This window comes from Heloderma suspectum, chromosome 2 (assembly GCF_057233095.1).
Source record: "Heloderma suspectum isolate Gila_16-S chromosome 2, 16-S_ref, whole genome shotgun sequence".
Classification (NCBI taxonomy): Eukaryota; Metazoa; Chordata; class Lepidosauria; order Squamata; family Helodermatidae; genus Heloderma; species Heloderma suspectum.
In genome coordinates, this window is record NC_139459.1 from 121,360,260 (window position 1) to 121,504,438 (window position 144,179).

The window sequence follows — 144,179 nt, forward strand, 5'->3', positions numbered from 1 at the left end:
CCAGCAGCACACCTCAGCACAGCAAATATTAGATCTAGGAAAGTGGGAAACTGGGACACTTCAAAAGAATTTTTGGAACATGGAAGCCAGGTAGATTCTCCAAAGAAAATCTGGGATACAATTATTGCTTTAAAGACATGGATGACCACTGGAACCAATCCCCCCCCAATTTTTTTTTGGGGGGGAGTGTACTTCAAGAACTATTATGCCCTTCAGATTAAGAAACCTTACTGTTTATTAAAAAGAATTAAACTTCTAGCAAAGATATGTCATTTCTAAAACAGGGGATGCAACTCCCAGCATTCCTGACTTTTGGCCATGCTGGCTAAGGCTGATGGGAATTGTAGTCCAAAACATCTGGAGGGCACCAGGTTAGGGAAGGCTGTTCTAAAAGCCAATGTATAATCCCTCACACATAGCCCAAAAAGAGGATAAAGATTTGCATAAGATTTGCATATCCCAATTTATGTGTGTGTGCAAATGTATGCACTTTTTATATGTAAATATGCAAATTTTACCATAATTTAAACAGAAAAACAACAATGTAAACAATAGTTTGCTAAAGCAAAATGAATCATTATTTTGCAATATATATATACTGTAGGCATGTGAGGGGTAGGTGGGAGATAATTCAGATTGGGACCACAGCAGGGGACACAGGCAAATCCCCATACCACCAGATTAAAGTCTCAATCCAGATCAGACCCCCTGTGCTTACTCTAGACTAAAGAAAAAAGAAGTTTGCAATTACTTTAAAGTAACATGATACTGTTATAGCACTGTATCACTCTTTTATTGAAGCAGTATTTGGCTAAGGCAAATGAATCAGTATTTGACTTTGTTGTTCTGGACTGAACCCATAGCAGGGGGAGAGTTAAAGCTCCCATACCTCCACATTAGGGTTTCAGTTCATATCAGTGTTTTCTTTAGAGTAAACTGTGTTTATTTTCCAGTACAAAAAAAAAGGGGGGGAAAGCAGCTACTTTAAACTAATGTATGCTTTGACTCTGACTTTATGGACAAGAGGCAGATTTTCTATGGAGTTATTCAGCCCTGTTTATTCAGTTTAGAGGAGATACGCTATACTAAGAAAACACACACATATACATTTGAACTTCTCTGTCTTCTTTTGTTTGAACCTTGGGAGCTTTCCTGTGCTGTTACAAGGGTATGTCCTCTTGTCAACTCTCCATCACTTTAATTTCTCAAGGCTGTTTTAAAACCACTGTGTCTTATGCAATCGATAAAAAGAATGGGATCTCCAGCTTGAGTACATTAAAAATCTCAAAATCAAATACCTGGGAATTTCTGAACAGCAGGCTAAGTGCAATAGTTCACTGCAATAATGCAGCTCAGATGTAGGGCTGACTTAAAGAAGCTCCTGCCCTTCTGTGGCCCCATTCATAATAGAAATGGGGGTATTCAGCTCAGGCATGAATCTGGAGGGTAAAGAACTCCTTAAAGGTTTTCACTGCTGCTCTTTACCATTTTTAACGCCCCCAAATTTAAAGCATGGCATAGCATCATTCTCATAAGATTCTGGGGACCACTGTTGGCTTCCATTTTCAACACAGATGACAGTAAGGGCATGCCCAGACCAGTGGCTCACTCAGGAACACATGATATGGGATTACATAGTAGAGATGTGAACTGGACAAATATTCATTGTTTCAGATTTCAATTGTTTTTGAAAATTGATCACATCAATTTGGAATAATTATAGTCAGAGGGAGACCCATCCTGTCTTCTGCCACCTATAACTTCGAAACTTTAGATCTAAATGAAATGAGATTTAGCCTAATTGGTAAGGCATCACTCCTGCAAAATTTCAGCGAGGTTGGACAAAGGGTCCCCATTTGAAAATCAATTAAAAAGGGGTAATTTCCGATAAACATCACATTACTTTCAATGAAAGACCAAGCCAAATTTTGCAATCTGGAACTCTGGAATTCTGCACCCCAATGGCAAAATTTTGCAGGCTACTCCAAAGGAGAAATCATACTTGTAAAGTTTCCAAAAGATCAGATTAAGTTAGAGGCAAGGGGGAAAAGATGCCTTTTAAACTTCTCTTAACTTGTAATCCTGGGTCAACATTCATTGGATTAATTAGTCTGCCTATCATTCTTTGAACTGTTGTTTGAACTGACATAGAAGTATAACTGTTTAGTTCTGCATCCAAACAGCATGACATTCTCAGGGATTCTAGGAGTCCCTCTGGGAATCAGGCCTGGCAAGCTTCACAAATCCCCCCAACAGGTGCTTTTTCATGCTTTAAACTATACGGGAAATGAGCATTTTTGGCTGGTGGAGGGTTTTTGTTAATGTATTTTTCTATGACTAAATTAGCATAAAATTCTGAAAAGCAAAAAAAGTGGTTTCCAAGTCCATAGAATCTGTGAGACTCAGGAAAAGTCAGTCCACTGTGAATCAGTGGGTTGAATTCATAGAAATCTGAACTCAGTTAATTTCATTGCAGATTTCTCCAGCATCCCTTCTTATAGGTGTCTCAGGGAGCTCGCTGATGTTCTCACTTGTCTGTATTACTTTTCCATACAGACCCACCCTTATGACCAAATAAATTATTAAGGGAGCAATCCTATGGCCGCTGGACAGTGGCTAGATGGCCATAGGATATCTGGTTTTCTGGGAACCGACCTCGAAGCCCGCACTCCGAGGTCGGTTCCTGGAAAACTGACCTCCCCCCACTTCCACTCTGCCTCCGAGGCAGCACAGAACAGCCCCGTCCTCCACACTTGCAAGAGGAGCTCAGAGCAGCTGAAAGGGAAGGGGGTGCGTTCCAGGGCAGGGAGGGCAGAAATGCCTGTACAACACATCCAGTGTGTCTTACGGCAACCTCCTCCCCTGCTCTGCCCTCCCAGGGCCAGACAGCCGCAATTGGCTGTCTAGCTGAAAATGCAGGGCAGGAGGAACGCGGAGGGAATAATCCTGTCCATGCTTCTCCTGCCCTTCATTGGATAGGTGGTCGCCTCTGAGTTCAGAGCTTATCTGAAGAGGATTGCACCCTAAAAGATTGAAACACTCCGCACAATCACAAATTGTCATTCTCTCCCTGTTCCCTGCCTGATTAGACAATGCAGAGTAGGAGAAAATCCTGTTAACCTGTGGCAATTTGGATAACAGGAAAATATTCCTCCTCATGCCCAAAGTGACCACCTATACAATAGCTTGAGGGTGGCAGTGTCAAGACAGAAGTAACAGAGGACTGGCCTAGGGTGGAATAGGCATAATTTCAGCATCGTAAAGGAGCATGTTGCTTTCCTCAAGTGCTCCATCTCTATCCAGAGCTAGACACAAACCTGCCCCAGGCCAAACCTATTTGAATTGGGCTGTGGAAGCAGCATTCCCCCTCCCCCACTGAGCTTTTGAAACAAGGTTTCACTTTTTTCCAGCCACCAAACAATGCAACACAATGCAATGTAAACCATTAAATTCAAGCACAATAACTTGGAATGAAAATACATATGAAAGAGAAATTCAAAAGAATAACATTTTACTTGGGAAGTATTTATTAAAACCAATTTAAATGCAGATTAGATACTTCTACTACATTCCTTATCATAAAAGCATCCAACGATGTGGGGGCTGCCATCCCACCTCCCAACAATAGCCCTAGTAGGATGCCACAGCATGGCATAGCATCTTTCCAACTGATGCATTATGGGCAGAAATAGTGGCCACCAGAACAGTGAACAGGAGTGCCTCTCCTGCTTGTGTTGGTGCCAAAACTCAAGGTTTTTTTGTTTATTTTTTAAAGGAGGAGGAGGAGGAAGCAAGCCTGAGCCCTCACTTTTAAGGTAAGCCCCCCCCCACACACACACATGAAAAATGTATCCCATTCCATCCCAAAATCAAAGAACTGCCCCACTTTTGTTTGCTCACCCCTTCTCCTGAACCTTAGTCACTGAAAACGTTCCTTCTGGAGCATTCAGCGCAGCTCCACTTAATTCACCAGTTACTCCCCAACATTTTTTCTCCTGTCCCAATTGTTTAATAAATTAATTCTAGGGATGGCGGAGAATTTCTCCACGAATCTTCGGGAGGCCGAGTGCTGACGCATTCGGCCCCCCGAAAGTGTTGGGGAAATTCTCCGCCGGCTCCCCGCCCCCCCCCCGGGATGGGACTTACCTTTGGCGAATGTCCCTCTCGGCGGCGGGACCCGGAGGCGGTTCAGCGGCGTTTCAGCGGGGGCGGGGGCGGCGGCCGATCTCCCAACTGGCTGCCGCCGCCACCATTACAAAACAAAGTAAAAAAAACAAAAAACAACATGTGATAGGCTACGTAACGATTTACGTAGCCTATCATGGCTAGATTTCCAAAGTCAGCTGTGATAGGCTACATAAATCGTCACGTAGCCTATCATGGGTGACTTTGGGGAAAAAAAAGTGTGTACACAAATGGCGGCGCCCCATGGGCGCCGCCATTTGTGTTCCTTATTTTGGCACGTCTAGTCTACGTAAAGATTTACGTAGACTACGGTGAAAATAAGGGAATGCTATTTGCGTTGCCCTTATTTTCGCCGCAATCTACGTAAATCTTTACATAGACTAGACGTGCCAAAATAAGGAATGCAAATGGCGGCGCCCATGGGGCACCACCATTTGCGAACACACTTTTTTTTTCCCCCAAAGTCACCCGTGATAGGCTACGTGACGATTTACGTAGCCTATCACGGCTGACTTTGGAAATCTAGCCGTGATAGGCTACGCAAATCGTTACGTAGCCTATCACGGGTGTGTGTGTGTGTGTGGGGGTTACTTTTTTTTTCACGGCCGGGGAGACGGGGCGCTCCTCCCCGGCCTGAATTTCTCCAGTGAGGGATGGGGCGCCTCCCCCCCGGCCTAAATTTCGGCCGGGAGAGGCGGGGCACCTTCCCCCCTCACCTGAACTTCGGGAGGAGAACTGAAGCGCCTCCCCCCCACCGCGAAGCAAGCTGTGGGACAAGGTAAGTCCCTTTTGTCCATCCCTAATTAATTCTAATCAGAATTCCCCCACACATAGGGATGTACGGATTGTGTAAAATCCATCTGTGTTTTGTGGGTTCTCAAGGACCCTTTATTCTGTCATCTGTCCATCAACGGAATTGGGTTTTGTTTTTTGGCTTCCAAATTTGCACAAATTTGCACATGCAAAAATGCACAAATTCCCACAAAATATGCAAATCCCCCCCGCCATGTGCATTTTCACACTTTAGCCTATGAGGGAAATGCACATTTTTGGCCAGCTTTTCTTTTGTATTTGTGTATTTTTCTATGACAAAATTTGCGCAAAATTCCCAAACTTTAGAAAAACGGTCCGTGAGTTTATGGAATCCACCCAACAGGGGACAAGCCAGTCACTGTAGAATTCATGGGTTGGATCCAAGAAAATCTGAACTCATTTGCTTCCATTGTGGATTTCTCCGACATCCCTACCCACCCATTTTGGATAGGTTGACAACAGAGGGAGTAGCTAGTTTTTGAGGGGAAATGCCCCCCAAAAGTGGGGGGGGGAAAGAAGTAAAACGACAAGAGCCTCAAACTGTTTTTTTCTCCCCTCAGTTCTAAATGGAAGTATCTGATCTGCAATCATTCTGCCTTACTACCAAATGCAACATTCATGCTGCTGCTGCAAAGGGTGGTTCAGATACTTGAAATTCCTCCATGTGGTTCAGTCCCTATGGACACAGCCTTTGTAGAAGGCAACAAGACTTTGGATGTAAAGGGATAGCGTGAGCTACAAATGGCAATCTCATGGACATTAGTATGTGAAACTTGGGCTCAGTCTCTTCTGTAGTGTTTACAAGACAGCAGAGAGGAGACACTCATTTGGCATTTTAGATGTTGCTTGTGTTCATGCTGTGGTATTAAGAGGACCGAGCTTGTACAGTCTTTTACAGAATGCAGGTTACTGAGCGCCGTTAAAAAGATGATGCCTTTTGTTGCCCTCTGACACATCCCTCTCTCCATTCTTAATAAATCATGTTTTTTAATTGGATCCTTGGAGTCATAGACATCTTTGAACTAAATGCATATGTATCAGTATATCCTTGAGGAGAAGTTTTTTTTTTTTCTTTTTCTTTCTGGCTTTTCATCATAGAGGAAATTTGTGTTGCATCCTAAAAGCATATTCTGACAGAGGCTGCAACCTAAGATGTGGAGCCCCTAATACTGCTAGGTTCAGCAAGCCTTGGGTCAATGTTCAGCCTTTGGTCAATCAACATTGCCTATAATGAGTAACAGCAATAAAAAAAACAAAACCCGAGCTCAGGAACAAACCATGCAGTGACATATGACCTGATGTAAGATACATCCTCATTTTCTTCACATGCAAATATTGTCCTGCATTAGAACGTGAGCTGCTATATGCATTACGAAGGTATCACATAGTGTTTCATCTTCTCTTTCCAATACCTTCTGTAACTGATGATGTGATTCAGCATCTGTCTACAATTAGGGATGTACAAAAGTCACTTACCTTTTTGACGGGGTGATTTGTGTGGGGGGGAGGCGCTCCGCACCTCCCCCCGAAATCCTGATCCGGCTGGCTCCGCTCTGTGGATATTCCGCAGAGCCACTGGCCAGGGCTGCCCGCAGCCGGACATCCAGCCACTGGGCAGCCTTCCGCAAAAAAAAAACCGCGTATGCAAAAGGCGGCAGCTACGGTGGCCGCCATTTGCATTCAATTTTTTTCGCTGTTTTAGCCTACGTAAATATTTATGTAGGTTATTACGGTGAAAAAAAGGGGAATGCAAATAGCATAGTGGGTGCCATTTGCGTTCCTTTTTTTCACGCCGTTTTAGCCTACATAAATATTTACATAAGCTATTACGGTGAAAAAAAAAGGAACGCAAATAGTGCCCACTGTGCTATTTGCGTCCCCCTTTTTTCACCGTAATAGGCAGCTTACATAAATATTTATGTAGGCAAAAACGGTGAAAAAAAAAGGAACGCAAATGGCGGCCGCCGTTTCTGCCGCCAATTGCGTATGCGGGTTTGTTTGGTTTTTTGCTTGCAGTAATAAGCTACGTAAGTATTTATGTAGCCTATCATCGCAAAGGCAGCTACACAAATGGCATGATGGCCACCATTTGAGTCCGCAGCAGCCGGCCAAGAGACCAGCTGCCGCTGCTGCCCCTGCTGCCGCCGCTGCTGCTGGAGCCTCCGCCGAAGCCACCACTGCCGCAACATTCACCCCGGGTAAGCTTTTGTCCTGGGGGGATTCCGCAGGGGGCGGGGGGTGGGAGGCCATTCCGCCATGGGTTTCGGGGGTCCAAATGCCAGTGCATTCGGCCTCACTGAAATCCGTGGTGGAATTCTCCACCACCCCTATCTACAATTAGGGATGGCGGAGAATTTCTCCCCGAAACTTCGGGGGGCCGAGCGCCAATGTGTTCGGCCCCCCGAACACGTTTCGGGGAGAAATCCTCCGCCCCCCCCGCCCCCCGCACCCCCCCCCCAGGACGGGACTTACCTTTTGCGAATGTCCCTCCCGGTGGCTGGTCTGGCCGGCGGTTCGGTGGGTTTTCGAGCCAGGTGGGAGCGGCAGCCGATCTTTCGACCGGCTGCCGCGCCGCCATTGTAATGAAAGAAAAAAAAAAGCTTCCCCTGATAGGCTACATGACGATTCACGTAGCCTATCACAGCTAGATCTGCAAAGTCAGCTGTGATAGGCTACGTGAATCGTCACGTAGCCTATCACGGGTGACTTTAAAAAAAAAAAAAGTGTGTACGGATAATGGCGGCCCCCATAGGGAGCCGCCATTCCCGTTCCTTATTTGGTGGCTGTAGTGTACGTAAATGTTTACGTAGACTACGGCGAAAATAAGGGCAACGCAAATAGCATTGCCCTTATTTTCGCCGTAGTCCACGTAAACATTTACGTAGACTACAGCCACCAAATAAGGAACGGGAATGGCGGCTCCCTATGGGGGCCGCCATTATCCGTACACACTTTTTTTTTTTTTAAAGTCACCCATGATAGGCTACGTGACGATTCACGTAGCCTATCATGGCTGACTTTGCAGATCTAGCCGTGATAGGCTACGTGAATCGTCACGTAGCCTATCAGGGGAAGTTTTTTTTTTTTTTTACTTTCGCGTTCGCGGCCGGGCGAGGCGAGGTGCCTCCTCCCCGGCCTGAATTTCGGCTGGGCGAGGCGGGAAGCCTCGCCACCCCAGCCTGAACTTCGCGGGGGGAGCAGCGAAGCGCTCCCCCCCACAGCGAACGGCCTTCGACGACAGGTAAGTGACTTTCGTCCACCCCTATCTACAATGCATAGATGAATGTCAGAAGGATTTAAAATTTGACACAGCATCAGTAAGGTATGGCAATTGGCAATGTGCAACTCCCCAGGGAGCCCAAACCAAAACTTTGACTGGTTATTTCAAATCGGTACATGAAATTCAACCTCTCATGCCTCTACTGCTCCAAGACAAGTGTGCCTTACCTCTCTGTCCATACCTTCCCTCTCCATGGGAACTGCCTTATATTGGATCAGTCCATCTAGTCCAGAACTACATACTCAGACTGGTAGCACTAGCAGCTCCCTGGGGTATCAAAAACTTTCTGATACCAGCTAGGGCTGTGGAAATCAATCAGCAAAACTCAAGCTCACTGAGATGCTCCAAATTCCACTTCAAAAGCTCTTTCCGACTCCTGTTTGTATCAGTTTCCAAGCTTTGTTTTTATCTTTTTGCATGAAATCTGCATGTATTTTCATGTGCATTTCCCCAAATGTACACATCAATTGTGGGCATTCTCAAAATATACACATTGTTCTCCCATCGATTAATGGATTTTTCTTGAACCTTTTCCAAATGTGAACATTTTTCAAACACATTTTTTAAGGCGGCGGTGGGGTATGCGAAATCATGGTGCAAGCACAGAAATGTACAAAACTTCAACTGCAGATTGCATTTGGGTCCTTATTCAATTCCAGGAAGTGCGAACCAGGTGAATTCTGGTGAAAAATGAACTGAAATGAATGTCTCATACATTCCTATCACTTTCTACCTGAGCATTTAACTGGAGGTGCCAGTGATTGAATGTGGGACCTTTCTACATGCAAAGCATGTGTTCTACCACAGAAATATGCCTCTTCCCCATAACTCCTGATTCTGGCTTTCTTCTCCCCTCTTCATTCCCCAGGACCACATCCTCTTACAAACTTTCTAATCTACAGCCTTTTCTACCCTGCATTCCTAAAACTGTCTGCCTTCCCTGACCCTTTCTAGGATCAGATCAGCTGAATCAACAACAGGCAGAGAGGCATAACACACCTTAGCCGAAGGCAACACTACGCCCCTCTGACTTCCTTGGCCTTTCATGAGAGATAGACAGTAGAGGCAATCATTGTGAAAAGCTTTAGGAATTGAGCAGAGATTTCAGGCTTACATGGCAGGGAGAAACTTCAGCATATCCCCAGGGAGCAGAGTTGGTCAGAGCCAGGGTCTGGGGTAAAGCCCAAAGCATACCTCTGTATTCTGACTCCTTGTTTCAGTAGTCTGCTAAAGAATTCGAGATCAAGCTTAATGCATTCCTGGTTTGTGGGGAATTCATTATTACCCAGCCATTCCACAATGTTTAATCCCTTCCAATAACACTGAAATTTGCTTGTTCCCTTAGCTCCACCTCCCTTTTTAAAAGCACTAGCTCATTGTGATGGCAAAAACCTCTTAGGTGGATGATTTGTTAAGGGAAGTTGCATTTTCCACTAGAGAGCTTTGAAATGTCTTGTGTTGAAGGCATTTTCTGAGTCTTTGGCATTGACTCCGTGTACCTGCCAAGAATGTGATTGCATTTTCATTTTCTTTTCCTTTTTCCCCTTTTTAAATGTCCATTGTAACTAGGTAAATGGCATAAAAAGACCCTTAGCAGGCTTCCAGTCTTTACATTGATCATCATTTATTTATCTCCCTGTGAGGCTGTGGTGTACCTTGCTCAGGGTTGGAGACAGCCAGGCATTAGGAGTCTATTGTTATATAAGTGTCGCTCTTAAATATTGCATGAAACATAACCTGAACTTTGTTCTTCCCTGCACCAACTTTCCGATTATCTCTAACAAGACTGAATACAGAATGGGGATAAACATGCTTGAAACAATACAGAAGTAGAATCCATTCTTGCTCATATGTTTGGGGTCTAATCAGATATTCTGTTATGTCCAAAGATGCCCCTTATTACTGGAGTGAGCATTCCTCTATTGGTGAATGGCTTTGGAAAGTATGGGAGGCCACAAAATGGTCAGTTTCCCCTCTCCAAAACAGCTCTGGCTCTTCTCCCACCCTCTCTCTATTTCTGACTGTCTGTCTGTCTGTCTCTGCTCCCAGCTAAGTGCTGTGTTTTCCATTTGCCCATAGAATCATAGAATAGCAGGGTTGGAAGGGGCCCAAAAGACCATCAAGTCCAACCCCCTGCTTAATGCAGGAATCCAAGTCAGAGCATTTCTCACAGATGGCTGTCCAGCCGCATCTTGAATGCCTCCAGTGTGGGAGAGCCCTCCACCTCCCTAGCTAATTGGTTTCATTGTTGTATTGCTCTGACAGTCAGGAAGTTTCTCTTGATGTTCAGCCAGAATCTGGCTTCCTGTAACTTGAGCCCATTAGTCCGTGTCCTGCACTCTGGGATGATCAAGAAGAGATCCTGGCCTTCCTCTCTGTGACAACCTTTCAAGTACTTGAAGAGTGCTATCATGTCTCTCCTCAGTCTTCTCTTCTCAAGGCTAAACATGCCCAGTTCTACTCTCTCCTCATAGGGCTTTGTTTCCAGTCCCCTGTTCATCTTCATTGCCCTCCTCTGAACCCTGTCCAGCTTGTCTGCATCCTTCTTAAAGTGTGGTGCCCAGAACTGGACACAGTACTCCAGATGAGGCCTAACCACTGCTGAGTAGAGGGGAACTAGGGGGCAATCTACATTACAACTTTAAACTGGTTTCAAACCTGTTTTTAGTGATTATGGCTACCAAATACAGGAATTCTGGGAATTGTAGCTCTAGGAAGAGGGGCTGCTTGCACAGAGGAAAGGGGTCTCTAGCAAAGAATTCTCAGTACCCTCATGAAACTGCAGGATCCCTTTAGATAAACCGGTTTGAAACCAGTTTAAAGTTGTAATGTAGATTGGCTCCTAGGACTTCCCAGGATTTGGAAGCTATGCTTCTATTAATGCAGACCAAAATAGCATTTGCCTTTTTTGCAACCATGCCACATTGTTGGCTCACATTCAGCTTGTGATCTACAACAATTCCAAGATCCTCCTCACTTGTAGTGTTGTTGAGCCACGTATCCCCCATCTTGTAACTGTGCATTTGGTTCCATAGGAAAGAATAGCAGGTAGCAATGTTGCAGAAGTCAAGGGGGTGGAGTCCGACAGATCCCCCCCCCCGCTTGGCCTTCTGGACCCTGTTCACCAAGCCACCACCACTTACTGGACCCACTTGCCAAGTGCCTGTGTGGTCCATGAGCGCCTAGCGTCTGCCTGTCCCCTTAGCAAGCCGCCATTTTGTGTAAAAATGCTGGCTTGGGGTTTTCCGGATATGTAATATTATGTACAACATTAAAGGCAACTAGAAAGCCCCTGCTGGCTCTTCCTCCTATGGTTCTTTGACTTTAAGCCAGACTTAAAGACAGATAGGGGACACCTTCAAACGGAGGACTGTCCTCTGTAGAGTAGGACAACTGCTCTCCATAGCAGAAACTATACAGAAAAAAACCACAGTGGGCAGATGAAGCAATTGCCTCCCACCTGTAGCAAGCCCTTCTATCTCTGCCTCTCACATCTCTGTGCATATGGGATTAGGAATGGTGTGTTTACTGTCAAATATCTAACGTCAGGCTACAGGCCATCAGGTCCAGGATCCACAGAAACTGGATGTCAGTCCAAGTGGTCCAGAGGCAGGAACATGTTCTGTAAAAAACAGGGGTGAATCCCAGAGCAGCAAACGAGAGCCAGAGGGGCCTGTGGCAGGTGTTTGGTCAGAACCAGACATGGGTCATGATCTAAAGCAGCAACAGAGGATCAGGAGGAACAGAAGCAGGTATCAAAGTCAGGCAGAGGTCAACATCCAAGGCAACCTTAGAGGATGAGTGTCTGCTTAGGCCTAGTCCTGACTTGGTCCCTGACCAGGAGGTGATGAAGATGTTATACCACAGGATAGTGGCAGGCCAAGGTCCAGAGAGTCACAGTGTCCATCAAATATCAGGGCAACCCAGACACAAAGGGACTCCAGGAGAACCTTATGCCAAACATAGTCAGACAGTCCAAAAGAAGGCAAGGGCTCTAAGAGCAAGGTGTTAGCTGGGATCTAGGGGTCAGTAGCACAGGAGGGCAGGAAGCAGGATCAAGGAGCTGGGTTGCACATTGCTGAGAAGTAGGGATGTCAGAGAATTTCACCACGAATCTCGGGGAGGCCGAATGCCAGCGCATTCGCCCCCGCAAAATTGGTGGCAAAACGGTCTGTCTGCCCCGTCCCTCCTGGGACCGGACTTACCTTGGGCGAATCCTCCTGGCGGCGGCGGCTCTGGCGGCGGTTCGGTGGCAGTTCGGCAGCGGTTTGGCGGCAGCGGCTGGTCTTCTGACCGGCTACCGCTGCCGCCATTTCCAAGTTTAAAACAAACAAACAAAAAAAGTGATAGGCTACATAAAGATTTACGTAGCCTATCACAGCTAAATTTAAAAAAAACACTGTGATAGGCTACCTAAATGTTTACATAGCCTATCATGGCTGAGTTAAAAAAAAAAAAAAGCGCGTATGCAAATGGTGGTGCCCATGGGCGCTGCCATTTGCATTCCTTATTTTGGCTAGGGGTGGACGAAAGTCACTTACCTTTTCTCGCAGCTTGTTCGCGGTGGGGGGGAGCGCTTCGCTGCTCCCCCTGTGAAGTTCAGGCCAGGGGGGAGGCTTCCCGCCTCGCCCGGCCGAAATTCATGCTGGGGGGGAGGCTTCCCGCCTCGCCCGGCCGAAATTCAGGCCAGGGAGGAGGCTTGCCGCCTCGCCCGGCCGAAATTCAGGCCAGGGAGGAGGCTTGCCGCCTCGCCCGGCCGCAAACGCGAAAGTAAAAAAAAAAAAAAAAGCCCCCTGTTAGGCTACGTGACGATTCACGTAGCCTATCACGGCTAGATCTGCAAAGTCAGCGGTGATAGGCTACGTGAATTGTCACGTAGCCTATCACGGGTGACTTAAAAAAAAAAAAGAAAGCGCGTACGGATAATGGCGGCCCCCATAGGGAGCCGCCATTCGCGTTCCTTATTTAGTTGCTGTAGTCTACGTAAATGTTTACATAGACTACGGCGAAAACAAGGGCAACACTATTTGTGTTGTCCTTATTTTCGCCGTAGTCTACGTAAACATTTACGTAGACTACAGCAACTAAATAAGGAACGCGAATGGCGGCTCCCTATGGGGGCCGCCATTATCCATACGCGCTTTCTTTTTTTTTTTTAAGTCACCCGTGATAGGCTACGTGACAATTCACGTAGCCTATCACGGCTGACTTTGCAAATCTAGCCATGATAGGCTACGTGAATCATCACGTAGCCTATCAGGGGACGTTGTTTTTTTTTTTTCTTTTATTGCAATGGTGGCGGCGGCAGCCGGTCGAAAGACCGGCTGCAGCTCCCGCCCCGCTCGAACACCTGACGAACCGCCAGCCGGACCCGCCGCCGGGAGGGACATTCAGGGAAGGTAAGTCCCGTCCCGGGGGGGTGCGGGGGGCGGGGGGGATGCGGAGGATTTCTCCCCGAAACTTGTTCGGGGGGCTGAACACATTGGTGCTCAGCCCCCCGAAGTTTCGGGGAGAAATTCTCCGCCATCCCTAATTTTGGCACATCTTAGTCTACGTTAACATTTATGTAGACTACGGTGAAAATAAGGGGAACACAAATAGCGTAGACACTACGCTATTTGTGTTCCCCTTATTTTCACTGTAGTCTATGTAAATGTTTACGTAGACTAAGATGTGCCAAAATAAGGAACGCAAATGGCGGCGCCCATGGGTGACTCCATTTGCGTACACGCTTTTTTTTTTTTTACTCAGCCATGATAGGCTATGTAAACTTTTACATAGCCTATCACGGCTAACTGCAGGGACGCAAACGGCGGCCATTTGTGGGCCCGGCCGGCCAGGATTTGGGGGGGAGGGACGGAGCGCCTCCCCCCCGCCCAGAATTTTTGGGGGGAGGGACGGAGTGCCGCCCCCCCACCGTGAATCAATTTCGTCAAAAGGTAAGTGACTTTCGTACATCCCTACGAGAAGTGGTGTTATTCCAGCAACTAACAGATCTTAGCTCGGAGCATGATTCAGTGCTGAACCTGGACACCCATTTTTTTAGTACTTAAAAAACAAACAAACAGAGAACTCCACAACAAAATTTGGAGAAGCACGAAGTTCAAAGGATGAGTTAATTTCCATTACCTCCCTCACTCTGGCAATAATTTTAACTAAGGCCATTCCAAACCAAGCTGGGGTAGGGAGGAAGGGTGCTCACTTCTCATGAATTACTCACTGGAACAGCACATTTAGTGAACTAAGGTATTCAGCATAATGTCTACCAAGAACCAAATACCCCTCCCTCATATAGCAATAATTTAACACCTTTTTGAATCATAGAATCATAGGGTTGGAAGGGGCCTACAAGACCACTGAGTCCAACCCTCTGCTCAGTGCAGGAAGCCTGATTCCCAGGCAGTTTCCCATCCAAGTACTAACCAGGGCTGACCCTGCTTAGCTTCTGAGATCAGATGAGATCGGATGCATCCAGCCCTTTGTTCATCATAGGTGGTTTTAATAAAGGAACAGCTCCTATTGCTTCATTCCCTGGGGAGTAAAAATGAGTTGCACTGTTGGGCGTCCTCCATCCCTTGCTGCCAACTCAGACTGAGTTTCAGTCAGAGATTGAACTTGACAGCAATTTCAAATAGCACAAGTGGGAACAGAATGAAGTCACCCAACAACACTTCACAAAGGCCAATTGGCACCTTATGAGAGTTTTTTTGATACCTGTAAAAATGATTTAGGTCATGTTCAGAGAGACAAAAAATAAGAAGCACATTTACTTTCCACTTAGTCATAGACAGAATTAATATTGATTTCTACGTTCTTCTCAAAAGTGTTAGAGCTTAGAGCTAAACTCAAGCAGCAAAGGAAGGACCACCATCTTAGACAGATGGGCAAGAATCCCTAATTTGTACAGGTTGGACCAAGGGGTATTAATACTGCTGCAATGCCTATTAATACCCTTATTATTTTGCCTTGTTTTGCTCACGTTTGCTAATAGCATTGTTTTAGTATTGCTGATTTTGACATTTCTAGAGTGATTGCTTGGTAGTTGAAAGTAGGGATGTACGAAAGTCACGTACCTGAACCGAAATTTGATTCGCGGTGGAGGGGAGGCGCTCCATCCCTCCCCCTGAAATTCTGGATGGGGGGGAGGCACCCCGTCCCTCCCTCCTAAAATTCTGTCCAGGGGAGAGGCACCCCATCCCTCCCCCCCGAAATTCTGGCCGGTGGGGAGGCGCCCCGTCCCTCTCGCCACGAATCCTGGCTGGCTGGGAATGCAAATGGCGGCAGCCGTAGCCGCCGCCGTTTGCGTCCATGCAGTCAGCCATGATAGGCTACGTAAATGTTTACGTAGCCTATCACAGTAAAAAAAAACAAAAAAACCCCTGCGCATACGCAAATGGCGGCGCCTATGGGCACTGCAATTTTTGTTCCTTATTTTGGCACATCTAGTCTATGTAAACATTTACGTAGACTACGGCGAAAATAAGGGGAACGCAAATAGCGTAGATGCTATGCTATTTGCGTTCCCCTTATTTTCGCCGTAGTCTACGTAAATGTTTATGTAGACTAGACGTGCCAAATAAGGAACGCAAATGGCGGTGCCCATGGGAGCCGCCATTTGCGTACGTGCGGGGTTTTTTTTGTTTTTTTTAACTCAGCCGTGATACGCTACGTAAACATTTACGTAGCATATCACAGTATTTTTAAAAAATCTAGCCATGATAGGCTATGTAAATCTTTACGTAGCCTATCACGTTTTTTTTTTTTTACTGGAAATGGCGGCGGTGGCAGCCGGTCAGAAGACCGGCTGCTGCAGCCGCCACCGCCGAACTGCCACCGCAGCCGCTGCTGCCAGGGAGATTCGCACAAGGTAAGTCCTGTCCCGGGTGGGGGCGGGGGGGGCAGACCGTTTTGCCACCGATTTCGGGGGGCCGAATGCGCTGACATTCGGCGTCCCTGAGATTTGTGGTGAAATTCTCTGACATCCCTAGTTGAAAGGCAGAGACTGCATGACATTATATGAAGCAATAGTATTACAGATGAGGTTTTAGCAGAAACTATAGGCATTCTTATGGGGAAATTTGGGAAATGTGGGAGTGGGATGAACAACGTTACATATTAATCTGATTACTTCTGAAATTATGAAGAGCTTTTCTACATAAGGCATTTATTGTGCGCTCGTCATTCCCTACTCACGCTGTGAGCCAGTCCACTGTGGAATCCGTGGGTCAGATTGATGAAAATCCGAACTCATTTGGTTCCGTTGAGGATTTCTCTGACATCTCTATGAGCACATGCACTCTCTCTCACACACACACAGTGGGGAGAACCCAATGGGGTGTGAACTGATTCCCCCACCAATTCCCTTCAGCAAATGGTGGGTCTTGCCGATTGCAGCGCACAAGCTGGACCCACCACTTAACGCAAGGGAGATTTAGCATTTTCTAAAGGAAGTGCCCAAATGAGCAGTGAGTTCCACTGACCGGCTTCCTTCCAGAAAGTGTTAAATCGACATTGGGCAATTGGTGGTGGCCACTTGAGCAACACAGCTGGTGGAACAGCAGCTGCACCAGCAGGCTACAGCTGCTGCTAATGCTGCCCTAGGGGAGGGACTTCATTAAATAGGTGTGGCCACAAGTTACATGGGCCAGGAATGCTCAAGGCCTGTTCCTAGGCCCTACTGCATCCCTTTAACCCCTTCAAGGGGTGGGAGCAAAATTACCCTCTGCACTCAGTTGGGCCATAGGAGTGGCATAGTCCACACAAAATGGGAAAAGATCAGCGACCGCAAGCATGAAACAGAAGCGTGAACATTTATTTAACCAGTACTTAAAATTCTTCTTCATCATCAATGGACTGATGATATGTTTCATGGCAACTGCTAAGAATTTCTACTTATAGTGAGAGGAATAGTTAAAATTTGTAGATCCCTCCTCCCCAAGTTCTAATACCTTAAAAAAAAAAAAAGTATATGGTGGAGATGTGTTGTCTTCATATGACCCTTCTACGTAGGGATGTCAGAGAATTTCACCACGAATCTCAGGGAGGCCGAATGCCAGCGCATTCAGCCCCCCGAAATTGGTGGCGGAATGGTTTGCCCTCCCCGCTCCCCCAGGACAGGACTTACCTTGGGCGGATCTTCCTGGTGGCGGCGGCTCTGGCAGTGGTTTGGCGGCAGCGGCTGCGGCGGCCGGTCTTCTGACCGGCTGCCACCGCTGCCATTTCCAGTTAAAAAAACAACAACAACGTGATAGGCTACATAAAGATTTACGTGGCCTATCACGGCTAGATTTTTAAAAAACACCGTGATAGGCTACGTAAATGTTTACATAGCCTATCACGGCTGATTTAAAAGAAAAAAAAAACACGTGCATACGCAAATGGCGGTGCCCACGGGTGCCGCCATTTGCGTTCCTTATTTTCGCCATCTTAGTCTACGTAAACATTTACGTAGACTAAGACGGCAAAAATAAGGGGAACGCAAATAGTGTAGACACTACGCTATTTGCATTCCCCTTATTTTCTCCATCTTAGTCTATGTAAATGTTTACGCAGACTAAGACGTGCCAAAATAAGGAACGCAAGGCCATGGCCGCCGCCATTCGCATATGCGCGTTTATTTTTTCTTTTAAATCAGCTGTGATAGGCTACATAAACGTTTACGTAGCCTATCACGGCTGACTGCAGGGATGCCAACGGCGGCGGCTATGGCTGCTGCCATTTGCGTCCCTGCTAGCCAGTGGCCGGATGTCCGGCCGCTGGCAGAGCCGGCCAGTGGCTCCGCAGAATCCCTGCGGAGCGGAGCTGGCCGGCCAGAATTTCGGGGGGGGAGGGACGGAGCGCCTCCCCCCCACAAATGTCACCCTTCGAAAAGGTAAGTGACTTTCGTACATCCCTAGCTACGACCTCAAGGCTTAAATGATAAGAAAAAACAAGAACTCCTGAACGTTGTTCAGACAACTTTGAGGCAAAGGCCTCAATGGATTGATAAGTTATGGCAAAACAAAACTGAAAAGAGAAAGAAAGCCCTTCCATGCACATGGAGTTCCCTGCAGTTGTGGGCTAACATTAATAATATTAAAAACAATGCAGCGTTTCATGTGATCTTTAAAATAGCTGCCATTCATTGAAATGACTCAAGAAAATGTTCTTACATTTGTACATTTCTCCAGCACCAGGAGGATCTCATCTCAATTTGTAATTGGTTTGGAAGTGTCTCCTTTGAAGTCCCTCAAGGTGGCCAAAGAGGTCTCTTCCCATTTTGTGTGAACAACTTTCATTTTTTCCCCTCTCTTGACTTGTTTCGTGCTCCTTTGTAACAATGGCACTACAACAGCCTGGCAGTGGGGGATCTCCAAAGTTCAAAGTGATCCTGTGGCTTCTTTGTTCTGTCCCTGAGAGCTTTCAGTAGTTTTTTCTTTTTTTTTAATCCTCCTTCCCTTTTATGTTTTGCATGCTTCCTGTTTGATCTTTTCATCATTAATGCCAGACTGTAGAGGAACAGACAGGGCTTTTCTCTGGAAACTATGTAGGGATGTACGAAAGTCACTTAGCTTTTCGCGGATTCTGTTCATGGTGGGGGGGAGGCGTTCTGTCCCTCCCCCTGGAATCCTCGACGGGGGGGAGGCGATCTGGTCCTCCCCCTCGGAATCCTCGATGGCCGGCTGTGCTCCACGCTGGCTCCGCGGAGCAGCTGGCCAGGCACAGGCCAGGGCCGTCTGCAGCCGGATTTCCGGCCGCTGAGGGCTCCGGGTAAAAAAAACAAAAACAAAAAATGCGTACGCAAATGGCGGCGGCTATGGCCGCCGCCATTTGCCTTCCTTATTTTTCGCCGTCTTAGTCTACATCAATATTTACGTAGACTAAGACGAAGAAAAGAAAGGGGAACGCAAATAGCGTACTGGGAACATAAATGGCGGCGGCCATAGCCGCCTCCATTTGCGTACGCTTTTTTTTTTTAACCCAGACGTGATAGGCTACGTAAGTCTTTATGTAGCCTATCACGTCTATGGGGGGGAAAAAAGAAAAAAACACAGACTGCAAATGGCGGTGGTGGCGGCCGGTCGGAAAACCAGCCAACGGTGCTGCCACCGCCAAAGCCGCTGCTGGAGCCACCGCCATCCGAAACATCCGCCCCAGGTAAGTCTCATCCTGGGGGGGATCCATGGGGGGCGCAGGGGTGGCAGGCCGTTCCGTGATGTATTTCGGGGGGCTGAATGCACTGGCATTTGGCCTCACTGAGATCCGTCGCGGAATTCTCTGACATCCCTAAAACTATGCTAAACCTGTAAGCAGAGGATACTTGAGACAAAGACAGTAGGAAAACTATTAGGGCATGTAATAAACATTCAGAGAGCAATCCTGTGGCCCCTAGACAGAGTCTAGGGAGCCATAGGATATTTTGGATTCCTGGATCCAAAGTCGGAGACAGTGCTCTGACCTTGGACCCAGGAATCTGAGCTTCCCCTCCCCTCTCCCTCCCAGCTGGCATGGAGAGAACCACACTAGCTGCCTCCCCAAGTTTGCAAAAGCAACCTCAGAGGAAAGGTCTGGGTTCTAGTCCCCACTCAGTCATGGAAGCTCACTGGGTGACTTTGGGCCAGTCACACACTCTCAGCCCAACCTACCTCACAGGGTTGTTGTTGTGAGGATAAAATGCAGAGGGGGGGGATAATGTAAGCCACCTTGAGTTCCTTGCAAGAGGAAAAAAGGAAAGATATAAATGCAATAAATAAAAGGGAAAGGGGAGGTTCCCATGGGTGGGGAGGGGGGAACTGGGGAGCCTGGTTTATGGGGAATCATCCAGCCTCCCCAGCCTCCTTCCTTTCCCCTCTGTGATGCCTCAGCTAGACAGGGGGGAGAGCCCATCTAGCTGAAATGCAGAGTGGGACGTGCAGTAGAGGTGATGACTGCCTCCACCACGGTCCACGCCTCCCATTCTGAACTGGATATTCACATGCCTCTGAGTTCGGAGGCTTATGAGTAGGGATGTACGAAAGTTCTGCCACGGATCTCGGGGAGGCCGAATGCCAGCGCATTCGGCCCCCCGAAACCGGTGGCGGAATGGCCCCCCGCCCCCCCGGGACGGGACTTACCTTAGGCGGATCTTCCTGGCGGTGGCGGCTCCGCTGGTGGCACCTCTGGCAGCAGTTCGGCGGCGGTGATGGCCGGTCTTCCGACTGGCTGCCGCCACCGCTGCCATTTCCAGGTTAAAAAAAAAAAGTGATAGGCTACGTAAAGATTTACGTAGCCTATCACGGCTAGTTTTTTAAAAAACACCATGATAGGCTACGTAAATGTTTACATAGCCTATCATGGCTGATTTAAAACAAAAAACAAAAAACGTGCGTATGCAAATGGTGGCGCCCATGGGCGCCGCCATTTGCATTCCTTATTTTGGCACGTCTTAGTCTACGTAAACATTTACGTAGACTAAGACGGCGAAAATAAGGGGAACGCAAATAGTGTAGCGTTTACGCTATTTGTGTTCCCCTTATTTTCGCCGTCTTAGTCTACGTAAATGTTTACGTAGACTAAGATGTGCCAAAATAAGGAACGCAAATGGCGGTGCCCATGGGTGCTGCCATTTGTGTACGCGCGTTTTTTTGTTTTTTTTAAATCAGCCGTGATAGGCTACATAAACATTTACGTAGCCTATCACAGCTGACTGCAGGGATGCAAATGGTGGCGGCTACGTCCGCCGCCATTTGCGTCCCTGCTAGCCAGCGGCTGGATGTCCGGCTGCTGGCGGAGCCGGCTGGCAGCTCCGCAGAATCCCTGCAGAGCAAAGCCGGCCGACCAGGATTCCGGGGGGGAGGAACAGAGCGCCTCCCCCCCCGGGCAGGATTCCGGGGGGAGGGACCGAACACCTCCCCCCCAGCATCAGCATAATCCGCGGAAACGTAAGTACCTTTCGTACATCCCTACTTATGAGTATCAAGGGCAGATGTCATAGGACTGCGCCCTCAATGTACCACAAGTGAGATCATGATGGGGGTGAAATTCTGAAGATGTCTATGTCTGGATCTTAAGATCTGAAAGGTACAGTTAGAGGTAGGGATGTATGGACCGTGTAAAATCTGCTCCACCTGTGTTTTGCGGATTGTTGGGAGCCTTTTCTTCCATTGCCCACCCACAGACAGACATGAATATTCTTTATTCATCATGCAGAAAAATACGGAAATAATTACGTTAAGTATTTATGTAAGTATTTACATAATTTACCTTAGTATGTAATATTTAGTATGAAAGACTGAAGGCAACAGGAGAAGGGGATGGCAGAGGATGAGATGGCTAGATAGCATCACTGATGCAATGAATATGAACTTGAGCACACTCGGGGAGAGAGTGGAGGACAGGAAGGCCTGGCGTGCTATGGTCCATGGGGTCACAAAGAGTCAGACATGACTTAATGACTGAACAACAACTCTCCCATTCCATTCAATGTTTCCTCAGCAGAAACTTCATATTTTCTTACAAATTTATATGTGTAAATTTCAGGGAAGGAAAAAAATAATCAGAAGTCCATGGACTCCATGCGGCCTGAGGGGGTCTCTCTGCAGCAGATTCTGCAGGTTGGATTCTTAGAAATCCAAGCTCAATTTAGTCTGTATCAAATTTCCCCAGCATCCCTAGTTAGAGGTGATCCGATATGTGTGAGAAAGTTTATTCTTCAGTACACTAGAACTCCATTATTTGCAAGTGAATTCTTAAAGCAAAGACTAAGGATCCACCCGCATGATGGCTTCCTTGTAAGCACTTCAGGTGTGTATGGAGGCTGCCAGTGGGAGAGGCAGCTCATACTCATGACATGTGGTACCTGTACCTCTTAGGTAGGGATGGTGGAGAATTCCGCCATGGATTTCAGTGAGGCTGAATGCACTGGCTTTCAGCCCCCCAAAGCCCATGGCGGAACAGCCTCCCACCCCCCGCCAACCCCGCAGAATTCCCCCTGGAACGAAACTTACCTGCAGCGGCAGCAGCTGGTTTTTTGGCCGGCTGCTGCGGCCGCCATTTCTGTCCTGCCAGGCTGCTGTGATAGGCTGCATAAGTATTCGCGTAGCCTATCACGGTAAAGGCAGCCACACAAATGGCGGCCACTATACCATTTGTGTGGCTGCCTTTACCATGATAGGCTACGTAAATACTTACAGAGCCTATCACAAAAAGAGCAGCGGCACAAACGGCATAGCGGCCGCCGTTTGCGTTCCTGCTTTTTGCCATGATAGGCTACATAAGTACTTACATAGGCTATCATGGCAGCCTGGTAGGATGCAAATGCCGGCCGCTATGGCAGCCGCCATTTGCGTCCGCAGCAGCCCAGCTGCAGCCAGAACTCCGGCTGCGGATGGCCCAGGCTGGTGACTCCGCGGAGCTGCCGCAGAGCAGAGCCAGCCAGAGAGCATTCTGGGGGGAGGGATGGAGTGCCTCCCCCCCCACGAATCACACTTGCGAAAAGGTAAGTGACTTTCGTACATCCCTAGTCTTAGGGCCCAAGTGCCCATTACTTTAAAGATGTAGCTAAAGAGTGATGCCTTTTCCTTTCTTTTCCTTTTTGCTCTGAAGTAACTGCAAGAGATCCACTCTCTATTGTGGGGGGTAGGGGGTCTTTAACTCCTTTCCCTCTCCTGCGATCCCAGTGTAGATTGAGGCCGCTGCAATTGCAAATGCTGAAAAGGAATCTATTGAAATAAATGGATCCCTTTTGGCAATATAATTTGCAGGGGAGTGTGTCTGTGTGTTGGGGGGAGGAGAGTTAAAGCTGCCCTATCCCCCTGTGCTAGGGCCTCAAAAACTTTATCAAGTCCCATGAACTTACTTTAGAGTAAATAAAGAGGGGTGTAGCTGCATAGTGTGGCCCTGAGTGGTGCTATATATACAGCTTCTGTAGCAGTACAATTGTGGACAACCCCAACCAACTTTGGTATCTCACCAATGATACCACATTGTGATTTCTGCATGCCCATTGGCATGCTCTGGGGCACATAAGCAGTTCATACAGGGTATTGGCCTCTAGAGCTGAGATCTGCTACTGGGAAGCGCTTAAAGAGGGGAGCTTCCAGGAGGGAAGTGGTGGGCATGGGGAGAGTTCAGTGTTCTTGACTAAGGATGCTGGAGAAATTCGAGATGGATTAAAATGAGCTTGGATTTCAAAGAATCGCATGTGCAAAATCTGCTGCGGAGTGACCCCCTCAGGCCATGCAGAGTCCATGGAGTTTCAGATGATTTTTTTAAAACTTTCCCAAAATGTACGCCTATAAATCCATAGAAAAATACATACGTTTCTGCTGAGGAAATGCTGAATGGAATGTGGGACAATACACTAAGTGTTACGTTCTGGGGTAAATTATGTAAATACTTATGTAAATATGTATGCATTTTTCCGCATGATGAAAAAAATAGATATTTGCATCCGGCTGTGGGAGGATGACAGAATGAAAGGTGCCTGAAAATCCACAAAACACAGATGGAGCGGATTTTACACAGTCCATACATCCCTATTCCTGACACAAGCACCCCTTTTGTTGTTTAATCTGATCCAGGTTTAAAGATATAGGATGGCTGCCATCATGTCTAGTTTGTCTCTAAAATGCATGATTAATTTCATTTTATGGAGTGATCTCATTTGCTTTTCAGCTTTGCAACTAGGGATGGATGAAAGTCCCTTACCTGGTCCCGCAGCTTGCTTCATGGTGGGGGGAAGGTGCTTCGGTTCTCCCCCCAAAATTCTTGGTGCGGGGGGAGGCGCCCCACCCCTCCCGGCCGAAATTCAGGTTGGGGGGGAGGTGCCCCATCCCTCACCGCCGAAATTCTGGCCGGGGGGGAGCGCCCTTATTTTTGCCGTAGTCTAGGTAAATCTTCACGTAGACTACCCATGCCCAAATAAGGAACGCAAACGGCGGTGCCCATGGGCACCGCCATTTGTGTACACGCTTTTTTTTTCCAAAGTCACCCGTGATAGTCAACGTAACGATTTACGTAGCCTATCATGGCTGACTTTGGAAATGTAGCCATGATAGGCTACGTAAATTGTTACGTAGCCTATCACGTGTTTTTTTTTTAAAAAAACTTTACGGGGAAATGGCGGCGGCGGCAGCCGGTTGGAAGACTGGCCGCCGCCCCCACCCCCGCCGAGATGCCGCCGAAACGCCATCGGGACCCGCCGCCGAGAGGGACATTCGACAGAGGTAAGTCCCATCCTGGGGGGGGGCAGGGGGCGGAGAATTTCACCACCAATTTCGGGGGGCTGAATGCGTTGGCATTCGGCATCACCGAGATTCATGGAGAAATTCTCCACCATCCCTATTTGCAACCTGTTGTTGTTCCGATTCATAAAAATAACCAGATGTATTGGCCCAGGCCTGTAACCAAGTTACCTGTAGTGTTAGAGGGGCCTAGAGATCCATAATGCTTTGCTTAAGTTCATTATTGGTCCAGTCCCTTGCTAGTAGGCCTCTGAGCATGTGAGATGAGTCAAGGGCTGATACATTCCACACTAATAAGCTAGGGTGCCTTTTCAGGATGTGCCTGAGAAGCAAAGTTTGTTTGTCTTAAAGCTGCAGGTGGCTATACTGAGAAAGTTTCCTTCTGACCAAGCACAGCCAGTCTATGCTAGGGGTGCACGAAAGCCACTTACCTGGTCTCGCACCTTGCTTCGCGGTGGGGGGGAGGTGCTTCGCTGCTCCCCCCGAAGTTCAGGCCAGGTGGGGAGGCTTCCCTCCTCACCCGGCCGAAATTCAGGCCAGGGAGGAGGCGCCTCGCCTTGCCCGGCCGCAAAATAAAAAGTAAAAAAAAAACACGCCCCCGTGATAGGCTACGTGACGATTAACGTAGCCTATCATGGCTAGATCTGCAAAGTCAGCCATGATAGGCTACGTTAATCGTCACGTAGCCTATCACGGGTGACTTTTTTTAAAAAAAAAGCGCGTACGCAAATGGCGGCCCCCATAGGGAGCCGCCATTCGCGTTCCTTATTTGGTCGCTGTAGTCTACGTAAATCTTTACGTAGACTACGGCGAAAATATTTGCTATTTGCGTTGCCCTTATTTTCGCCGTAGTCTACGTAATCTTTACGTAGACTACAGCGACCAAATAAGGAATGCGAATGGCGACTCCCTATGGGGGCCGCCATTAGCTGTACGTGCTTTTTTTTTTAAAGTCACCCGTGATAGGCTACATGACGATTTACGTAGCCTATCACGGCTGACTTTGCAAATCTAGCCGTGATAGGCTACGTTAATCGTCACGTAGCCTATCACGGGGGCGTTTTTTTTTTTTTTTACTTTTATTGGAATGGCGGCGGCGGCAGCCGGTCAAAAGACCGGCTGCCGCCTCTGCCCCTGTCGAAGACCTGACGAACTGCCGCCGGGACCCACCGCTGGGAGGGACATTCGGGAAAGGTAAGTCCAATCCCGGGGAGGGTGTGGGGGGTGGGGGGTGCGGGAGTTGGCACTCGGCCCCCCGAAGTTTCGGGGAGAAATTCTCCCCCATCCCTAGTCTATGCTGGGAATGAATGCTAGATGGCACTTGCTGCTGTTATGCTGCCTATACATGTATGGTCTAAAACCCATTGTACCCTATGACTCTGGGTTCAGAGAAGCTGTCTGATCCAACCATTGGGTACGCCTGTGTGCTGATTGTACTCTATAAAATATCTCCTTGTACGTAAACCTGGATCTGATTTATCACTATCTTGGCACCTCTAAATTAAGAGGTCAAAGCCTATTGCAGGTGCAATACACCAGAGAAACAAGTTGTCACAGTGGTCAAAATAAAATTAACTTTCAAAACAAAACAAAACAAAACTTTAAACAGATCAGGGATGGATTGTAGGGATGTACGAAAATTACTTACCTTTCGCGGATTATGCCGATGGTGGGGGGGGAGGCGCTCCGTCCCTCCCCCCGGAATCCTGGCCGGGGGGGAGGCGCTCTGTTCCTCCCCCCCAGAATCTTCTGCAGCCGGCTGTGCTCCCCGGCAGCTCTGCGGAGCAGCCGGCCAGGCCCAGCCAGGCCAGAGCCGTCCACAACTGGATTTCCGGCCTCGGAGGGCTCTGGGTAAAACAAAAAATTAAAAAAACCCTGCGTACAGCCGCCACCATTTGTGTTCCTTCTTTTTGGCCATCTTAATCTACGTAAATATTTACGTAGACTGATGGCAAAAATAAGGGGAACACAAATAGCGTAGCGGGCGCTATTTGCTTTCCCCTTATTTTTGCCGTCTTAGTCTACGTAATTATTTACGTAGAGTAAGATGGCCCAAAATAAGGAACGCAAATGGCGGTGGCCATAGCCACCGCCATTTGCGTATGCCTTTTTTTTTTTTTTTTTACCCAGTCATTTTAGGCTATGTAAAAACGTACGTAGCCTATCACATCTGTGTAAAAAAAAAAAAAAAAACTGCAAATGGTGGCAGCAGCAGCCGGTCGGAAGACCAGCTGCCGCAGCCGCCGCCACTGCCCAGAAGATCCGCCCCAGTAAGTCTCATCCTGGGGGGATCCGCGGGGGGGTGGTGGTGGCGGGGGATGGCAGGCCGTTCCGCCACAGATTTCGGGATCCATGGCGGAATTTTCTGCCATCCCTAATGGATTGCCTTAAAGTTCCCAGAATGAAATATACATCTCAAAGAGTAAGGACAGTGGATCAAACTATTGCTTGGCAATAAGAATTAGCACTGTGCCAGAAATTTCTTCCACATTTTTTTTTCGACCATTCGCATTCAATGTGATAGAAAAGAAATGGCTTTCAATAAGAAATCCAAAGGAGGAGAAGTTTTGGAAAAATTCGCATGGGTTGGGTTTGGGATTCTTGGCCTTACCTTACTTGTGAGGTGGCTGAGGAGTGTGCATGAGTGTCCTGTGCAATCATCTCTGCGTTAGCCTGTAGCCCCCTCGGCTTCCCACACTTCAGTTAAAGCCATCATGAGAGGATGACACCGTGAGGCAATTCCTCCCATGAATCTTTCTTAGTTCAGAAAGTGCAGCTGGCCTGGGAGGTTGCAGAGCAATGGGAAGATGTGTAATGGAGAGAGAAAACACACACAGCACCTCAGCCACCTTGCAGTGATTGGGTAAGGTCAAAATTACCACCACAAGAAATTCAAAATTCTGCCTCAGAAAAGTGGAAGCTTCAACACAGTTGATGCTGTTGCCACCTACAGAAGCACTGCGGTAAACCAAAACCCTGAGGGAAAAAGGAAGGGCCTGTGCTACAACCTTGCCAACAGTGAGCCCTATGTGTGAGAAAATGTTGGGGAATTAAATTGTCCCCCCAATTTCTCTTCCCATAAATAGGCTGGAAAATTTTGAGAGGCTATTTGTGCACAGCTCTAATAAGAATATTAAATTAATCTGTCACTACAAATGAATAAGAGGTATTTGAGAGGACTAGGGATGTGCAAAACCACCCCTGCCCAGATTCTCCAGGCGCCTGCTGAAGCACCGCCTCTGCTGTCCCCCCCAGACCTGCACTTAAGGCCAGAGGAGCTCAGCGAGTCACCCGCACTCACCCTGGGCCCATTCGACGAGCACCTGCCATTTTGTGGCCTTTTCTTCTTATGAAAGGAAATATGCACAGTTTCTTTTAGCTCCCTTATTTTCATATTAAAAAAAGAAGTGACAAAATGGCTGGCACTAGCCAGAAGGGGCCGGGGTGAGTGTGGAGAGCGTCCGGGAAGGTGCCTGCGATGGGGCACTGCCTCCTCTTCCTCCTGCCTGGTCGGCTGCCAAAGGCAGCTGCCTGGGCAGCAGCAGCAGGAGGCGTGGGGCACCCCAGCTGCTAGCCACCTCTTGCATGCGAGCAGGAGATGGCCAGTGGAAGGGATACCCCATGCCTCCTCCTGCTGCTGCCTGGGTGGCTGTCAAGGACAGCTGAACAAGCAGCCAAGTCCAAGCTGTTCCTGGCCACTTGCTGAGCTCCAGGGCACTCGTTGGCCGAGCCCATCAGTGCCCTGGGGTTTGGAGAGCAGAGGCCCGGGAGCCAGGCGTGAGGGATTTTGTCAGCCTCCTGGACTAAGTTGGGTGCTTGTGAATCCCTAGTGGGGACTTCTCAGGAGCCAATTACCATTGCAATTAAGCCATTCGCAAGTAAATGAAAGCCTCACTGCATAGGATGGCTAGGCATCCCATTTTACAGAGGACAGTCCTCCAATAGAAGATGTCCTCCACTGGATGGGCTGTCCAGTCCAAGTCTAGCCAAAGGACCATGAGGAGGAAGAGCCAGCAGGGTCCTTGAAGTGACCGAGCAGGCACACAAGTCACCTAGTCAGTGTTCCTCACTATGGTGAGATGTATTGTCCTTCTATTTGAATTATGGTAATTATTTTTAAATGGAAATTAGCATATGTAAATGTTATGCAAATTGGTACCCTTTCCCCCCGTCTGTTTTGGAGATGTGTAAGTGACCACCTCACAGGAGAGTGAAGACCCTTGGGCCGATTTCAAAAGACTCCACCGTAAACAATTTAAATCCTCTTTCCCCTGGGTTTCCATGAACTCTGATATATTTACATTGGATAGGATACTTATTTTATTCATTTATTTATTTACTGTACATTTAAGCCACCCATTATTCAAAGTTCCATCTTATTAACCATTTACTTGTGCATCTTCTTACCAGGCCATAAAGCCTGTTATAAGATTCCTACTGAATCTTTTGTTTATAGTACCCTCGAAAATGATGGTGCTTGGATCTTGTAAATGGGTGTTCATTTTCTTTTAACTTCAAGATCTGACAAGGTATGAGGATGCCATTGTGTGCTACCTTTCCCCACTCTTTGTGGCCATGCAATCGAGATGGGAACTGTTTTGCTAACTGGAAAAGATATTGCAATAGCTTGTCATCACATCTACTACTCATGATGGCTGCATACTACTACCAGGATCAGAGGTAGAGCTGAGCCAAAATTTCTCAGAAGACATTTTTCTGAGAAGATGTCTAAGAAGACTACTTTGCAGGCATTTCTCTGAATACTATGCAACATTTTTCAGGCAGCATCTGCCATTCCTACTCTGCCACACACCCACACCCACACCCACAATGACGTGGAACGACACTTGCAGACACTGTTACTAATGACGGAAAAATTATACCAGAACTTTTTCAGTTATAGAAAAATATGGAAGGAAAGATAACAGTAGGAGGGAACATTTCTCAACTTGAGGGTCATGATAGAATGCAGTGTTTGAAACAAAGCTCCTTGCAAGTCTAAATTGAGAGTCACGGTCCATTTACACCTATAATCTTGCGTGAATGGCTGCTTTATGGCTGCCATTTGCATTAAAGGCCCTTTACATAAAAGAGCAAGCTGCCATTTTTATGCAAAATGGTGGCTCAGCAGACCAGCTAGAAATGCTGCATTTGCCTTGGCATGCGCCGAGTTGGGCAAGCACAGTCGTCCACTGACTGGAGTCCAGGAGGCCATGTGTGGGGGAGGGGGGGAGTCAGCCAGATTCCACCCCCTCTTGGACTCCTGCAACATCCCTAAATACACATTTCATCTGCATTTTGGTACATTTTTTTGAGCTGGGAAATGTTACCACAAATCTCAGGGAAATGCAAAAACTGATAGATAACGATGTTCCAATCCTCGTGTTAGTCTGGGACATGCGCATCTGGCCAGTTTGCTTAAAAAACCTGGACTGAACAAAATCCTCAAGCATAACTAGATAATGCCACTGCCCATCACTTGTAGAAATTAATGTACCATACTTCATATGACGTGATAACAGCCCTCTCTAGACTTAACACTGCTACAGGTTAAATGACATTAATGCGAAAAGTTCATGAATGCATAATAGAGTATACAATTTTGAGAACAGACTTTAACAGGAGCCATAGTTCCTTGAATGATCTCAATGCATTAAAAGTCTTTCTGATGGAAAATTATATTTTAGAGTGAATAATGGACAGTTCTTCAACAGGTGTGAAGGAATGAGGAATAGAAAAAGTGTAAGCGAGCATATGTGCATCTCTACTGGGGTGCACGAAACCCACTTACCTGGTCTCGCAGCTTTTCGCGGTGGGGGGGAGGCGCTTCGCTGCTCTCCCCCCGAAGTTCAGGCTGGGGGGGGAGGCTTCCCGCCTCGCCCGGCTGAAATTCAGGCCGGGGGGGAGGAGCCTCGCCCGGCCGCGAAATTAAAAGTTAAAAAAAAACAACACGCCCCCATGATAGGCTACGTGATGATTAACGTAGCCTATCACGGCTAGATCTGCAAAGTCAGCTATGATAGGCTATGTAAATCGTCACGTAGCCTATCACGGGTGACTTTAAAAAAAAAAAGCGCGTACGCAAATGGCGGCCCCCATAGGGAGCCGCCATTCGCGTTCCTTATTTGGTCCCTGTAGTCTACGTAAATCTTTACGTAGACTACAGTGACCAAATAAGGAACGGGAATGGCGGCTCCCTATGGGGGCCGCCATTATCCGTACGTGCTTTTTTTTTTTTAAAGTCACCCGTGATAGGCTACGTGACGATTTACGTAGCCTATCACAGCTGACTTTGCAAATCTAGCCGTGATAGGCTACGTTAATCGTCGCGTAGCCTATCACGGGGGCGTTTTTTTTTTTTTTAGTTTTATTGGAATGGCGGCGGCGGCAGCCGGTCGAAAGATTGGCTGCCGCCCCCGCCCCTGACGAAGACCCGATGAACTGCTGCCGGGACCCGCCGCCGGGAGGGACATTTGGGAAAGGTAAGTCCCGTCCCGGGGGGGGGGTGCGGGGTGCGGGGGGGCGGAGAATTTCTCCCTGAAACTTGTTCGGGGGGCCGAACACGTTGGCGCTCGGCCCCCCGAAGTTTCGGGGAGAAATTCTCCGCCAACCCTAATCTCTACCACACACACAAACATGGAAGCTCTGAGCATATCCCCATTACAAAAACTCCTACTCCCTTACACAACTCAGCCTATCCTCCCTTGTTGCTCCCAATGCAGGAAACTCCTTTCCTTCAAACTTCTCTCCCTTCCTTCAAATTAGTAATGTGCCAAATATTTTTTCTGCATTTTTCAACCATTCTCATTCAATTTGATATAGGAAAAAAATGAGTTCACTTTTTTTTCTTCAAAGTAGAAGAAAATGTTGGTGGAATTCTCATGGCTGGGGTTTGGGGTTCTTGCATTTGCCTTAGTTACAAAGTGGCTGAGGACCATGAGAGGCTGTCCTGTCTTCCATTATACAATCACGATCTCACGGTCTGCATCCTCCCTGGCTTCCCATGCTTCAATGAAAACCCAGGGCAGGGTGTCATGGGGTAACTTCTCCCATGGAGCTTTTTCACATTAGGAAGCACTGGCAGCCAGGATGGCTGCAGAGTGGTGGAGGGAAGTGTAATAGAAAAAACAAAAGAAAACAGGACACAACACCTTCAGACAACTTGCAGTGATATGATAAGGTCCAAAACACCACCAAAAAGAAATTCTAAAGTGCCCTGAGAATGAGGTAGAAAAATGGAAGCCTCTTGTGGGGGAATAAAACTGTTCAGAAATTGGGGAACAGATTTTGGCACAGCACTAATTCAGATTCCAGATTTTCCACAAGACCTTTGCCTTACTCTCTTAATCATCAACCCCAGCTGTAACTTCAAGTACATGCAACAGCATTTGCCCACATTCTTCCCTCCATAGCTTTGTCTGTCTCTCCCTTCCTCTGTAGCAGGGGTGGGGAACTTGTGGCCCTCCAGATATTGCTGGATTCCTCCTCCAGCATGCTGAGATTTGCAGTCCAACAACAACTGGAAACCTACAGGTCCCCCAACCCTGCTCTATAGTTTCCCCATCCACCAGCAATTTCACTGTCTCTTGGGGTGGGGTGGGGGGCAAGGATGTGCCTATGTAACTGTGTAAGACAGCCTTCCCCAAACTGGGGATATGGTAAAATCCAGATGTGTTGGACAGCAACCTCTCATTCCCTACTAGCATGGGCCAAATAGAGTTACCTGCCAATGGCGCATGCTGGCTGGGAGTTGCTAGGAATTACGGGAGTTGCAGTCCAACACATCTGGTGAGCACCAGGTTGGTGAAGGTTGCTATAAGTCATAGTGGACACTGATAATGCAATATAGACAAATAATAATAATAATAATAATAATAATAATAATAATAATTTAATTTCATGACATTTCTTGTATTTCTATACCACCCAACAGCCAAAGCCTTCTGGGTGGTTCACAATTTTTTTTTTAAACCCAATATAATGACATAATATAAAATCAATGTACAAAAATATAACAACTTTAAACCATCAACAGTAAATCCCATGACCAATTAAAAACCTTTCCAGGTGCTGTCAAATGCCTGGAAGTAGAGGAAAGTCTTAAGCTGGCACTAAGAACATGACAACATTGGCACCAGGCGGGCCTCAGCAGGGAGAGCATCCCATAATCGGGGGGGGGGGGTCACCACTGAGAAGGCCCTTTGCATTGTTGCCACCCTCCAAGAGTCCTTTCAAGGAGGCACTTGGAGGAGGGCCTCAGATGATGAGTGTACTGTATGTGTAGATTCATAATGGTTTCTTAGAACCTTAAAAAACATTGGTTTTATAGCAATTTTATTGCCATGGCTTTCTCCAAAGAATTGTGTTAAATGTAGCCTGGTGAGGATGCTGTGAAATTTCTAGTCCTATATAGGCTTTCACCTGCACACAAGTAGGGCTAAACTGCATAGGGGACATAACCCTGAATGTCCCCACATGCCTGGCTGCCATTTAGATCTTTGCATGTTCAGCTTGAAGATCTGAATAGAGCTCCGTAACTGTATTTGGTGAAATGTGCCTACAGAATTCCCATGACTGGAAATCCTGATAAAGGTTAAGGTAGGTTTTCTGATCCTGGGAATTCTGTGAACACATTCAACCACTCAGTTACAGAACCCTATTCAGATCTTTATGCTGTGTGTGCAGTGATCTATAATGTAGGGAAGTCAGAGAATTCTGCCACGGAACTCTGTGAGGCCGAATGCCAGTGCATTTGGCCCCCCGAAATCTGTGGCGGAACGGCCTGCCCCCCTGCCCCCCCTCAGATCCCCCCAGCCCCTGCAGATCCCCCCCAGGATGAGACTTACCTGGGGCGGATGTTCTGGGTGGCGGCGGCTCCGGCGGCAGCTGCGGTGGTGGCTGCGGCGGCTGGTCTTCCGACCGGCTGCCGCCGCCACCATTTGCAGTCTGGAGGGTTTCTCTGGTTTTTTTTTACAGGGACGTGATAGGCTATGTAAAGATTTACGTAGCCTATCATGGCTGGGTTAAAAAAAAACCAGAACGCGTACGCAAATGGCGGCGGCTACGGTCGCCACCCTTTGCGTTCCTTATTTTTTGCCATCTTAGTCTACATAAATATTTACATAGACTATTACGGCGAAAACAAAGGGGAACGCAAATAGCATAGCGGGTGCTATTTGCGTTCCTTTTTGATTCGCCATTTTAGCCTACGTAAATATTTATGTAGGCTAAAATGGCGAATCAAAAAGGGATGCAAATAGCGCCCACTATGCTATTTGCGTTCCCCTTTGTTTTCGCTGTAATAGTCTACGTAAATATTTACGTAGACTAAGACAGCCAAAAATAAGGAACGCAAATGGTGGCGGCCGTAGCTGCCGCCATTTGTGTACGCAGTTGTTGTTGTTGTTTTTTTACCCAGAGCCCTCTGCAGCCGGAAATCTGGCTGTGGATGGCTCTGGCCTGGGCTGTGCTCTGTGGAGCACAGCTGGCCGTTGAGGATTCCGGGGGGGAGGAACGGATTGCCTCCCCCCTCCATCGAGGATTCCAGGGGGAGGGACGGAACGCCTTACCCCCCACCATAAACATAATTCGTGGAAAGGTAAGTGACTTTCGTACATCCCTACTATAATGTAGGGATGTACGAAAGTCACTTACCTGATCCTGAAGCTTGATTCACATTCGGGGGGAGGCGCTCCATCCCTCCCCCTGAAATTCTGGCTGGGGGGAGGCGCCCCGTCCCTCCCCCCTGAAATTCTGGCCGGGGGGGAGTCGCCCGTCCCTCTGGCCATGAAACCTCCTCTTCTGCTGGGACACAAATGGCGTCGGCCGTAGCTGCCACCGTTTGCATCCCTGCAGTCAGCTGTGATAGGCTACGTAAATGTTTACGTAGCCTATCACGGATGACTTAAAAAAAAAAAAGTGCGTACGCAAATGGCGGCGCCCATGGGCACCGCCATTTGCGTTCCTTATTTTGGCACTGTAGTCTATGTAAACATTTATGTAGACTACGGCGAAAATAAGGGGAATGCTATTTGTGTTCCCCTTATTTTCGCCGTAGTCTACATAAATGTTTAAGTAGGCTACACGTGCCAAAATAAGGAACGCAAATGGCGGTGCCCACGGGCGCCGCCATTTGCGTATGCGCTCTTTTTTTTTTCAAAGTCAGCTGTGATAGGCTACGTAAACATTTACGTAGCCTATCATGGTGTTTTTTAAAAATCTAGCCATGATAGGCTACGTAAATCTTTACGTAGCTTATCACGTTTGTTTGTTTGTTTGTTTGTTTTACTTGGAAATGGCGGCGGCGGCAGCAGCTGAACTGCGGCTGAACCGCCGTCGAACCGCTGCCGGAGCCGCCGCCACCAGGGACATTTGAACAAGGTAAGTCCCGTCCTGGGGGGTGGCAAGGGGGTGGCAGACCATTTCTCCACCAATTTCAGGGGGCTGAATGCGCTGGCATTCGGCCTCCCCGAGATTCATGGAGAAATTCTCTGACATCCCTACTATAATGTAGAGGGGGCAGAGGGACGTTTGAAGACAGGGCATGTATGCTTCCCCCACACATCTCCTATACAATTTAGCCTTACTTGTGTTGCAGGCAAACTCCTGCATTGGGCTTCCATCAAAGATTCTTAGTACACACAAGCATTTTGAAGGGTAGGATGCAGATATGCCCCACATTTATTCTCTCTCTCTCTCTCTCTCTCTCATACACACACACACACACACACACACATGCACACACCATCAGCACAGACTTGGTTTGCAGGGAACTGCGCAGAGAAAACTGCCATTAGAAAGGGAAGATCAATTTGCTATGTATTTCTCATGGTGCTTGCCTCTGATAAAGTGGGATGCTTAAGTCCACAAAAAATCCATTGAGACTTAAAAGTTCTTTTTATGTATACCATACAAATATTGGCCCTTAAGGCATCTTACAAAACAGTCAAAACAAAGGAGCATGTACAAAGCAATTATAAAACACAATCGACAGCATAAAGGAATGAGTGAGCATCAGACAGAGTCATGCATTCATGTTCAGGGACTATATGCTCCAGCTAGGAATGTATGGATTTTGTTAAATTTATTCTGTCTGAATTTCACAGATTGTCAGGCCTCTTTGCTCTGCCATCCACTCATTGATGGGATCAGATTTTTTTTTAACCCGAATTTCATTCTACTTGCATTCATTCACATTAGTCTTAATGCACAGTAGTGTTAATGCATACTTGTACAAATGCACTAATCCACATTCGTTAATGTGAATTAGCACAAATCCTCTGCCAAAGTGAAAAAAAAAGGTCCACAAGTCTGTGGAATTCATGTGGCTTGGAAAAAGACGGTCCACTGTGGAATCTGCAGGTCGGATTCATAGAAATCTGAACTAATTTGAATCTATTGTGGTTTTCTCTGACATTCCTAGCTTTAGCTGCTGACGGTTGTTCATTACATTCTCTCACCTTGTTTCCCTTTACTCTCCACAGGTACAGGGTCCAGCCCATATCCAGTTTCTGTGAAGACCACAAGGAGCACCCAGTGTGTGTGTGTGTGTGTGTGTGTGTAGGGGGTAGCATCCTTGTGCATATTGTGCACATTGAGGGGACATGGCATAACTGTGGCCACACCCGCAGATCAGTCAGCGTGGGTTGGTTCCCTCCATTTCCACATAGCATGAGGGAACATCTCTGCCATTTCATGGAATTGGTTGACAGTGGCAGTGTTGCCCAGGACACTGGGGTTGTGGCAGATAGTTATGGAATGTATATACAGAGTGGCCCAAAAGTAGGTATACAGTACAGTTTATTTGCATTCTATTACATTGTTTATTACATTTACATTTGTTTAACACTGTTTAATCTCGTAAGTGCTCGAAATGTATTCCATCAGTGTTGCAACATTCCTCGAACCTGTCCAGAACACTGTGACACAGAGTACGACACAAATTCCTGTCTGCATCAATGTCCATAAATGCTTCCGAGATGAACTCTTTTAATTCATCCACTGTCCAGGGATTCCTTTCAAAAACCTTATTCTTTACTATGCCCCCCCCCAAAAGAAGTCCATTGGTGTTAAGTCGGGTGAACGTGGCAGCCATTCAATGCTGCCATGTCATCTGATCCAATGCTGTGGGAAGGTGTTGTCAAGATAGTCCCTTACTGCAAAAGCATAATGAGGAGGTGCCCCATCTTGTTGGAAGAGCAGTCCGGCAAAGTTAGCCCTGGTTCTGAGTTGTGGCACTACCACATCGCGTATCATGTTTAGGTAATTGTTACTATCCACAGTTGTATCAAAGAAAACCGATCCTACAACACCTTCGCTGGACAGTGCACCCCACACTGTGACTCCTGGCTGGTTCAGTTGAAATGTGATAGTCAAATGAGGATTTTCATCTGCCCAATACACACAGTTATGCCTGTCCACGTGGTCTCACAACTTGAAAGAAGCCTCATCTGACCAGATGATCTTATCAAGAAGGTCTGGTTCATTAGAGGTTTTGTTATGCATCATCTCACAGAATTGCGACTGATGGTCTGGGTCATCCTCCAGAAGACCATGTAACAGTCTTGGACGGTACGGCTTCAATTTCAATTTATGCATTAAGCGTTGCAAGGGTGTTCTAGGTATGGATTAGACGCACGTCATGTGAACTTTTTCAGACGGTTCACAAATGTCAGAGCAACTCTCATCTCATTTTCCTCTGTCATAGACATCCTAGGATGTCCAGATTTTGGTGCATTAGCCACTGCACCCGTTGCTTCTAATTTATCTCTAAGACAATAAATTGTCAGATGTGTTGCTGGAGGAGTGTCAGATGCTTTTTGCCACGCTGTGCACACCCGCTTGGCATTTTCAGTCTTCCAGTACTGCTTTAGAATCCACTTTCTTTGTTCTTGACTCAAGTTCGTTGCCATCATTCACAATATCAGTACAAAAAAATAACTAAACAACTAAACAACTATATACTTACTTAAGGGCCTCAATCCCCTCACTCTCTACACTTAACTGATTTAACTGTCACTCCCTGTCACTCACTCTTCCCAACTGTCATTCTGACTCCACCCACACATCTTCTACTCACACATTCTCTCCCCCTCCCATCAACATTCTAAACAACTGTATACCTACTTTTGGGCCACCTGGTGTATGTACGTGTGTGTGTGTGTGTGTGTGTGTATATGCTGCATTTCCCTCTCCTTTCTTGCGTATATTGGATATGATAACTGTTCCACCACAACGGCAGCAGGACATCTCCAGCCCCAGCGTAATTGCAATATAGGATTGTTTTGCCCATCCAAAGTGTAATCAACATCAGTGCAGCCATACATTTCCTTTGTTATGAAGGGCATTCAATTTTGACATTTCCCCTTGGAGCATAGCATATAGTTTTATTTAGCTATCCATAACATTTTACACATTTATTCCATGAACTCTGCAAGACAAGAGTAAAAATAGACAGCCTCCTTTGAGGACACAGCATGACATGAATATAGAAGCTTCTTGTGCATTCTCTTAGTGAACTCTATAGAGATCTAATCATCCTGGAGTTGGTATGGTAACAATGATTACTTTATTGACTTAACACACCAGTTCTGACTTGTTTAATGCATATAAGCAAATCATGAATTCTTTTGTTTTTTTGAAAAGCAAAACAAGGGGGGAAAGTTTCTGAAAGACTATATTGCACATGCATAAACAATGCACTCCTTTCACGCTGACTTACATTGACATACTTTAGACAGCTGACTATTATATCAGACAAAGATGGACCATTTATAGATGAGCATAGTAATAAGGTTACAGGCTTATTGCCAAACAAAATGGCTCCTATTTTAATGATTGTTTGTTGAAACTGTTTCTGTTCTTGAAAGGCAGACAGGAGGACTGAGAAACAAACAATACACAGCAGAAAATAAAGTTGGTGTCCTGTGAGCACAGACATATTCATCATGGCTACCACTGCTTATCTCTTCTTCCTCAGCCTCAGGCTGTTTTGAGCATATGAAGTTAGCACGTCCACAAACTAACATTCCATTATACCTTTGCCTTGGCTTCCTCTGAGCAAGAGGGCTGGCTGCTGTTATAAGGCAGATTTCATGTCAATACTTCAGGAAGACTCGTTAATATGTCCCATTTTCAGAATTTTCGAGAAAGCAAGGTGTGGTCCGTTGAGCTGGTGTAACACAGTGACTAAAGCTGCAATTCTATACACTACCAGACCCCAATGGGGGATGCATGCCTGGCCCCTGCTGTACCATCAAATGTGCTGCCAAAATTCAGAAATGCGGGGGCAGCAAAAAGGAATGATTTGCTTTAGAAGGTGCACCTGGTTTTAAACTAAAATTGACCCTTTTTGCCGTCATTGCCACACCACCAAATTCCAGTGACAAACTACCAATTTTCTTTCTGCTGCCATGGCAAATTCAGCAGTGGCAGGGAGAGGTGGGGGTCCTGCAAAAAGGGTCAGAGGAATGGCATGCAGCCCATGAACCATGTTTTGCCTACCCCACTATATTGCAATGGGTTGTCCTCCCTGCTATACACACATATCTGGGAGTAGTCCATCCCACTGAACTCAATACGACTTCCTTCTGAGTAGACATGCATAGGATTGCATTGCTAGAGTATGAACTGGGGATATTGACAGGTCTCTTATAGCTGGTCAGACTCCTTGGACATCTAGCTCATGTATTGTCTACTCTAAATGATGGCCACTCTTCAAGGTCTTGGACAAAGGTCTTTCATGAGATTGAACCTGGAATCTTCTGTGGGCAAAGCATGTGCTCCATACCTAAGTTATGGCTCATCCCTGGTTTCAAACCTCACCTCAGGAAACTTCCTGCTTTAACCCTGCTTCAGATGGAAGCCGAGTAGATAGGCTTTGGAAACCATTGATTCTCTCAGGCTCAACCTCCCTCCATCAGTATTCTTTGCAATATTGGGTTAATTGGCATGACACACTCTTGCAAGGTTTGCTGAGATAATATCTGTGAAGTACTTAGATCAGGTGTAGGGAATGTGGCACCCACAGGCACTGGTGCACCCTCAGACACCTTTCTTGGTGCCCATCAAGGTGCCCTCCCCTACCACTATCTATCTATCTATCTATCTATCTATCTATCTATCTATCTATCTAATCACACAGAGTTTTTTTCCTGGACACTGGGATTGTTTCAAAGCAAAGTGAGGACCTCTAACTGCTTTCATCTTCTTTTCCCATGAAGGCCTCTGGACCACATACATTGCTCACAGACATTTTTAGAAAATGAAGATGGTGGGCAGCTGCAGGCCAATGCTTTCCTCTGCAGCACACCTATTTTGTGGTGGTGTCCAGAACAGTTTCTCAAATGGCCAAACGTGCCCACAGGCCCAAAAACTGTGGCATAGTCCTGACTTAGATCAGCAAATACAAGATTGGTTCAGATGAACCCCTCATGGTTCCAGAGAATGCAGCTGCTGTGGGATGCAAGCCGTGGGACATGGGTTTCCTTTGGGGCCATCCTGTTTCACCTACCTGGGATCTGGTGGAGGCAGTCACTCTGGTAGGCCTCTGTCAATGCCTGAACGGTTGTTGCTACTGGGGAAAAACAAAACAAAACAACAATACTGGGTGACTACACCCAATCCAGGAGCTAGGCCGGCTCACCCTATTTATAAGGAAACTGAGTCACCAGGTGGCTCCAAGGGTTAATTCAAAAGCCCACCACACAGATTAGAGTTGCCGATCCTGTTGTAATTAAAGTTAATAAATTGGTGGGCTTACTTAATGCAGTGCTCTGGTATTCTGTCTCATTATTATGCCCTGTGCATGCAAGCATAGCCTCCTTTTCTTGCAATTCATTGCCGCTAACACTGCCTAAGGGTGGCACTTCTGCTATTCCTTCACCTTTTGCAGGTAAAGCCTGTAGCTCAGTGGTAGAGTACATGGAGAAGGACCCAGGTTCAATCCTTGGCATTTCCAGGTCAGGCAGGCTGGGCAAGAACTCTGTCTGAATTAACCCTGGAGAGCTGCTGCTAGTTACTGCAGACAATAGTGAGTTAGATGGTCCAATGATCTGACTCAGCTTCCTTTGGTTGTTTTCAGTCAATACATTTAGACCCCCCTTTTTTTTATGGTGAGCCCAGAAGGCTCCAGGGATCTCCTCCAAAGAACACAGACACTGCACAAAGTGCCCTGGCCTCTTCCTAGATGTGAACTTATGGGAGTGAATTAATGAACAGGTAAATGGGGGGCGGGACTAGTGCCCATTCCACCTGGTGGGGCAGATGATCAATATTCTACTGAGATTGCCGGAGAACAGGAGAAGACCAGGTGTGGCACTTGGAAGCAGTGGAGAAAATGTACCTGGTTCTGGAGGGATCTCTTCCACAAGTGCATGGGAGACAGGCAGGGGGTCACTGCCCCATTTGCCCCAAATATAGAGCCCCTGGGAAGCTGAGTCTTTCTAGAAATCTTTCAGTGCAGGATGATTTCTTTTTAAGACTGAGACACTGCCCGTCCCCCTCCCCAGGGAATAGTCATCTTTCTGTTTAATATTCAGTACTCAAATCTTTTTGTTTTCCCAGTGAAATAGAATGACAGATGCTGAGGGGTTAATAAAGGGAATTTTTTTTCCCTATGATTCCTGCTATGAAAGGAGGCAGCAGTCTCCCTATCCTCACCGGATCACCACTTTTCTTGTCACAGCAAGCCATGAAGTGGGATATAAATAGGGGGTGAGGATTCATTGTACCTCACTAAAGCATATTTATAGCAAATATTTGTCATGATTCATATTAAACATTCCCCCTAGCTTTTGCAGGCAGAGCAATTAAATGGGCATTCATATCAGTGATACCTAATTTTTACAATGAATTTTGACAGAGTGTTTCCAGCCAATGACAGACAATTGTTAACAGTCAAAAGATAATGCTTTTCAAGCAAGGGAAGCGTTGGGACATTACAGTGGAAATAAAATGAATTTAAAACAGATTCCCGGTGTTATTGGAGCTACTAAACTTTTATAGCTGTGTTATATATATCTGAGCCACATTTCTAGAAACCTAGAATAAAAATGCTCAGATTTTGTCTCAAACACGCAATGCATGCACTTGTACCAGTTCAAGAAATCTGCAGATTTAGAAAGAAAAAATGACAACAACCAGCAATCAAAGTATGCTGGAAAATGCTTCTAATGGCATAGGGTCAAAAGCAAAAAACCCACCATTGCAGGTCAGATAAGACCTGCTTGTGATAAAAGAAAAAGAACTATAACAAAGAAGAAACATTTATGTAATCCCATAATGTATTGTCTTAAGTGAATAGGCTGTGAAAGAGACTTTGACCCCAGGACAGCCTTCCCCAACCTGATGCCCTCCAGATGTTTGGACTTCAACTCCTGGGAGCTGTAGTGTGAATCATTTGGAGGGCACCAGGTTGGGGAAAGCTGCCTTAGGATTTTTCCCCTTTAAAACAAACAAACAAACAAAATCAGAAAGACAAATGATCCAATAATGTTTTCTATATAAGCACATGGAGCAGTGGGGGTGGGGGTGGGCTTGGGCTCACAGTATGGATGTCCACTACTTATCTAGTCCAGAGATGGGCAGATTTCAGGCCTGTGGGACTTATTTGTTGTTGATTTTACTAGGATGCTGTGGTCTACCAAACAGAGCCAGACACAAAATGGTGGCTCAGGGGGCAGAGTCAATTATTTATTGCATCCCATGTCAGGAGCTGCCCTTTTCCAGCATGCGACCCCTTTGCTAAGAGAACTGTACAGCTGCCTATTCACTAACAGGCCTGGCTGAAGGTTTTGCTACTAATGTATAAAGCCCTAAACAACTTAGAACCAGGATATTGGAGAGAGAGCCTTCTCCCTTATCATCCTGCCCAGTCACTGAGGTCATCATTCTGTGGTGGCCCCCACTCTGTGGAACTCCCTCCTTAGGGAACTCCACCATGCCCCCTCTTTAATGAGCTTCCGCCATGCATTAAAAACATGGTTGTTCAGGCAGGCATTGGGGGGGGGGGTTTAAGAAAACGTTTTTATTGTAGAATTTTATTGTTTTAAACTGTTTTATTATATGCTGTACATTGCCCAGAGTGGCTGGGTGACCAGCCAGATGGGCGATTAATAAATTTAATAATGAATGAATGAATGAATGAATAAAATAATAAATAAATAAAAATCAGATGGGATGCTCCTCCTAGCGGTTCTGCATGGACCTATGGCCTTATTGGAGTCCAGCCAGAGAAGCACTCACATTGTGGTGGGTCCTTTTCTGTGGAACTCCCATTTTCTGGAGTTCAGGCAGGCAACACATTGTGTTTTTTTGGCACCTGCTGAAAACATCTTTATTTTAAGAAGCCTTCCTTGGTTAGCCAGCCATGGTTTTTATTGGTATTCTGTATTTCTCTTCTTTTTTTTAACCCTTTTAATATGGTATTTTATTGTGTTTATCGTTTATTGTTCACCACTCTGGAATCTGTTTAGATGTGGAGCAGTATATAAATGCTGTTTAACAAACAAACAAACAAGCCATTCACTGGGATATATACAAATCTGCATGAGTTACCATAGATCAGGGATTCTAACACTTTACTCTAAAACTGGCCAGCAAACCTGAAGAAAGACCTGGTCAAACGCAACTAATAAGTCCACCTATTTTATGGATGAGGAATATTGATGCTGAGAGATGAACAATTAGGCCAGCCACAGCAGTGGTTTTTGTTTATTCATTTTTGTCTCTTTTATCCCCTTGCTCTTGTTAAACTCAAAAAACCTTGGAGAACTACTGCAAATCATCCAGAGATCTACCAATAGATCCCAATCTACATTATGCCTGCCCCTGATCTAGTCTACCTAGGTGTTATAAAGTCTGAACTACCTTATCCCTGAGGCTTAATTCATGTAGGGCACAATCCTATGCATGTTTAGACAGAGAAAAAGGCCTACAACTCCCAGCATTCCCCAGCCAGTATGGGTGGCTGGGGAATGCTGGGAGTTGTAGGCCTTTCTTCTGTCTAAACATGCATAGGATTGCACCCTTAATTTATATTCCTGTCATTGCATGTGAAAATGTCTATCTCACCTGTACAGTGTGAGGATATCAACCAAGACATGAATGCTAATTGTTGTAGATATTCTACAGAGGTTCTACAGAGTTTCATATATGATTGCCCAGTTGTAAAATCATTTTGGTTGAAAGTTATTGATACAGTAGAACTAGTGCTGTGCCAAAACCCCACCTGCCCTTTCTCAGCCTCTTTTGTTTCCCTGTGAAAGAGGAAGTCATTTTTCTGTCTCTTTCATTGGGTTGCTGAGAATTTTAGAGAAATTTCTCAGGGTACAGGCCATTGGTGCTTACCTGACTGTAAGGAGTTGGCTGAGGGGCTGGTATGCACTCTTTCTCTTACCATGTGCCCCTGGTCTGTCCTTGCAGCCACTCCCACTGCTTAAATTTCTTTGAAAGCCCTCCAGATTACTTTAGAAGGACTTCCTCCCTTGGGGCTTTCCAGTGTGGCTCTCTATTGAGTGCCTGAGAGCAGAGCTAGGAGTTATTGTTATTTTTCTTATAATTTTTCTTCTTGTTGTTGTTAAAAGGACTTTTACTAACAGCAAAGCAAAAACAAAAATGCCTCAGTCAGCTTTCAGGCACTCAGCACTCAGCAGGCAGCTGCACAGGGCAGCCCCAAGGGAGGAAGTCCTGGCTAAGCCCTCCAGGGGTCTTTCCAAGAAACTGAAGCAGCTGGAGAAGCTGCAAGGACAGAATGGGGAGGAAATGGTAAAAGAAAGAGCACCCGTACTCCCTTCACCCACCTCCTGACTGTAAGGTAAGCACTGAAGCCCTCCACCCTGAGAAATGTCTCTGAAATTCTCACCCCTTCCCACAAATTTTCAGTTGCAATTTCTTTTCACCCCTCCCCCAACGAATGGTCGCAAATAAACAGATCAAACAATTTGGCACAGTGTTAAATAGAACAAATATTAATTGCTCTTCCATACAATGAAATTTCTGAGGTGATGTGGAGAATAGCTCCAGGCATAGACTAGTCCAGCAGTGGTGGCAAAAATGATGACATTAACACATTATTTCTCCTAATGTACACATTTGTGTATGCGTGTTTTGATTGGAGATTTCCATTGCCAAATGTGGAGAACTGCAAATTTTGAAGGATACGTGAGTTTCAGTTTGCATAGCGGTCTGAAAGTGCAAAATTAGGTAAGTTCATATTAAAATGTGAATTCCACAAATTTCTCCCCATCCCCAATTGTTAGTCATATGAGTGAAGCCTCAAATAGGGTTTATACCATCGTCTTATTGGGATTCCAATAAAAGTAAAAAAAAAACACAACACCCCCGTGATAGGCTACGTGACGATTAACGTAGCCTATCCCGGCTAGATTTGCAAAGTCAGCTGTGATAGGCTACGTAAATCGACTCTTCCCCTGGTCTGGTATGTCTTGTCTCCTGATGTATCATGCACATATATACATTAGAAATCTAAATGAAAAAGAGAGAGTGACAACTCAGAGCATGACATGAGAAAAGTAATGTGATACATTTTCAGCCTTATGAAGAGCTTTGCCTAACTCAAAAGACTGCATATGTTTTCATCGACCTAAGTTGGTCCAATCAAAAGACTGCATATGCTTTTATCTTTTTTAAATATATTTTTTTAAATTTATTTTTCAAAAGAAATTACCACCACCACCACCACCAACAAACTTCTTATTAATTCAAAATCCTTCCCCAGTCCCTCCTCAATTCCCCCCCCCCCGCTCAAACAGGTTCAGGATTCTTCTTCTCTCCTCCTTTATTTTTTGTCTCTGTTCCAGGGTAATATACAAATTCATCCTATTTCATTCCTTCATTATCTTTTCCTTTTCATGAGTCCAACAGATTTCTATAACCTTCTATCAAAGTTGTTCCATTCGACTCTTTTTTCATAAAAAATCTATATATTTTTCCCAATCCTTTTTGAAGTTGTCTCTTTTCTCTATTCCTCTGTGCACTCGTAGCTTCTGTGTCAACTTTTCATTTATTGCTATGTCCCAGATTTTCTTTTTCCACAAAGAGATTGTCAACATCCGGGCTATCTTCCAATTAGGGATGGGGGAGAATTTCTCCCCGAAACTTCGGGGGGCCGAGTGCCAATGTGTTCGGCCCCCCGAAGTAGTTTCTGGGAGAAATTCTCCGCACCTCCCCGCCCCCCCTGGGACGGGACTTACCTTTCCCGAATGTCCCTCCTGGCGGCGGGTCCCGGCAGCAGTTCGTCAGGTCTTCGTCAGGGGCGGGGGCGGCAGCCGGTCTTTTGACCGGCTGCCGCCACCGCCATTCCAATAAAAGTAAAAAAAAAAACACAACACCCCCGTGATAGGCTACGTGACGATTAACGTAGCCTATCACGGCTAGATTTGCAAAGTCAGCTGTGATAGGCTACGTAAATTGTCACGTAGCCTATCACGGGTGACTTTAAAAAAAAGAAAAAGCGCGTACGGCTAATGGCGGCCCCCATAGGGAGCCGCCATTCACGTTCCTTATTTGGTCGCTGTAGTCTACGTAAATCTTTACGTAGACTACGGCGAAAATAAGGGCAACACAAATAACATTGCCCTTATTTTCGCCGTAGTCTACGTAATCTTTACGTAGACTACAGCGACCAAATAAGGAACGCGAATGGCGGCTCCCTACGGGGGCCGCCATTTGCGTGCGCGCTTTTTTTTTTTAAGTCACCCGTGATAGGCTACATGATGATTAACATAGCCTATCACGGCTGACTTTGCAGATCTAGCCATGATAGGCTATGTTAATCGTCACGTAGCCTATCATGGGGGTGTTGTTTTTTTTTAACTTTTTATTTCGCGGCTGGGCGAGGCAAGGCGCCTCCTCCCCGGCCTGAATTTCGGCCGGGTGAGGCGGGAAGCCTCCCCCCGGCCTGAATTTCAGCCGGGCGAGGTGGGAAGCCTCCCCCCCCAGCCTGAACATCGGGGGGAGCAGCGAAGCGCCTCCCCCCCACCGCGAACAAGCTGAGAGACCAGGTAAGTGGCTTTCGTGCACTCCTACTTCCAATTACTTCCCATTAATTGCCTCGCGGCTGTCAACAGGAAACCAATTATTTTTTCTTTCTTTCTCTCATCTCTCTATTTTCTTTTACAAACATATTCAATAAATATGTATTGAATATGCTTAAATATGTATGAATGTGTATAAATATATTCAATAAATCTAATTCTGGCATTTTACAAATCTCTTGATCAGTGATTCTTTCTATTACTTGAAATATCTTGTCCCAACATTTTCTAACCCTCCTACATTCCCACCACATATGTATCTGAGTACTTTTAATTTCACATCCTCTCCAACACTAAGGTGATAGATTCTTATTCATTTTTGCTAACTTCACTGGTGTCAAATACCACTTCTGAACCAACTTTAATCCACCTTCTTTTATTTGGGTGGATACTGCTTGAAAGGGAAATCTATCTAAAAGTTGTTTCCAGTCTTCTTCCTCTATCTACTCATCAATATCTCTTAGGGATGTTGCAAGCACAGTTCAGGGTTCAGGAATTTGTCAGGCACCCCCCGACCACAACCTCTGAACTGCGTCTGCTGAGATGCTGTCCCTGTTTGCCCCCTGCTCGTGCCCACTCACTCTCCAAAGTACTCACCGCGAACCTGTTCGGTGAGCACTGCCATTTTTGTGCCTTTGCTTTCTAGGAAAAACAGGAAGTTTAAAAAATATGCATATTCAAATATTCGCAATTTGGAGCTGGGAAAGCTAAATAAGCACAATATTAGAATTATAATCCCTCTAATATTGCACTTATTTAGCTTTCCCAGCTCCAAACTGCACATATTTGAATATGTACATTTTTTTAACTTCCTGTTTTTTCCTAGAAAGCAAAGGCATGAAAATGGCAGCGCTCACCGAACGGGTTCACAGTGAGTGCTGGGGAATTCACTGAACTCGTGGGTGGCTTGAGCACAGGTTCAGGGGGGAAGCGAGCAGGGACGCTGCTTCAGCGAGTGCACGGAGAACCGAACTAGGGTGAGTTCTTACATCCCTATCTCTTTCCCAGATCTGCTTTATCGTTACATTCCCCTTATCTCCTGCTTTATCAGAATTTTATATATTTTGGTTATTGTACCTTTATCTCCTAACTGATAATTATCTACATTTTTTCCCATTGTGTTATATCTGTTGTACTTTGCATTCTTATCCTTCTAATTCTTATAAATTTACTGATTTGCATCCATATTAACCATGACATTGTCATACTTCGTACATGATTATTCCATATTTCTTGTGTTATAGGATTCTGCTGTTCATAAAAATGTCTCATTTGGGTCAATATTATTTCTTTCAGCTTATTTTTCCGCACTGCTTTCCCTTTTTTATCAAACTCTGGGTGCACCCAAATCGGGATTAATGGAGAAACCCCTGGCATTAGTTTCTCTTTCCTGAAGGTCCATGCTTTTAATAACCCTTTTATTGTACTTCCATTATTTCTTATTTGTTGTTTTATATACTTTTTAATATAAAACATATTTTGTAATTCCTCTTCCTTTAATCCCATCAATTCCCTTTCTATTTCTATCCAATTTACCTTTGCCCCTTCCTTCAATATTGTTAACATACGTCTTAATTAGTGCGCATCATAATAAGTTTTCGAATGTGGTATACCCCATCCTCCTTCTTGTATCTGAAAACCTTTGCTGTTCATGGCCTTTTAGACTTATTTTTTTTTTCTTTGCTGTTTTGCCATGTTTTAAACCTTTTAAATGGGATTTCTTGTGGAAGCACATTAAAAAGATAAGTGAATGTTGGTAGTACCATCCTTTTTATAGTGCATATGCTTTTATCAACCTAAGTTGGCCCAATCAAATTTTACCTATTTTTCAGCTGTCCTATTGAACCAAATGGGTTTGTCTTAAAATTCTAGCACTGCAGCAGGGATACGAAGAGCAGAATCATCTCATTAGTACAAAAGCATAAATTTCTAGAATAACTGGGTAGGCAGACTGAGTTCCTTTCAACTAGATACTTCTTCACAAATGAGAACCATGAATGAGAGCAGTTACAGGCATCCATGGAGAAATATATTCATTACAGGGTGAGCGATCACTTATTTCAGCTGGTAATTCTACCTTTGCATCTCAGCTCTTGAGAAGTACTCCGGGAGGGATCAAACAGCATTGTCCCACAGGGGGCACACTGATGTGCACATACATGCTGTAGAAATGGCCTTTTAGCCATTATTTTTGGCGCTCTGCTGCTATGGAACAAAGCTGAGATCAAGATTTAAAAGGAAGAGCATTTCAGATCCTGCAAGAGATGTCACAAATGCCAAATCCAGACTCCCAGCTTGTAATATAAAGAGTGGAGAATGACACAGCCTTTAACCTTTCAAAAATAGCCTTATTAAGCATAACATTTACCTAGAGCTACTGTGCCAACAAATGTTAGGCAGGCATTCTCTTGGCTTTTGTAGCAATATACAGTTTCTAACTTGGCTTAGTTTAAGTAAAATTAGTTGATATTCATGCTAGGGACAAGGAAGCATGCCACAGATGGTGTATTGTCATGGTCAATTACCCTGATAACAGTGCTTTAATATAATTCTATTTTACTAAACTCTCCCCCCCCCCACACACACACACCCCACTTCATGGGTTAATGTGTCAAGACTGAAGTAGGATGAAATCTAGAAAACAGAGCCCCAGTATAATTTTGGGGCATTAACTTGCCTCTACTTTGTTCAGGCATAAGAACGCGTTTTGTTTTGTTTCCTCAGGCAAGCAAATAGTTATGAATAGTTTTAAAACTGCAGAAAGGTGAGTGCGTGTGTGTGTGGGGGGGACTATAGCAGATAACAAAATAGTAACTCAGCTATCCAGACTTTCCAAAATGGAAAGCAACAACTTCATGCTATTTTCATATATTGATTAGCTTTTCCACTGAAGACACTCCCGCGGTTCAAATTGTGCCAGTCATCTCCATAGTAGCAGTGATGAAAGAAAGAGTACAGCAGAATATTTCACTTCTGGAATTTCTTTGGCTTTTCTCTTGTTCCCAAATGGGGGAAAATAATACCAATTGAAATATTCCCTGAGGGTGGAAAAATCCATCCTCACCTCAACAAAATCTTATAAAACATTTCCTATGCAGATTGCACGAGCAGCTTCAAAGATACAGATGGAATTATATTGCAGCTGCTGGGTGGGAGAAATATGCATACTACTGGAGAATTATACATTCTGTTGGATACTATCTGCTCTGCCTGCCCATCAAAGCCAAACACCTTTATCTTATATCTGAAACATGCAGAAAAGAGATCCCAGATGTGGAATTCTGTTGGTATGTATTTTTCTGCTTGTGTGGGAGGCAGGTTCCTATGAGAAACACCTGCACTATAATTTTCTGGCAAGAAACTAGTCTTTTAAATCCTCACACATGTTCTCACCCCCAATCTCAATTACCTGCCCGATTATTCATATTGTTTTGAAGAGAAGCAAATGAAAAATTCAGAGGAAGCAAAAGGAGATGCTTGTGAGGTAAAATTCTCACAAACTAATTTACTTTGGTGACAGTAACAATTACTTTCCTCTTCAAAAGCAATTAGGAAACTCATCGTATTCTTATTTCCAGACTCTTCCGTCTCTCTGAAATTCAGCCCAGACTTTGCTAGGCCCTCCCAAGAATATACCATCATGAATCATAAGCTGATGTCCTTTTCAAACTTCGGGGCACTGGCCATGTCCAGGTGTCTTAAATTTGCACTCAAAAATTCTCTTCCAGAAATGTCATGTTTGAATACACACTATATATTCTCTGAACTTTTAAATCAGGGTGGACAGCTTGAGGCTCTCCTGATGTTTTGACTACAACTCCCATCAGCCCGAGCCAGCATAGCCAATGGTGAGGGATGATGGGGGGAACTACAAGTTGCCCACCCATGATTTAAATGTGTGTCTAATTTTTGCTGTTGATATTTGATGTTCAGTTTCAATATATATGAGAGGTCTTCTGCAGCTGAAATTCAATGAAGCTTAATAGTTGACAGTCAGTGTTTGATCAGTGGTGGAGTGGTAAATTTTGAATTGCAGGAGCTCACCATGACAGCACCGTAGCAAAGGAGAATCCATAATCATACCCTTGGTGTGCACGTGCATGCGTGCATGCATGTATAATCTCCCACTTTTCTCATATTTATACTCAAGGAGCTAATGCTATTACTCCATAATTAGATACAGACATCTAAACAAAACACACATATGAAATCTCAGAACTAAGTTTGTTTACGAGGCATGACTGCAATCTTAGGCATTCTAGAGCTGTGGACAAATGGCCTCTCAAAAAATATCCAGCCTATTTGTGGGCAGAGAAATTGGGGGGACAATTTCACCAAATTTCTCCTAGGGGAGGAGAAATTCTCCAACAATTTCTCACAGATAGGGCTGACTATTGGCAGGAGTTGTAGCACAGGTAGGGATGTATGAAATTGGCCTTACCTGGCTCCGCCGGGTTCCGCTGGGGGGGGGAGGCACTCAGTCCCTTCCCCCGGAATCCTCGCCGGGGGGGAGGTGCTCCGCACCTCCCCCCCAGAATCCTGGCCGGCTGGCTCCGCTTCATGGGGATTCCGCGGAACCCCTGGCCAGCTCCGCCAGCAGCCGGACATCCAGCCACTGGCTAGCAGGGATGCAAATGGCGGCGGCCATAGCCGCCGCCATTTGCGTCCCTGTAGTTAGCCGTGATAGGCTATGTAAATCTTTACGTAGCCTATCACGTCTAGAGATGTACGAAACTCACTTACCTGTAAGGTAAGTCACTTACTTACCTGGATTATGTTGATGGTGGGGAAGGCGTTCCGTAGGGATGTACGAAAGTGACTTACCTTTCGCGGACTATGTTGATGGTGGGGCGGAGGCGTTCCTTCCCTCCCCCCGGAATCCAGGCCGGGAGGGAGGTGCTCTGTTCCTCCCGCAGGAATCCTCGAATGGCCAGCTGTGCTCCGCGGCAACTCTGCAGAGCAGCCAGCCAGGCCCGGCCCGGCCAGGCCAGAGCCGTCCGCAGCCGGATTTCCGGCCATGGAGGGCTCTGGGTAAAAACAAACAAACAAACAAACTACATACGCAAATGGCGGTGGCCGCCATTTACGTTCCTTCTTTTTGGCCATCTTAATCTACATAAATATTTACGTAGACTAAGACGGCGAAAATAAGGGGAACGCAAATAGCGTAGTGGACACTATTTGCGTTCTCCCTTATTTCCGCCGTCTTAGTCTACGTAAATATTTACATAGACTAAAATGGGCCAAATTAAGGAACGCAAATGGCAGCGGCCGTAATCGCTGCCATTTGCGTATGCGCGTTTTTGTTTTTTGTTTTAAGTCAGACGTGATAGGCTACATAAAGATTTACGTAGCCTATCACGTCTTTTTTTTTTTTTAACACTGGAAATGGTGGCGATGTCAGCCGGTCGGAAGACCGCCGCTGGGGCTGCTGCCAGGGCCACCAGAGCCCAGAAGATCCGCCCCAGGTAAGTCTCGTCCCGGGGGGATCCACGGGGTGGGGTGGGGGGTGGCAGGCCGTTCTGCCATGTAGTTCGGGGGGCTGAATGCACTGGCATTCGGCCTCACCGAGATCCGTGGCGAAATTCTCTGCCATCCCTAAGCACAGGTTCTTTCTTTTTCCTCAGGGTTTTTAGCTTATTGCACTGTTCCTGGAAGTGGCAACAGCATCAATTGTGTTGAGGCTTCCACTTCTTTGAGGCGGAATTTTGAATTTCGTTTGGTGGTACTTCTGATCTTACCCAATCCCTGCAAGGTGGCTGAGGGTGCTGTGTGTGTTTTTTCTCTCTCTATTACACATCTTGCCATTGCTCTGCAGCCTCCCAAGTCACCTGCACTTCCTGAACTGAAAAAGCCCCATGGGAGGAGTTACCTCATGATGTCTTCCTCAAGATGGCTTTGACTGAAGTGTGGGAAGCTGAGGAGGCTACAGGCTCCCACATAGATTATTGTACAATGAAAGACAGGACAATCATGTCCACTGCATGGCCACCTCATAAGTAAAGTAAGGAAGTAAAGACAAGAACCCCAAACCCAACTTATGAGATTTCTTCTCATTTGAATTTATTTTTGAAAGTAATTTATTTTCTATTAAATTGAATGAGAATGGTTGAAAAAATGTAGGATAAATTTTTGGCACAGCACTAATGCAAATAGTGTTGCCCTTATTTTCACCGTAGTCTACGTAATCTTTACGTAGACTACAGCGACCAAATAAGGAATGCGAATGGCGGCTCCCTATGGGGGCCGCCATTTGCGTACGCGTTTTTTTTTTTTAAGTCACCCATGATAGGCTACGTGACGATTTACGTAGCCTATCACAGCTGACTTTGCAGATCTAGCCATGATAGGCTACGTTAATCGTCACGTAGCCTATCACGGGGGCATTTTTTTTTTAACTTTTTATTTCGCGGCTGGGCGAGGCGAGGCGCCTCCTCCCCGGCCTGAATTTCGGCCGGGCAAGGCGGGAAGCCTCCCCCCCGGCCTGAAAAAATAAAGCACCTTTGAAAATATTCAAGGTGGTTTTACATGATACATATAGGGATGGATGGACTCCCCCCAGCTTGCCTTGTGTGCCACTTGCTGGACCCCCACCGGCCGCACAACTCTGCTTGCTGTGCATGGTGAGCCACTGGGTAGTTCGGGGCACCTGGCAAATGGCGGGAAGCCTCCCAGTCCCTCATCAAGCTGCCACTTTATGCAAAATGGTGGCTTTGCCTTTTTTTTTCGTAAAAGACCATTTTATGCAAATAACAGCCAGAAGATTACAGGCGGAAAGAGTCTATTTACACCATTTACACCTGTAAATTTGCCTAAATGGGCTGCTTTATGGCTGCCATTTGTGTAAAATGGTCCTTCATGAAAAAGGCTGAGTTTCCATTTTGTGGCTCGGTGAGGGAGCGGGCTCCCTGTGCTTGCCCAACTCAGCACGTGCCAAGTTAGGCAAGTGCAGGAATCTGTGCACTGGCCGGGGGGCTGAGCCAGCAAGAAATCACTGGCCCTCAAGCCCCAACTGGATGCTCGTGACACCCATAATTACACAGCAAGAAACCTGGGCTCTCCATAAAACGTTCACTCAACAGAAAGCTGTGCCCAGCCCCAGCAATATAGCAAGCATGATACTTGTGTTTTCAAACACATGTTTGTCACATTCCACTTTAGGTGGAAATTTTAAGTCAGCACTGGGCAACCTACAGCCCACATGCCTAATCCAGCCCACATGGGCTGGACATTCAGCATGTAGATGCTGGGGCTCCCTCAATGGGCCCTGCCTACTCCCCTCCCACATCCCCCAACCATGGAAATGAAAAACAGAGAAGGGAAGAGGAAAAGAGGGGATAAAAATGAAAAAAAAATGAAGAGAGCGCAGATCTCATATCTGCACTGAGAATTCGGTCTTGAGACTCTTGTTCCAGGGCAACTGGTTCAATCCATTCAGCATATAACCTTCCTTTGTGTATAACCTTTTTTCCAGCAGGGACAAGAGCAAGTCCATGCCTACCTGCATGCTGAGGGCAGGGTTTTGCTATGCCATCCACAATATTTAGTTTCTGAACTAAAAAGGTTTATACCTCCCACGCTGTGCCCTCAACCCAAGCTACACTATCCATTACAATTGTAACTAAGAGATGTGTGGAATGTAGGCTGCATGAGTGTCAGGGGGCAACTGAACATCATTACTGAGAAGTAACACAGGTCCTACCTCTTTGTCTTTTTATATATTTTCTGATTTCCATCCACCTTACTTTTTTTAGTTCTCAGAAATCTGGAGGCTTACTACTGCTGTATCAACCCAGCATGAAAAGGTTCATGAAGGCCTTTAGGAACTGGTAGACAAGAGCAAGGTGTCCCCACCCTCCAACCCATCACAAAGTGAAATCTTGGAGATATAGTTGACACAGTATTACAGTATGGAGGAAATATAGCAGTATAACTAGGGATGTGCGAACTTGCCCCTGTCCAGGTTCTCTGGACTCCTTCCCAGCCCCTGTCACCACTCAGCAGTCCCCGGACTGCTCTCAAGCCCCTCCCATGCTCAGCAAGCAGCCCACAGTGGCCTCATCGAGCGCCATCGTTGCCATTTCTAAAAAAAAATAAAACGGTGATTGCAAAAATGCACATTCTTTGTATGTGGAAAAATGTGCATTTTGCAAATGTGCATACTCTTATGTGTAAAATGCACATTTTTGAGAAGGCACACATTAGCGTGTGTACAAAAATGTGCATTTTTTGTAAAATACCCATTTTCATGCATACGTGAATATGCGCATGCACAAAAATGGCAACCACAAAGCTCAATGATGCTGCGAGGGTGAGTGCAGGCCATTCATTGAGCACAGGAAGGGGGCGAGCAGCGGCAGGGGCTCAGCGGTACGGGCAGGAGCAGGCCTGCCAGATTTATTTATTTCTTTATTTATTTACAACATTTGTGTACCACTCCATATCTAAAGCAGATTTCGGAGTGATGAACACAAAAGATAACACAGTAAAAGAATTAAAAGATTAAAACACCATATTAAAATTATGCTGAAAACAACAACAACAACAACAACAACCACCCACAGAATGCCAATAGAAACCGTGGCTGGTCAAGTAAGGAATGCCTCCTGGAACAGTGCTGTTTTCAGGAGGCACCAGAAACAACACAGTGTTGTGCCTGCCTGACCTCCAATGGCAGGGAGTTCCAAAGAAAGGGGGCCACTATGCTGAAGGCTTTCCTCCTGATGGACTTGTATCAGGCCATAGGTCCATGTGGAACCACCAGGAGCAAGCCCTCCACTGACCTCAGTCGCCGGGCAGGTTGGTAAGGGAGAAGTATCTGTGGGAGTGCTAAGGTGTCCTTAGAGTGCTAATGAGTGCTAAGAGTGACCTTAGATCACTGCTAAGGTCACTCCTACACTGGGGCCCACCCATTAAACTGGTGGCAAAGGATGCTCCGTTCATTGTGCTAGATTGATCTATCCTATATGCTAATACAGGAGTAGAGAACCTCAAGCCTGGAGGCCCTCCAGGGTCCTCCAGTTAGAGAAACCCCTTTCCTTCAATCACCAGTCTTTGGGTGGTTTCCTGACTTTTGTGCAGCCCCCTTCACTCCTACAATATTGAAATGCCTCTGGCTTAGCTACTCTCACTAATAGTGTTAAGCTAAAATAAGCTGGCCTGCTTTGGTGAGTTTAGCCACATCCTTTTACATTTGGCTCTACCCCCTTTTGCCTTTGGCCCCACCTACCACTACAATACAGCCTCCAAGATCTTCTCCAAAATGGAATTTGGCCTTGAACACCACTTTGGTAATAGCAAACGTATTCTCTGAGTGTCCTCCCTAGGGTGGCCAAAATGGCACACTATTCATGCAGACAAAGGGGGCATATCAGCAGGCTGCGGGGGCAGAGAGCCCAAGGTTTGCCGAAGTACAACAAATCTTTAGAGGAATCCTCCCACCCCCACAAAAAAACCCAGCCCCATGATAATTTAGCATACTCAGTGGGATGGAATGGTTACTGACTGTTGGTGGAGGGGATCAGAAAATGGGAAAGGGGAGGGGGGATGGAATGGAATATCCTGGAAAGGGTATGGCTAGCTGGTTGGAACACTGAAAACATTGTGATGTTCTGCTTCGGGTCTCATTTGTGTAACATTAAGGGTGAAATTAATATTTTGCAGTCATCTGACAAAGCCTATAATCCATGAAAATTAGCCCTATAGCAACTGCTGAAGCTTCTGAGAAGAGCCAGGGAGGGAAGGGGGATGACTTCTATATCTTTCTGATGTTTGTTTGCTACACAAAAAGTCAGCCTGTACTTTTAATTCATCACCCAATCTGACCTTCCAAAACAATGCCAATAAAATCATTCTTTCCTCGCCAAATGTCAGCCAAACTGACCGTTTTTAATAAAAGTCAACATGCAGGTATGTGTCAGACATGGAGTGGGAGGGGGGAAGGAGAATTACTACAGACATCCTCGGTACTCCAAGGGTCATGTCAGAAAGAGGCATTAATTTATTGTCAACACATCCAACCTCATGCTGATAGCATCTGTAAACACTTTCATCCTTTTCTAACATACCTATTGGGGAAATAATGAATGTTTCTTATCAAACGGTTAGAGCTGCAAGGTGAGGGCAGTATTTCTCATCACTGGGACCAGTTGCAGCCAGGCTGCTAGGCTCTCAGTCCCAAGAGCTGTCTTGCTTTGGTGTCTTGCCCATACATTTCCATGGTGAGTGTGTGTGGGGGGTGAGGGTAGGGGGTGGGAGCTATATAACTTTTAGCTATATTGAAGGACAAGCAGCAAACTCAGATCTCTGGCTTAAACACCAAGGAAGGTATGGGAACTTTGTTTCAGTTCATTGTTGATCGTTTGCACCCTCTGGACTTAACACAGGTTTGGTTGAAGCCTCCAGCTGAAAAACGTACATTTCTGAGCTTGCAATATGATTCGGGGAGCAAAAAAAAAAGTTTGACAGCATTTGAAAAATGCGCATGAAGAATGTGTACTTCTAAAAAATGTGCACAAATACACTTTAATCAATGGGAGAAGAATGCATAAATTTCAAAAAGTGCATGAGTGATGCATACATTTGGAGAAAATATGCATGAAAATATGCAAGGATTTTCATGCAAAAAGAAAAAGCCAACACTCACCATCTGATAAAGACTCAAATAGGGATGGCAAAGAATTCTGCCCGGATCTCAGGGAGGCTGAATGCCGGTGCATTTGGCCCCCCGAAATCTGTGGCAGAATGGCCTGCCACCCCCCCCCCCGCGGATCCCCCCGGGACGAGACTTACCTGGGGCGGATCTTCCAGTCAGCAGCAGCTCCGGCGGCAGTGGCGGCGGCAGAGGCGGCGGCGGCTGGTCTTCCAACCGGCTGCCGCCGCCACCATTTACATACGCCTTTTTTTTTTTTAACCCAGACATTTTAGGCTACGTAAAAACTTACATAGCCTAAAACGGCTGGGTAAAAAAAAAAAAAAAAGCATACACAAATGGCGGCTACGCTATTTGCGTTCCCCTTATTTTCACTGTCTTAGTCTACGTAAATATTTACGTAGATTAAGACGTCAAAAATAAGGAATGCAAATGGCGGCAGCCATAGCCGCCACCATTTGCATATGTGTTCCCCCCCCCCAGAGCCCTCCACAGCCGGAAATCCGGCTGTGGATGGCTCTGGCTTGGCTGGGCCTGGCCGGCTGCTCCATGGAGAACACGGAGCACAGCCAGCCAAGGAGGATTCCGGGGGGGGGAGGAACGGAGCGCCTCTCCCCCGTCCAGGATTCCGGGGGGAGGGACGGAACACCTCCCCCCCCATAAACATAATCCGCGAACAGGTAAGTGATTTTTGTACATCCCTAGTTAGAACAAGATTCAAGAAGGAATTCAGAGAACTTCAGGGAGATCGGGATTTGCTGATTCTTACATCCGTATACAAATCATGACTTTCAGCACGTCAGAAAGAACAGGGGAAGTGCCATTTCACTAGGGATGGGGTGAGATTTGTTTGATTTGCGTTTTATTGTTTTCTTTTCCAACTGAACATCCAGTGGCTACTGAGCATGAGGACTATCCATGAGTCCTCATTGGTTCCTGACCCCCAGGTGTGTGTGTGTTTTAAATACTTCAGAAAATCTTGGAATTCTCCCCTTTTTTCCCCCTCAGTGGCCCTATTTTGGCTCCAGTCTTGTCAGCACTCACCACCTGTGTTCACAGTTAGAAGGACGTTGTTGTCGTTGTGCCTGTCCTAATAGGCCAATGCAAAATTTGTTTTATGTAGCTTCCAGCATATTATGAAATTTAGAGATTTACGCCCCGCTCCAGCTACAGCCCCGCACAACTGCTGAATGTGTCATTCTTCTCTTGGCCAGTCCATTAGCTGTGCTGCATGCATATAGCACTGCTTAGAGTTTCTACTGCTGATCAACTATTTGGAGTGAGGAGTGGGTGGCTACATTTATTTCCTTCCCCTTGCTCTCCCCTCCTTTCAAAAGCATGAAAATATTAACTGGCATTTATTACCTTATAGTTACTTGGTTCTGTGCCAAATTGGCAATCATTGTAGAGTACTGTTTAAGAACAATGTACTGTCACAGAGCTCATATCAGCACATTTAAATAAACATATGTTCTTTTAAATATATGAAACATTGTCTCTTGTACCTATGAATGTAGTACACAGAAAAGAATGTGTGTTTACATTCCTAGACTGGGGCAAGTAGTGATTTTTCTTTGGGAAATGACTCCTGGAAAATAAAAATGGAATCCTAGATCACAAATTCAGTCTACTTTAGGCTGTTAAGACATAACAACAAATCATGGATCTGATCCTGATTTGACATCCTGGCTTGTTAACAGACTGTAGTTTGAACAAACCATCATTTGCTTTGCCATGTCTGGATATAGCTTGACATTTCCTCTCCTCATGTGTGAATGGGAGAAAGGTGCATGTCCAAGGCTCATGCTGGCTCATTCATGTAACAGCAAACCAGGTTAGTTGTTACATCCGATTCCAAATCAGGCAGATATAAAGAAGTAGGGATGTTGGAGAAAACTACAACAGATTCAAAGAGCTTAGATTTCTGTTAATCTGACCTGTGGATTCTGCAGCAAACCAACTTTTTTGGAGTCATGCAGATTCTACAGACTTGTGGAACTTTATTTTTTTAAACATTTTGGATGGATTTGTGCAAATACACATTTGCGGAAGTGCACATTTGCAAATGGGAACGAAATTGTCATATATCCCTAAAAATAATTCCGATTCCATCAATGAGTGGACGATGGAATAAAGACGCTTGACAATCCACGAAACACAGTTGGCACGGATTTAGCAAAATCCATACATCCCTATGAAGAAATGTCATTAATCACAACAAATGGCACACAAAAGGTATTTTCTAAGTGGAAAATAATTTAACATTAATGGATACTTTCCAGAAAATCATTATCTTAAATGCAAGCTTACTGAACTTCTGTCAATGGTAAACCAACATTTAAAGCGAGTCTAAAACATCGGTGTCCAAAATACATTAGTAAATAAATGGCTATTTGCAATCAGCATCATCTGGAAGTTAATGAACATGAACCCAATTACCACAACAAATGAGAGATTGGTAAAGGCATTAAAACAACAGGTACATTTCACCTATTGATAAACTATCCATTAAGCATTCATTATGACCGAGGCCTTCAAAATTAATCAGATTAGCTGATTATTATGAAATAGAGCAGAACCTCAATGCATGCATGGGTAGAGCATGAACTCTACTACAAAACAAAAACATTTTAACATGGGAGAAAGATGTCCTCTGGATCCTAACTTTGTTAACCAGAACTGGCTGGTGAAACCATCTTCTGGAAGGAAAGTGTGAGTGGGGGCTGGGAGACAGGATCACACATTTTAAAGCAAAAGAGAAAGCAAAAATTGGCAAGGATCAAGGATTCCATCTTCCCTTCAGAAAGAATCATTTTGGGCAGAGACTGCTGTGGATAAGTTTTGCCAGTTCCACAGGAAAAAACAAACAAAATAAAAATAGAATGTCAAAATAAAGTGTTTATTTTAGGGTCAGGGTCAGGGATGAGATAGAAAAGTTAATTGACAGGAGCAAGGGGCTCAGCTCAGCACAACATAAAGTAAAATAAGAACCTTCTTTCTCACAGGCTGACAGAAGGGGTAGGGTGGGAGGAGTTTGGCCAAGCAGTTAGTACCTAGGGGCTAGAGTAGGGATGGCAGAGAATTCCGCCATGGATTTCATTGAGGCCGAATGCACTGGCATTTGGACCCCTGAAACCCATGGCGGAACGGCCTCCCCCTCTGCCCCCCCTGCTGAATTCCCCCCGGGATGAAGCTTACCTGGGGCGGATGTTCTGGTGGCGGCAGCGGCAGCAGCAGCTGGTCTCTCGGCCAGCTGCTGCGGACTCAAATTGCAGCCACCACGCCATTTGTGTAGCTGCCTTTGCCATGATAGGCTATGTAAATACTTACGGAGCCTATCATGGCAAGCAAAACAAAAAAACAAAAGAACGTGTACGCAAATGGTGGCGGCTGTGGCGGCCGCCATTTGCGTTCCCTTTTTTTCGCTCTTTTAGCCTACGTAAATATTTATGTAAGCTATTATGGCGAAAAAAAGGGGAACACAAATAGCGTAGTGGGCGCTATTTGTGTTTCTTTTTTTCCCCGCAGTAATAGCTTATGTAAATATTTACATAGGCTAAAATGGCGGGGGGAAAAGGAATGCAAATAGTGCCCACTACGCTATTTGCGTCCCCCTTTTTTTTCGCTGTAATAGCTTACGTAAATATTTACGTAGGCTAAAACAGTGGAAAAAAAGGAACCCAAATGGCGGCCGCTATAGCCGCCGCCATTTGCGTACATGGTTTTTTTTCCCCCCAGAAGGCTGCCCAGCAGCCGGATATCCGGCTGCGGGTGGCCCCAGCCGGCGGCTCCGTGGAATCTCCGCAGAGTGGAGCCAGCCAGATTAGGATTTTGAGGGGAGGTGCAGAGCGCCTCCCCCCCACTGCGAATCACCCCGTCAAAAAGGTAAGTGACTTTCGTACATCCCTAGGCTAGAGACATGGTTGATGCCTTCAACCAATGGGCTAGACATTCTCATGATGGTGAGAGATGAGCTCTGTTCAAAGCTGCCCTGTGTATCAATTCCTAATGCTTGAATTGGTGTGTTCTGGCCCCTTAGAACAGGGGTGCAGAACCACAGATTCAGAGGTCTACTCTTGCCCTCCCAGATGGCCCTCAAGGATTCCCCCTTCCCCTGGCCTCACCCCCTTTCCCCCAGCTGCTGATCATTTGGTGGCTTCCTGTTTTTGTGCAGTTTTCCTTCCCCTCTCCCATTCTATAAGGCTGACATGCCTCTCCTAAGACTCAGTTACTTGGAAAAGAGGGCATTAAGCTAAAATATGCTGGCATTGTTGGTAGTTTGGCCCATCCCTTTTTGCCTTTGGTCCTGCCCCTTTTGTCTTTGGCTTCACCCACCACTGGAATGTGGTCCCTGGAAACTTCTCTGAGATGGAATTTGGCCCTTTGTTTGAGAGAGATTCTCCTGCCTTAAAAAGCTGCAACATCAACACTAGTGGTGGGGATTGGATTAGTCCTTCCTTCCTTCCTTCCTTCCTTCCTTCCTTCCTTCCTTCCCTCCCTCCTTTCCTCCTCCTCCTCCTCCTCCTTGTGTTTTTGTATTTGGATCATCATTGTAATATCTAATTGACTTGTTGACTCTGTTCTAATTGGATTTGTTTGATATTTGCTGTCATGCATTTTGTACGTGAACTGTATTTTTCCCCCTTGCTGCTTGCTGCTTAGAGCATGGTCCACTGTGGAAAAGTGGAATTTAAATTGAACTATGCCTGTGAGTAGGGATGCACAGATGTCATTTTCATTTCCCCCCACATTCATTTTGTTTAAAATCTCAAGCTCTGTCTGTCCTATTTATGAAGACATTTGGAGGTGTTGGTAAGTTCTTCTCAAAAAAAAGAAAAAGAAAAAGAAAAAAAGAACCAAACAAAACTCTCACCAACCTGTGCTAGCCAAATTCAATTGGTAAGAGCCAGGGCCGATCTACATTGTGCCTGCCATTGCAACGAAGTTGGGGTCCTGTCAGGTTAAATGCACTTGCATTAAAACGTGATTATACACACTCATCCATTTTCCCCGTTGCGGTTCTTGATCGAATACACGAGCTTGGTTCACACTTGAGAGCTGCGCTGTTTTCCTGCTCTTAAAGATGGCAGCTCTTATTGGAGGAGCAGAAACTCTCCCTGTTTCTGCTGATTCCCCGCCCACCATCCCTCTCTTCCTCTATCCCTCTCTGTATGTTTGTGTGTGTTTAGGGATGGTGCAAGCATCTTGTTGGGGCTTGAAGCCTGGTGACAGCTTGTCCCTTGCAGCCACCACTGTAGCAGGTGGGGGTGGAGAGAAGAAGGAGGCACCTATCCTCTTCTCCCCCCCACACCTGCTGGAGGCCAGGGCGAGAGGCTGGGGGGTATCTGCCAATGCTCTTCTCCCAACACCAGGCCTTTGCAGGCAGTGCGAGTAAGAGGGGCAGCAGCAATGGCACCCAGCGCTCAGCTTGGGCGGCGGGCTGCTAGCATCTTCAAAGCTTCAAAGCTGCACAGCTTTGAAGACTGTGAGATGACATTGCATAGGTTCCTCAGCACTGAAACTTCATCACTAGCAAGGAAATGGCTGGACATGCATGCTGTTGTCTGATCTTGATAGCTCAGCAGGGTTGGCCCTGATCAGAATTTTGGATGGGTGACCACCTGGGAATCAGGCTTCCTGTGCTGAGCAGGGGGTTGTTGTCTCCCTTCAAATGCCACTAACTTTTACCTCCTTCTATCCCCGCTTTGGCTTTTTTTTAAAAAAAAATTAAGGATCACAACTGAGTGCCTTTACACACTCTGCCTTCCCCCTCCCCCACCATTCCCCCAGTAGCTTAACTAGGGATGGCAGAGAATTCCGCCACGGATCACGGTGAGGCCAAATGCCAGTGCATTTGGCCCCCCGAACTCCGTGGCGGAACAGCCTGCCCCCCGCCCCCCCCACGGATCCCCCCCAGGACGAGACTCACCTGGGGCGGATCTTCCGGGCAGCGGCGGCTCCGACGATGGCTCCAGTGGCGGCGTCTGCAGCAGCTGATCTTTTGACCGGCTGCCGCCACCGCCATTTCCACTCTTGTTAAAAAAAAGAAGAAGAAGTGATAGGCTACGTAAAGATTTATGTAGCCTATCATGGTTAGGTTTTTTTTAAAAAACGACGTGATAGGCTACGTAAATCTTTATGTAGCCTATCATGGCTGGGTGGGTTAAAAAACAAACAAACTGCGTATGCAAATGGCGGCGGCTACGGCTGCCGCCATTTGCGTTCCTTATTTTGGCCTGTCTTAGTCTACATAAATATTTACGTAGACTATGACGGCGAAAATAAAGGGGAATGCAAATAGCATAGCGGGCGCTATTTGCGTCCCTTTTTGATTCCCGTTTTAGCCTATGTAAATATTTACGTAGGCTAAAACGGCGAATCAAAAAGGGACGCAAATAGCGTCCGCTATGCTATTTGCGTTCCCCTTTATTTTCGCCGTCATAGTCTACATAAATATTTACGTAGATTAGGAGGGCAAAAATAAGGAACGCAAATGGAGGCAGCTGTAGCCACCACCATTTGTGTACGTGGTTTGTTTGCTTGTTTGTTTTACCCAGAGCCCTCCGCGGCCAGAAATCCGGCTGCAGATGGCTCTGACCTGGCTGGGCCTGGCTGGCTGCTCCACGGAGCTGCCGCAGAGCACAGCTGGCCATGGAGGATTCTGGGGGGGAGGAACGGAGCGCCTCCCCCGCTGTCGAGGATTTCGGGGGAGGGACGGAATGCCTCCCCCCCATCAACATAATCTGCGAAAGGTAAGTGACTTTTGTACATCCCTAAGCTTAACTGGTGCTGTAATGTTTTCTCACGGCCCCAATCCTGGGTACTCACTCGGGAATAAGCCACATTTAACTCAATGGAACGTACTAGTGAGTAGACATAAGATCACCCCATAAGTCTGCAAGCGTTGAGTATGCCTCACTGAACCCCATAGGGTGCTCTGGAACAAAAGATGACATTGCTTCTGAGCTTGGTGGGGTGGGGGATCAGAGGTGTCTCCCTTTATTGCACGGAGTAGGGATGGCGGATAATTCCTCCTGGACTCCATGGAGGCTGGATTCTAAATAGTCCATGGTGGAATGGCCTCCCCCCTGTCACCCCGTGGAATCCCCCCAGCATGGACCTACCTGGTAGCAGATGTGGCAGTGGCGACGGCGAATGAAGCGGTGGTGGCGGTGCCTCCGGCTGCTGCCAGGTTGCTGCGGACGCAAATGGCATCCTGCGTAGGGGACACCATTTGCATCCCTACGCTAGCCCATGATAGGCTACGTATATATTTATACGTAGGGATGCAAATGGTGTAGGGGACACCATTATCGTCCCAGCTTTAGCCATGATAGGCTATGTAAATATTTATGTAGCCTATCATGGGCTAGCATAGGGACACAAATGGCATCCCCTACACAGGACGCCATTTGCGTCCTCAGCAGCCTGGCAGCAGCTGGAGGCCCCACTGTGGGTTGTCCCAGCCGGCGGCTCCACGGACTGGCCGCGGAGTGGAGCCAGCCGGGTGGGATTCCGGGGGGAGGAATGGATCGCCTCCCCCCCATTGAGGATTCTGGAGGGAGGAATGGATCACCTCCCCCCACCTGTGGACCCCAGTGGAGCCATGTAAGTTGAGTTTCGTACACCCCTAGCAGGGAGGCATTTTACCCTCTGCTCCCTCCGATTGAGAAATGCAGAGGCAGGAGATGCTCAGATTGGGGGGGGGGGGGCTGCTTGTGTCTTCAAAGAGTGCCCAGTGAAGAAATGTATGCTTGTGTGCAGGGACATCAGGCTGGAAAAACCCTATTCTTCAAAGATCTGAAGATTTGAAAATTTGAAGATAATGCCTTATTTTATTTTTTTAAAAAGATCACTCAAAGGGTGATCTTATGTCTACTCAGTAGTAAGTTCCATTGAGTTCAATGTGGCTTACTCCTGAGTAAATTAGTATCCAGGATTGTGGCTGTGAGAAAACATTACAGCACCAGTTAAGCTAGAATGACCGAAGGCAGCATGTCTAAAGGCACTCAGTTGTGATCCCTAATTTTTTTTTAAAGAAGGCAAAGCAGGGGATAGAAGGAGGTAAAAGTTAGTGTCATTTGAAGGGAGAGAACAACCCCCTAAAGCTTGATTCCCTGGTGGTCTCCCATCCAAAATTCTGACCAGAGCTAAGCCAGCTGAGCTTCCTAGATCAGAAAAGAGCTGGCAGCTCTAGCCCTCTGCTGGTTGGTGATAAAACCTCCTGTGCAAAGGAAGCTATGCTATCAGTAGCCAGAAGACCAGATGGGGGCCTCTAGAGCTGTGATTGGACAGGAGGGAAATGCAAACACCACTGTATATGGACAAGCATGGGAGGGGATTACGACCTTATAAGCTAATGAACAGAGAACAGCAGAGCACATGAATGGGAAATCCCAGGATATCAGGGTATTGAAAGCGGAAGCACATAAGTGGGAAATTACAGTCCCAGTTCTAGGGATGGCGGAGAATTTCTCCCCGAAACTTCGGGGGGCCGAGCGCCAACGTGTTCGGCCCCCCGAACAAGTTTCAGGGAGAAATCCTCCGCACCCCCCGCACCCCCCCCGGGACGGGACTTACCTTCACCGAATGTCCCTCCCGGTGGCTGGTCCGGCCGGCGGTTCGGCGGGTGTTTGAGCGAGGCGGGAGCGGCAGCCGGTCTTTTGACCGGCTGCCGCCGCCGCCATTGCAATGAAAGAAAAAAACAAAAAAACGCCCCCTGATAGGCTACGTGACGATTCACGTAGCCTATGACGGCTAGATCTGCAAAGTCAGCCGTGATAGGCTACGTGAATCGTCACTTAGCCTATCACGGGTGACTTAAAAAAAAAAAAGCGCGTACGTAAATGTTTACGTAGACTACGGCGACTAAATAAGGAACGCGAATGGCAGCTCCCTATGGGGGCCGCCATTCGCGTATGCGCTTTTTTTTTTTTAAGTCACCCGTGATAGGCTACGTGACGATTCACGTAGCCTATCACGGCTGACTTTGCAGATCTAGCCGTGATAGGCTACGTGAATCGTCACGTAGCCTATCAGGGGGCGTTTTTTGTTTTTTTTTTTACTTTCGCGTTCGCGGCCGGGCGAGGCGAGGTGCCTCCTCCCCGGCCTGAAGTTTGGCCAGGCGAAGCGGGAAGCCTCCCCCCCCCGGCCTGAACTTCGCGGGGGGAGCAGCGAACCGCCTTCCCCCCCACCGCGAATGGCCTTCGAAGACAGGTAAGTGACTTTCGTCCACCCCTACCCAGTTCAAGGCAGGTCCTATGCAGTGTGAAAGTCGAGTGGTGAAACTTTATTGGAAGCGAAGAAAAACGACAACAACCATAAGTGTAGATTGGCCTCCAGTCTCATTATGGAGATGACCATTTTGTACCTGCTTGCCATATAGCTATTAAACATAGGGATGTGTGAGACATTTGTTTCAATTTCTTCTTGATCAGGATTTAACCAGTTTTCAACTTCTGGACCAAACACATCACTTAGACATGATCTGAAGTTGAAGTCTACATTTCTGAGCTTGCAATGTGCTTTTGGGATCCCCCAAAATGTGTGTGTGTGTGGGGGGGCTTGACAGCATGTGTACATTGGAAATATGTGCATGAAAAATGCATACATTTGAAAAATGCACACACATATGTCTTAATCAATAGAAGAATGCATACATTCCAAAGATGTGCACAGTTGATGCATACGTTTGGAATAATATGCTCGCAATCTGATAAACACTTGAGTTGCAATGAGCTTCAAGATGTAATTCGGAGAACTTTGGCTAGCTCGTGTTTTTGCTGATTCACACATCCCTAGTTAAACACGAGGAACACAACAGAAAAAAGAGGTGACAATCCTAATTCATCATCACAAACATGGATGAATATGCACGGATCCAATTCCATACCTTTAAGAGCTAACCACTTAAAGCCCTCTGCCTGGATAGACAAATCTATCAGCTTTGCTTTCTACCACATTCAAATCTGTTAAATCACTTTATGACATAATTTGCGAATTCTGATGAGTTTTAATAAAAAAATGAACACATTTTTCACCCATCCCTGCCTATGACAGGAGCAACTTGGAAGGTAGTTAGGATCAAAAGAGAGGGAAGCAAGAGGTGAGAATTGGAGGAAGCACCTTCTTTTCCTGCCTGACGTGATGATTTCCTAGGCAGGTTTCAGCAGGATCCTTGTTATCTATCATGGAGATGGGCACATGCTGCTTCTAGCAAGATAACCAAGAATCAAAATGGAATGATAGAACGTGGACTTCATAAAACAGGTGCTTTCTTCCACAGCATCAAGGTGGTGCCAGGAAACATAAGTTTATTAAGCTGTTAAATATGCCCAATCTGTTTTGACTGATTGTCTTCTTCAGGGGAATGCAATTCTTAGGCAATCTTATTCCACTGTCATGTTACAGTGATTCACTTATGGTTCATTGTATCCAGTGCTGAGTCCATGCCTCTCTTCTTCTTTCCCCCCCGAAACAATATGCCAAAAGAATATTTTGACAACCTTGGAGCAATGTAGGATCAAAAGATGCCACTACCTTGGACCCATTCAGCCTTTGTTCAGTTGCACATATGGGCCTTGTTAAACATTGTATTCATTTGGGTTTTTTTTGTTTATTTATTTACTTACAATATCTATATACCGCTCCACATTAAAGATTTTGGGGCAGTGAATAGGGATGGGGGAGATGCAGCCATAAATGCATTTATGGCTGCATTTAGGCTAACCTACCAGCTTTACGGCCGCAAATGGTGCCCACTGCGCCATTTGCATCCAGAGATTTACTTAGCGATACAGCACAGCAATGGCTGTTAGCCATATCAACATTCACCAGCGATGTGGAGCTGGCGGCCATCTCTGCAGGATCAACGTGGAGTGGAGCCGGCCTGGACAGATTCTGGGAGGAGGGAAGGATCGCCTCCCCCCGTGGGTGGATTCCCTCCCGGAACGACAGGTAGGGAATCCACCCATCCCGAGCTGTGAGCAAGATAAAAGAATAACCCCCCATAATTAAAACAATTAAAACATTTTAACATTTTAAAAGAACAGATTCTTAACTTAATAAACTGCAGCCGGTCACTCAGGGAAGCCCTCTCGAAACTTAGCAATGTCTTTAGGAGGTGCCAAAAACAACACTGTTGGTGCCTGCCTGACCTTCAAAGGCAGGGAATTTGACAGGAAGGGGGCCACCATGCTGAAGGCTATTTTCCGGGTGGACTTCAGCTGGGCCATGGGTCCATGCGGAACCACCAGGAGCAAGCCCTCTGAGGACCTCAGTGACCAGGCAGGTTGGCAAAGAAGAAGGACTCTCTCAGGTATCCTGGTCCCAAGTTGTTTAGGGCTTTGTACGCTAGTACTAATACCTTAAACCTGGCCTGGTAGTGAATAGGCAGCCAGTGCAGTTCCCTCAGCGAAGGAGTTGCATGCTGCAAAGGGGCAGCTCCTGACAACAGCCGACCTGCTGCATTCTGCACTAGCTCCAGCTTCTGGACCAGCCTCAAGGGCAGCCCCACATTGAGCACATTTCAGTAATCCAGTCTTGAAGTTACAAATGCCTGTACCATGGCATTAGTAACATGACCTGTAGCCTGTCCCAATAGCCATGAAGCTCATGGTGTGACCCTAGATCAGTTACCATTTCTAAGTCTCACCGATTTCATAGAATTCTTGTTAGAATAAAGTCTGAATTTCCCAAATCGCTACACACACACACACACACACACACCCTGGCCAGCCACCCATCATTGGGTGGTTTCCCAGGGCTTTGCACAGTTTTTACTCCCGTTCTAGAAGGTCGAAATGCTGCTCCTACTTATGGGCAGTAAGAGCTTGGAGCTAAAATAGGCTGGTATTTTGGATATCTGAGGACCCACCCTTTTGCATTTGCCCCCCCCCCGAAAGCGTCTCCAAAATGGAATTTGGTCATTGGTTAGGTGTCCACAGTGGGCTTCTCTCCTCCTCCCTGCAATCACCCACTTGCACTCCCTCTTGGCCCCTGTCAGGGTTGCCTTTGGGCACAGTGATTGGCAGAGTACTTCAGAGTCTGAAGAGGAACCGCAAAACGTGGAGGAGGAAATTTCTCAGGCCTGGACAGAGATGGATAGATTTACTCTTCAAGTTTCAAAGGCACAGCTGGATGGAGAGGGCCCCTCTTCTCCCATCTCTGTGAGAGACAGCGAACAGGGAAAAGGGGGGCTGGCAGAGCCTGAATTCTTAGATGCCAGATGCAGACACAGAGACAAGATTGAAATGGCAGGGGCAGAGCTTAGGGGATCTGCCTGATTGGCCCAGCAGGAACAGTTGCGCTTAGAGTCCTCACAAGATAGAGGCAGATCCCCCCCTTAAGTTAGGACAACAAGCTCACCTGTTCCTCAGATGGTGGGCAACTTTCATAGTTTTCCTTCGAACTCCCTGAAGGAATTTTCTTTGGAGACTGTGGGTCACTGGCAATTAGCATCTGAATGACCCATTGAATTAAGTAGACTGAAAGCCTTGAAATGGAAGTCTCTTATCTGTGTTTTGATTTGGCTTTTGAAGTTTTACATCAGGGGCAAAGGGAAACGTGACAGCCCAGCCCTTCACTGTTCTTCAGAGAGGAAGGGTAGGTAGGGACAGCTGCTGCTCCCTTGCTCTCAGCCCCATTGCTGGCTGGAGTTGTGTTGCTGGGCCAGAAGGAGAGAGCAGATGAGCAAGGCAGAGGAGGCTGGTGGCTCTGATTTTGGCAGGGCTGTGAATCCATTCTGGGTTTCAGTCAGAACCAGTCAGAACTCTAAGGGAGCTATCCAAGGCACTGAACCCTATCCCCAAACTAGATTCAGCCCCTTGGATAGCTCCTTCACAGCTCTGACTGGTTCTGACTGAAACCCAGAGCAGATACAGAGCCCCACGGACACTGGAGCCACCAGCCGCCTCTGGAGCAGGTGGCAATGGCAAGAGGAGAAGCCATGGGACCTGGGTGCTCTGGTGATCAGCGGTGGGGCCCCCGCTGTTGTTCTGGCCTCATCAGGAGCCTGGCAATGCTAGCCCCTGATGCCAGCCCTGAATGGAATGCTCACCTCAGAATATCGATCCTATTTGGAGGGAGCAATCCTGTGGCCACTAGACAGTGGCTATATGGCCATAGGGTAAGGAACTGACCAGGAACCGACCTTGGAGCCTGCACTCTGAGGTCAGCTCCTGGAAAACTGACCTCCCCACACTTCTGCGCTGCCTAGGAGGCAACGCAGAACAACCCCATCATCCATGCTCATAAGAGGAGTACTGGGGGGGGGCAGAAAGGGGCGGGGCTGGGGGGGCATTCCAGGATGGGGAGAGAGTAGCTGCCTGTGCAACACATCCAATGTGTCATACAGCAGCCTCCTTCCCTGCTCTGTGCTCCTGCAGCTAGACAGCTGCAATCGGCTGTCTAGCCAAAAAATCAGGGCAGGGGAAGCGTGGAGGGCATGATCCCCTCCATGCTTCTCCTGCCCTGCTTGGGATAGGCAGTCGCCTCCAAGTTCAGAGGCTGCCGCCTATCTCAATAGGATTGTGTGTGCCCTTAGTTGCTGAAATAAGGACGATTAGGGGCTGACAGAGGAGGAAAATGCCTTTATTGCCCAAGAATAGCTGACTTCTTCATGTTTCTGGAAAAAGCATACAAGGATATTGTGCCAGCCAAAACGTTTCAAGACGTCTCAGAAACAAACATAAACAGAAGCCTTGGCAATCTTTTTAAATGCCCTTTTATTGGAGAGGCTGTGGATGTATGTTTTCAAGCCATTTTATTTGCAAAGTAATCTTGCCAGTGACTCTGACCGCAAAGAGGTCAAGGCAAGCCGGTATGGACAGCTCCATCATGCTGCAGCTGCAAGTAAAGCCACGCAAAGAGTGGCTTCATTGTCATGCAGAGTTTAATTAAAAGATTAGGCTTAGCAAAAAGGCATCCAAAGGTGCAGGCACAAAAAAGGGCAACTCAGTGTGAAATTGCCTTTCTTGGCACATAGGATTCGTGAAGCAGGGGATCTGTGGTGGTCTGAATGCCAACAGACAGATGTGGTGGGACCTTTTTGGCTGCCAAACAAGAGCTGGATCCTTGTCCTGGAGTTCCTTTGTGTGGATAATACTGCAATCTCATTAAGAAAAGATATCTTCATTGAAGTGTTTGCCCTGCCATAATCAGGGAAATTCAGAATTATGAGAGAAGGGTTGCACGATATTTGGGGGAGAGTGAAGGAGTGGGAGGGGGAGATTCTGTTCTGCCCAAATAGCTTTGGGCAGGATGGCTGTTGGAAGACATGGAGATGTAATTATAAATCCTTCACTTGCGCAATGGTTTGCAAAGTCCACTTCTACTACAAAATGCAACACAGGAGACGTACAGTAGCTTCCTGAAAATACATTTGTTTTCAGATGAGAAGGGACAACAAGGACTAGAAACCTACAGACACAGAATTGGGTCCTTATTTACTGGAGCCAGGTGTCCTACTTTACAGAGGGCAGCCCTCTGTTTGAAGGTGTCTTCTATTTAAAGGGTCTGGTTTAAAGTGAAAGAACCATAAGGAGGAGGAAGAGCCAGCAGGGGCTGGCTTCATTCATTCATTCATTCATTCATTCATTTTATTAATTGCCCATCTGGCCAGTCACCCGGTCACTCTAGCCAATGTACAGCAGTACAGTTTAAAACAGTAAAATTACACATTAAAACGTTGTATTTCTAAAAATATCCTAACCCACCCCCAGACGCCTGCCTGAACAACTACATTTTCAATGTGTGGTGGTAGCTCATTAAAGAGGGGGCATGGTGGAGTTCCCTAGGGAGGGAGTTCCACAGAGTGGGGGCCACCACAGAAAAGGCCCTCCATTGGATTTGGGGCAGGGAGTCCGCGGAGCCGCCAGCCGGCTCCAGCCACTGCCGGACTTCCGGCCACGGCGGGTCTGCGGATGCAAATGGCATCTGGCGTAGTGGACGCCATTTGCATCCCTGCCTTTGGCCATGTTAGGCTATGTAAATCTTTACGTAGCCTATCACGGCAAAGAGCAGGGATGCAAATGGTGTAGCAGACGCTATTTGTGTCCCTGCTTTTTGCCGTGATAGGCTACGTAAAGATTTACACAGCCTGTCACAGCCAAAGGAAGGGATGCAAATGGCATAGTGGATACTATGTCATGATTGCCTCTGTTTGAAGAGAAGGATGGCAACATCGAGGAAAAAAGGAGCACGATCTCCACCTACCCCCCCCCATACCTCCCATGGCAAAGGCTCCAAGAAGCGAAAACACAGAGGAGTTACTTGCTCTGATAAAAACTTTGTCCTTGCAATTTGCTGAACAGGCTAAGAGGCTGGATACAATTCCAAATTCCATCACAGCCCTGCAAGGGGCTGTGGACTTAATTAACACTTGTTGGCAAAAAATGGAGGTGAAGGTTAATGAGCTGCAAGATCGGGTGGCAGCAAGTGAGACTGCATCACAAGTTTTTTACAACAATTTTTCTGCCAGAATCTCCCAACTTGAGGCTCTCACACACAGGGCAAATGTACGTATTATTGGTATTAAAGATCTACCTACTGATGTAAATTTGTCTACTTTTGTAGATAAGCTTCTGCATGAGATACTGTATGTGATACCGCCTCCGCTGCCGAACTCCCCTGGCCAACTCCTGTTTGCTCCCCCTGTTCGCTCGTTCTGTTCGCTCGCTCTCTGGGAGCTTGCTTGCTTCTGTAGTCCCTGGACCAGCTGGAGCAGCTTGCTCTGCTCTGCTCTGCTCAGCTGGGAGGTGGGAAACAGACTGAAGCTTCCCGCCCAGTCAGCTGCTGGGAGTACTCAGCCCACACCCCTCCAATTCAGTTGGAGCTCTCAGAAGCACCTGGTGAGCTCACAGCCAATCAGAAGGATAAAGGGCAGCCCCCTGGGCTTCCTGCAGCCCTCTTACCTCTTAGCCTCTGTCTCCTTTGTCTCCTTTGTCTCTTCAACCACTGCAACTCCCCTGGCCAACTCCTGTTTGCTCCTCCTGTTTGCTCGCTCTGTTCGCTCGCTCTCTGGGAGCTTGCCTGCTTCTGTAGTCCCTGGACCAGCTGGAGCAGCTTGCTCTGCTCTGCTCTGCTCTGCTCTGCTCAGCTGGGAGGTGGGAAACAGACTGAAGCTGCACGACTGACTCCCTGGCCGAGGTGCTTGAGGTGGTCTCTGATGTGCGTGTACAGTCCCCTAACTTACTGGTGTTGGGGGACTTCAACGTACATTCGGAGGCCATCCTCACAGGAGCACCTCGGGACTTCATGGAGACCATGGCCTCCTGGGAGCTGCACCATATTCTAACTGGGCCCACCCATGTAGCCGGTCATGCACTAGACCTTGTGTTTGTTTCTGGAGAAGTGGGGAGTGATCTGGAAGTCGGGGTATATCCACCACCCCCTTGTCATGGTCAGATCACTATCTGGTGACGTTGGACTTCTCGGTTCCACAACCCCTCCGCAGGGGTGAGGGACCCATTCAATTGGTCCGCCCCAGGTGTCTTATGGATCCAAATGGATTCCTGAACGCACTTGGGGATTCTTTGGGGCATGCCAATGGCCACTCGGTCAAGACCCTGGTGGGTGGCTGGAATGCCGCAATCACCGGGGCATTAGATCAGGTGGCTCCGAAACGCCCTCTCCCCCTGAACAGGGCTCGGACTGCACCATGGTTCAATCCGCAGTTACGAGCTCTGAAACAGGAGGTGAGATGGCTAGAGTGCCGGTGGTGGAAGTCTCGCTCCAAAGACGATCAGACACAGGCTAGAGCTGTATCTTCAGCCTATCACGTGGTGGTGAAGGCAGCAAAAAAGGAATATTATGCTGCCTCCATCGCGTCTGCAGAGTGCTGTTCCAGGAGGCTGTTCCAAGTGGTCCGGAGCCTGGTCGGTCCTGTGGCTCCGGAACCACTGGAGCATTCTAAGGCCTCCTGTGAGGCCTTGGTAAGGCACTTTGCAGATAAAAATGATCAGATTAGGTGTGTTACTCTGCATGCTGTGGATACAGTTAGTGAGCAAGAGGCGGCCTGTGGCAAACCGGTTTTGTGGGATCGGTTCCAACTTCTTCCTCCTGATGAAGTGGACAAGGTGCTTTCATCGGTACGGCCGACCACCTGCTTACTTGATCCTTGCCCATCTTGGCTCATTATGAGCTGCAGAGAGAGACTGGGTGAGGGGATCAAGGCGGTGGTGAACGCCTCCCTTGAGGAGGGAGTGATGCCATCAGCCCTCAAGGAGGCAGTGATAAGACCACTCTTAAAGAAGCCCTCCTTGGATCCTCAAGTTTTGAACAACTTTCGCCCAGTCTCAAATCTACCATTTTGGGGCAAGGTGATTGAGCGGGTGGTGGCGGTGCAGTTGAAGGCACACATGGAAGAAGCTGATTATCTAGACCCATTTCAGTTGGGCTTCAGGCCTGGGCATGGGACAGAAATGGCCTTGGTCGCCTTGGTAGATGATATGAGGAGGGCTCTGGATAGGGGTGAATGCTCCTTCCTTGTTCTCCTCGACCTCTCAGTGGCTTTCGATACCGTTGACCACGGTATCCTCCTGGACCGCCTGGAGGGGTTGGGCATTGGGGACACCTTATTGCGGTGGTTCCGGTCCTTCCTCTCTGGCAGGTACCAGAGGGTAGCACTGGGAGAGAAGGTTTCGGACCCATGGCCACTTACTTGTGGGGTGCCACAGGGTTCCATCCTCTCCCCGATGCTATTTAACATCTATGTGAAGCCGCTGGGGGCTATCATCAGGAGGTTTGGGGTGCAGTGTCATCAATATGCAGATGACACACAGCTCTACCTCTCGTTTAAATCTTCACCAAGGTTGGCCATAGAATCCCTGTCCAAATGTCTGGAGACGGTGAGTGGCTGGATCAGGAGGAATAGGCTGAAGCTGAACCCTGACAAGACCGAGGTACTTTTGGTGGGAGACAAGAGGAGGCTGGGGGATGTTGACCTGGTGTTGAATGGGGTACGGCTACCCTTGAAAGACCAGGTCTGCAGCCTGGGGGTCATTTTGGACTCCCAGCTGTCCATGGAGGCTCAGGTGTCAGCTGTGAGCCGGACAGCGCTATATCAACTCCATCTGATATGGTGGCTGCACCCCTTCCTTCCTGACCATCTGCTCCCATCAGTAGTACATGCCCTGGTCTCCTCTCGTTTAGACTACTGTAATGCACTCTACGTGGGGTTACACTTGAAGACGGTTTGGAAACTGCAGCTGGTACAGAACGCGGCGGCTCGGCTGATTAAAGGCAGCCGCCGGCGAGATCACATCATTCCAGTGCTGAAGGAGTTGCACTGGTTACCAGTTGTTTTCCAGGCCAAATTCAAGGTGTTGGTTTTGACCTTTAAAACCCTATATGGTTCCGGCTCAGCCTATCTTAAGGAGCGCCTTCAGCAGCACCAGACAGGCCACTTAACAAGATCAGCCTCGGATGGCCTTCTCTCTGTCCCACCAGCCAGGACAGGGATGAGGGAGAGGGCCTTTTCTGTGGTGGCCCCCACTCTGTGGAACTCCCTCCCTAGGGAACTCCGTCATGCCCCCTCTTTAATGAGCTTCCGTCATGCATTAAAAATGTTGTTGTTCAGGCAGGCATTTGGGGTGGGTTAGGGTATTTTAGAAAATGTTTTTATTGTAGAATTTTATTGTTTTAAACTGCTTTTATTGTATATTGTACATCGCCCAGAGTGGCTGGGTGACCATTCAGATGGGCGATTAATAAATTTAATAATAAATAAATACATAAATAAAAAGCTTCCCACCCAGTCAGCTGCTGGGAGTACTCAGCCCACACCCCTCCAATTCAGTTGGAGCTCTCAGAAGCACCTGGTGAGCTCACAGCCAATCAGAAGGATAAAGGGCAGCCCCCTGGGCTTCCTGCAGCCCACTTACCTCTTGGCCTCTGTCTCCTTTGTCTCCTTTGTCTCCTTTGTCTTTTCAGCCACTGCAACTCCCCTGGCCAACTCCTGTTTGCTCCCCCTGTTCACTTGCTCTGTTTGCTCGCTCTCTGGGAGCTTGCCTGCTTCTGTAGTCCCTGGACCAGCTGGAGCAGCTTGCTCTGCTCTGCTCTGCTCAGCTGGGAGGCGGGAAACAGACGAAGATGAAGCGAAGATGAAGGATGAGCAAAGAAAGGATGTGCACATAGCCAGGAGCTGAAGTTCCATGTTACAATGGTAGGGTGGCTAAATAAATATATCTCCAAAAATTAAGAAATGCATCACCCAACAGGAAGACAAAAGAGGATGCCAATTTCCATAATATTTGCATACACACACACTTATATCCCACCATTTTTCCTCCTAAGAAACCCAAGGCAGTGTACACAATCCTCCTCCTCCTCCCTTTTATTCTCACAACAACAACCCTATGAGGTGGGTTGGGCTGAGAGTCTGTGACTGGCCCAAAGTCACCCAGTGAGCTTCCATGGCCGAGTGTGGACTAGAACCCAGATCTCATGACTTCCAGTCCAACAGTCTAGCAACTACACCACTAGGGATGGTGGAGAATTCCGCCACAGGCTCCCCCAGAGTCCATGACCGAACAGACTGCTCCCCCTCACCACCCCTCAAAGCCCAGCCAGGATGGACCCTACCTGGTGCCGGCCATCCACTGCCATCCATCCCATCCACTGCCACCTGTCTATGGACACAAATGGCATCCAGCATAGAGGACGCCATTTGCGTCCCTGCCTTTGGCCATGATAGGCTATGTAAAGATTTATGTAGCCTATCATAGCAAAGAGCAGGGATGCAAATAGCATCCACTACGCCATTTGCTTCCCTGCCTTTGGCTGTGACAGGCTACATAAATCTTTATGGCTGTGACAGGCTACGTAAAATAGCGTCTGCTACACCATTTGCATCCCTGCTCTTTGAGCGATCATTAAGCTCTCACATGCCTGCTTCACTCAGTGTGTTGTGGATCAAATGTACCATGGCACCACTGTTGCCACCTCTCTCTTTTCACCTGCCACCTTTTTCATCTCATCCCCAGACCATGTAAAGGGCCTGGTGCTGAGTGTTGCAGACAATACAGTCCCCTTCTAGTGTGCCCCCAACTAGCATCTGTAGTGTTAACATATGTCCTCAGCTACACATGCATGAATACCTGACTGACACATGTATTTTAAGATCTTTATGCCTGTTCAATATCAAGTAAATAATCAGACGACACAGGGGGTATCTCATGCAGAAGTTTATCTACAAAAGTAGAAAAATTTACATCAGTAGGTAGATCTTTAATACCAATAATATGTACATTTGCCCTGTGTGTGAGAGCCTCAAGTTGGGAGATTCTGGCAGAAAAATTGTTGTAAAAAACTTGTGATGCAGTCTCACTTGCTGCCACGCGATCTTGCAGCTCATTAACCTTCACCTCCATTTTTTGCCAACAAGTGTTAATTAAGTCCACAGCCCCTTGCAGGGCTGTGATGGAATTTGGAATTGTATCCAGCCTCTTAGCCTGTTCAGCAAATTGCAAGGACAAAGTTTTTATCAGAGCAAGTAACTCCTCTGTGTTTTCGCTAGGGATGTACAAAAGTTACTTACCTTTTCACAGAATTGATTCACGGTGGGGGGGAGGCGCTCCATCCCTCCCCCTGGAATCCTTGATGGGGGGAAGGAGATCTGGTCCTCCCCCCAGAATCCTGCCTGGCCAGCTCCGCTCTGCAGTGGCTCTGCAGAGCAGCCAGCCAGGCCCGTCCGCAGCGAGAGTTCCGGCTGCGGACGGGCTGCTGCTGATGCAAATGGCAGCCGCCGTAGTGGCCGCCATTTGCGTCCAGCCAGGCTGCTGTGATAGGCTATGTAAGTATTTAGGCTAGGCAAAAACAACAACAACAGTGTACGCAAATGGCGGCGGCTACGGCTGCCGCCATTTGCGTTCCCTATTTTTCACCGTTTTATCTTACGTAAATATTTACATAGGCTATTACAGAGAAAAAAAGGGGGAACGCAAATAGCATAGTGGGCGCTATTTGCGTTCCTTTTTTTTCACCGTAAGAGCTTACGTAAATATTTACGTAGGCTAAAATGGCAAAAAAAGGAACGCAAATAGCGCCCACTACGCTATTTGCGTTCCTTTTTTTTTTTTTTTGCTGTAATAGCCTACGTAAATATTTACGTAGACTATAATGGTGAAAAATAGGGAACGCAAATGGCGGCCGCCATAGCCGCCACCATTTGCATACACCGTTTGTTTTGGGGGGGCTTGCTTGGCTTGCCGTGATAGGCTATGTAAATACTTACGTAGCCTATCACGGCAAAGACCAGAATGCAAATGGCGGCCGCAGCAACTGGTCGAAAGACCAGCCGCCACCGCTGGACCCGCCACCGTCTGGAACATCCGCCCCCGGGGGGAATCCGCGGGGGGGGCGGGGGGGCAGGCCATTCCACCACGGATTTTGGGGGGCTGAATGCCAGTGCATTTGGCCTCACTGAAATCTGTGGTGGAATTCTCTGCCATCCCTAGTTTTCGCTTCTTGGAGCCTTTGCCATGAGAGGTATGGGGGGATAGGTGGAGATCATTCTCCTTTTTTCCTTGATGTAGCCATCCTTCTCTTCAAACAGATCTTACGGGTCCTCAAATATTGTTGGTTTTTCTTAATCCATAAACTACATTGGAGCACGTCAGCCCTGATTTCTCCTAACTAGATAGGAGTTTCAAAACAACTTTGAGTGATGATTAAGCTGTGGCAGGCTAGCCCTGGAGCCCAGCCCCTTTGCTGATTCGCAAAGAGGGCTATTCTTCCAAGACTTCATCCAGATGCTGCTCTTGCCTCCCCTTTTCATTCCTGGGGAAGATGAAAAGGTTTTTCAATCTTTTAAAAGCTGTTTGAGGTAGCATCCCATGGATGCGCCACGGAATGCTGCCAGGGCGACATTGGCTCCAACCGCGGAAGTCACATGTATTTTAAGGTCTTGAATCTAAAGTTGCCATGGGAAGGTCATACTATGTACTTATGCCGAGGGGTAATTAGCAGTAGACACAAACCAAATCGTAGATCAAAGGATGTATGTTTATTACAAAACAGACTAATCTTCAAATTGGGTAAGCCATTGAAGGATCAGTTAGATAAGCAGTTCTCATTCAACTTGGACCAGCAGCTTATGTGACTGACATCTTGAAATAGAAGGAAAAGACAAATAGCATGTCAAGTGAGGCAGAAAGCATACACCCAGGGATGTCAGAGAAATCCACAACAGATTCAAATGAGTTCGGGTTTTGATGAATCTGACCTGAGGATTCTGCAGGAGACTGGCTTCTTCCAAGTCATGCAGATTCCATGGATTTCCAAACAAGTTTTTTTTACTTGGGGAGGCACGGGGAATTTGCAGCAATGTGCATTTGCACAAGTGCACATTAGCATGAATGTATGTTTGCACAAATGTGCATTAGCTCAAATGCAAATTTGCAAATGGAATGAAATTCTCGTGCATCCCTAAAAAAAATCAAATTCCATCAGTGAGCAGACAATGGAATGAGAGATGCTCGACAATCTGCAAAATACAGATGGAATGGATTTAACAAAATATGTACATTCCTACATACACCCAAACCAAATAAGGCTGTGAGCAGGCTCTGGGGAAGTTGAAGGATAATGAAAGAAAGAAAGACAGAAAGACAGACGGACAGGCAGACAGACAGGCACCCCACACACACATGCTTACATACTTGGGGTGGCACAGAGAAAAAAAGTGGCACAGGGAGAGCAGGAGCAACGGAAGGATAAGGAATCAAAATGCAGATATTACCTCTCCTAGATCAAGGAAACTGAGTGGTTTTCCTTTTCCTGGTGGAAAGCAGATCACAAAGTAGTTCTAGGCACCAGAACAGCTTAGAAAATCCTTGTTGAGGGAACTGAGGTTGGCCCTGCAGACCCTGAAGCAGTATTTGTGGAAGGTTTTTTTTTTATGAAAATGGTCTGAAGGTGGGAGCATTCCCTTAGAACCCTATCTGAACAGAGTTCAAAACAATGGAGAAGGGATAGGAAGACAAGGGAGAAGGGCTAAGGAAGTTTATGAGAAAGGGGATGGAGAAGTTTTCTGGGTGAAAGGAGGGGTGAAATAAAGAGATGAGACACAAGTAGTTGGTATAAAATTTGGGCCACATTTATTGAAATTGCTCAAATCTGCAAAGGGCAAACTAAGCGGGCACCTTCTCTAAGCCAGAGTAGCTTGGCATTGTATTGTCTGAGGCATTTGCTGCCTGTAAAGTGGTGTCTATGATTGCCACCCCCCAGGACTCCCCCATTATGGGACAGGAGGCCTTCCACTGTCGCCCCCCCCCCTTGGGCTGCAAAACTCTGAGTGGATGAGTAGAGTTGGCCTCAAAGGTAATCCCTGTCTTCCAACTGGGGCTGCAAAACCCTGAGCTGGAAGCCTCAGGCTTTACCAGTCACCTGAAATGGTGTCTCTGAATGCTCACCAACCCTCTAACCCACTGAAGGTGCCCACACATAACTGCCTATTTAAATGTGACCAATCAGCCAAAGTGATTAAATAAAACTGAAATGACCTAAATAAATTCCCAAACCCCATTTACAGTGTGAAGTAGGCAAAAAGACACATAGCCAAAGCCAATCAGACTATGAGCCAAAAATTCCTACTCAGCCCCCAAAAGGATGACCAGTGAAACCCCCGCTGCATACAGAGCAGGAAGGAGGGAGCTGTGCTTCTAAGAGGCAGAAGGGAGGGCCCCGTCAGCCTAAAGTGGCTGATAAGCCCCTCCCCTCTCTGGTGGTGCCACCCGGGAATACCAGGAGCATTCCGCTGGTCTCCTCCCCCACCCTCCGCACCTCAAAATCCTCCCTTTGGCCAGGAAAGCCAGATGCCCGGGAAAGGTCCTTCTTTCCCTTGAAGTTGCAGCTTAGCCAAACTTCAGGTGGACCAGACTAAATAAGCATGGAGCTTTAGAAGACGATATCATTCATAGGTTTGGTTACCTGAGGGAGAGTTTCCCTTAAACCAACAATGATAGTGGGACTGCATTTGTAATGTGGTGTGAAAAAAATAAAGTCTAGGCTCTTAATCTTCATTGCCATAGATGCCTTGTGCAAAACTGAGAGAAATGTAAGAGTGACCCAAGGGACTGTTACTACTGGATCATTGTTTTGAAGAGCAGGTATTCATCGTGGGATCTGCTTCCTAAAGAATGCTTGTTGAATATTTATGGGAGAATGCAAGGATACTCAACAAAAGTCACTTACGTAATTCTTATTTGTACTCCTGTCAGAGCAGATGAATAGCATGCTGGTACTTGCATCAAAAACTTTCTGAGAAATTATATTTCATTCTCACAGTAAAGTTGAGTGCTACTACTTTATAGTTCTGAGGCCAGCCATTTGGTAAGCCTTTTGAAAAGATGAACAATATCTACTTCATCAATTGTTGCTTAGTGTTATTATGAATGCCTAAAATCAGCCAAGCAAAAGTAATTTCCCAGCATTCTGCCCCATATTCTAGACATTCCATTACAACCTGAAATGACAAGGAACAAAGCCCAGGACTGGCCTTTTGCACAGGGGAGCTACTCATGCAGAGAGGAGCTACTTTGTAGAGAGGAGCTACTCATACTACTTCTACATAGGAAGAGCCATGCAGGATCAGACCAAGCTGGATCTAGTTCAGCATTCAGTTCATACAGTGGCTAACTGGCTGCCCATGGGAAACCCACAAGCAACAGCACCCCCCTGCCCATGTTCCCCAGCAACTGGTGTACATAGGAATACTGCCTTTGATACTGGAGGTACCATATAGCCATCAGAACTAGTAGCCATTGATAACCTCATTCTCCATGAATTTGTCCAATCTTCTTTTAAAACCGTTTGTTCACTGTAAGTCCATTTGTCGTATATCCATATAAATCTGATGTTGTTTTTAGAAACATATCAAATAAATATTAAATACATACATATTCTCAAAATATACGTACAATTTAAAGCTGAACTGAAAATACCCCTCCACTTTCATGGCCCCATTTTTCAGAATGTGAGTGTGTGTGCGTGCGTGTGCGCGCAAAGGGGAGAATTTGGCAACGTTCTTAGGGGCTGGGATAAATTCTCAAAATATTGGAAGGTGGGGTCTTACCAGCAAATTAAGAAATGGAATAGCCCCTACCATGATGGTATCCCCGAGTGCGTGCTTTCCCTTTATTGACATGAATCACAGCTATTCATTCATACTGATGGGGGGGGGGAAGGCTCTGCAATTGGAGCAATATTGCAGGAGACTTGCCCAGGTCCCACTAATCCAATGTGTGCTGCAGAAATACACCCCACCTTCCAGGGGTTCTTGCTGTTCTAGATATGGTGGCCGTCATAATGGGAATGGCACTACCGTAGAAGGACAATGACTTGAAATACACACATTCAGAAAACCCATATCAGATTGCAGCAGGTCATTCCAACAGTTCCCAGTTTCATATTCTTAGGTAAAGGTGGGAACACACACATACATGGACACTTGTATGCTAGTGCTGTGTCAAAAATGTATACATATGTATACATATAAATGTATACAAATGTATACATACATATATACATACACGATTCTCATTCAATTTGTTAGAAAAGAAATTGCTTTCCAAAAGATGTTCAAAAGCAATGATGCATCGGGTTCAGGGTTCTTGTGGTTGCCATAGTTATGAGGTGGCTGTGTGTGCTAGTGCCATGTCCTGCATTGTACAATTATCTCTCCAGCAGCCTGGAGACTCCTTGGCTTCCTGCTAGGGATGTCAGAGAATTCTGCACGAATTTTAAATGGGATCGAATTCTGACAAATCTGGTCCATGGAATCCTCCTTGGAATGGGGCAGCCCGGTCGACCTGGACCGGAGCTCATGCGGACCCTTTTTTTGTCTGCCGAACAGCAGATTTTACAAAAATAATCACAAAAATAAATCCGTAAATCGGAAATGGAAGAAGAACGTGAATGGCTTTACCCTTTTTACGATAGGCATTTTCCCTGTGACCTGAGGCTTTCTTTCGCTGGGGCTGAGCTGTGAGGTCCATGGAAATCCTTCATCTTTTCTGTTTATTGTCTATGGAGGTGAGGTCAGGTGAGGTCAGGTGAATTGAGGTCAGGTGAGGTGAGGTCAGGACAGGTCCGGTGAAGTCAGGTGAGATGAGGTCAGGTCAGGTCAGGTCCGGTGAGGTCAGGACAGGTCCGATGAGGTGAGGTCAGGTGACCAGAAGTTATGTAGGGAATCCCCGCAAAGGGTTTACCCTTACAGAGACCGACGGTGGGCACGTGAAAAGGATTTTTCAGCGGTACTTACAGAGTTATTTCCGTAAGTTCTGGGAGCCGAAAAAAACCAGAGGAATCCAGGGCATGCGGATGGCGGAACAGGGCAGCCCTCAGGTCTGCAGAATCCTCACAGAGTGGAGCCACTCCATGAGAATTCCAGGGGGGGGGAGGAATGGATTGCCTGCCCCCCACGGATTCCCCACCAGAACGGACTGCATTGAGCAGGGGGTTGGACTTAATGGCCTTGTAGGCCCCTTCCAACCCTACTATTCTATGAATCCATACGTCCCTACTTCCTGCACTTCAATTAAAGCCCAGGAGAAGACAGAATGAGGTCATTGCTCCCATAGGATTTTTTTTTTCAGATCATGAAACATAGGCAGCCTGGGAGGCTGCAAAGTAATGGTCAGGTAGGGATGATGGAGAAATTTGAGTTGGACTAAAATGAGCTCAGATTTCTAAGAATCCAACCCGCAGAATCTGCTGCAGAGCAACCCTCGCAGGACGCTTGGAGTCCATAGACTTTGGGATGATTCGTTTACTTTCCTGAAATGTATGCATATCTATTCGTAGGAAAATACGTAAGTTTCTGCTGAGGAAACATTGGATGGAATGGGGGACAATACTCTAAATGTTACGTACTGAGGTAAATGATGTAAATACTTATGTAAATACTTAATTTAAATTAATTAACTGTAATTATTTGCAGATTTTTCTGCAAGATGGGAAAAAAAAATCATCCGCATCTATCTGTAGGCAGACGACAGAACAAAAGGCACCTGACAATCCATGAAACACAGATGGAGCGGATTTTACACAGTCCATACGTCCCTATAGACAGCTGTGTAATAGAAATGAAGGAAGGAAGGAAGGAAGGAAGGAAGGAAGGAAGGAAGGAAGGAAGGAAGGAAGGACCCACAGCACCTTGCAATGATTAAGTAAGCTCAAACCCACCACACAGATAAATTCAAAATAAATGACAGAACACTGTGAGAATGAGGCAGAAACACGGAAGTCTCTTTCATGGGGTGGAGTGGGGGGGGGGACCTTTCAGAAAATTAGAGGACAGGTTTTGGCACAGCACTAGTTCTACTTCTTCCCTGGAGCTAGACACAATACTGCCACCTCACATGTGCATTGTGGAGTATGCAAAATGGTGACCAGATTGCCAACCCAGTTGATGCTGTTGTCTAGGGATGGGGGAGAATTTCTCCCCGAAACTTCGGGGGGCCGAGTGCCAATGCATTCAGTCCTCCGAAGGTTGTTCGGGGAGAAATTCTCCGCCCCCCCCCCCCGGGATGGGACTTACCTTTCAGGAATGTCCCTCCCGGCGGCGGGTCCCGGTGGCGGTTTGGCAGGGCTTCGACAGGGGCAGGGGCGGCAGCCGGTCTTTCGACCAGCTACAGCCGCTGCTGCCATTCCAATAAAAGTAAAAAAAAACAAAACACGCCCCTGTGATAGGCTACGTAACGATTAACATAGCCTATCATGGCTAGATTTGCAAAGTCAGCCGTGATAGGCTACGTTAATCGTCACGTAGCCTATCACGGGTGACTTAAAAAAAAAAAAAGCGCGTACGGCTAATGGCGGCCCCCATAGGGAGCCGCCATTCACATTCCTTATTTGGTCCCTGTAGTCTACGTAAAGGTTTACGTAGACTACGGCGAAAACAAGGGCAACACTATTTGTGTTGTCTTTATTTTCGCCGTAGTCTACGTAAATCTTTATGTAGACTACAGGGACCAAATAAGGAACGCGAATGGCGGCTCCCTATGGGGGCCGCCATTTGTGTACGCGCTTTTTTTTTTCTCAAAGTCACCTGTGATAGGCTATGTGACGATTAACGTAGCCTATCACGGCTGACTTTGCAGATCTAGCCGTGATAGGCTACGTTAATCGTTACGTAGCCTATCACAGGGGCGTGTTTTTTTTTTCTTTTGAAGTTTGCGGCCGGGGAGACGGGGCGCTTCTCCCCGGCCTGAATTTCGGCTGGGCGAGGCGGGAAGCCTCCCCCCCGGCCTGAATTTCGGCCGGACGAGGCGGGAAGCCTCCCCCCCCAGCCTGAACTTTGGGGGGAGCAGCGAAGCGCCTCCCCCCCACCGCGAAGCAAGCTGCGAGACCAGGTAAGTGACTTTCATGCATCCCTACTGTTGTCACTTGCAGTAGAAGCTAAATCTATCTATCTATCTATCTATCTATCTATCTATCTATCTATCTATCTATCTATCTATCTATCTATCTTAGGAAAAAAGAAAGATGCTGTGCTATAACTCTTTCCAATTGTAAGCCCTACCTGGGAGAAACTACTGGGGAATTTCTCCTCCCCCTGAAGAAATTTGGTGAAATTGTCCTCTCAGTTTCTTTGACCACAAATAGGGTGGAGCATTTCCAGAGTCCATTTGTGCACATCTCTAACGCATACACACAGAGAAAGGATAACGTCCCCATGATGGAAATTTTTGCCATTCAGTGCTTGTTTTACTCCTATGAAGCATGAAGGATTTGCATTTTCAGCTAGCCAACTTGGCTTTTGAAGTTGTCATCCCTATAAATGTTGCATTTTTCGTCTTCTTCTTTAATCCTGCTAAGCCGTCAGCCACATTGATCTCATGTGGCCATGACTTAGTTCCACAGGTTAATTAGACATTATGCAAAATACAAGATTTCTTTCTTTTTAGCTTCAATATGCTGAAGTCGGTTTCAAATATGAGTCTGCCATTAGTCTTCTGTTTGGGAAAAGGGGTTAAAGACATGGATCTGTTTTGCCTTGTGTTCCTGGATGAAAACTCACACATGCACGCACGCACACCCATGCACACACCCCTCTTGCTAGATTTCTGTGTACATTAAGAGTCATTTCACACACTGAGGGAATACATGGATGGAGGACCTCTTCTGGCTCTTGTGAGGAAGTCTCCCTTCTACATACCATTGTTCGGAACAATGGGCAAGGCAGGAGAAGCTTTGGGGGATGGCCTTGGGGGATGGCTTACCATCAACTTGCTCAACACCATCAGAAAAAGAAAGTAGAAGCTTCCAATGCTGCTTCTGCCCCACACTGACCCATCTTAATGCCACTGCATCTATGCTTTTAAAGAGACCAACCATCTTTGTTGGTCAGGGCACATAAATTGGTGCTGGGGTGGAAGAGGAACTGGTGCTTTTAAGAAGATAGAACAGTTAAGGTGGAGGACAGGTCAGCATAAAGGACAACAATTGCAGTGGCTCCTCTTCCTCCTTTTCCTTGTTCATGAGTGTGTGATGAGATAATAGGATTTGAAGCTTCTTGCTGTGGTGGACAGGAGCACCACCCTCTTCTCACAATACTAAAGAGGCAGCAGAGTATTCTTTCATTGTATGAAATGGGTGGACGAGTTGTCAAGAATGAAGCCCTGCTTTCTGCCGTGAGAATAGGCCAGGCTGTCACGTCCCCAATCAACCACCTGGAGGTAAGTGTTATCTAACCATTTTTCAGCTCTGCTACTCAAGGCCAGGCTCAGTCCATGCTAACTAGGAAAGAGAAAACATCTGGGTTTGGTGGGAAGATCCTGCCCCTTCTGAGGTGAGGGGTGTGTGCTCTGAGGCTGAGCGTTGATTGGCCATCTGAATTCTGCCTTGAGTTGCTAGGGCCGGGCCTTAAATAGGGGGGCTGAGGGTGAGGCAGGCTGTCTTCTTTTGGCCTGATGGCTTTGGGGGTATGTTGTAGTCTGGAGACTATCCTGGAAGGCCCATACTTTGGTATGTACAGAAAAGGTTAGCTTTATTGTTTTGTTCTTGGGGATGCATGTAAAGGCTTTCAGCATTCTTGAGTATTTCTTGTACTTGTTACCTTGCTTGTAATTTTCTGTACAACCTACTACCTCTCCCCTTCCCTTCCCATTGTTCCTTCCCTTAATAAACTGTTCCCAACATTTTTAGTCAGTGTGTGAGTTTGCATAACTTCAGTGCCTGTTGGCCAGGGTGTGGAAGGCTACTAGGTTATTGTAGGGATTTGTGGCCAGGTTTGGCCTGGCCTTGCAGGGTTGTTGGGGTCTAGGCCTAGCCATCCTCCACATGAGTACTCCGATCAACACTATTTCCTCAGTGTGTAGGGGTGAACGAAAGTCACTTACCTTTTCTCGCAGCTTTTTCGCGGTGGGGGGAGCGCTTCGCTGCTCCCCCCGCGAAGTTCAGGCCGGGGGGGGAGGCTTCCCGCCTCGCCCGGCCGAAATTCAGGCCGGGGGAGGAGGCTTCCCGCCTCGCCCGGCCGAAATTCAGGTCGGGGAGGAGGCTTCCCGCCTCGCCCGGCCGCGAACACGAAAGTAAAAAAAAAGAAAAAAAAGTCCCCTGATAGGCTACGTGACGATTCACGTAGCCTATCACGGCTAGATCTGGAAAGTCAGCCGTGATAGGCTACGTGAATCGTCACGTAGCCTATCACGGGTGACTTAAAAAAAAAAAAAAAAGCGCGTACGCGAATGGCAGCCCCCATAGGGAGCCGCCATTCGCGTTCCTTATTTAGTTGCTGTAGTCTACGTCAATGTTTACGTAGACTACGGCGAAAATAAGGGCAACGCAAATAGCCTACCCAAAATTGCAAGGCTGAGATGGAGGCTGAGCCCCAACACACTAAACAATTCCACTGAACTCACACTTTTCAGCACCAACAGAAACCTATTTCACAGAAGGCAAACTGTTTTTCTCTCCCCTTCCCCTGCCAGCCAACTAATTCCCCCATCTCTCTTTTTCTCTGGATCACTGCCCATACACTCTTGCTCACGCCCACTCACCATCCACAGAGATGCCCTGTGTGTGTCTCCTCACACACACCTCATGCCCCTATCCATATATCTATCCTCCATCCATTCAGACATGCAAGCAGACAACCCTCCAAGTTGCTAACAGCTGGCTCCCCCAGCCCTTGCTGGTTTCCTGCTGCTCTCCTTCCCTCTTCCCCACTGGATTTCTACCAGCTTCTTTGACCCCCTCTCCCAACTGGCTAAACACTGCTCTTCCTAGCAGCCACACTGCATTCATGGGAAACGAAGATGGACATGGCTGCAGGCCCTCACTTTGTATTGAAATGGTCCCAGCTGCTGGTAAGAAAAGTTAATACAAAACATGGGAGGGCATCTCAGTACTTACCAAGGAAGGTGCCAATGGGCACCAGATTGCCAACCCCTGCTTTAGACGATACCCTAGTGACTAGTTGTTTTGCCAAAGGCAGGAAGGTTCTTATTTTGGATTCAGGAGCAATAAGGACACCAGTAGGTAAGAGTCAAAAAGTTTATAAAGTAGCAGGCAGAAGCTTACAAATGATCGTGTGTGGTCTCAAAGCAAAGCTAAGCAAGATCTCACCCTCCATTCTGCTGCCCCAGATAATAACAGCGGAGAGACTCCAGTTGGCCTACATGCAGCACCTCCACAGTCCTGGTCTGCGTTGAAGCTCAATTTGATTGCCACTGGGGAGGAACTTATATACCCCAAATCCCTTGTGTATACATGCCGCTGTCCTCAACCTCTTTAATCAATCACACCTGTTTTGGTAGTCTGATTCTTAATCTCATTATGTTTATGCATCCTCCCATGAGATAAGCTTAGGCCAGTGGACCACAGCCAGGGAGATCCTCCCACATCCCAAGGTCATACCATCCTGCCTCTATCCTTGAGAAACCTTAGAAAAAACATGTTCTCGGGCCAAGGACCCTGGAAAGCAAAAGTCAGACCAGGAAGCCTAAAAGTCCTATTTTTAAGGCCTCACAGAAAGTTTGATCATGTAAGGAGCAGTTGCAGTATGTCACACCTATCTCCTTGTGATTACAAAGGTCTTCTGGTGTTTCCTCTACATTAGTCCAGCCTTCCTTCACAACCTGGTTCTCTCCACATGTTTTGAACTTCACCTTCCATCAGCTCCAGCCAGTATGTCCAGTGGCCAGGAACGTTGGGAGTCTTATTTCAAAAGGTCTGAGGGCACCAGGTTGGGAAAAAGAAGACTAGTCCATCATCAAGGAAGCAAAGATGGCTGCTTTGTCTACTGAAATGGTTTTGCTTAATGGTGTGTCTAAAGAAATTGATCAGCTGTCCTGGGATAGTGGCAGTTCCTTGCAACCTGCTTTGAATGACAGTTTACCCTATCCATGTCAGGATAAGCAAATGAGCACTTGCCTATAGAAGGATACCCCCCTTTGGCCTAGGTTGAGGTTGAAATCTCTCAAAGGTGGGGGGAGCATTATGTCAATCAAATTTACCCAGACAAAATTCATTTTGGGGGGAGGGGATTTTCATTGCTTTGTGAGATAGAACTGGAGTTTAATAAGTAGATAAGTTTAATAAAGCTTTACTTGACTGATCAATGGTGGTCCATTGTAATTAGTAATGTTTATTTTATTTGTATTTATTTATTATAGTTAAATCCCACCCTTTCCCCTTAAAAGAACCCTCCTCCTCTCCTTTTTATCTAACTTTTTTATCTTCCTCTCTTCTCCTTTTGTATCCTCTTTTTTTTTTTTAATCCTGAGAGTCATGTTAGGCTGAGAGTCAGTGACTGGTCCAAAGTCACACAGAGAGCTTCATGGCCAAGTTAGGACTTGAACCCAGGTCTCCTGAGTCCCAGTACAACACTCTAACCACTATGCCACACTGGCTCCCATGTTAACTGGTGATGCTGAGAGTTTGTTCATGGATATTTTAGTCCTGGTGTCTTATTGTCACAGGAAATGAGAGAGAAAATTAAAGGTGGGATTTCTTTCTGGCAATGAGCAATAGCTACTTTTGATTCAGTGTCATGTTTCTTTCAGTACTTCAGAGGACTTTTGTCCATGTGCAAATATATTTTACATGTAATTGAATAATCTGTGCAAAAGCAGGTGACAAATCAACTAAACATTTGGTCATTGGTAGACAGCCCTAAAATTCATAACTTGCCTACACTGCTGAAGTCCATTGGGCTGGGTGCATTGCTACACTATAATCTGTCTGTTTTACCCATATTTTCACATCAGGGGTTTAATTGTTTTGGTAATATGGAACCTCTGTACCTCTTCCCTTACTCAAAGAGTTTACACCTCTTTGAGTTTCTCACTCAAAGTGCTCTGCAGGTTTATTCCTCAAGCTCTGTCTACCCTGAGTTCCTTATAGAAATCAGGACAGACTCTCCATTTCCTGCCTTATTTGGAAGGGGGGGGGAAGCCTTTAGGAAAGCCATGGAATTTTGATTCCAAGTATGCTTGTCAGTGTCTGGCCTAATTTCCAGAAGTGTTGAAGTCAATGGGAGCTCTTGGCTGTTCAGCACTTTTGAAAGTTACCTCAGTTACTGGGGGAATTATGCCTGCCTCTCCTGTTATTGACTGTAACAATCCCATTGATTTCTGTGGCATTGCACTGGCCCATTAGATCTCCAACTGTGTTGGGAGGCTTCGCACACGCACACGTGTATGTAAGGTCTTGGCATTCTTTTCCCCAAACTCATGACTTGCTGCATTGCTTTTTCTGGTGTTAGCCTTGAGAAAAGCTCCTAAAAGCTCTGTCCAAGGGGATTGCTGAGCCAAGCAACACAAATTCAACCCAGTTAAAGGCAAAGTGATACAAGCTGGGACAAACTGACTCATTTTCTATGGCACATTGTTGGTCTTGGGAGGAGAGATATCATTACTTACATGTATCAGTGTGACTTTGGGGCCTTATGGCCTCAATATTTGGTTCAAAAGGACCCCAACATCTAGCAGATGTATACTTCATGACTGGACTCCTTCATGAGAAGTTTGGCTAATGGAAGGCTGGGGTGGTTGCCAGGAAGTGTGGCTAATGGAAGGATGGGGAGGTTGCCATCCCAGCCACATGTCATGAGGCAGGCAACTGGGGCCAAGGGTGTTCTGCGGGATGGGAGAAAAAGCAGGGGGGTAGCCTCTCCTTCCTCCATTTGTGCTCCATTGTGGATGGGTGAAGTGCCAGATGACTGGAGGAGGGCTAATGTTGTTACTATCTTCAAAAAGGGTAAAAAGGAGGAACCTGGGAACTACAGACCAGTCAGTCTGACATCAAACCCTGGGAAAATTCTGGAGCAGATGATAAAGCAATCCATCTGTAAGCACCTTGAAAACAATGCAGCAATTACTTGAAGCCAACATGGATTTGTCAAGAACAAATCCTGCCAGATGAATCTGATCTCATTTGTTGATCAGGTAACCTCCCTTGTGGACTGTGGGAATGCTGTGGACCTAATATACCTTGACTTCAGCAAAGCTTTCTATGAAGTGTCCCATGATATCCTGATGAGCAAACTAGCTCAAAGTGGGCTAGATGAAACAACAATCAGGTGGATCCACAGTTGGCTACAGAATAGGACTCAAAGAGTGCTTATCAAAGGGACCTTCTCAAACTGGGGAGAGGTAACGAGTGGGGTACCGCAGGGCTCAGTCCTGGGCCCAGTGCTCTTCAACAGTTTTATTAATGACTTGGAGGAGGAGGTGCAGGGAATGCTGATCAAATTTGCAGACAACACAAAATTGGGAGGGATAGCTAATACTTTGGAAGACAGAAACAAAATCCAAAGTGATCTTGATAGACTGGAGCTCTGGCCAAAAAGCAACAGAATGAAATTGAATAGGGATAAATGCCAAGTTCTGCACCTAGGAAAAAGAAACCAAATGCACAATTACAAGATGGGGGATACGTGGCTCAACCACACTACAAGCGAGAAGGATCTTGGAATTGTTGTAGATCACAAGCTGAATATGAGCCAACAATGTGATGTGGCTGCAAAAAAGGAAAATGTTCTTTTGGGCTGCACTAATAGAAGCATAGCTTTCAAATCCTGGGAAGTACTAGTTCCCCTCTACTCAGCACTGGTTAGGCCTCATCTGGAGTACTGTGTCCAGTTCTGGGCACCACACTTGAAGAAGGATGCAGACAAGCTGGAGAGTAGGGATGTATGAAAATCACTTACCGGAATCCTTGCCGGGGGGGGGGAGGTGCTCCGTTCCTCCCCCCTGGAATCCTGGCCAGCCGGCTGTGCTCTGCAGCAATTCTGCAGAGCCGCCGGCTGGCTCCGCCAGCAGCCGGACATCCGGCCGCTGGCTAGCAGGGACGCAAATGGCGGCGTCCGTAGCCACCGCCGTTTGTGTCCCTGCAGTCAGCCATGATAGGCTACGTAAATGTTTACATAGCCTATCATGGCTGACTTAAAAAAACAACAATGCAAGTACGCAAATGGTGTCGGCCATGGCTGCCGCCATTTGCGTTCCTTATTTTGGCACGTCTTAGTCTACGTAAACATTTACGTAGAATAAGACAGCGAAAATAAGGGGAACACAAACAGCGTAGCGTCTTCGCTATTTGCGTTCCCCTTATTTTCGTAGGGATGGACGAAAGTCACTTATCTGATCCCGAAGCTTGCTTCGCAGTGGGGGGGAGGCGCTCCGTCCCTCCCCCCGAAATTCTGGGCAGGGGGGAGCGCCCGGTCTCTCCGGCCATGGAACCTCTTAGAATCATAGAATAGTAGGGTTGGAAGGGGCCTAAAAGGCCATCGAGTCCAACCCCCTGCTCAATGCAGGAATCCAAGTCAGAGCATCCCTGACAAATGGCTGTCCAGCCGTGTCTTGAAGCCCTCCAGTGTGGGAGAGCCCACCACCTCCCCAGGTAATTGGTTCCATTGTCGTATTACTCTTACAGTCAGGAAGTTTTTCCTGATGTTCAGCCGGAATCTGGCTTCCTGTAACTTGAGCCCATTATTCCGTGTCCTGCACTCTGGGGTGATCAAGAAGAAATCCTGGCCTTCTTCTCTGTGACAACCTTTCAAGTACTTGAAGAGTGCTATCATATCTCCCCTCAGTCTTCTCTTCTCAAGGCTAAACATGCCCAGTTAAATTTAATGGCGTAGTCGGCAGGATTCGAACCTGCGTGGGGAAACCCCAATGGATTTCCACTCTTCTCCTGCCGGGACGCAAATGGCGGTGGCTACGGCGGTGGCTACGTTTGCGTCCCTGGCCTGCAGCCAACTGCGATAGGCTACGTAAATGTTTACATAGCCTATCACGGCTGACTTTGGAAAAAAAAAAGCGCGTACGCAAATAGCGTTGCCCTTATTTTCGCCATAGTCTACGTAAATATTTACGTAGACTACCTGTGCCAAAATAAGGAACACAAATGGTGGCACCCATGGGCGCTGCCATTTGTGTACGTGCTTTTTTTTTTTTTCACAGTCAGCCGTGATAGGCTACGTAAAAATTTACATAGCCTATCACGGTGTTTTTTGAAAATTTAGCCGTGATAGGCTACGTAAATCTTTACATAGCCTATCACGTTTGTTGTTGTTGTTTTTTTTTACTTGGAAATGGCAGCGGCGGCAGCCGGTTGGAAGACCGGCCGCTGCCGCCACCGAACTGCTGCCGAACCGCCGCCGAACTGCCTCCGAACCACCGCCGGACGCCACCGCTGCCAGGGACATTCGCTCAAGGTAAGTCCCGTCCCGGGGGGGGTGGCGGGGGGATGGCGGACCATTTCTCCACCAATTTCGGGGGGCCGAATGCGTTGGCATTCAGCCTCCCGGAGATTTGTGGAGAAATTCTCTGACATCCCTATTTTCGCCGTCGTAGTCTATGTAAATGTTTACGTAGACTAAGACGTGCCAAAATAAGGAATGCAAATGGCGGCGGCCATGGCCGCCGCCCTTTGTGTACACGCGTTTTTTTTTTTAAAGTCAGCCGTGATAGGCTACGTAAACATTTACATAGCCTATCACAGTGTGTTTTTTTTAAATCTAGCCATGATAGGCTACGTAAATCTTTACGTAGCCTATCACATTTTTTTTTTTTTTAACCTGGAAATGGTGACGGCGGCAGCTGGTCGGAAGACCGGCCACCACAGCCGCCGCCACTGAACCGCCGCCGGAGCTGCCGCCAGAGCCGCCGCCGCCAGGAAGATCCGCCCAAGGTAAATCCTGTCCCAGGGGGGCAGGGGATGGGCCGTTCCATCACTGATTTCAGGGGGCTGAATGCGCTGGCATTCAGCCTCCCCGAGATCCGTGGCGGAACTTTCATATGTCAAGTACTTGAAAGGTTGTCACAGGGAGGAAGGACAGAATCTCTTTTTGATTATCCCAGAATGCAGGACATGGAATAATGGGCTCAAGTTACAGGAAGCCAGATTCCAGCTGAAAACTTCCCGACTGTTAGAGCGATATGACAACGGAACCAATTCCCTAGGAAGGAATAGGGGAAGCATTCAAGACTAGACTGGACAACATTCAAGACTAGACTGGAAGCATTCAAGACTAGACTGGACAGCATTCAAGACTAGACTGGACAGCCATCTGTCAGGGATGGTCTGACTTGGATTCCTGCATTGGGCAAAGGGTTGGACTCGATGGTCTTGTAGGCCCCTTCCAACCCTACTATTCTATGATTCTATGATTCTATGTGCTGCTTTAGATTAGCCTATGAACCCATCTAGCTCACCTACTTTGCTGTAGGTGGGATGGGAGCTGAAAGGCTTGTGGATCTGGCTAATCCATGGCCTCTCCTCTCCCCTCCCCATCCACTTGCCCCCCCCATGCCCATTTCCTCCCCTCTTGAGGTCATGACACTGACCTCAGGAGAGATACCTACTGCAAAGAATTCCATGGTGGCTGCACAGGGCAGGGGTTAGTGTGTATTTGTGTGGGGGAAATCCCTGTTTAGATTTCCCCCTCCAAGGTCACAACAATGACTATATCCTCAGAGGGGGAAATCTCCAGCATCCTATGGCCCCTGAGAAGCTGTTCTGGGGGCCATAGGATTGTTCTCTAAGTGAACCAATCTGTTTAATGCTTCCCAAACTAATATGTGAATGGGAATGCAGTTATCTTTCACCTAACATGCGTCTCCAATCTTTGCAGTACAATTCTCAGCTCAAAAAATGTACCAAATGCATGCACAAAAAGCATTTTGTGCACTTTTACTTCTATTGAAACAACAACAAGAATAATAATATTGATGCAGAAACAGGATGGAGCAGACTTATGCATGATCACATGAGAAAATGACATGGAGTGGATTTACAGTGATCCATCTATTCCTACTCATACACATAACCACTTCAGAATAATCTTGCTGGATTAAATCAAGGTCCAGCATTCTGTTTGCAATATCAGGCTTCTGGGTCTTCACAAACTGGGACATTGAACTCCGCTTTCATTTTTCATTTGTTTCCAGCATCTGACAATCAGAAGCCGACTGACTTTGAATATGAAGTTTCCACTTATGCCAAAGCAACTGTGATAAAACTCAATAGATCTGTGAACGTATGGCAGACACTTCCCTCTGAAGAAACTTTGTTACCCTTTTCAAAACACTCTAGACTTTCTTTAAAGTGCCTCGGCTCTTTCACTGGGAGGGGAAAACCTAACTCCAGATTTCACATTAAGCAAACCCTTGATGGCTAGCACAACATTTATCTGTATAGTACAAGGTAGTTTGTGGCCTCCACAATCCTGAAAGGTCTTAGTGCCTCATTGTATGATGTGCACTTCTGCATCACCAAAAATGAAGACTCAGATTTGCAAAATATTTGCATATGCCACACACACCCTTAGAAATATTACTAGAATTTAAAAAGTAATACAGTACATCTCCCCCTTCATGGATCACTGCCTTGTTGTGGTGAAGGGGCTTGCATAACTCAGTGAAGCCATAAGCTATGCCGTGCAGGGCCACCCAAGACGGACAGGTCATGGTGGAGAGTTCTGACAAAATGTGGTCCACTGGAGAAGGAAATGGCAGCCCACTCCAGTATTCTTGCCAAGACAACCCCATGGAACGTATCACAAGGCTAAAAGATACGATGCTGAAAGATGAGCCCCTCAGGTCGGAAGGTGTCCAATATACTACTGGGGAAGAGCTAGGGATGGCGGAGAATTTCTGCCTGAAACTTTGGGGGGCTGAGCGCCAACGTGTTGGGCCCCCAAACAAGTTTCGGGGAGAAATCCTCCGCACCCCCCCCCCGCACCCCCATCGGGACGGGACTTACCTTTGGCAAATGTCCCTCCCGGTGGCTGGTCCAGCCGGCGGTTCGGCGGGTGTTCGAGCGAGGCGGGAGCGGCAGCCGGTCTTTCGACCGGCTGCTGCCGCCGCCATTGCAATAAAAGAAAAAAAAAACACGCCCCCTGATAGGCTACATGACGATTCACATACCCTATCACAGCTAGATTTGCAAAGCCAGCCGTGATAGGCTACGTCAATCGTCACGTAGCCTATCACGGGTGACTTTAAAAAAAAAAAAAAGAGTGTACGGATCATGGCGGCCCCCATAGGGAGCCGCCATTCCCATTCCTTATTTGGTCGCTGTAGTTTACGTAAATGTTTACGTAGACTACTGTGAAAATAAGGGCAACGCTATTTGCGTTGCCCTTATTTTCACCGTAGTCTACGTAACATTTACGTAGACTACAGCGACTAAATAAGGAATGCGAATGGCGGCTCCCTATGGGGGCTGCCATTCGCGTATGTGCTTTTTTTTTTTTTTTTTTTTTTAAAGTCACCCGTGATAGGCTACGTGACGATTGACGTAGCCTATCATGGCTGACTTTGCAGATCTAGCCGTGATAGGCTATGTGAATCGTCACGTAGCCTATCAGGGGGCTTTTTTTTTTTTTTTTTTTTTTACTTTCGCGTTCGTGGCCGGGCGAGGCGAGGCGCCTCCTCCCCGGCCTGAATTTCGGCCGGGCGAGGCAGGAAGCCTCCCCCCCAGCCTGAATTTCGGCCGGGTGAGGTGGGAAGCCTCCCCCCCGGCCTGAACTTCACGGGGGGAGCAGCGAAGCGCCTCCCCCCCACCGCGAACGGCCTTCGACAACAGGTATGTGACTTTCGTCCACCCCTAGGAAGAGCAGAGGGAATTTCCAAGAAGTGTCAGAAAGAGTGAAGTGGCTGGGCCAAAGCCAAAAGGACACTCAGCTGTGGATGTGTCTGGTGGTGAAAAGAAAGTCCAATGCTGTAAAGAACAATATTGTTTAGGAACCTAGAATGTAAGATCAATGAATCAAGGTAAGCTGGAGGTGGTCAAACATGAGATGGCAAGATTGAACATCGACATCTTGGGAATTAGCAGACTAAAATGGACAAGCATAGGCGAATTTAATTCAGGTGACCATTATATCTACTACTGTGGGCAAGAATCCCTTAGAAGAAATGGAGTACACTCATAGTCAACAAAAGGGTGGGAAAAGCAGTACTGGGGTATAATCTCAAAAACAATAGAATGATCTCAGTACAAATCCAAGGCAAACCATTCAACTTCACAGTAATTCAAGACTATGCCCCAACCACTGAGGCCGAAGAAGCTGAGGTTGATCGGTTCTATGAAGACCTATAACACCTTCTAGAACTAACACCAAAAAAAGATGTCCTTTTTATCATAGGGGATTGGAATGCTAAAGTAGGAAGTCAAGAAGTAACCGGGATAAGAGGCAAGCATGGCCTTGGTGTACAAAATGAAGCAGGACAAAGGCTAATAGAGTTTTGTCAAGACAACACGCTGATCATAGCAAACACTCTTTTCCAATAGCACAAGAGGTGACTCTACACATGGACATCACCAGATGGTCAATATCGAAATCAGATTATGTCCTTTGCAGCCAAGGATGGAGAAGCTCCATACAGTCAGTAAAAACAAGACTTGGAGCTGACTGTGGCTCAGATCATGAGCTTCTTGTTGCAAAATTTCGGCTTAAATTGAAGAACGTAGGGAAAACCATTTAACCATTCAGGTATGACTTAAATCATATCCCTTATGAATATACAGTGGAGGTGAGGAATAGATTTAAGGGATTAGACCTGATAGACAGAGTGCCTGAGGAACTATGGACAGAGGTTCATAACATTGTTCAGGAGGCAGCAACTCAATCCATCCCAAAGAAAAAGAAATGCAAGAAAGCAAAGTGGCTGTCTGATGAAGCTTTACAAGTAGCTGAGGAAAGAAGGGAAGCGAAAAGCAAGGGAGAAAGGGGAAGATATATCCAACTGAATGCAAAGTTCCAGAGAATAGCATGGAGAGACAAGAAGGCCTTGTTAAATGAACAATGCAAAGAAATCGAGGAAAACACTAGAATGGGAAAGACTAGAGATCTCTTCAAGAAAATTGGAGATCTCAAGGGAACGTTTTGTGCAAAGACGGGCATGATAAAGGACAAAGAAGGCAGGGACCTAACAGAAGCAGATGAGATTAAGAAGAGGTGGAAAGAATACACAAAAGAACTATACAGGAAAGATCTTTGGGGTGGGTTAGGGTATTTTTTTTAAAAAAAATTTTTATGGTAAAATTTTATTGTTTTAAATTGTTTATGGTGGGTTGTACATCGCCCAGAGTGGCTGGGTGACCAGTCAGATGGGCGATTAATAAATTTAATAAATAAATAAAATAAATAAATCTTAATGTCCCTGATAGCCTTGATAGTGCGGTCACTGAACTTGAGCCGGACATCCTAGAGAGTGAGGTCAAGTGGGCCTCAGGAAGCATTATTAACAACAAAGATAGTGGAGAAGACAGTATTCCAGCTGAGCTATTTAAGATCCTAAAAGACGATGCTGTTAAAGTGCTGCACTCAATATCCCAACAAATTTGGAACACTCAACAGTGGCCACAAGACTGGAAAAGGTCAGTTTACATTCCACTTCCAAAGAAGGGCAATGCCAAAGGGTGTTCAAACTACTGTAAATTTCTGCTCATTTCACATGCCAGCAAGGTTATGCTCAAAATCCTACAAGCTAGGCTTCAGCAGCATGTGAACCGAGAACTACCAGAAGTACAAGCTGGGTTTAGGGATGTCAGAGAATTTCACCACGAATCTCGGGGAGGACAAATGCCAGTGCATTCGGCCCCCCGAAATTGGTGGTGAAACGGTCTGCCCCCCGCCCCCCCCCCGGGATGAGACTTACGTTGCGCGAATGTCCCTGGCGGCGGCGGCGGTGGCCGGTCTTGCGACCGGCTGCCGCCGCCATTTCCAAGTTAAAAAAAAAAAAGTGATAGGCTACGTAAACATTTACGTAGCCTACCATGGCTAGATTTTTAAAAAAACACCATGATAGGCTACATAAATGTTTACGTAGCCTATCACGGTTGAGTGAAAAACAAAAACAAAAACCGCGCCCATGGTTTGGGCCGATGGGCGCCACCATTTGCCTTCCTTATTTTGGCACGTGTAGTCTACGTAAACATTTACGTAGACTACGGCGAAAATAAGGAGAACGCTATTTGCGTTCCTCTTATTTTCGCTGTAGTCTACGTAAATGTTGACATAGACTACACGTGCCAAACTAAGGAACGCAAATAGCAGTGCCCATGGGCGCCGCCATTTGCGTACGCGCAGGTTTTTTTTTTTTCACTCAGCCGTGATAGGCTACGTAAACATTTACTTAGCCTATCACAGCTGACTGCAGGGACGCAAAGGGCGGTGGCTACGGCCGCTGCCTTTTGCGTCCTGGCTGGCCAGGATTCATGGCGGGAGGGACGGGGCACCTCCCCCCCGGCCAGAATTTTGGGGGGAGGGACGGAGCGCCTCCCCCCCACCGTGAATCAAGTTTTGGTTCAGGTAAGGGACTTTCCTACATCCCTAGCTGGGTTTCGAATAGGGATGTCAGAGAATTCCTCCACGGATCTCGGTGAGGCCGAATGCCAGTGCATTCGGCACCCCGAAATCTGTGGCGGAATGGCCTGCCCCCCTGCCCCCCTGCGGATCCCACCAGGGACGAGACTAACCTGGGGCTGATCTTCCGGGCGGTGGAGGCTCTGGCGGCAGCTCCGGCGGCAGCGGTGGCCAGTCTTCTGACCGGCTGCCACCGCCGCCATTTCCAGGCTTGTGAGAAGAAAAAAAAAAAATGACGTGATAGGCTATGCAAAAATTTACGTATCCTATCATGGCTAGGTTTAGAAAAAAAAATGTGATAGGCTACGTAAATCTTTACGTAGCCTATCATGGTTGGGGGTGGGTTTAAAAAGGAAAAAACGTGTACACAAATGGCGGCAGTTACGGCCGCCGCCATTTGCTTTCCTTCTTTTTGGCCGTCTTAATCTATGTATATATTTATGTAGAGTATGATGGCGAAAATCAAGGGGAACGTAAATAGCGTTGTTGTTGTTGTTGTTGAGTTGTTTCATTCACTGTTTTAGCCTACATAAATCTTTACGTAGGCTAAAACGGGGAATCAAAAGGGGACGCAAATGGTGCCCGCTACACTTTGCATTCCCCTGGATCTTCACCGTCATAGTCTATGTAAATATTTACATAGATTAAGACGGTAAAAAGAAGGAATGCAAATGGCAGCGGGCGTAGCCTCCGCCATTTGCATATGCTTTTTTTTTTACCCAGAGCCCTCCGCTGCCAGAAATCCGGCTGCGGATGGCTCTGGCCTGGCTGGGCCTGGCCTGGCCGGCTGCTCCGCAGAGGTGCCGTGGAGCACAGCCGTCCGTTCAAGGATTCCGGGGGGGAGGAACGGAGCACCTCCCCCCCCGGCCAGGATTCCGGGGGAAAGGATGGAATGCCTCCCCCCCCACCATCAACATACTCCGCGAAAGTTAAGTCACTTTCATACATCCCTAGTTTTGAAAAGGCAGAGGAACTAGAGATCAAATCGCCAACATTCGCTGCATCATGGAGAAAGCAAGAGAATTCCAGAAAACCATCTATTTCTGCTTCACTGACTACGCTAAAGCTTTTGATTGTGTGGATCACAACAAACTCTGGCAAATTCTTAAAGAGATGGGGGTACCAGACCACCTTACTTGTCTCCTGAGAAACCTGTATGAGGGTCAAGAAGCAACAGTAAGAACCAGACATGGAACAACCGATTGGTTCAAAATTGGGAAAGGAGTACAACAAGGCTGTATATTGTTGGCCTGCTTATTTAATTTATATGCAGAGTACATCATGAGAAATGCTGGGTTGGATGAATGACAGGTTGGAATTAAGATTGCCGGAAAAATTATCAACAACCTCAGATATGCAGATGATACCACCCTAATGGCAGAAAGCGAAGAGGATCTAAACAGCCTCTTGTTGCGGGTGAAAGTGGAGAGTGCAAAAGCTGGTTTGAAACTCAACATTAAGAAAACGAAGATCATGGCATCTGGCCCCATCACTTACTGGCATATAGAAGGGGAAGAAATGGAAGCAGTGTCAGATTTTATTTTCTTGGGCTCCAAGATCACCGCAGACGGTGACTGTAGCCATGAAATTAAAAGACGCTTGCTCCTTGGGAGGAAAGCTATGGCAAACGTAGACAGCATAGTAAGAAGCAGAGACATCACCTTGCCAACAAAGGTCCACAGTATCAAAGAATGTTGGAGAAGACTCTTACGAGTCCCCTGGACTGCAAGGAGGTCAAATCAGTCCATCCTAAAGGAAATCAACCCCGAGTGCTCATTGGAAGGACAGATACTGAAGCTGAAGCTCAAATATTCTGGCCACCTAATGTGAAGAGAAAACTCCCTGGAAAAGACCCTGATGATGCTGGGAAAGATTGAAGGCAAAAGTAGAAGGGGACGGCAGAGGATGAGATGGCTAGATAGCATCACTGATGCAATGAATATGAACTTGAGCACACTCTGGGAGAGAGCGGAGGTCAGGAAGGCCTGGCTTGCTATGGTCCATGGGGTCATGAAGAGTTGGACACGACTTAACAACTGAACAACAACAACAACAGTACATCTCACCAGAGTCAGGATGACTGTGAACAGGTGACCTGTGTGTCCACTCAGTCTTCCCCCACGGGAAGACTGCTCCTTGGAGGAAGAACTGGAAGACCAAGAACCTCCCACCACTAGCAATGCTCCAGATCTGGCAGTAGACCAGGAGGAGCCTAGGTCCTCAGGGTGACTACCATGAGGTATCCCCTGTGAAGTGCAAAGACTTTGTCTCGGAAGTGGAGGCAGAGAAACACCCAAGCCCTCAGGAGAGACACTGCCTGAAAAGCTAGGAACTCTGAAGGTATGCCAGACTGAGCTAGAGATCTCCTTGTGAGAAAAGTTCTACTTGTACATAGGAGACATGCTCATAAGGAGACCTGTTTCAGCTGCAGTCACTAACCACTCACAGTGAAGATTGGGTGTGGCTCTGACAGCCTTGGCATAAAACAGCAGTGGAAGGCTGCATACCTTGCTGAAAACAGTGTTGATCAGCCCTTCCTGAATACAGCTTTCCTTTCCTAATTGAGTCCTGGGCTCTCTTCACACCTGGCATTTTATCCCACTACAAACCAGTCCTTTTGATTCCAGATTAGGGAGTTGTGAACTCACCCCTGTCTGGGTTTTCCGGACTCCAGCCCAGTCTCTGCCCGCGTTCGCCAGTCCCTGGACTGCGCTTGAGCCCCTACCACTCTCAGCAAGCAGCCTAAACTCACCCCAGCAGCCTCTGCAGTCACCATTTCTAAAAAAAAAAAAATGGCAATCGCAAAAATGCACGTTTTTGTATGCACGAAAATGCAAATTTTTGCGAATGCGCACATTCTCATGTGTGAAATGCACAGTTTTGTGAAGGCATACATTAGTGTGTGCATGGAAATGTGCATTTTTGTGCATACACAAACTGCGCATTTGCAAAATGCGCATTTTCACGTGTGCACAAATTTGCACATTTTTGCGGTTGCCATTTTCTTTCTCAGAAAATGGCGACCACAAAGCTCAACAAGGGTGCCAGGGTGAGTGCAGGCTATTCACCGAGTGTGGACAGGGGGCAAGCAGGGGGAGTGGATCCCAGCACTGCTGTCGTCCACCTCTGCAAGGTGTCTCTGAGCAGGGGGAAATGGCCAGGGCACTACAGCCCTGCAGCCTGCTCCTGCACTTGTGGAGGCAGTAGGGGTGGATGAAAGTCACTTACCTTTTCTCGCAGCTTGTTCGTGGTGGGGGGGAGCGCTTCGCTGCTCCCCCCGCGAAGTTCAGGCTGGGGGGGGAGGCTTCCCGCCTCGCCCGGCCGAAATTCAGGCCGGGGGGGGAGTCTTCCCGCCTCGCCCGGCCGAAATTCAGGCCGGGGAGGAGGCTTCCCGCCTCGCCCGGCCACGAACACGAAAGTAAAAAAAACAACAACAACAACGTCCCCTGATAGGCTACGTGACGATTCACGTAGCCTATCACGGCTAGATCTGGAAAGTCAGCCGTGATAGGCTATGTGAATCGTCACGTAGCCTATCACGGGTGACTTAAAAAAAAAAGCGCGTATGCGAATGGTGGCCCCCATAGGGAGCCGCCATTCGCGTTCCTTATTTAGTTGCTGTAGTCTACGTAAATGTTTACGTAGACTACGGTGAAAATAAGGGCAACGCTATTTATACGGCTATTTTCGCCGTAGTCTACATAAACATTGACGTAGACTACAGCGACCAAATAAGGAAGGGGAATGGCGGCTCCCTATGGGGGCTGCCATTATCCGTACACATTTTTTTTTTTTAAAGTCACCCGTGATAGGCTACGTGACGATTGACGTAGCCTATCATGGCTGACTTTGCAAATCTAGCCATGATAGGCTACGTGAATCGTCACGTAGCCTATCAGGGGACGTTTTTTTTTTTTTTTCTTTCATTGCAATGGCGGGGGCGGCAGCCGGTCGAAAGACCGGCTGCCGCTCCCGCCCCGCTCGAACACCGGACAAACCGCCAGCCGGACCCGCCGCCTGGAGGGACATTCAGGGAAGGTAAGTCCCGTCCCGGGGGGGGGTGCGGGAGGCGGGGGGGTGCAGAGGATTTCTCCCCGAAACTTGTTCGGGGGGCCGAACACGTTGGCGCTCGGCCTCCTGAAGTTTCGGGGAGAAATTCTCCGCCATCCCTAGGAGGCAGCACCAATCGGTCTTGCTCGGGGAAGAGGCCCCCACGCCCCAGCAGGCTGGCAGCAGGGGCAAGCAGAAGGCTGGTAGTGGCTCTGGAACTCCTGCAAGCTCTCCATCTCTCACCCCCAAAAGGCTTCAGCAGGGCAACATGGAGGAGATGGGCTGGGGGAAGTATGGGTCTATCAGGTGGTGGTTCCTAGCACTAAAAATCAGTGGCCCTCCTGGTAGGGATGTCAGAGAATTTCACCACAAATCTTGGGGAGGCTGAATGCCAGCGCATTCAGCCCCCCGAAATCGGTGGCGAAACGGTCTGCCCCTCCCCGGGACCGGACTTACCTTCGGCGAATCTCCCTGGCTCCAGTGGCGGTTCAGCAGTGGTTCGGCGGCGGCAGCTGCGGCGGCCGGTCTTCCGACCGGCTGCCGCCGCCGCCATTTCCAGTTAAAAAAACAAAAACAAAACACTGATAGGCTACATAAATGTTTGCGTAGCCTATCACGGCTGAGTAAAAAAACAACAACCACCGCGTGTACGCAAATGGCGGCGCCTATGGGCGCCGCCATTTGCATTCCTTATTTTGGCATGTCTAGTCTACGTAAACATTTATGTAAACTACGGCGAAAATAAGGGGAACGCAAATAGCGTAGACGCTACGCTATTTGCGTTCCCCTTATTTTCTCCATAGTCTACGTAAATGTTTACATAGACTAGACATGCCAAAATAAGGAACGCAAATGGCGGTGCCTATGGGCGCCGCCATTTGCGTAAGCGCAGAATTTTTTTGGTTTTTTTACTCAGCCGTGATAGGCTACGTAAACATTTATGTAGCCTATCATGGCTGAATGCAGGGACGCAAATGGTGGCGGCTATGGCCGCCGCCATTTGCGTTACTGGCCGGCCAGGATTCACAGCGGGAGGGACGGGGCGCCTCCCCCCAGGCCAGAATTTTGGGGGGGAGGGATGGGGCGCCTCCCCCCCAGCCAGAATTTCGGGGGAAGGGACGGAGCGCCTCCCCCCCACCATGAATCAATTTCGTCATAAGGTAAGTGACTTTCGTACATCCCTGCCTCCTAGGCTAGGCACCGACCACTTTCAAAAATCAGTGGCCCTCCTGGGATAGGCACTGACCATGTTCATTCAAGATACATTCAAAATATTCATTTAGGTTGTGCTAGAAATAAACAGAGGGAGATTAAAAAATAACCTCTTCCAGCCTGCCTGCCTGCCAGGTAATGTATGTATTCATCCATACAGAGGCTGAGCCGATGATGCTTCTGAATAAGGGTTGTTTTGCACTTCAAAGAAACCTGCAGTAGAGATTAGGGATAGTGACCTATGCTTAAGCATACCTTCCCTTCTGAGTTTGGTCTGAGTTTCTGGGAATATCACATTCAACCTGCACCTAGCACACAAGCCAGTGGGCCAAACTGCCTGGATTTCAGTGGGTGGGATGCCCTCAAGGGGCCTGGAAGGGGTCCAGGTGTCATGCATGACTGTGGAAACAGGGAGAAGTTTTGGCTCTTTTCTTTGAGAGTTTTTTGTGGAAAAAATCAAATTTCACCAGCACCTTGCACACAAGCCAGTGGGCCAAAGTGCTGGAATTTGATGGGTGGGATTAGGGATGTACGAAATTGGCCTTACCTGACTCCACCGGGTTCCGCTGGGGGGGGGGAGGCACTCCGTCCCTCCCCCCGGAATCCTTACTGAGGGGGGAGGTGCTCTGCGCCTCCACCCCATAATCCTGGCCGGCCGGCTCCACCAGCAGCCGGACATCCGGGGATTCTGTGGAGCCGCCGGCCGGCTCCACCAGCAGCCAGACATCCGGCCGCTGGCTAGCAGGGACGCAAATGGTGGCGGCCGTAGCCGCTGCCGTTTGCATCCCTGTAGTCAGCTGTGGTAGGCTACGTAAATCTTTACGTAGCCTATCACGTCTGACTTTAAAAAAAACACACATGCGCGTATGAAAATGGCGGCGGCTACAGCCGCCGCCATTTGCGTTCCTTATTTTGGGCCTTCTTAGTCTGCGTAAATATTTACATAGACTAAGACGGCGAAAATAAGGGGAACGCAAATAGCGTAGCAGACGCCATTTGCGTTCCCCCTTATTTTCTCCGTCTTAGTCTACGTCAATATTTATGTAGACTAAGATGGCCGAAAATAAGGAACGCAAATGGCGGCGGCCGCAGCTGCCGCCATTTGTGTACGCGCATTTTGTTTTTGTTTTAAAGTCAGATGTGATAGGCTATGTAAAGATTTACGTAGACTATCACGTCATTTTTTTAAAAAACTAGCCATGATAGGCTACGTAAATCTTTACGTAGCCTATCACGTCTTTTTTTTTTTTAACACTGGAAATGGCGGCGGCAGCAGCCGGTCGGAAGACCAGCTGCTGCAGCCGCTGCTGCCGAAGCTGCCGCTGGAGCCGCCACCGCCCAGAAGATCCATCCCAGGTAAGTCTCGTCTCGGGGGGGATCCACGGGGGGGCGGGGGGATGGCAGGCCGTTCGCCATGGAGTTCGGGGAGCCAAATGCACTGGCATTCAGCCTCACTGAGATCTGTGGCAGAATTCTCTGCCATCCCTAGGTGGGATGCTCTTGAGGGGGGCTGGGAGGGGCCCATGTTTCACATGCGTGTATGGAAACGATGAGAAGTTACAGCTCTTTGTTTTGGGAGTTTTCCTAGAAAAACTCGAATTTCATCTGTGCCTAGCACACAAGCCAGTGGGCCAAACTGCCTGGGCTTTGGGGTGTGTATGTGTGCAGTGCCCTCTGGGGGGTGGGCTGGGAGATGCCAAGGTGTAATGTGCATGTGTGGAAACAGGGAAAAGTTACAGGTCTTTGCTCTGAGAGTTTCTTTGGAAAACATCAGATTTTAACTCCTAGCACAAAAACTGCTGGGCCAAAGTGTCTGAAATTTTGCAGATCACCTCCTTTCTAGGTTATGGAGAGGTCCCCAAATTTCATGCCTGTATTATAAAAACTAAAAAAGTTATGATCTTTTGTGTTTTCCCATGAAAGTCAATGGGAAAATGCCAAAATCACATAATCCGGATATCCAAATCTTTCTTCAGATTCAGATCCGAGTAGAAGCGGAGGGCCCCCGAACTGATCTGAGGCAGATAGGGGTCACTTTAGAGGATCCGAAGCAGCATCCAAAGAGGATTGGGGGGTCCATGCACAGCCCTAGAAAAAAGCCCATCAATCTGGTGAGCAAAAGGGAGAAGCAGTCAGTGATGTCAATGGGAGGGGGAGGTTCAACGTAAATTCATTGAAGGGGATGGGAGACCTTAAGACTGCTACTCTAAGTAGACTTACAATGTACTCCTATGAATGCCTACTCAGAAGCAAGCCACATGGATTTCAATGGCACTTACTCCCAGGAAAGGAAAGCTTTACAGCCAATGGCTTTACTCAGAAGTAAGCATTACTGTGTTCAAGGGGATGTTGGACCTGGGAGTGGAATGGAAGAGAGGCAGAAATGGTCACTGAAAGCATAGTCAGTGACTCCCCCCCCCCTTCCCACCAATTTGTTGTCATGACAATGTTATTCAACTCAGCCCAGTAACACCCCCTAGCACATACCCACACAAAGTGGGACAAAGTGCTAAAGGGGAAATACACAGGGGGGAATTTAGTACTTCAGTTGCAAGCATAGAAAATGCCAGGTTTTCCCCATTCTCAGATAACATGGGAAGAGGGAAGGGAAGTTGTGAGATAGCAGCAGGAGAACAGTGGTGTTGTTTTAAGCTCCTGTAAAAACCACTGATTAAAGAAGAACAAGCCTGCTAAAAAACTCAGGGGTGAAGAGAGCCCTGGTGTGAGGACTTCTGGGCTTAACTCTGACCCTCCTTTGCCCTGCTCCTTGTCTGCTGTGTTGCCTTGGAACCTGTTTGCCTGTGACTTTGCTTTTTGTCTGATCCCTGTGTGTGCTCACCACCTTGGGCCTCTTGGACCCTTGAACCTGCAACTGCTAGGCTCAAACTCAGGAAGTGTGACACTACGTGTTGACAACCAATGTCAAGGACCTTCCCTGTTCTCCTTTCTTAGGCTTCTTTATCTTTAAACCAGAACTGGATTGGACAGCCTGACAATTACAACACTGGTATGCAACAGCAGGAAGTTGGGTAGGGGGCATTTTGACCCACAAAACCTCCCCAGTCAGGATGCACCCCACCCCACAGGCACTGATTATCTATCTATCTATCTATCTATCTATCTATCTATCTATCTATCTATCTATCTATCTATATATTAAGGCATCAGTAGTGGGTATGAAGCAGCAAAAATGGCATCCAAAGTAGCTATGGACCTGTAAAAGGGTCAACATTAGCTTGCAAACAACCTAATTGTGTCCCTTTGGGCACTGTGTTGTTGGAACAGATACATTTTCCCCAAAAATATTTTAAATGATTTGTTTTTTGGGGGGGGAGCTGCAGTGGGGGTGATGGGGGCTGCATGAAGCCCATGCACAAAGGGTTGCCCACCACTGAAATAGGGTATGCCTTCAAATAGAGGGCTGTCTTCTGACATGGCCACTTTTTTATAATGAGATTCCATACATTTTGCTGTTATTTATTAAATGGATATCCCATCTTGCCTCTGAGGGCTCAGTGCAGGTTCTCCTCTCCATTTTACCCTCACATAGGGATGTACGAACCCCCCTATGCCAACCCCAGACCCATGCATGAGCCCCCATGAGCTCGGTGAGCCACCCGCGATCACCCAGGCTGTGTCCAGTGAGTGCCTGCCATTTTGCTGACTTGTTTTTTTATGAAAAAGGGAGCTAAAAAAACCTGTGCATATTCAAATATGTGCCATTTGGATCAGGAAAGCTTAATCTATGCAATATTAGAGGCATCATGCCTCTGATATTGCATAGATGAAGCTTTCCTGGATCAACTGTGCACATATTTAAATATGCACAGTTTTAAAGCTCCCTTTTTCATAAAAAAAACAAGTGGGCAAAATCGGCGGGTGGTCACCGGATGGGGCCCAGGTGAGTGTGGACAGCATCTGGGAGAGCACCTGTGACATCCCTAGCACCAGCAGCTCTGCCATGGTGAGCTGTTAAGGAAGCTTCCTTGACAAGCCACCAGGTGGGAGGAGGAGAGGCGGTGCTGTACACGCCCCAGCCGCTCTTGCCATTAGGGCATGCACAGCGGTAAGTTTGAGCTGTTGCCGACCTCTCACCGAGCTCCAAGGTACTCATTGGCCAGGTCCATTAGTACCCCGGAGTTTGGTGACTGGGGTCTGGGGGGGCAGATGTGGAAGGTATTGCTGGCCTCCCAGACTAAGTTGGGCAATTGCAACATCCCTACCTTCACAACAACCATGGAAGGTGTTGCTGAGGGTTAGACTGAGTGACTGTCCCAAGATAACTGTATGATCTTCATGACTGCATGCCGATTTGAACTGTCTTCTTAGGCCTAGTTTAACACTCTAATCACTACACTACTCATCACTGCAGATGGAATTCAAAGGGTTCCAGTTGTCACTGTAATGTATGCCCCCCCCCAACAAGCTTGAAATGGTGTAAAAAGCTGAACAAGAACTTAAATAGTTGTTGGAACATAGTAACTGTGTTGTAGGAAACATCTCACTTTTAAGCTATCATTCACTCCCTAAAAGCCGGAAGGGGTATTTGTCTTAAATGTATGGCATGTCTGTCTTTAAATGGCTAGCAGCCTGGAATGCATATTCAAGGAAAATGTCTCAATTGTAAACATTTTTGAAAAAAAGACACAAATATGAATACAGCGTAAAATTGTTTTAACCTTCCATCAGAAAGTTTTGGATTGAAGATGTAAGTTTTTCCCTTCGGGTACACAGGGAGAATGAAGTATGAAAAACTGGTTGAAGTTCATTTCACACTGTGGCATATAATGCACATATAATGTAAAGTAAGCATTATAAATTTTGCATCATAATGGCAGGATACATGAAAAATGCAATAGAAAAGTTAGCTCTGGCACTTTGTCCAGCAAGAACTGATTGATCACTAGTAGGAGGATTTCTTCTAGGTAGACACAATACCGCTAAATAGGGTTGCCAGATCTTTTACTTTCGGGCAATACCACTAAATAGGGTTGCCAATTATTTTACTACTTTCTGCTCATGTGTCTTAACAGAAGCTTGATCCACAGACATTAGCAGGTGTAAGGGTTATTTCCATGCCCCATCAAGCTTCAAATTTGTGCAAGTCAAGCTGCAGTTAAAGGCACAGAAGCAAGCCAGGCTTTTTTTCTGGACTGTTGGCAACATTCTTGTTCATCTATAAACTAACTGCCTGCCAAAGATTTCCCCTGGGAAAATATAAATGAGCTTACTCTTTGTGACTATTTTGAGACTTATAGGGAACCCTGTCATAATTATCTGAATGCTGTCCAGACTCCAGCCCTTATTAGAAGAATTATCCTAATATCCAAGTCAGGTGAATAGCATCATTCTCATTTTACAGATGGGAAACTGGCGTAGTTATAGATTAAGCCTGCATCTTGTATAAACTAACCTGGAGCCATCTAAAGTCCCATATTTATTCATTTGTTATCTGCACCCTGTTCGTCCTCTGAGGAGTTTAGAGTGGCTGTTTAACCTCACAGCACCCATTCAAACAAAGTAGGCTTGGCTAGCAGACAGTGATTCAAGACCACACAGTGAACTTCTTAGCTAGCCAGAGATTAAGATCTGGGACTGGTGTTCCCACATCCAAGAAGAATACTCCAGCCTCTCATAACAATCACATTGAAAAGTACAGCCTCCTGTAATATGTAGGCCAGCTTCCCTCAATCTGGTGCCCTCCAGATGTTTTGGACTGCAAGTCCCATCACCCCAGCCAGCAAGACAAATAGTATGGGATGATGGTAGTTGTAATCAAAACATTATTTATTTATTTATTATTAAATTTATTAATCGCCCATCTGACTGGTCACCCAGCCACTCTGGGCGATGTACAACATACAATAAAACAGTTTAAAACAATAAAATTCTACAATAAAAACATTTTCTAAAATACCCTAACCCACCCCAAATGCCTGCCTGAACAACCACATTTTTAATGCACAACGGAAGCTCATTAAAGAGGGGGCATGACGGAGTTCCCTAGGGAGGGAGTTCCACAGAGTGGGGGCCACCACAGAAAAGGCCCTCCATTGGATTTGGGGCAGAATCCAATGGGATGCTTATCCCCTGCCGATTCGGTCATGCCCCACTATTCTGTTGTGCAAGTGACCTCCCACTGCTTGCAATGGAGCACATCCAGGGCAACCCAAAATGAGTGGAATCATTCATTTCTGGAAGGAGGCAGGTCAACAGAGCTCACATAAGGGAGCACCACCAACCTGCCTCTTTCCAGAAATGAATGTTTCTGCTTATTTTGGAGCAGAAGTGCTCCAAAAGTGCTAGATGTGCTGTGCGGAAGTGGTGGGCCCTGCTTGTGCAACAGAATTGGCAAGACCCACTGTTTGCAGACGGGCATTAGTGGGACAGAAAGGAACCAGTGGGGGCATAAGTGCCCCGTTGGATTCTGCCCCTGGAGGGCACTAGAGTGGGGGAAATGGGTGTAGTCTCTTCCTTGGCACATCCTTTTCCCATCATAAGAATGGGTGTTCCATCAGTTCTGTTAGAAATCTGATTTCTAAAGTGGCACAGATTATGCCTTGATGAAATTGGATATCTTCATCAGTTCTGAATGGAGTGGTGTTATTTACTTCCCTGATCTTGGATGCTCTATTAAATTAATACAGCATAAAATGTTAGGGCAGCATTACGCCATCTAGAAAGACATTTCACAGAACAAATGTGTTTCATTCACATACACTACCAGTCTCATCCTTCCCCCCCCCCACCGCTCCCCTCCAATAAAGATATCTGGAATACTTGACTCCATGGAGAAAAGTAGTGTTTCTGCTAAAATAATAAAAGAAAGTGCATCCAAAATATACGTCAGCTTACAAACGAACTCAGAACACTTGCATATGACCAGCCTAGCAACAACCTAATGCAGAAACATCAGGTTTCATGCAGCAGGAGGGGGTAAAGTCAGTGGGCAGAAGGTAGATTACACTGTCACTGGCAATAGATTAACTTGCTTTTACATTGACCTAAATCTTATTACCTTTGTGAAAATCAATGCATGAAACTCATAGCCCAAATCCTAGCATCTCAAACGCAAACCCATTTCATCTTGTTGAAAATGTGCCACAAAAGGGTTAGACTTTAGGTACAGGTATAATATAAGTAGAGGAGCCTGTGGTTTATTTTCCCTGTTTAGACACAAAGTCATTTTAAGGGAAGTAGAGGTAAGTTTCGATAGTGTTGGGCATGGCTGACTTACATGGAACAAATCTGGATTGGTTCCAAACAACAACAACAGCAACCTTTAGTACCAGCCGCCAGCTCTCTACAGTGTCTCAGACGGGGAGCTTCATTACACAGTAGGCTAGGGAGCTGCAAATAGCAAACGCCCATGAGGAAAAGGTGTACCAAAGTGAGAATCATGCACAGCTTACTATGAACCTTCTTTTCCAGTATGACGTTGCTCCTCAAACATACAAATCCCACTGCTTCAACTGATTTAATATATTCCAGGCAATGTAATCCATTGTAATTACATTGTAATGTAATCGGGCCATGGTGGCTTAGTGGTTAAGACGCTGAACTGCAGACTGGAAGGTCGGCAGGACAGCAGTTCGAGACCTGAGTGCTGCGTGACGGAGTGAGCTCCCGTCTTCAGTCGCAGTGCCAACCTAGCAGTTTGAAAGCAAGAAATTGCAAGTAGATAAATAGGTACCGCTTCAGTGGGAAAGGTAACAGCATTCCGTGCACCTTAGTGTTCAGTCATGCCAGCCACATGACCATGGAAGCGTCTTTGGGCAGCGCTGGCTCTTCAGCTTAGAAATGGAGATGAGCACCACACCCTAGAGTCGGACAAGACTGGTTGGGGACACCTTACCTTAGACAATGTATAAATACATCAGGATTAAAAACTAAGGGCATGATCCTATCCAGATGCTTGTAAGCCTCCAGACTCAGCGGATTATGGGCATCCAGTGCCTCCCTGCTCTGCATTGGATGCCCATAATCCCTGCTCATCCTACTCTGCATTTTTGCTAGACAGGTTTTTTCTCCCATCTCACTGGGGCGCCTCAGAGGGGGAAGGAGGCTGGAGAGACCTGGGGATACTTTGTGCCTGCCTCTCCAGTCCCCTCCCTACCCTCAGAAATGCCCACTTTCCAAGGTCACTTTTGCAACTTTGGAGGGGCAGCTGGAGCAGCTGTGAAAGATAGGGGGCAGGGGCAGGGAGTGCAGATTCCTGGATCCACGGTTGGAGCGCTGTCTCCGACCTCGGATCTAGGAATCTGAAATATCCTATGGACCCCAGATATAGAAGCCTCTGGGCCCTTGCAGTGGCTGTCTGTTATGACAGCTGCTACAAGGATTGAAGCACAAGAGGGCACCCTTCTCGCCCTCTCCTTGATCCACGTTTAGGGATGGGTGAAGGAGCGATGTTTGAGAGTGCCAGAATTCTCCAACCATCATCTCGTGCCCTATTCCCATTTGCTTTTGCAATCACTGTTTACTCTGTGCAAATGGGAATCAAGCAGCTATCAAATGGGAGATTTGTGCAAATCTCTCCAAATTTGCACACATTTCCTAATGTGTGCACATTTCCTCAGGCATAAATAGGGTTGGCGGAGAATTCCGCCACAGACCCCAATGAGGCCGGATTCCAGAGAATCCGGCCTCTGGAGTCCGTGGCGGAATGGGGCACTCACCTCTGCCTCCTTCCGGAATCTGTCCAGGCCAGCTCCTCCATGCAGCGATCCTGCGGAGCCAGCAGCTAGGTCCGCATCGCTGGTGATATGGCCGGCTGCCATTGCCATGCCTAATTGCTGGGCTACCTCTGGATGCAAATGGTGTAGTGGATGCCAGTTGCGGCCATAAAGCTGTTAGGTTAACCTAAATGCAGCCCTTTACGGCCACATTTAGGTTAATCTATCAGCTTTACTACCGCAAATGGTGTCCCCAACTGGACTCTGCCACCATCCCTATTGGCTGCTCTTGTCTACATTTGCAAGGAGAATTTCAGGGATAAGCAATTGACATCAGAAAAAACAAGGAATGAAAACAAGCAGCTGGACAGAACAGTTAATATCCAGCATCAGGGCCTTTACTGGGTTTGACATTGGAGGTTAATAGCTGAGGCCCACACCCTAGAAGGGTGCCCATTGCTGAATCCCAGAGTCCCCTGGTCCCACTCTTCTCATATTTTGCTGTTGCTGACTGTTGTCCTGCACTTTTCAAGCATGCAGGAGCTGTGAGAAGAGCAAGGATAAGGAATAGCAGCCTCCACATGCCTTGCCCTCTCCTTTTTGGCAGTGGTGTGCATTGTAAAAGCAAGGGCTATCACTGGGATGTACTGGGTTGAGTATAAGTGGGGTTTGGGTATGCAGCTAGCTGAAACCTGCTCCTTCTGCCTGACCTACATGGGTTCAGGCTGGAGCAGAACTGCAGCCAGCTCAGATAAGGGTGGAACATGCATGCACATGCGTGAGCATGTGCGCACGCACACATACACCAACTCCATCCTGATGCTGGGTGGAGGGGGCAGAGACAAGGCAGGCTATTGAAACCTGATTCACCCCTAGCTAACAATCTTTTGACCCTGTCTCAGCACCCATCTACATTAATGTTGCACTGTAGGATTACATGGACGCTTATGGGCCAGGTGGTCATTTTTGGCCTGTTAATTAAATTGGCACAAGGTGACTGGATTACTTTTTACACCTCCCACCTGTGCGCCAATCCGTTCTCTACCCTCGACACTGCGTGCCAATCAGCACTTGGAGGGCGTCTGTATCTTTTAGGAAAGTCACTTGGCCACTAAGATAGGGCTGTGTGGGAAGAGTAACATAGACAGGTAAGAACACAGGTGAGCACCTTTCATTCCTTGTCTTCGGAGGCACCTTTACAGTGATTGGTGATACCTGGGAGCAGGGTATGGAAGTTTGTTGGGATCAACTAGGGATGTATGGACTGTGTAAAACCCACTCCATCTGTGTTTTGTGGATTGTCAGGTGCCTTTCGTTCCGTCATCCGCCCACCGCCGGATGCAAATATTTTTTTCATTGTGTGGAAAAATACGTAAATCTTTACATAAGTATTTACATCATTTACCCCAGTACGTAACATTTAGTGTATTGTCCCCCATTCCATTCTACGTTTCCTCAGCAGAAATGTACGTATTTTTCTATGGATTTATATGCGTCAATTTTGGGAAAGTAAAAAAAAAGAAAAAATCATCCAAAGGTCCACGGATTCCGCAGGGCCTGAGGGGGTCGCTCTGCAGTGGATTCCGCAGGTCGGATTCTTAGAAATCCAAGCTCATTTTAATCTGTCTCAAATTTCTCCAGCATCCCTAGGATCAACCTATTTCACCCACCCAAGAGTCATGGGAGTTGGTGGGGTGATGATCTAGAAAGAACTCTCTCGACACCTGACGACGTGCTGCCAGTGTACAGGCTGTCATAATCACACTACCCCCAGCTTGTGGCTGGGTATGGCTTGCTTGCTTGCTTGCTTGCTTGCTTGCTTGCTTATTTATTTATTTATTTATTTATTGCATTTATATCCTGCCTTTTCTGCTCTTGGAAGGAACCCAAGGCAGTGTACATTCTCCTCCTCCTCCTCTCCATTTTATCCTCACAACAACAACTCTGTGAGGTGGGTTGGGCTGAGAGTCTGTGACTGGCCCAAAGTCACCCAGTGAGCTTCCATGGCTGAGTGGGGCTAGAACCTGCATCTCCCACTCTCAGTCCAGCCCTCTCACCACTACACCATGCTGGCGTGTCCTACTTTTGACTCTATTGAGGATTTATCATCCCTACTCGCAAGTAAATGTGCATAGGATTGTAGGCTAAACACACGGAGGGCGCAATCCTATTGGGACAGGAGGCTGCCTCTGAATTTAGAGGTGACTGCCTATCCAATGCAGGGCCAGAGAAGCGTGGAGGGGATCATCCCCTCCAAGCTTCAGCTGCCCTGCATTTGTGGCTAGACAGCCAATTTCAGCTGTCTAGCCATGGGAAGGTGGGGCAGGGGAAGCAGCTGCCGGACGACACATAGGATATGTGGTACCAGCATTTCCACCTTCCCTGCCCCGGAATGCCCCCTGGAATGCCCCGTTTTCATCACTCCACACTCCTTTTCCTAGTGTGGAGCACAGGCCCATTCCGAGCTGCCTGTGAGGCAGTGCGGAAGGGAGGGAAGGTCAATTCTCCATGAACCGAGCTCGGAGTGCCGGCTCTGAGGTCGGTTCCCGAAACTGACATATCCTCTGGCCATCTAGCTGCTGACTAGCGGCCATAGGATTGCTCCCTTAGGGAGTAAGCTTCGTTGAACAAAGCAGTGCTTACTTTTGAGGAAACATTCATAGGAATGCACTATTAATCAGTCTCCTTATTTACCAAGGACTGTGACCATGATTATGTTGTTAAACTCCACCTGTCACTTCTCTCTGCGTGTTTTTCCCTTGGCTTCTTTGTGAGGCCCGCCCATTATAATCTGGCAAAAACAAGAAGTGCCTGGAGTAGATTATTTCAGATGATAAGTAGATGATTGCATATTCAGCCTCACCTACTCTCTGACACATTGTTTTTCTGTGTGCACAGTGTGTGGTTCTGGGAGAATATTCAGAAAGGCTGCAGCATGATGCAGTGCAAGGCTGGAAAATCTTTACCACTTGATTCTGTTGAATATCTATACAGCACTAAGCTCCCGCATCCAGTTCAAAATCCTTCCCCTCGTCTTTAAATCCCATCGTTGTCATGCTCCACCCCATCATTCTTTCCTCCTTTATTTTTGCACTCTCCTTTATTCTCTTTGTCCCAGTGCTTCAAAGCTTGAGGTTAAGCCTTGAATTACCACTGAAATTTCTTTTAAAGCAACATTTGGAGTGAATTGGGAAGTACCTGCTCGGGTGAAATAGCTCAGGAAACTTGAGGAAAGCTGAAACGGTGTTTATAGGACCATTGAAATTCCTTGTGGGGAGGGGATCCTCACATCCCTGTATGGGCTTGAAATTCTTCTTTCTCCCTTCTATAATGTTGTTCCCAGGTATTTCTATTCTGCCTCCTCATTTGATGCTTTTAAAAAGGCTGTTTCAAGATGCTTCTTTTTTCCCTGGCTTTCCCAGGTTAACTTTTTTTGTTTCATTACCTTATCCCTCATGTTCTCTTTTGACCTTTTCATTTTTCAGATGATCAACATGTGCAGGTACACTGTACACACTTGTGGGGAGGCGAGTGGATTTGGGGTGGCAAGCCCCACCATCTGCCTGCCACATGTAGGGATGGGCAAACTCATGGTGGTCCGGGTCACACTCTGCTTGCTGGAGCCTCAGAGGCTGGCTGCCCCTGCTCGCCACATGCAGCAAGTCGCCGGGTGGTCTGCAAGTGCCCAGGGCACAGGGCACAGCCACCCAATCCCTTGCCAAGCCACGATTTTGCAAAAACAACAAAAAAAGGCAGCTCAGTTGTTTTCGTAAAGGCTGCTTTTATGCAAATAGCGGCTGTAAAGCTGCCATTTATGCAAGATTACAGGCGTAAATGGTCAATTAAACCTGTACTCTTGTGTAAATGGTCATTTTATGCCTGCCATTTGTGTAAAATTGTCCTTTATGAAAAGGCCAAGCCACCATTTTGCAGCTTGGCAAGGGACTGGGAATCCCCGCATCACACAAACATGGGGATCTGTGGACTGATGTCCAGGGGCTGAGCTGGTGATTTCTGTCTGGGTCTCAAGCCTAGGGATGGTGCGGGAGTCCGAAGAAGGGTGGAGTCTGACAGAGGAGGCCAGGGTGAGAGTGCTTGAGCATGGCTGCACCAGGACCCTCCTGCCTCTGCCCTTGTCAAGGAAGCTCTTGACAACTGGCGCAGGAGGAAAGGCCTCAGTGGCACCCCAGCACTCTCACCCTGGCCTCCACCCGAGGAGGCCAGGGCAAGAGATCTGGGGGGTGGCCACACTTGGACCTGACTTGTCTCCACTGGCTGTCAAGGAAGCCCTTGGCAACCGGCATGGGAGGGGGGGCTGAGCAGCACCTCAGCTCCCTAGCCCTGGCCTCCTCCTGGCCACCCCCAAAACAGTCCCATAAGTACTGAATGGTGTGTTATTTTGATGGGGGCAGGCGTAGGGGTGGACGAAAGTCACTTACGTGTCCTCGAAGCTTGTTCGCGGTGGGGGGGAGGTGCTTCGCTGCTCCCCCCGCGAAGTTCAGGCTGGGGGGGGGCTTCCCGCCTCGCCCGGCCGAAATTCAGGCCGGGGAGGAGGCACCTCGCCTCGCCTGGCCGCGAACTCCAAAGTTTTTTTTTTTTTAAAAAAAACGCCCCCGTGATAGGCTACGTGACGATTAACGTAGCCTATCACGGCTAGATCTGCAAAGTCAGCCATGATAGGCTATGTTAATCGTCACGTAGCCTATCATGGGTGACTTTAAAAAAAAAAGCACGTATGCTAATGGCGGCCCCCATAGGGAGCCGCCATTCGCGTTCCTTTTTTGGTCGCTGTAGTCTACGTAAATCTTTACGTAGACTACGGCGAAAATAAGGGCAACACAAATAGCGTTGCCCTTATTTTCGCCATAGTCTACGTAAAGATTTACGTAGACTACAGCGACCAAATAAGGAATGCGAATGGCGGCTCCCTATGGGGGCCGCCATTATCCGTACGTGCTTTTTTTTTTTTTAAAGTCACCCGTGATAGGCTATGTGACGATTAACGTAGCCTATCATGGCTGACTTTGCAGATCTAGCCGTGATAGGCTACGTTAATTGTCATGTAGCCTATCATGGGGGCATTTTTTTTTTCTTTTATTGCAATGGCAGCAGCGGCAGCCGGTCGAAAGACCGGCTGCCGTTCCCGCCCCGCACGAAGACCCGCCGAACTGCCGGCCAGACCCGCTGTCAGGAGGGACATTCAGCAAAGGTAAGTCCCGTCCCGGGGGGGGGTGCGGGGGGCGGGGGGGCGGAGAATTTATCCCCGAAACTTGTTCGGGGGGCCGAACACGTTCGCGCTCAGTCCCCCGAAGTTTCGGGGAGAAATTCTCCGCCATCCCTAGGCAGGAGCTGATAACAGGCAGGGTATGTGGAATGAAGTGGCCAGACATGAGGAAAACACACATACATATAAAAAGGGTAGAATGAATGAACCCTCTCATTGTCTGGATAGGTCATGTGCTGATTCATACTGAGAAGCTATTTTAAAATGTTGATTAAGGACAGAAATGGGAGCTGCCCATAAATATAAATGGAGAAATCAACCTCCCCCCGAAAAAAACAAAATGGAGTGTGGGGGTGGGAGGGTGGGCACTAAAGACTGAGTATGCTCATTGGGCATGGAATATAATAATACGTGGCTCAACAACACTACAAGCTGTCAGGAATGCCCCTGTTGCCTTCTGAATCCTCTAATAGCCAGAATCAACACCCAGACAAAAGGGCTGCTTTCCATGGCTTTATTTCCATTCAGCCTAATGAAGCTGCTAATTGCCTCAGACTCAGATTACAGATGCTAATTGCCTCAGACTCAGAGGAAATACAAAGCAACTAGGGGTTTCTAAGAGTTAGGACATCAGTTGGTCTCCATTTGGGGAAAAGCGTGGCAACTCTCTGAACTTAAGGAGTAGGAGGGGAAATTCTCCCGCTTTCCCATGGGGCCTCGGGGTGCAGCTGTTGACGTTGAGCCAACTGGGCTGAGCACCTCAGCTCGGCTCTAGCAACTTCTCGTTTGTGCCTGTGCCTGCACCTTGTGTCTAAAACCTCAAGGAAACCTCCCTTTCCATGCCAGGGTCACTGTCACTCCCAGGAATGTGAGTGGGGGGGCTCCCCCTCCAGCTGCACCTCTGAAACCTGAGAGGGTTCCTCTTCCATGGATTGTATCTCCTCCTCAGAATCCGAGCTGCTTTGGGACTCTATGGACTCAGATCTAACCCTGACACAAGTGAGAAGGATCTTGGAATTGTTGTAGATCACAAGCTGAATATGAGCCAACAATGAGATGTGGCTGCCAAAAAGGCAAATGCAATTTTGGGCTGCATTAATAGAAGTATAGCTTCCAAAACCTGGGAAGTACTAGTTCCCCTCTACTCAGCACTGGTTAGGCCTCATCTGGAGTACTGTGTCCAGTTCTGGGCACCACACTTTAAGAAGGATTCAGACAAACTGGAGAGGGTTCAGAGGAGGGCAACGAAGATGATCAGGGGACTGGAAACAAAGCCCTATGAAGAGAGACTGAAAGAACTGGACATATTTAGCCTTGAGAAGAGAAGAATGAGGGGAGATATGATAGCACTCTTCAAGTACTTGAAAGGTTGTCACAGAGAGGAAGGCCAGGATCTCTTCTTGATCATCCCAGAGTGCAGGACATGGAACAATGGGCTCAAGTTACAGGAAGCCAGATTCCATCTGAACATCAGGACAAACTTCCTGACTGTTGGAGCAATATGACAATGGAACCAATTACCTAAGGAGGTGGTGGGCTCTCCCACACTGGAGGTGTTCAAGACGAGGCTGGACAACTATCTGTCGGGGATGCTCTGACCTGGATTCCTGCATTGAGCAGGGGGTTGGACTCGATGGTCTTATAGGCCCCTTCCAACCCTACTATTCTATGATTCTGTGTTCCCTGTGTTTGAACTATTTGATGTTCTGCTAATTAGATCCTCAAAGCTATACTAACCATGTCTTTCTATAGAGATAGTTACCCCCATGTCCCAAACAATTCAGAATGTGATGATGCAGTCACATCATTGATGGTATATTCGGATAGCCTAACTGTCACTGCAGTACACTCAGCACACAGTCTTATAAAGCCATGCTACTGATTTGACAGCCGTACCCTCCCCCCGCCTCCGTTACTTTGTTTTCTCTCTGAAACATCAAATGCATAAGATGGGGATATTTTGTTCTTCTTCATATTGCTGACTATGCAAAGAGACAATGGGTGGATCGGCAGTGTGAATGGGAGGCTGCTTATTTGATCACAGAGCAAGTAGTGCATAACATCTGCTCCCTGAGCTTTGCATGGAAGCATATGGGAATACTAAGCCAACAGCTGGGGAGCTGTCAGACTCATCCTCTCTCCTCCTAGGTGGCAGGGAGATGGATAAGGGCTGGGCATGCTGACTACCTATTGCAGCCAGAATAGGCAACAGAAAAGAGAACAGGGCACATAAGAAGATAGCATGGCTTCCCCACACACACACACTGAAAGTTGTAACACCCGACCACGGCTCTCAGGGCTGGCTCCACTGCAGAAGCAACCTAGGTAAACCTTTGTAGTGTCAAAATACCAGGATTGCCTGTGTCATCTGTGCAAATGTCTTTAGGGGAGAGAGCCACTGCCTGCACTGCTAGAAAATAAACACAGAGGCAGCTTGGCAGCTTACCAGAGCGGGGAGATATACCCTGCAATCCAGGCAACATAGTCAATGGCCTTCTGATTTGCAGAAGCAGCCATGTAAAGTTGGAAAGAGGAGAAAAATGAAGGCGTGACAAATATTAAAAGCATGTATTATCTGCAACAACATGTTGCCATGTAGCCTCATTTCCTAACAGAAGTTCTTCTGTTCAGGGTTCATGCCAGCCAGCCATGCCCTCCTCTAGGATTCCACAACAATAATCCTCATTGGGCTGTTTTGGGCTTTACTTCCTTCCTTAAGAGGCAAATCTTGTAATATAAAGTACATCTGTAAACCTCATAGTTTCCCTGAGCATGCTGATGGAAGAGGGCAGTTTTTGTTTCTGAGTGGCCCCTTTTGGCTCCATTTCTTTCAGCACTCTGCACCTGAATTCACTCTTAGAGGGAGTGATGAACATTGTATCCCTGGTCAACTCTGAACAACTTAATATGCTGCTTTTATACTTGTCAGCATACAATGAGACAAAAAGAGGAGTACTAGAGCTAGGGATGTACAGATTTTGTTAATTTCATTCCATCTGTGTATTGCTGGCATCTTTCATTCCATCATCCACTTAAGGATGGAATCTGTTGTTGCTGTTTTTTTAAGGATCTATGAGAATTTTATTCCACTTCCACTTGTGAGCACATAGACTTATACACAGAAAGCACTGTGAATCACCCATAGACTCTAGTTTACAGAGCTGTTTTGCATATAACTCTATGGGCAAGTGCTGCCGATTGCCTTTTTTTAAAAAACATGGCGATAGGCACAGGGACGAACAGGCCCGGGTAAGTTGTGAGCTGCTCACCAAGCATGGAGGGGCGCTCAACTGCAGCCCAGAGGGCCAGCAAACAGGGGGGAGCTCAGTGGGCACAGCTCGGCAGGTGCAGACACCAGCAGTCCATCAAATTTGCAGACCAAAACGGATGCCCGCGACATCCCTATGTTTATATCATATCATCTTAAGCTGGAGACAGGTTACTTTTTCCCACACAAAGGACAGTTGAAGGCAATATGAAAGACGGAACATTGTTCATGTTTTCAACACTTATGCTTCGGGGGGTGGGGGGGACCCAGTACAGGAGTACCAACAGAATGAGAACATATGTATAATGTGCGAGGTGACCCATGGCAATGTCACAAGATTAACTTCATTATACTGATACTAGATCATTTCGGGCATGTTTTTCTAAAGTGTGCAACATCCATAACTGGGCCATCAGACTCACTGCAGTACAACACAAGGCACAGGTGTCTGCAGGACAGAATGTCTTGTGTCAGATCAGGCCTTCAGAGCTTCTCTTCCTTTCCCAATCCCCTTGGCCATCCTGGATGAGGCTCAAAGAGGCTTCCATCTGGACTCGGACAGAATTGATGAAACCAGAACAAGCTTGGCCTGTTTCTCTCTCCACATTTTGATTGCAAGAGAAGCATATATATATATATATATATATATATATATATATATATATATATTCATTCATTCATTCATTCATTCATTCATTCTCCATGTGGCTGAAGTGGATCCAGCTTAACATTTGAAGGTCAGCACATGACACCTGGCCTCCCTTGACACAGAAGTTGCCCTCTGGCTATAGAATCCAGGCTTTAAATGCTTCGACAAGAAAGAACTTGTCAAAATCTGCCTGCAGGGAACTGCTAGATGTTAACCACTTTCAAAACACTCGGCCATATGTTACAGGAGCTTAGATGTGCACTGGTGGACTGTCTAAGCCCCAAGGGTGAATCTTCTGAATAAGTTGACCTTGCTGTAGTTCCATTGCAGTAGGGATGTACAGATTCCCCACCTTTGGATCTGGTGGGGAATCTGCCCTGGGGGGGGCAGGTGATCCATTTCCCCCCCCCCCCAGAATCCTCCAGAGTGGCTCTGCTCTGGGAGGATTCCACAGAGCAGCACTCTAGCTCCCTATATCAGGTGATACAGTAATGGCAGCTGCCATTACCCTACTGCTGGCTGTCATCGTCCCTCTTCCGCATGCTGGCTGGCAAAGGCCGGTGTGGGGAAGAGGGGCCTTGGCACAGCCCCCCACCAGTGCTCTCGCCTGATCTAGGGAGCACTGCTGACATTAGCCTATCGGTGGGAGAAATACTGACAGAAATATTCTATACTGACAGTGGCATATTCTACACCACTCGCAGCTGTAAAGCACCATGTTTGACCTAAATACAGCCCTAAACAGCTGCAATTAGGTCAAAGTCAGGGCTTTACGGCCGCAAGTAGCATGCAATATGCTATTTACGTCTGTATTTTTCCCAGCGACTGGCTAATGGCAGTCGCCATTGGCATATCGCCTGGTTTAGGGAGAAGGGAGCCACTCAGCGTGAAATCCTCTGGAGCCGGAGGTAAGTGGAACCGCTCTGCCATGGATTCCGGAGGCCGGATTCTTTGGAATCCATCCTCATTGGAGTCTGCAGAGGATTTCTCTGCCATCCCTACATTGCAGTCATTCAGTGGCTCTCTGTCTCATGACGTAACATCTCTAGAGTCAGCTTGCATGCTGCTCATCTATCCAAGTAAGCTCCCTTGCAACAGCACCCTCCCAACACTGATCTTTTTGCATTAGGCAGGAAAATGCAGAAAATACCTGCATGGATTTGTCAAAAACAAGTCCTGCCAGACAAATCTGATCTCATTTTTTGATCAAGTAACCTCCCTTGTAGACCGTGGGAATGCTGTAGACATCATATACCTCGACTTCAGCAAAGCTTTCGACAAAGTGCCCCATGACATACTGATGAGCAAACTAGCTCAAAGTGGGCTAGATGAAACAACGATCCGGTGGATCCACAGTTGGCTACAGAATCAGACTCAAAGAGGGCTTAACAATGGGACCTTCTCAAACTGGGGAGAGGTAACGAGTGGGGTACCGCAGGGCTCAGTCCTGGGCCCAGTGCTCTTCAACATTTTTATTAATGACTTGGAGGAGGAGGTGCAGGGAATGCTGATCAAATTTGCAGATGACACAAAATTGGGTGGGATAGCTAATACTTTGGAAGACAGAAACAAAATCCAAAGTGATCTGGATAGACTGGAGCGCTGGGCAGAAAGCAACAGAATGACATTTAATAGGGATAAATGCCAAGTTCTGCACCTAGGAAAAAGAAACCAAATGCACAGTTACAAGATGGGGGATACGTGGCTCAACCACACTACAAGCGAGAAGGATCCTGGAATTGTTGTCGATCACAAGCTGAATATGAGCCAACAATGTGATGTGGCTGCAAAAAAAGCCAATGCTCTTTTGGGCTGCATTAATAGAAGCATAGCTTCCAAAATCTGGGAAGTACTAGTTCCCCTCTACTCAGCACTGGTTAGGCCTCATCTGGAGTACTGTGTCCAGTTCTGGGCACCACACTTGAAGAAGGATGCAGACAAACTGGAGAGGGTTCAGAGGAGGGCAACAAAGATGATCAGGGGACTGGAAACAAAGCCCTATGAAGAGAGACTGAAAGAACTGGGCATGTTTAGCCTTGAGAAGAGAAGACTGAGGGGAGATATGATAGCACTCTTCAAGTACTTGAAAGGTTGTCACAGAGAAGAAGGCCAGGATCTCTTCTTGATCATCCCAGAGTGCAGGACACGGAATAATGGGCTCAAGTTACAGAAAGGCAGATTCTGGCTGAACATCAGGAAAAACTTCCCAACTGTAACAGCAATACGACAATGGAACCAATTACCCTGGGAGGTGGTGGGCTCTCCCACACTGAAGGCGTTCAAGACGAGGCTGGACAGCCATTTGTCAGGGATGCTCTGACTTGGATTCCTGCATTGAGCAGGGGGTTGGACTCGATGGCCTTGTAGGCCCCTTCCAACCCTACTATTCTATGATTCTATGATTCTATACCTTGGACAATAAGAGACAATTCAAGGCCTGAAACCAGTTGGTTTGGAGGATCTTTCAATGCCCGTGTGTGAACATCAACATTCATTCATTCATTCATTTATTTGGTGTGTTTATCAAAAGAAAAAAAGAAGACTCAAGACGACTTACCTCAGCAGTTCCTGGCCAATGAGCACTACTTCTATCTCTGTCCATTCACTTTCCCTAGTTTTCCTCCTCTTCTCCATCTGAACATTTCTTCCCTCTAGATTACTCTCTTTTACAGTTCACCCTGTCTGGCCTACCACTTTCTCACCTCCATGCTTCTTCCTGTCATATGACCCTGTTATTTTAAATTCCTCCTTTCATAGATCCTTCTGCTTCTTCTGTTCTTCTCTGGAAATGCTGTACGGCTCAGATACAGAGTGGATGTTTTGCATCCAGAAGGTATCCGATTCAATCCCTGGCACTCTCCAGATGTTTTCGACTAAAACTTCCAGCATTCCCCACCATTGGCCATGCTGGCTGGGGCTGATGGGAGTTGAAGTCCAAAACATGTGGAGGGAACTAGGTTGGGGAAGGACGAGTTAGAGAATTGGGGATAAATGGATCTCTCTTTGGAGAAGGAATGGTAGCCTAGTGGTACAGCACATGCTTTGCAAGTAGCAGTTCCTAAGCTCCATTCCCAGCGTATGCAGGTAGGTCTGAGAAAGACTCCTGCCTGAAACTCTGACAGATGCTGCCAATCAGTGCAGAGAATACAAGGTGAGATGGACCAATGCTCTGATAAGAGCTTCCTAAGAGCATGTCTTAATGACAATAAATGATCCCTAGGATCAGAGGAGCACTTCCAGAGACAATTCTGCCTGCTCCCATCCTCATGACATTAGGACAGCTCAGCCCTTCACTACCAGAGGCTTCATTGCCACTACAAATTTCATTGATGCTGTACAACACAGACTTTAAAAAGAAGAGAATTGACACTCCAACCTGAAACATTTGTACTGGCATATTATTCTATCATACCAGCATAAAAATCATGTTTTTGATATTACATAAACAAATCTCCTGAAATGCTGAAAACAGCAAGCATAGTGTAGTTCCTAGAATTCTAAACTGGTATTGGGGATGCCTGGGTTCATCATCCAATCATTTCTAAAGCTCATTTGATAATGATGGATAACATCACTATTTCTCAGACTACATCAGTCATAGAATCACTGATACAGGACCTCTTATGAGTACAGGTAATCTCTGACTGGGGCATTAATTTCAAATTTAGACATTTGAGTTACACATTTGTCTGGGTCTGAGAATCTCAGTTGCCAACAGATAGCTGTGAAAGGGCTGGGGAGAGTGTGGTCAGGATGGGTCATATCTAGGGGTGTATGAAACCCACTCACCAGTCTGCTGGGGGGGAGGTGATCCATCCCTCCCCCCTGAATCCTCCCCAGCTGGCAAGTCCGTGGAGCCGCCGGCTGGGTCCATCCACAGCTGGACTTCTGCCTGCTGTCGGTCTGCGGACGCAAGTGGCGTCTGGCATAGCGGACGCCATTTGCGTCCCTTCTCTTTGCCGTGATAGGCTATGTAAAGATTTACATAGCCTATCACGGCAAAGAGCAGGGACACAAATGGCATAGCGGACACCATTTGAGTCCCTGCTCTTTGCCATGATAGGCTATGTAAATCTTTACATAGCCTATCACAGCAAAGAGCAGGGACGCAAATGGCATAGCAGACACCATTTGAGTCCCTGCTCTTTGCCGTGATAAGCTATGTAAATCTTTACATAGCCTATCACGGCAAAGAGCAGGGACGCAAATAGCGTCCACTACGCTGGATGCCATTTACTTCGGCAGACTGGCAGCGGACAGCAGCAGACAGACCAGACCCAGCTGGTGGCAGGTAGGATCTGTTCTGGGGAAACTTCACAGGATGGCAGAGGTGGGTGGTCCATTCCGCCACGGACTCATTTGAGTCAGTGGCGGAATTCTCCGCCATCTCTAGCATATTACACTTATCCTGAAAGCATTGTCACTGGCTGAAAATGAGCTACCAAGCCCAAAGTAAGGTTCTGCTATTAGCACATAAATCCTTTAATGACTTGGGACTGAGGTACCTGAGGGAGTAACTCCCCCATTACCTCTCAGCTAGGGTTATCCAGTCTGCAGGAGATGCTTGTGGTCCCCTTATAAATGAGGGGGTTTCTCCTTGACTGAGGGCTGGCTCAGTGGTAACTCCTCCATTTGTGGAACTCCCTCCCAGGACAGCTGTAATTATCCCCACACTGTGGCCATTTCTAAATATAAGCTAAAGACCTTTTTATTTATACAACCATTGGTGTTTTTAGGTCAGGTTATTATTGTTGCATTTTTGGCTTCAGCTATTGGTCAGTTGGGAAATGTAGTTCAAAAATAAATAAAATGTAACTGTTTTAGTGTGAAAGTGTGATTTTATTATTGTTTTATTGGTATGTGTTTGTTTAATATTTTAAGCCACTCTGTGCTAGGGATGGGTGAACATGTGATGTTTGAGCTCATTGAGTTTCTTGAAATTCTACCTAAAAGCTCATTTCACCTCATTCACATTCCTGAATGAGACCATCTTTTTTTTTTCTGATCAGAAAAAAATAGCATTTTTAACAGTGTACATTTTTCCCTGATCAAAAATGTTCATTTCCCCCCATAGGCTAAGTGATTTTGGACATTGCAAACAACAATTTCTCCTGAGAGAAATTGCAAAGTTTGGGAAATTGCAAACATTTCCGGAGAATTGTGTTCCTGGTCATGTTTGCATTTGAAGTTGTAAATGGGACATGTTTGCATGATTTGTGAATAGCAACACCCTGCTCATGCATCCCTACTTTTGGAGAAAGGGCAGGGTACGAGAATTTCAAATGTATAAATTCATGAAACAGAAGCAATGGGACAGAGTGGGTGATTACTCCTTTCCCCACCTCCTGCTTCTTCCTGCTGGAACCCAATGTCTCCAGCAATTTTTACCTCAACCTAGATTCCAGTAAAATGTTTGTAGTGTTGTGTGGTAAAGTGGCCAGAAGCAATGGCTTGAGAGAGATAGGTAGCTGGGAGAAAGCAGTGGGCAGGGAAAAGAAACATTGCTACTGCTAATCACAACACACACACACTTCTACTATCATATTTTGGCAGTGACATATGTCACCACATCCTCTTTGCCAGCCATTTTGGCTGCATGTCAGATGGCGGAAGGGCTTAGGAATACATTATATAGAAAGAATTGCACAATTGCTTTAAAAATGTATATTTCCCTTAAGTTTTTGTGATGGAACCTTCATTATAGATGGATGAAAAATCCTGCCTCAAAACAATGTGCAGGGTAAGTTGTCACATTTTATGAATCCAGGGAAAGATGAGTTGTTATGAGTCTACATAATGTGCTGAATATGAAATCAGGTGGTGGCGAGAACATCTTTTGAAAGCAGGTCATTTTTAAATTTGTTTTTACTGTGGGGCTCAGGTTCCATCAGCTGCACAGGTAAAATATGAGAAGACAGTTGGACAGGAGGTAAACATCCCCGCAGAGTTATTTTGGAATCCATCATAACAGATGAATGGGCGGTTTGCTGGATGACCTCCAAAAGAGACCAAGAAAATATTTGAAGATTCCCAGCCTAACTCTGACAATAGGTATGAATGAGAAATTCAACAACCTCCCCAGAGAGATGTTCAGTAGCATCAGTCCTCTGATGGCAAATATCTGCCTTTGTGATGGACTCAGTGTGCTCCTTGGGAGAGTGGAATTAGGCTAGAATCCATGCATTGCACAAGAGATTGTATGCTTTTACAGAAAACACTGCATGTCTGGCTTAGCCTCTATGTAACTCAAAATTGTCAGTAACTAGGGATGGATTAATCTGGCACTTTCAGATTCACTCAGTTTCCCATTTTTTCCAATCTTGTATTAGTTTTATCCTTTTTTTCTTTTCTTTTTTTTTGCACCAGTTTGTGTTTTTTAGAAAAGTTTGACAACACCACATTCTCATTTCCATCAACATTTTCCCTAATATACACATTTTTGTAATGTGTACACAATTTTGTATGCACTTTCCTTGTATGCACATTTTTGTATACCCCTTTTCCTAATAAACACATATTTTGCAGCAGTTCATCCAAACATACTGGAATTCACATTTTATTTTCACATATAACGTTTTGTGTGCACTTTTCCCTATTTGTGATTTTTTTTTACACTCTGCACCAAATTTCATACTCATTTTCATGTGCATTTATCCACAATATGCTCATTTTAACATGTTTTCTTCACGTGTGTACACATTTTCCTCAATATACAATATTTTGCAAGCAACTTCCCCTAACTTAATGTGTTTTTGTATTTTATTTTCACTAATACATGCATTTTCATGCACTCATTCCCCTATACACATTTTTGTCTGCATTTCTTAATTGCATAAATGCATTGCAAAATTTGGAAAAGTGTGAATAACAAAGAATGTCAAAGAATGCATTTTGGTTTGCACATTGGTTCAGAAAGTGCAAATTAGGAAAGTGCGTATTAAAATTTGAAGTGAACACATTTCTCCCCCACCCTTATTGGTAACTGCTAATCCATTCTTGCAAGGCAAGGTAATCTAATCAAAAGGTTAAAGCTGGAATGAGCACAAAAACTCCATATCAATATGAGAGATGAAGAAACTCTAAAGGAAGGAACCACAGAGCAGCTCATTATGAGAGGAGGAATGAGAGGAGGAAATATTCTGACTGGAATGAAGCAGCAAAGTTTAGCCAATCCATGGTGAGATATAAAACATCGCATAAGATCCATGTAAAGGAAGGGATCTGCTGTGTCCTAAGGATGCTAGGAGCAGGTTGCCCTCACCACCTCGCTCCCATTATTGTTAATGGACAATACAAAAATGCTCTTAATAAATAAAATCATTACATAAATAAATTGGCATCAGGGTAAATTAAGAATATTTGTGGATCTTTAAAGACATTGCTGGTGAAACTCCAGGATGGACTAGGTCTGATCCGAGCTGTTGGGCAAACCTGCTGCAAGCTGCGGCTTTCCAGGGCCACATTTTTGTAGTTTTCCCTTTCTCCACAATCAATATAGAAAGGCTGGAGGTGTCTGGCTGCCTGTGCCTTCAGAAAAGGGATGGGGGAGAAATTTCATCAGTTCACATTTTAATGTGAAGTTACTTAATTTCACACTTTCAAAATAATATGTGAAGCAAAATGCAGTTATTCTTCTACATTCACACTTCTCCAAATGGTTCAATGGAATTTTCAAATCAAAAAATACATATAAAATGCCAATCTCAAGGGAAAATGAACACACACACACAAATCATTAACATAATATAGGAATGACATTCAACAATGCATGGGGAGAATCGCTTGCAAAATGTGTATATTAGGCAAAATTGCATATAAAATTTATGTATTGGGAGAACTGCACACAAAAATGCATATACATGTTAATGCACACTTTTTGAATACACAAACATTATACACACACGTGTGTGTGTGTGTATGATTTCAAGATGAACTGAATTTACGATCTGCAAAATGAGTGTCCGGGAGGGACACTTTGGCGAGTGTCCCTCCCGGCGGCAGGTCCTGGCGGCGGTTCGACGGCGGTTCATTGCGGGCAGGGGTGGCGGCTGGTCTCCCAAATGGCTACCGCCGCCACCATTGCAAAAAAAAAAAAAGTAAAGTAAAAAAAAACACCACACCCGTGATAGGCTACGTAACGATTTACAAAGCCTATCACGGCTAGATTTCCAAAGACAGCAGTGATAGGCTACGTAAATCGTCATGTAGCCTATCACGGGTGACTTTGGGAAAAAAAAAGCGCATACGCAAATGGCGGTGGCCCATGGGCGCTGCCATTTGCGTTCCTTATTTTGGCACGTCTAGTCTACGTAAAGATTTACATAGACTACGGCGAAAATAAGGGCACGCTATTTGCGTTGCCCTTATTTTCGCTGTAGTCTAAGTAAATCTTTACTAGATGTGCAAAAATAAGGAACGCAAATGGCGGTGCCCATGGGGCGCCGCCATTTGTGTATGCGTTGTTTTTTTTCCAAAGTCAGCCGTGATAGGCTACGTGACGATTTACGTAGCCTATCATGGCTGACTTTGGAAATCTAGCCGTGATAGGCTACGTAAATCGTCACGTAGCCTATCACGGGGTCTTTTTTTTTTTTTACTTTTTGTTTCGCGGCTGGGGAGACAGGGTGCTTCTCCCCGGCCTGAATTTCGGCCGGGCGAGGCGGAAAGCCTCCCCCCCTTTGCATGAACTTCGGGGGGAAAAGTGAAGTGCCTCCCCCCCACCGCGAAACCAAGCTGCGAAAAGGTAAGTGACTTTCGTACATCCCTATGAGAAACTCAGAGAAACCAATGGATCACTGCCTTTTTGTGGCGAAGGGGCTTGCGTACCTCAGTGAAGACATAAGCTATGTTGTGCAGGGCCACCCAAGATGGGCAGATCATGGCAGACAGTTCTGACAAAATGTGGTCCAGTGGAGAAGGAAATGGCAACCCACTCCAGTATTCTTGCCAAGAAAACCCCATGGAATGTATCACAAGGCTAAAAGATATGACACCAGAAGATGAGCCCCTCAGGTCGGAAGATGTCCAATATACTACTGGAGAAGAGCAGAGGGTATTTCCAAGTAGCACCAGAAAGAGTGAAGTGGCTGGGCCAAACCAAAAGGACACTCAGCTGTGGATGTGTCTGGTGGTGAAAAGAAAGTCCGATGCTGTAAAGAACAATATTGTTTAGGAACCTTGAATGTCAGATCAATGAATCAAGGTAAGCTGGAGGTGGTCAAACATGAGATGGCAAGACTGAACATCGACATCTTGGGAATCAGAGAACTAAAATGGACAAGCATGGGCGAATTTAATTCAGGTGACCATCATATCTACTACTGTGGGCAAGAATCCCTTAGAAGAAATGGAGTAGCACTCATAGTCAATAAAAGGGTGGGAAAAGCAGTACTGGGGTACAATCTTAAAAACGATAGAATGATCTCAGTATGAATCCAAGGCAAACCATTCAACATCACAGTAATTCAAGTCTATGCCCCAACCACTGAGGCCGAAGAAGCTGAGGTTGATCGGTTCTATGAAGACCTACAACACCTTCTAGAACTAACACCAAAAGAAGATGTCCTCTTCATCATAGGGGATTGGAATGCCAAAGTAGGAAGTCAAGAAATCGCCGGGATAACAGGCAAGCATGGCCTCGGTGTACAAAATGAAGCAGGACAAAGGCTAATCGAGTTTTGGCAAGAGAACACGCTGATCATAGCAAACACTCTTTTCCAACAGCACAAGAGATGACTCTACACATGGACATCACCAGATGGTCAATATCGAAACCAGATTGATTATGTCCTTTGCAGCCAAAGATGGAGAAGCTCTATACAGTCAGTAGTAAAAACAAGACCTGGAGCTGACTGTGGCTCAGATCATGAGCTTCTTATTGCAAAATTTTGGCTTAAATTGAAGAACGTAGGGAAAACCACTAAACCATTCAGGTTTGACCTAAATCATATCCCTTATGAATATACAGTGGAGGTGAGGAATAGATTTAAGGGATTAGACCTGATAGACAGAGTGCCTGAAGAACTATGGACAGAGGTCCGTAACATTGTTCAGGAGGCAGCAACGAAATCCATCCCAAAGAAAAAGAAATGCAAGAAAGCAAAGTGGCTGTCTGATGAGGCTTTACAAGTAGCTGAGGAAAGAAGGGAAGCAAAAAGCAAGGGAGAAAGGGGAAGATATATCCAACTGAATGCAGAGTTCCAGAGTATAGCAAGGAGAGACAAGAAGGCCTTCTTAAATGAGCAATGCAAAGAAATCGAGGAAAACAATAGAATGGGAAGGACTAGAGATCTGTTCAAGAAATTTGGGGAGCTCAAGGGAACGTTTTGTGCAAAGATGGGCATGATAAAGGACAAAGAAGGCAGGGACCTAACAGAAGCAGATGAGATTAAGAAGAGGTGGAAAGAATAAACAGAACAACTTTACATGAAAGATCTGAATGTCCCTGATAGCCATGATAGTGCGGTCACTGAACTTGAGCCGGACATTACTAACAAGCATTGCTAACAACAAAGCTAGCGGAGATGACAGTATTCCAGCTGAGCTATTTAAAATCCTAAAAGATGATGCTGTTAAAGCACTGCACTCAATATGCCAACAAATTTGGAACACTCAACAGTGGCCACAAGTCTGGAAAAGGTCAGTTTACATTCCAATTCCAAAGAAGGGCAATGCCAAAGAGTGTTCAAACTACCGTACAATTGTGCGCATTTCACTTGCCAGCAAGGTTATGCTCAAAATCCTACAAGATAGGCTTCAGCAGTATGCGAACATGAGAAATACTGGAAGTACAAGCTGGGTTTAGAAGTGGCAGAGGAACTAGAGATCAAAATGCCAACATTCGCTGGATCATGGAGAAAGCAAGAGAATTCCAGAAAAACGTCTATTTCTGCTTCATTGACTACGCTAATGCCTTTTTGTGGATCACAACAAACTGTGGCAAATTCTGAAAGAGATGGGGGTAACAGACCACCGTACCTTTCTCCTGAGAAACCTGTACGAGGGTCAAGAAGCAACAGTAAGAACCAGACATGGAACAACCGATTGGTTCCAAATTGGGAAAGGAGTACGAAAAGGCTGCATATTGTCGCCCTGCTTATTTAACTTATATGCAGAGTACATCATGAGAAATGCCAGGTTGGATGAATCACAGGTCGGAATTAAGATTGCTGGGAGAATTATCAACAACCTCAGATATGCAGATGATACCACCCTAATGGCAGAAAGCAAAGAGGATCTAAAGAGCCTCTTTTTGAGGGTGAAAGAGGAGAGTGCAAAAGCTGGTTTGAAACTCAACATTACAAAAACAAAGATCATGGCATCTGGCCCCATCACTTCCTGGCATATGGAAGGGGAAGAAATGGAAGCAGTGACAGATTTTATTTTCTTGGGCTCCAAGATAGGGATGTCAGAGAATTCCGCCTCGGATCTCAGGGAGGCCGAATGCCAGTGCATTCATCCCCCTGAAATCGGTGGCAGAACGATCTGCCCTCCCGCCCCCCCCGGGACGACACTTACCTGGGGCGGATCTTCCTGGCGGCGGTGGCTCCGGTGGCGGCTCCAGCGGCCAGAGCCACCGCTGCCATTTACAGTTTTTTTTTTTTAAAGGTAAGCTACATAAAGGTTTATGTAGCCTATCATGGCTAAGTTAAAAAAACCCCATGGTACATAAACATTTACGTAGCCTATCATGGCGTAGCCTATCACATCCGCTACGCTATTTGGCAGTTTTTTTTCTTTTAAATCAGCCATGATAGGCTACGTAAACATTTACATAGCCTATCACAGCTGACTGCAAGGACGCAGTGGCTGACTGCAGGGCCGCCACCATTTGCGTCCCTGCTAGCCAGCAGCCGGATGTCTGGCTGCTGGCGGAGCTGGCCGGCGGCTCCGCAGAATGTCTGCAGAGCGGAGCCTGCTGGCCAGGATTCCGGGGGGAGGGACGGAGCGCCTCCCCCCCCACCATCAACATAATCTGTGAAAGGTAAGTGCCTTTCGTACATCCCTATTCCAAGATCACCGCAGATGGTGACTGTAGCCATGAAATTAAAAGACGCTTGCTCCTTGGGAGGAAAGCTATGGCAAGCCTAGACAGCATAGTAAGAAGCAGAGACATCACCTTGCCAACAAAGGTCTGTCTAATCAAAGCTATGGTTTTCCAAGTAGTAACGTATGGCTGTGAGAGCTGGACTATAAGGAAGGCTGAGCGCCGAAGAATTGATGCTTTCGAACTGTGGTGGTGGAGAAGACTCTGACGGGTCCGCTGGACTGCAAGGAGGTCAAATCTAGGGATGGCGGAGAATTTCTCCCCGAAACTTCGGGGGGCCGAGCGCCAACGTGTTCGGCCCCCCGAACAAGTTTCGGGGAGAAATCCTCCGCCCCCCCCGCCCCCCGCCCCCCCCCCGGGACGGGACTTACCTTCCCTGAATGTCCCTCCCGGCGGCGGGTCCGGCTGGCGGTTCGTCCGGTGTTCGAGCGGGGTGGGAGCGGCAGCCGGTCTTTCGACCGGCTGCCGCCCCCGCCATTGCAATGAAAGAAAAAAAAGAAAAAGTCCCCTGATAGGCTACGTGATGATTCACGTAGCCTATCACGGCAAGATTTGCAAAGTCAGCCGTGATAGGCTACGTGAATCGTCACGTAGCCTATCACGGGTGACTTTAAAAAAAAAAAAAGCGCGTACGCGAATGGCGGCCCCCATAGGGAGCCGCCATTCCCCTTCCTTATTTGGTCGCTGTAGTCTACGTCAATGTTTACATAGACTACGGCGAAAATAAGGGCAACGCTATTTGCGTTGCCCTTATTTTCGCCGTAGTCTACGTAAACATTGACGTAGACTACAGCAACTAAATAAGGAACGCGAATGGCGGCTCCCTATGGGGGCCGCCATTCGCATACGCGCTTTTTTTTTTTGTTTAAAGTCACCCGTGATAGGCTACGTGACGATTCACGTAGCCTATCACGGCTGACTTTCCAGATCTAGCTACGTAGCCTATCAGGGGACTTTTTTTTTTTTTTTTTTACTTTCGTGTTCGCGGCCGGGCGAGGCGGGAAGCCTCCTCCCCGGCCTGAATTTCGGCCGGGCGAGGCGGGAAGCCTCCCCCCCTGGCCTGAATTTCAGCCGGGCGAGGTGGGAAGCCTCCCCCCCCCGGCCTGAACTTCGCGGGGGGAGCAGCGAAGCGCTCCCCCCCACCACGAAAAAGCTGCGAGAAAAGGTAAGTGACTTTCGTTCACCCCTAGTCAAATCAGTCCATCCTAAAGGAAATCAACCCTGAGTGCTCATTGGAAGGACAGATACTGAAGCTGAAGCTGAAATATTTTGGCCACCTAATGCGAAGAGAAAACTCTCTGGAAAAGTTCCTGATGCTGGGAAAGACTGAAGACAAAAGGAGAAGGGGACGGCAGAGGATGAGATGGCTAGATAGCATCACTGATGCAATGAATATGGACTTGAACACACTCCAGGAGAGAGCGCAGGACAGGAAGGCCTGGCGTGCTATGGTCCATGGGGTCACGAAGAGTCGGACATGACTGAACGACTGAATGACAACAACAACAACAACATCAGACTGTCTTGGTGCAGGCAGAAGAGCAATGAGAAGCTGCAATTATTCAGAGTTAATAAATATCAAAATATCATATTATTCAGAATTAATAAATATAGGAATGATATTATTATCATTAGTCAGAATTAATAAATATTACAGATGTTTTTAAAATTCAGAATTAAATAAATCTCAAATATATTCAGAATTAATAAATATAGGCATGAGATACATATTTGATTATTATTATAGTGCCATTATGCTTGGCCTCCTGGCCTTACTAAGCTTCTGAGATGCCTTTATTAAGTGTTTCAGCAAGCTGTAGCTAGGTTTTTATCTACCATCTTCAGAATGGTACTTAATTATGTCATATTAAAAATAAAAAATAATAATTTACTATTATTTTAATAGTTGACAATATATCACCCCTTTGGTGTCTAACTGAGACCATCCAGGGAACCTCCAGAGTGGGTGTCCCTATCACCCCACCCTAATTAAACTGTTGAAGATCTTGAGACAATTTAGTCTAATGCTTTTTGAAAAATGCATTCCTGATATGCAAAAATTGCTCACATTCCCAGTACTGATTTTGAATGTGTGAATATGTAAAGCTGCCTTATATTGAGTCTAACCATTGGTTCTTCTAACCTAGCTTTGCCTGCACCAGTGGTGGGCAACTTATATCCTTCCAGATGTTTTGGCCTCCAACTCCCATCAGCCCCAGTCTTAAATAACCGGTGGGAGGGAAGATGTGATTTGTAGGACAAAATATCCCTCCAAGAGAAGTCAATTATTGATAGTGAAATAATTTCAGAGGCAATGTGCTCATAATTAGGGATGTATGGATTTTGTAAAATCCATTTCATCTGCATTTCATGGATTGTCAGGTGCATTTTGTTCCATTGTCGGCTTATTGGAGGAATCAGATTTTTTCCCAATTTCCCAAATTTGTGCAAATTTGCATTTGCACAAATTCACACATGTGGAAATGGGCAGATCTCCCTCCAAAATGTGCAAATCCCCCTAAAAAGCACATTTTTATGCTTTAGCCTATGGTGGAAATGTGCATTTTCTGCCTTTTTTTTTAATGTATGTATATTTCCACAACTAAATGTGCATAAAATTCTGGAAAGAAAGATCTGCAACTCTGCAGAATCCATGAGACTCATGAAAAGCCAGTCTGCTGCAGAATCTGTGGGTTGGATTCATAGAAATCTCAACTTATTTGATTCTGTTGTGGATTCATCCAACATCTGTATTATACAGAGCTCTGTTTTTATCATGGCTTCGGGATCAGAGAATGAGTGATATTGGAGCTCGTCGAGGTTCTCCATTTTCCACCTCAATACTTGTCTCACCTCATCCTCACTCCTGAATGTGAGTGTCTTAAATATCTTAAACATTGTGAGATAAGAAAAGAAAAAAGCCTGTCCAAGGTTCAGCCAAAGGTCTTGGGGAAAGAACAACTGGGCCTTACTTTAGTGGCAGAGCCCATGCTTTGGATAAAGAATGTCCCCATTCAAATGCCAACATCTTCAAGTAGGGTTGGAAAAATACCCTGGTCAGTATCCAGTGGAGCCATTGCATGATTGGCCCCTCCCACCAATTCCATTGGGCAATTTATTTGGATGTCCTTAACCCATTCTCTAGGATACTATAAATAGTTGCTCATGTAGGTAAGTTCCATCCCTCCTCCATTTCCTTAATAACCAAAATAATGTATTTCCTTAATAAATAAAATCTACAATTCAACATGTCTGATCCTGGAATGCATTGACCACAGGTCCTTGTCAGGCCATTGGGGATGAGAGAGAGGGTTAATGTTCATTTTTGGATTGGGACAGGTTGGCAAAAATGGCCCCAGTGTAGGTAGAAGTAAATGCTTTATGGATGCAAATGGTGTAAAATATGCCAATTACGGCCATAATTTTCCCACGAAGGCAAATAGCAGCTGCCATTAGCTTATCACACCTTTTAGAAAGATGGAGAGCCACCGCACAAACTCTGGCAGAAGTGCCAGGGCTCCAGGGAAATCTGTGGGGCCCCAACCAGCCTGGATTTCTTGTGGCAGACCCCCTCCCAGACCAAATGTTGGGATGTTTACCCATCCCTACTTAAAACCCAGGTAGGCTGATATTGAAGAATGTGATATTTCAAATAACCTGATCTGAAGTTGTGCAGGGCACTTTGATATTGAACCTGGATGGTCCACGCCTATCAGCTTAGAACAAAAAAGGGCCATCCAAAATTGGGTAATGGTTTATGTATACTTGGGGTTATGCAAAATAATATAATTGTTTGCAAATTAAAATATAACAATAATAATAATGTTTTAGTCTTCTGTCTCCCCGGCCCTAATGGCCTGATGAAGACCTGTGCTCAGCTCAGTGCATTCCAGAATCAGGCATGTTGAACGCTAGATTTATTTTATTATCCAATTTATTTGGATGAAATTCATTTATTAATGAAATGCATTATTTTAGTTATTAAAGAAAAGGGAGAGGGATGGAATTGACCTACTTGAGCAACTAACTATTTATAGTATCCTAGGCAGTGAGTTAGGATTGAGGGATTTAAAAGGTGATGGGATTATTTAGTAATGATGTCCCCTGTTAGAAAGGCAATTAACAGAGAAAAACAAAACAAAAGGGTGAGTGTTTACCAGTTCCACATGCACACAGGCTATTTTAGCACAATAAAAGGAGACTACCCCCATCTTTGGAGAAGGAACGGTTAAATGGTTTTACTCACAAATGGTCTTGCATATAAAATACAGGTACAGCATAGAGTTTCAAAAAAGAGTTTGTCTGGTCCATTTTGTGTTCCGTTACTAGGGATGTACGAAATTGCTCTTACCTGGCTCCACCAGGTTCCGCTGGGGGGGGAAGGTGCTCCGTTCCTCCCCCTGGAATCCTTGCCAGAGGGGGGAGGCGCTCTGTGCCTCCCCCCCCCCGGAATCCTGGCTGGCCAGCTCCGCTCCGCGGGGATTCCATGGAGCCGCCGGGCGGCTCCGCCAGCAGCTGGACATCCAGCCGCTGGCTAGCAGGGATGCAAATGGCAGTGGCCATAGCTGCCACCGTTTGTGTCCCTGTAGTCAGCCGTGATAGGCTACGTAAATCTTTACGTAGCCTATCACGTCTGACTTTAAAACAACAACAACGTGCGTATGCAAATGGCGGCGGCTACAGCCGCCGTCATTTGCGTTCCTTATTTTGGGCCGTCTTAGTCTACATAAAGATTTACGTAGACTAAGATGGCGAAAATAAGGGGAATGCATAGCGTAGCAGACGCTATTTGTGTTCCCCCTTATTTTCGCTGTCTTAGTCTACGTAAATATTTACGTAGACTGACAGCCCAAAATAAGGAATACAAATGGCAGCAGCTTTAGCCGCCGCCATTTGCGTACGCGCGTTTTTTGTTTTTTTTATGTCAGACATGATAGGCTACATAAAGATTTATGTAGCCTATCATGTCTTTTTTTTTTTTCCAACGCTGGAAATGGCGGCAGTGGCAGCCCGTCGGAAGACCAGCCGCCACCGCCGCTGCCTCCTGGAAGATCCACACCAGGTGAGTCTCGTCTCGGGGCGGATCCGCGGGGGGGCGGGGGGGTCGCAGGCCGTTCCGCCACGGAGTTCGGGGGGCCGAATGCACTGGCATTCGACCTCACCGAGATCCGTGGTGGAATTCTCTGCCATCCCTATCCATTACACAGGCAGTAGTGAGACAGCAAACAGATGTGGTCCAAGCAGTGGTGGGGATCAGAGAGGTGGGGGGGGAGAATGGGAAGGGGAGCAAAAGGAAGAAATCGGAAGAAACCACATTGTAGGCTGTAGAGATCCGAATTCCCATTAATTAACTAACTTCAGCACTGCCCTTTCCAGTACCTTCCAGACAAGGTTGCAATATTCCTAACAAAGGCTTGGAGGCTCACTGTGATGTCAAAAATGACGACTTGGCTTGAATATGTAAATGGCCCTTTACAAATCAGACTCTGCTAGGCACAATTTTCATCTAATATATCATTATCATGGGGGTTGCATTCCCTCAGCACAGGGCTGGCCCTACCATTAGGCACAGACTGATGCTGCAAGACAGACAGCAGGCTGTAAAATGTTGGAGAACAGATCTCTTTGGGACATATGACCTGCCCAGTGCCCCCTAAGCTAGCCCGCTGCCCTTAGGTGTAGTGGAATGACATGTTCTGTACCCAGTGCTGAAGTAAAATTCAACTGCCAGTCTGGTTGGCCTTTGTCTATGGAATGGGGCGAAGGGGCCAACTTGTCCTTTTCCTCAGACAACAAAATGTCTTGATCTGGCCCTGCTTGGCAGCTTGCCCACCCAGCTGTATCATGAAGGACTCAGTGTGAGTTTCTCCTATCACTGGCGGCTGCTGATGGATTCCCGACAACAGCCCCAACTCATTAATGCTTTCTGCGTCATGATACTGCCCAGAGATACACTTCTCATCACAAGCATGCAGCTTACCAATAGCGATGTCAGAGAATTCCGCCACGGATCTCGGTGAGGTCGAATGCCAGTGCATTTGGCCCCCCGAACTCCGTGGTGGAACGGCCTGCCCCCCTGCCCCCCCGGGGATGAGACTTACCTGGGGTGAATGTTCCGAACGGCGGCAGCTCCAGCGGCGGCGGCAGCGGCAGCTGGTCTTTCGACTGGCTGCCACCGCCACCGCCATTTGCAGTCTGTTCCCCCCCCCATTCATGTTAGGCTACGTAAAGACTTATGTAGCCTATCACATCTGGGTTAAAAAAAAAAACACACGTGTACACAAATGGCAGCGGCTACGGCCGCCACCATTTGCGTTCCTTATTTTTGGCCATCTTAGTCTACACAAATATTTATGTAGACTAAGATGGCGAAAATAAAGGGGAACGCAAAAAGCGTAGTGGATGCTATTTGAGTTCCCCCTTATTTTCGCTGTCCTAGTCTGCGTAAATATTTACGTAGAGTAAGACAGTGAAAATAAAGGGGAATGCAAATAGCGTCCGCTACACTATTTGCGTTACCCTTTCTTGTCTTCGTCTTAGTCTATGTAAATATCTACGTAGACTAAGACGGCCAAAAATAAGGAATGCAAATGGCGGAGGCCGTAGCCGCCGCCATTTGCGTATGTTTTTTTTTAAAAACCCAGACGTGTTAGGTTACATAAGTCTTTACGTAGCCTAACACGGCTGAATTCTGGGACACAAACGGCGGCGGCTATGGCCGCCGCCATTTGCTTCCCTGCTAGCCAGCGGCTGGATGTCCGGCTGCTGGCGGAGCCTGCCGGCGGCTCTGCAGAATCCCTGTGGAGGGGAGCCGGCCGGCCGGGATTCCAGGGGGAGGGACGGAGCGCCTCTCCCCCCCAGCGGAACCCGGTGGAGCCAGGTAAGCAGGGTTTTGTACACCCCTACTTACCACCTTTCTGAAAGTCAAACCTGGATTGAGTCAATCAGAATAGCCTTCAGTGAAGCTATGTTCAAACATTATGTGCATGCACGTGTGAATGAGTGCACCATTTAGCTAGTATCTACAGAGTGAAAGATATGTCTGCTATGAGCATTTGAGAATAGAGGAGGGATGTGTGAGAATTTCACTTAAGTTCGTTCAACATCAGGACTTTCCCTGTTTATACCCCAAATATGAACACAAGTGCATTCTGAGGACAGTGCTCACATATTCCCAAGCTTGCAATCACATTCATATTCATTAGATACACATTGTGATTCACAATTGTTAGGAAAATGTGCACTTTAAAAACGAGCATTTTGAAGAAAAAAAAAGCATTTTCATGTTTTAGTCAATGGGAGGAAAATATACATTTGAGTGTGCACTTTAAATATGTGCACTTATATGTTTGAACAAGAATCACAAAAAGCTTGCATTTGGGAGGGGAACAAGGCAGATTAAGCTTCGAGTTGGAACTCAAAGAACCGCAAAAGCCTCGCCGATTCTCCCATCCCTAGAATAGAAGAATTCAATATTATTTCTTATTTATTTCTTCAACATATTTCTATACTACCCAATAGCCTCCACTTTCTGCACAAGTCACAAAAATTATTTCAGATCCATCAAACCTCACAATATTTATTGTATTTATTGTTAATAACTTTATATACCACTTAAATAAAATATCAGAGGGAGCAATCCTATGGCCACTAGACAGTGGCTAGATGGCCACAGGATATCTTGTTTTCCGGGAACTGACCTTGGAGCCTGCACTCCAATGTCAGCTCCCAGAGAACCGACCTCCCCCCACTTCCATGCTGCCTCGGAGGCAGTACGGAGAAGCCCCATCCTCTGTGCTCGCAAGAGGAGCATGGAGCGGCCGGAAATGGGCATGTCTGGGGGCGTTCCAGCGCGGGGATGGCAGAAATGCCTGTACAACACATCCAATGTGTCGTACAGCAGCTTCTTCCCCCTCTCATCCCCTGAAATCAGCTGTCTAGCAGAACATGCAGGGCAGGAGGAGCGCAGAGGGAATGATCCCCTCTGTGCTTCTCCTGACCTGCATTGGATAGGCGGTCGCCTCCGAGTTCAGAGGCTGCCACCTATCTGAATAGGTTGTTGTTGTTCAGTCGTTCAGTCGTGTCCGACTCTTTGTGACCCCATGGACCATAGCACGCCAGGCCTTCCTGTCCTGCACTCTCTCCCGGAGCGTGCTCAAGTTCATATTCATTGCATCGGTGATGCTATCTAGCCATCTCATCCTCTGCCGTCCCCTTCTCCTTTTGCCTTCAGTCTTTCCCAGCATCAGGGTCTTTTCCAGGGAGTTTTCTCTTTGCATTAGGTGGCCAAAATATTGGAGCTTCAGCTTCATTATCTGTCCTTCCAATGAGCACTCAGGGTTGATTTCCTTTAGGATGGACTGATTTGACCTCCTTGCAGTCCAGGGGACTCGTAAGAGTCTTCTCCAGCACCACAGTTCGAAAGCATCAATTCTTCGGCGCTCAGCCTTCCTTATAGTCCAGCTCTCACAGCCATACATTACTACTGGGAAAACCATAGCTTTGATTAGACGGACCTTTGTCGGCAAGGTGATGTCTCTGCTTCTTACTATGCTGTCTAGGTTGGCCATAGCTTTCCTCCCAAGGAGCAAGCGTCTTTTAATTTCATGGCTACAGTCACCGTCTGCGGTGATCTTGGAGCCCAAGAAAGTAAAATCTGTCACTGCTTCCATTTCTTCCCCTTCTATATGCCAGGAAGTGATGGGGCCAGATGCCATGATCTTCGTTTTTTTAATGTTGAGTTTCAAACCAGCTTTTGCACTCTCCTCTTTCACCCTCAACAAGAGGCTCTTTAGATCCTCTTCGCTTTCTGCCATTAGGGTGGTATCGTCTGCATATCGGAGGTTGTTGATAATTCTCCCAGCAATCTTAATTCCGACCTCTGATTCATCCAACCCGGCATTTCTCATGATGTACTCTGCATATAAGTTAAATAAGCAGGGTGACAATATGCAGCCTTGTCGTACTCCTTTCCCAATTTTGAACCAATCGGTTGTTCCATGTCTGGTTCTTACTGTTGCTTCTTGATCTGAATAGGATTGCACCCTAA